At 41.4% G+C, this 144,179-nt stretch overlaps 2 protein-coding genes across 4 annotated transcripts; both read right to left on the reverse strand.

Annotated features, from left to right (window-relative positions):
• Positions 1 to 11,352: 11,352 nt before the first annotated feature.
• On the reverse strand, positions 11,353 to 16,766 carry hhex (hematopoietically expressed homeobox). The gene is made up of 4 exons (XM_063071185.1): positions 16,308 to 16,766; positions 14,179 to 14,357; positions 13,617 to 13,667; positions 11,353 to 12,120 (listed from the first exon to the last, which is right to left on the reverse strand). The coding sequence occupies exons 1-4, from the start codon at positions 16,663 to 16,665 to the stop codon at positions 11,878 to 11,880; spliced, it is 831 nt and encodes a 276-aa protein (XP_062927255.1). The 5' UTR covers positions 16,666 to 16,766; the 3' UTR covers positions 11,353 to 11,877.
• Positions 16,767 to 27,720: 10,954 nt separating this feature from the next.
• kif11 (kinesin family member 11) lies at positions 27,721 to 106,455 on the reverse strand. Of its 3 annotated transcripts, none has more exons than XM_063071187.1 (23): positions 106,289 to 106,455; positions 67,114 to 67,208; positions 63,927 to 64,059; positions 63,750 to 63,847; positions 59,937 to 60,015; positions 58,429 to 58,614; positions 57,965 to 58,089; positions 53,468 to 53,558; positions 51,422 to 51,567; positions 51,224 to 51,320; positions 50,928 to 51,023; positions 49,310 to 49,398; positions 48,650 to 48,737; positions 45,930 to 46,118; positions 39,521 to 39,728; positions 39,237 to 39,409; positions 37,478 to 37,603; positions 36,511 to 36,788; positions 33,415 to 33,694; positions 32,857 to 33,079; positions 31,454 to 31,611; positions 29,971 to 30,075; positions 27,721 to 28,220 (listed from the first exon to the last, which is right to left on the reverse strand). In XM_063071187.1, the coding sequence occupies exons 2-23, from the start codon at positions 67,182 to 67,184 to the stop codon at positions 28,101 to 28,103; spliced, it is 3,159 nt and encodes a 1,052-aa protein (XP_062927257.1). In that variant the 5' UTR covers positions 67,185 to 67,208; positions 106,289 to 106,455; the 3' UTR covers positions 27,721 to 28,100. The 3 variants fall into 3 exon arrangements, with proteins under 3 accessions (XP_062927257.1, XP_062927256.1, XP_062927258.1); XM_063071186.1 differs by lacking the exon at positions 106,289 to 106,455 and adding an exon at positions 71,967 to 72,099; XM_063071188.1 differs by lacking the exon at positions 106,289 to 106,455 and adding an exon at positions 71,982 to 72,081.
• Positions 106,456 to 144,179: the final 37,724 nt, after the last annotated feature.

Raw genomic sequence — 144,179 nt, forward strand, 5'->3', positions numbered from 1 at the left:
ATTTCTTGGCTTTTACTCCTCTGATTTGGAATGGAGCTTGTGGGGCAAGTAGTCTAAGACAATGAGGTAGCTTAAGACTGTCTCTGTAGCAAAAAAAAAGCAAAGGGATGAGACAAATAAGGAAGTCTAGATCTGGTGAAGCTAAAATTTAGTTTCAAAAATCTGAAGACTGCAAGCAGAAGTAAAGACTGAGGGAGTAAAATAATACCACAGTTTTAAGAGAAAAACATGTTCAAGGGAGAGACTGTTTAACAAGCCTTGATTTCAACATAATAAGGATGTAGAAAAGAGGAAGGACTTACAGGAAGTTATATTTTAGCTTAGAAAGATACAACGCTTTTTGTTAAGCACTGTTTAGTAAATATTAATTTGGTCAATGTTCAAGAAATTTTGCAAAAGGGAGAAATTTTGAGACAGCAATAATTATATGACAGAGTTAGAGGAGGTTCACATTGCCTTCTGATAAATGGAGGTTGAAAGTCACAGACGCTGAAAGTAAATGCTTGACACAAAAGTGGAAATTAAGATTTATGAACAAAAAGGAGCAATTGGGTATGCATGAGAGTTCCATTTGAGGTCAGAGGAGATAATGTGTTCAAGAAAGTCAATAAACTGTGGCAGAACTAGATTGTGCCATCAACAATAGAAGATATATGCATCAGTAATCAGGAAGAGGCACTTTTGAACAATTGAAAGAAATTAGATTCACCTATCAAGAATAATAGAATGCAGTAGTTAGTGATTTAGCAATTGTATGTATGAAAACCAGAGATAATGAATTAAGTATATGTAATCTGAATCTATTCATATTGTGAAGGAATGACAAACAGTTAGATTTATGGGGTGAACTTGAAACTGCAATGACAATAAAATGCTTGGAATGGAACTTCCAAAGGGCATCATTGTCATTGGTGAAAGGCCATACAAATATGAATATAAATATTTTTGAAAACCTCGCTGTCAAATGTAATGTGAGATACAATAAATGTGAGATAATTCACTAGAAATCAAGAGCAGAGTAATAAAGTTGGGCAAGGTAGTGGAGGATGAATGACAAAAACCATTCTGGTGGTCTTGGATAAAGTCAGACATTTACGTATATGTTGACAGATGAAGGAAGCTTCCATAATTTTAGAAAATAATGAACTCTAGTGAGTCATTATAAAGGCAAAAATACATCTTTGTGAACATGAGTGAATCTCCAGGAACATTACCTAGACTGAAAGACAGGCTGAAAAGACAACACAGGTACTTACATCAAAGTTCAAAGTAAATATGTGTCACCATACGCAACCCTGAGATTCGCTTTCTTGTGGGCATACTCAGTAAATCCAAGAACCATAATACAATCAATGAAAGACTGCGCCCAACAGAGTGGACAAACTGTCAATATGCAGAAAACAACAAACTGTGCAAATACAAAAGAATAAAAAAAGAAATAATAAATAAAGCAATGATGGAGAGGCCTTGAAAGTGAGTCCATTGGTTGTGGGAACAGTTCATTAATGGGGCAAGTGAAGCTGAGTGAAGTTATCCCCTCTGGTTCAAGAGCCTGATGGTTGAGGGGTAATAACTGTTCCTGAACCTGGTGGTGTAGGTCCTGAGGCTTCTGCATCGCCTTCCTGATGGCAGCAGCGAGAAGAGAGCATAGCCTGGGTGTTGGGGTCCTTGATGGTGGATGCTGCTTTCCTGAGACAGCACTCTGTGTAGATGTGCTCAATGTGGGGAGGGCTTTACCCGTGATGGACTGGGCCATATTCACTACTTTTTGTGGGATCAAAAGGAAAACAGGAAGAATATCATTAGAACCAATGAGCTAAAGGTAAAAGACTACAAAGATTACCACAAGAAGATGGAAGTAAGGAACTGAAATTCCAGTGAGATCAGCCATGATGTTATGGATTGGTAGAGAAGCTTGAATCAAATGGTCTACTTGTTTCCTAATTCATAAATTGATACACACAGTGGCCACTTTAGAAGGTACATCTATATACCTGCTCATTAATACAAATATCTAATCAGTCAATCATGTGGCAGCAACTCAATATGTAAGGGCATGCAGACACGGTCAAGAGGTTCAGTTGCTGTTTAAATCAAACATAAGAATGGGGAAGAAATGTGACCTAAGTGGCTTTGATGGTGGAATGATTGTTAGGGTCAGAGAGGATTGTTTGAGTATCTCAGAAACTGCTGATCTCCTGGGATTTTCATGCACAACAGTCTCTAGAGTTTACAGAGAATGTTGTTGGGGGGGGGGGTAAATCCAGTGAGCGGTACTTCTGTGTGCGAGAATGCCTTGTTAATGAGAGAGGTCAGAGGAGAATGGCCCGACTGGTTTAAGCTGACAGGAAGGTGACAGTAACTCAAGTAACAGGGGTGTGCAGAAGAGCATCTCTGAATGCACAACGTGTCTATCCTTGAAGCGGATGGGCTACAGCAGCAGAAGACAAGAACACATGCTCACAGGCCACTTTATTAGATACAGGAGGTACCTGTGTGTTCTGTTCCTTAAGAAGATCTGACATATCTGGTGATGCAAATAGTAAATACAACTAAGAAAGTGAAGTGGTTTTAACCTTAATGATCAATCTTGGAGAAGAAATGTGAACAAAACTAAATCTACTTGCTCTTAGAAAACAAAGAAATTAATTGAAACAGACGTGGGAAAGGAAGGCTGACATTAATTACAAATTGACAATTTAGCCGGAAACCAAATGGATAGATCTAAGGAGCTAAGGGGATGATTAGCAAATCTGATTGGGAAATGACCAAGCTTACCAGCAGCAATAAATGGGAGAGGTATAATGTGGATGTGGATCTTCTGTGTACAGCCGTTGGAGCACCAACGCAGTTAGCAAAGGCATTTTTGTCCATTGTCGGAACCAGATATTTTCTCCTAGCTGCTAGAAATATTTCGCAACCCTTAAAGCAACAAATGGACAATTTTCACTTTTGACCATTCAAGAACAATGGATCGATTACTGAGAATAGATTTTGTGGTATGTAATCCAGATGAGGTTCATGTGTGTCATTAATACCCTTTAATTCCAGTCTCTATAACTTAATTTCTATGCATTATCAGTCTGCCCAGCTTTGTGTCTTGTAAAGAAGTTTACCTACCCTCGCTCAAAATCATAAACCTTGGCGATGTAGTGTATTGATTTTTGTTTTAGAATGATTACTCTTCCGTTGCGCTTTCATCGCTATTGAACATAGTTCTTTTCAAGGATAACGTTTAAACACACAGCTCCCTGTGTCTGCACACAGGAGCGTCAGGCGCAACTTTAGTAATGGGCATTATGAAGTCCAACAACTCACCGCTAATCAGTAATCTAACATTTTGTATTAGATAACATATGTAATTCTATTAATTTTTAACCAACAGCGGTGTACTTGCTTGTATTTATTCTAATCTTTCCGAAACATCGCAGTCTAACAGCAATCGAAAACGTTAATACATGGAACAATCTGTTTTGTAAAGGATGAACTAACATATCTCTCCAGTTAGATCACTCTTGTTTCTCAGAATGTAATCAGATTGACTGAATAGTTAATAGAAGTGCAGTTGTTCAAGTTCGATGACAGTGAGGGCAGTGGCGCGGGTCGATAACAGTACTCTAAACCTATTCAGCACAGCTTTGTACAACCGCTGAGATTGTTGTAGCTAACGCTGCATCTATCAACAAACTGAGAGAAATTAAAAATTTCACTAAAACACCAAGCTCCCAATTGGCATTCACACTTACATTTTCCTCTGCTTCCCCATCCTGCAATATTTGGGTTGATTTCTGGATTTTGCATCCAATTTCTAAATGTGATTATCTACTCCCCCCCCCCCAACGAAGATTGCAATTTATTTCAGCGAAAGAGAGAGAGATAAAGTTCGATTAGCAGAATATAAACATGCAGTGAAAACAACAATCATCGGCAGACTGGCTTGACTGTACAACTGTGTGACGAGACAGTATATGGAAAATAAACACAAAACACCGATCAGACTCATTAACTTCCCCCGTACTTCTCGGTGGGTATGGCCTGACCTGCTGAGTGTTTCAAGGTTTATAGGTTAGTTTCTGTTTCAGACTTCGAACATGGGGCAATTTTGTTTCATTTTCAGACAGTGCATATTTACAGAGACATTTAAGAAAATATAAAGCAGCCAATTACTGTGTGGGACACCGTGATGGGTGCATAATTTCAATTCCACAAAAAAATGACAGGTTTCGGTTGCGTTACAGAAAAAAGACACCAATTAATTGTTGACATATTTGCCTACAGAATACATAAAGCGATTTATATTTTACTTCAGTGATAAATGGCCAATGGCGCAGATTTATCTTCTATCTCTTCCGTCTTTATTTAAACAACGCTATTTAATAATGTCAAGTGTTAGGATACACTCCATGGACAGTACAACCCAAATCCTTGCATTGCCAAGCTTTTCGTTTTCTCTATTTTAATGAATTGCTTATTCTTTTCCAAATCCATTTCCTAAACTGTTCAATTTTTGTCCATTGTCGGAACTAGATAATTTTAGCCGTAACGAAACATTTAACAACCCTTAAGCAAAAAAATAGACAATCTGCTTTTTTTTTCAAATTTGTATTAGGTAACACCAAACGGAAGTATAAAAAGATGCTACTGTTTAGGACTACCTGTGAACGGTGATTCTGTTGAATTCGGTTACCATTTTGCACGATTATATTGGCATTTGTCCGCTCTGCTCTGCACACCACCGCTATTATTGCCGGTAACCAGTTAATGCAAGTCGTTCTTTGTATATATTCGTATCTATCGTTTGTAATGTTATGTAAATTAATCAGCAGCTCACACTATCGAATATTCGTGGATATCTAATTCGTACTGAGTAAAAAATACTTCTGCAGATGGTGTCTCGTGCTGCGCTGAATTTATATTAATGCACGAAACATTTCTTAGACTGTGAAACTATTTTTTAAAATTCTATTAACAGGTTTATGCTTGCAAGCCACAGCCTCAACAAGTTTCTGCATTAAGTTGATCTTGAGAAGCTGTCCCCGTTATGGTGTGCATGCTAAAGTTACTTTCAACACGCTGCCCGTTTTAGCGCATAATACCGTTATTGCTGTAAGGAGTAACATTGTTTAACTTTGTGGCAGTATTCGGTTAAAGCAAAGCTGGTAAGAATTGAAATACCTTTTCCAACCGAGCGAGGAGTTCTTAACTGACCATTACCTGTTTTTTTTTCTGCAGTGATGCTGAAGATTCAAACTTCAAGCGAAACTAAAATATTTGCGAAAACAGACGGAACACGCGCCGAGGATGTTAACAAAAGTAAAAATTATAGAGCTTTACTATCAATTATCTTCAATGAATGCTAAACATTTTTGTTCTTTACTAAGTTTTAAGTCGATTGACCCATTGACGTCTGATCGATTCAGATAGCTGAAAACAAGGGCATAATTTAACTATATGTAGGTATTGACGGTCATGGCTATCTCTGCACTGGAACTATTGATTCAAACTCTTTTATAAGTTGATCTGTTTCAATTTTTAAATTCATGAAATAGTACTTGTTCGTGTCAATTTAAAAATTACACCCAAAAATGGGAAGAAAACTGAACATTGTGGAAATATGCAGCCAATAGGGCAGCGTCTGTGGAGACAGAATCAGAGTAAGCGTTGCAGTTCAATCAATATCAATAGTTCCTTTATTTTAAGATTTCCAGTAGTTGCAATTTTTGTTTGCTTATTCATTACAACTACTAATAGATTATGAACAAACATCACTGCTCTACAAATATATTATATATAAATGTAATCAGTGTTCTCCAGCCAGCAAATCTAATTCCCATTTTATGAAAAATGACATACAAGAATGTACTTTGCTGTTTGCACATTTTAAAAGACAATTTTTTTCAAAAAGGGTAATTTCAATGTGCAGTCTCATGACAATTATCAGATACAGAATTAGCCATATAAGATGACAATGAATAGTTTAGCTACTCATTCAAAAATGTTCCAGGAAATAACCATTAGGAGGTAGGGGTGGGTGGGTGGGTGTGTGTATGTACGTGTACACACGCATGCATGCGCACGTTTTGGGGGAGGGGAGGCAGAGATTACAAGTGAATTACTTGATTTTTTTTTAAAAATAGGTCACAATAACTAACTTTTCCCATGAGGTGGCAAACTGGAAATGGCAAAGTCCTATTTGTCACTGCTCTGTTGTCAAATGATAACAGGTATGCAAAGGTAGTCACACTTTGTACAAGGAGTAGAAACAGGAACTCTGAGGATACCAGTAACCAAAGAATTGTAGGTAGAGTGACATCATATCTTAAGCTTTTGCATTGATCGTTTTGGTTGTGTTCATTTAGTGCATGAAAACTAAAAATGGGTTGCAACGTTTTCCCAGTAACAGAAGTTAAGCTAATGGTCCTATAGTTTCCTGCTTTATACCTTCTTTTCTTCAATAGTGCCATGAGATTACTAGTTTCCGATCTTCATAATCCATGGATTTTTTTATGTATTAAAAACAATGCATTCACTATTTCCACAGCCACTTCCTAGAAGGCTTCAGGGTGCAGAGTATCAAATCCAGCTAGGCTAGGAGAGCTACTCAGAGCCATTGGTCTGGTTATCCACCCACTAGAGAGCTGTACTCCATATATACCAGCACTTGCTGCATCACAATCTCCATTCTCATAGCACTCCCCTATTTCATCTTCTCATGGTTGATGTATTTGTTGATGAAGTACATCTTATTTGTGACTGACCTGCAGTGCTTGAAGAAATCTCATTCCTTTCCTGGCCATTGTACATCACCATCCTATTGACCTTGGCCAACCAGAGATCTGTATTCAAGGAAGAACTGCTCGGTGTTTTCTTAAATATATCTTCTGCCACTATACATCCAGTAGTCAGATTTTCAATGGATGTGTTATGGGGTAAAGACATACTTTAAAAAGCATTGATTGGTTATGAATAGCAATGGATATGGTTAACTGGGGTTTGAATTATGTTATCAATTCTCTGGACAACAAAAAAATTATATACCTCACCCATGTCTGCAGGCAAGCCAGCTATCCAAGAAGAGCACTTGTTGCTAAGATATTTCACACTTATACTGGCAATTACAACTTCACTCTTACCATCTCAGGAGACAGAATAATTATTTGTCACATATGCTCCAAACATTGAGAGAACCCTTGTAGATGCTTCTCATTAGTTAGGGCAACCAGGAGTAACAGTCAACAGCAAGTCAGAATTACAGAGCAGTAAAGTGAGCTGGCACTTCAATTGCAGTGTTTGGTGAACTTTCCTGTATTATCTAAATAAACTGAAAGCTGAAGCAAAATGATTTCTGTGGTTGTGTGTAGCTTGGTAGATGGAGCAAACAGGAAGATCATAGTCTGAGTTGTTATTGCTAAGGAATCATTCTAGATTCACTGTCCATTACTCAGATCTTCCCAAACATTTCTAGCTGCTGATCACAAGCAATTCTGGATGCTTTTCGGTTTACGTTCATCTGCTCTCCTGCCAGGTGTTTCATAGAAAAGCTGTGTGCACAAAACAAGTTACGATGATGTTTGGCAGTCTGTCTAGCATGGATTTTGCTGGTTTGGATCTAATGTTCATCACGGTTGAGAAAATGTTTGAAATCAGGTTAGTCCTGGGGCAATGTAGACTTCACCATACTCCTGTTAAGCAGATGCATGTATGGTAAATAGGCATGCAATAAGCTAGCATTCTCCCCCAGCCCCCCCCCCCAAGATAAACATGTACTTATGTTCCATTTTTTTTTAAAGTGGGTGAATAGAGGACACAGCCACCGTCAAAGCAGGCAGAAGTAAACTACAGTGATAGGAGTAAATGACAATACCTCATGATTTATGATGTTTTGTAGTTAAGACCACAAGGGAGAGTCCAATCAGCCTGAGACTTTGACTTTATTGAATCCTACACAACACTCATATTGCTTTTATATGCATGAAAATGGTACTGAGTTTGCTGTTACAGCATCTGTCTACCACTTGTAAAGATTCATTCATGCTTTTGCTGTCTTTTTACAAGTAGGCAAAAATGTTCAGATATTGATTGCAGTAGGCAACCTCGTGTTTGATTGCAGGTCAAGCCACTACAGAGACCCTTTCCAGTTGTTGGATAGTGCAGCTTGAGCATAAATTTCTCTTCTATCGTATCTTATACCATAGGCAACAATTCCTGTTTCTTTCCCATCCTCACCTGTCAAGTAAGACAAAGTGGCCATTCTAGCTGCAAATTAATTTGTTTGCAAAATAGACTCACAAAACATTGCAACTTCAAAATTACCTTTGCTACAGAAAGGCTAATGACCTGAAACATAAACATGAGGAAATCTGTAGATGCTGGAATTTCAAGCAACACACACGAAAGTTGCTGGTGAATGCAGCAGGCCAGGCAGCTTCTCTAGGAAGAGGTACAGTCGATGTTTCGGGCCGAAACCCTTCGTCAGGACTAACTGAAAGAAGAGCTAGTAAGAGATTACCTCTTCGTAGAGACGCTGCCTGGCCTGCTGCGTTCACAAGCAGCTTTTGTGTGTGACCTGAAACATTGTTTCTCTCTCCTCAGTCGCTGTCTGACCTGCCAAGTATTTCCAGACATTTCTGTTTTAATTAACCCTTAAAATTTCCTCTGCACACAAAATGTCAGATACTTATCTGTAAAATAGAAACAGGTTAACAGAAAGAATTACAACAACATCTATTAAAGGTCTGATAGATAAAATCATTATTAACCAAACTATGTTATTAGAACAGACTGTCAAAAGCTTAATTGAAGTGACAGGTTTAAATTATCTTTAGAAGGGGAGATAGAGAGCAAATTTCAAAGATTTGCAAAGAACATCTAAAGTTTAAGGCCTTGACAAGCAAAGCAATGGCTACAAATCACAGCAGCTAAAGTATGGAAATGCAGAACTGCAAGCATCTCAGGAAGTTCACTGAGGTGGGGAAGATAGGATTGTTGGGAATAAAATCAGCGATGAAGATGTTGCTACCCTTTCTGAGTTATTTTTCTAATCTTTGAACTGTTATTGAAGTATGGATCTGAGCATTATTATGGTATTATATGATAAGGTATTTCCTTTCTCTTTTTTTAAACCAACTAGCTCATTTTGTTAGTGGGAGTAAATTTTTTAAAAATATATTTTATTTTATTTCATAATTCAATCTTTTTTTCTACATGATTGATTTGGAATATGGAATACTGTGATATTATTGTGATTTAAATGTAATGTAATTCATAGTACAGTACTTGTATCCTTATGAATTTTGTATTTGTATTCATGCAATTTATGTAATATTGAAAGAGAAGATGTTGCTTAACCAAGAGCTAATATTAGTCAGCAAGTAATTGTGTGACAGTGAGAAAGACAGTGAGGATAGAGGCACATGTATGGCTGTGAAAGCCCATACAAGGTAAGAGCAGGATCAGCCCATCCAGCCATTGAGTTTGCTCCACCATTCAATCACAGCTGATTTATTTTCCCTTTCAACTCCATTCTCCTGCCTTCTCCCTTTTGACACCTTTACTGATCAAGAACCTATCAACCTTCACTTTAACTACACCCATAGCCATATGTGGTAATAATTGCCACATATTCACAACCATCTGGTTAAATAAATTCCAAAAGGATACCCTTGGTATTAAGAGGCGGCGCCCACAGTCCCAGCCCTGACCAGATCCTAGAAAGGTGAGAAGCTCGGTGGGAGTACATTTGAGTAATCAAGATCTGAGGCAAGAGAGTGGATTAAAGGGAATAAATGAGTTGTGAGGATTATATTTGAGGTTGCATACTAGTGAGGGTACAGATATATGTTCACTATACATAATTAACTACACAGGTTGTCAGCAGCCTGAGGCAGGAAACAAAAAAAAAACTAGGGAATGATATTTGTAGTAGGGACAGAGGACAATTTTGATTTTTATAATATATATTTGCAGGAATTTTTACCTATGCAGATCTGGATGTCAAAAAGCCATGTTATGATTTAAACACCGTGGAAGGACTGGGAGAGGTGATGAGAAAGTAGAGTTGGATGTCAAGGTAGTGTACTCTTGGATGATTTAACCTAGGGAGATGAGAAATAGGGGAGGGGGCAATGTTAGATCATTGACAAGTGGCAGAGATGAAGGACAAAGAGGGAAGGGAAGGTTTGTGACTGGATAAATAAGAATGGAACAAGTCAATTGAAGTCTAACCCAACTGGCCATTGGTAGAAAAATATCGGAGGATGGCAGTCAGTAAAAAGTAGCAAACTAAATTCTAATTCATATTCTAATAAATAGATTTTAATATATGTTTGGAGGACCTTGCACATGACTCAAATTGAATGGAAAACTATCTTTGATTTAAATAATTCACATAAAAATCAGATAATTTCTTGTCTTAGGAAGAATTAATTTGATATAGAGACTGATGTTTTGCTGTTGACAATATTAATACTAGCACAATGTTATTTCTTCTCTATTTGGATTCTCTTTCAGCTGGGGAAATGAGTAATTCTTTCCCTTGCTGTCGGGGCACTTGGACTAAATATTGCTAATGAAAATTCGGAAACAGAAAGTTTTTAAAATGCCTTTAACTGCTTTACAAAAAGTCTGCTTGAAATATAACTTACAATGACCATTTTCAAGCAAACTCTGACATTCATATTGGCCAAACAAAAACACAGACTGTGTAATGTTCAAAAGCATCCTAATCAACATAATCCTTTGTGAAAATGAACTATATACTGAAAACAAATAGGTATTTCTGGGAAAACTAGTCTTTAGGTATCCCAATTGGAGAAAAAAAAATCAATGATGTTACCTTGTTACAATTAAAATAACACAATGCATTCCTTTACACCATAAGCCTCCTGTTTTATTGAAGATACACATTAGTCAAAAAATTTCAAAATCTGATGCCAACAAAACCTCATTGTACTAACTGGTAAAATATAGTTGATTTTCATCAGCTTAATTGTACCATCCAGACACAAATCTGATACACCTTGCTAATACTGTAAGCATTGTGTTAGAGGCCCTTTCTAAAGGGTAAGTGTGTGTGTGTGTGTGTGTGTGTGTGTGTGTGTGTGTGTGTGTGTGTGTATACACAGATTCATAAATTTATGGTTCTGTACCAGTTTCCCATTGCAGTACATTTACAGCTGGGTCTCTGTCTAATTGTACATCTCAACAAAAAATGCACCCAGAATCGTGCCAGAATGCATGACCTAACATAAAGACAAATATTCATAGTAGATTTAATGCACGGTATAAGCACAAGATGAAATTTTGAACACCCGTAGTAATAAGTCTGTATATTTGAGATAATAAAGTACACATTCGACTTGATAAGTATTTTATGTTACTTTCTACATTTATTAAAGAGAGCCTTTTCAACCAAACATGTATTTACATCATTATCTATACAATACTTTGGGGATATGAGGTATATAACCACAGACGAAGATGTACTGAAAGCTACCGGTAGTATACAAGGATGCATAGCCTTGCGTGGTTGTATAAATTACCCGACTCTTCGTGTATTCTCACAAATTTCTTATAAAATGAAATATTACGACAAAAGCACGTTCTATACACAAGTATTAAAATATTCGAATTTCAAAAAATTATGTCCTGTACACAAATATAACAGCGTGCTATTTTGAGTTAAACACAACCCTTCATTCAATTGCGATTAAAGACCGATAATATAATTGGGCCGTTCATCGAAAGGTTCTGGGCATCGCACCTTATACATTCTTGTGGTTTTAGAAATAGATCCTACCTACCAGTCCGGTTCCCAGTAAAGTGCAAGGATAAACCACTATCCTTCCATTCTCCAACCGAGTTAAGTCCCTATATGCTTTATTGTGCATTTGCAGAATAAGTACTCCGATCGTCATCGATATCCACCTCTTCGTCACTGTCGTCTGATACTTCCGATTCATTTTGCCGAAATGACGGGGGCGTCGAGCAATGTGACCCATTTAGTATAACTGCTTTATTCTGATCGAGACTCAAGCGCCTCTCCCGGCTCTTCTCACATTGGCTTTCGACGGACTGATCCGAATTGTCTGATTCTTCTCTTTTGGTTCCTTGAGGATTTTCCTGTTTAAAAAAAACCCTTTCCTATTATTACCTCGAAAATAGCAGGAGAGAGAGATGCAAGACCACGAGTTTGCAGCCGCAGACAGTCCGCAGCAGGAACATGCTGTAATTCTGTGGCTAAAAGCTCGTGGTTTGTCATTTTAAATACTCTTAGCATTACTCTTCGAAAAACAAACGGGGAATTCGCTGGAACTGTAGTCTACTCTATGAAGTAAGCAAATTAGTTGGAAGCATTATTCACTCCCTCCTTAGGGGGACCCCGTTTCGTTTAAATCTATAATTTAAATCCAGCAACTCTAATGAGAATTCGCTGGCTAGCCAGTAGGCCGAAGGGCCTGTATTGTGCTGTAGGGTTTCTATGTTTCCATGTTTCACCACTTAGATTCTTCGAAATAAAACAAATTTAAAGACGTTTTGAAATATTATAACCTCAGAAAAAGGAGCGTGTGGCAAACTTGCTTACAGAGAAAACTGTGACAAATATTCTTCTCAAAATGAGGAGGCACTTTGATCGGGCTTTCTTCCAAACTAGACTAAAATTATACAAGGTCGCCAATAAGGGAGAATCAACTGAATTAATATATTGTAACGAAGACATTAAACTAGAAATTCAATGATTAAACTTCCGAAACGACTGTCCCTGTATCTGCATGAGCTGTTACTCAGAGGGTCCTGATTAAATCGTTGGGGGGGGGGGGTCATAGTGAATCAGGTTTATCATCACTGACATATCGTGACATTCGTTGTTTTGCGGCAGCAGTACAGCGCGTGACATAAACATTAGTGCAAATTACAAGAATAAATATATAGTGCGAAGGACGAATAACGAGATAGTGACCACGGACCATTCAGAATCTAGATGGCGGAAACGAAGCTATTCTTAAAACTAACGCATATTTAAAGTTAAGAGACTGCAGAGGCTAGAATCCGGAGCAACACGAGAACTGCTGGAGGAACCCAGCGACCCCCGATGCGATGGTTTCTTTCCTCCCTCCCACCAACGCTGCTCGGCCCAGGGTTCCTCCAGCAGTTCATGCTGCTGAAAATACAATCTACCAGGTCTATTACGTAGTGTGTGCCAATAGCTCAGAAAATGTCTTTACTTATATAATCGCCCAGCGATGGAGCAATAATTTTTCATTGAATTGCGTGGATAATACGGCGACTGATCGACAAGTATTAATTGCTCAAGCAACATATGGAATACTGTTGAAAAATTAAAAGATTCCAAATGGGGAGAAAACGAATCAGCCAAAATCATTGCTATCAGAACTACATTAGCAGCTTTCCTTGAACTCCGCGGGTTCATCCCGGATTCCAACATTGACTGTTTGTCTTTCCAATCAAGGTAAAGTGATTAAAGAACGTTCCAAATAGCTTTCGCACACAAAATACATTAGGCTCTGGTATTTAAAATCCCTCATTTGTACATTCATTTCCATAACAACAGGGACCTCGGGCTCCACAGAGATTAGATGGAAGCAAAATCTCCCTACCTGCTTTAATCGCCGCCATTTAGCTCTGCGATTCTGAAACCAAGTCTTTACCTGCGGGGGGAAAAAAAATCACTCTCAGTTTCAGTAATGACCTCGCTAAGATTTTGATGGGAATATTTGCTCAAAATCTAATGCAACCACCGGCTTTGCGGTCCATAAAGTGGAAAGTATTTTATACCATTTTTAAGAACCGTCTTTCTGCCCAGAGTTATTGAAAACCCCAGAACGAATAAAAACATTAAATGAGAGAGAGAAATATTTATCAATTGAAGTGCTGAGGAAATATAAACAAAAGCTGGAAATATCCTGAAACATTAAATTTAAAATTATATTATAGTTACAGAAACTTCTAAATTAGTTGATTTTGCCTCCGCGCGAAATTTCTAAATCGTATCTTAAATTGTAAAAATATAAAATCTAAAGTCATCAGATATCTATTATCACAACATTTATATTGTCAGAATTAACGAATGTGTACTCTGGTTGTAATTGTATTTGTCTATGGGACGGAGGCCATTTAAACACGATTCCTTCAATTATTCTCCACATAGTTTTCATGTACCTGTCGCTCACTGAGTTGCAACATTTTTGCGAGTCTTTTGCGTTCAGGTGGCGAAAGATACTTCTGGGTCTCAAATTTCTTTTCCAGTTCGATGGTCTGATCGTTCGAGAATCGAACTTGACCTCCTTTTCTTTTGTGCGGGGGCCTCTGAATAAAATGGCTCCATATCAGCGGTTTTCCTGTTAGAACAATTAGACAACAACTTAGATCATATAAATGTATAATTATATCAATGGATTAAAATTGTATTTTAATTATATTTCGGCAGTTCATAATCATAAAATCAGGGTGTTTATATTTGTAATATTAAATAGATCTACATTTTTAAAACTTTGATTATTTTAATCGTTTAAACAGGATTATATATCCACTGAGCGTAACTTGATCTGTTTCCCAATTAGACAACGTTAAAAATTTGCTTAGTTATTTTCGCTGTCATTCGTAGGAATATCATAAAAAATACTCAGCAAGTTTGGACAAGGACCCGAAAAACAGACCGGGGTCTCTCTTTCTGTCTCACAATGCAACATTGATTTCATACAAGCCCAGAGGCTTGTGTGAAACCTACCAACTCAGGACCATGGCAACATTTCCGTCAATCTGTTTCCTGTTGGTCTATCTTGTTAAAAGGCTGTTATTTCCTTCTGCTTCTAGACATAAATGAGTTAAGGAAGCCGAGATAGGCTACTTACGATTTCAATGTAGCAGTTCATTTTTGTAAACATGAAGTGCTTTAAAAGATTTGGTGTAAAGCCGGGTTGGGCCATTACTAGTTACCTATCTAATTGAATATAGTTTTTTGAAAGGGTTGTAACATAGCGAACTTTTCAGTTAACTTCAAATTATTTTTGCATTCATTCAAATAATTCCGAAATTGCCCATTAAACGTGGAGTATAGTTCACTTTACTAAGATAATTACACAAATAGAGTGCTAATCTTACGTATGTTCAATAGTTTGACTGCGGCAAGATTCAAACTACAACTAAATAAATCTTCCTAAGATTCAACTGAGCTGTTATTTTCCGCGATTTTCGCTTGCGTCAGTCTCCACTTCAATTGCTACCAAACTGCCACAAAAATAGGAAGCAACTGGTTATTTTAGCTGCCATAAAGTCATATCCCGCACAGAGGAAATGAACAATATCAGAAAAACGTATCCCGGCTATCAGAACTCGAGTGTTTCCTGTATATGTCTGTATTGAGGATGTCGATAAAATAATCAGCAATGTGCACGACTCCCGGGGAAGAGTCTGCTTCTGACTGAGAGGAAAACATTTAACAGCTCTGTAACCAGATTTACTCCTATCGAGAACTCAAGATTTCCTGTATGAACGGAAAAAGGTCAGCCTTTCGCAGCACAGGCTGTTGAACTATTTCAAGGTGCAAATTCAACAGAGAGTGAACCGTCAGCGAAAGGATTTTTCTTTTAAAAACAGACCCGCTCTGCATTAATGAACTTATGCACTTTATTATTTGAAATGCTATTTAAAGTTAAGACTTGGCAGTAACTTGAAAAGCAAGTCAAACATTTTGGGCACGGCGAAGATTTCTGACAATCTACTTCTCCCAGGGGAGCTTGTTGGTAGAATATTTGTGTAATGTAGCAAAATACTAATATAGCTCTTTTCATTTTCGATTAATCACCTTAAAACGGTACTCGATATTGGTGGTTAATCGAGGCAGGGAGATAAGATATTTCACATCAGTGTAAAGCATTGAAATTTGTAATCACATCACGGGACTATTTGCACAATGCACCAGCGATCTGGTTTGAAAATATGTACTTGAACCAATCATTCTATTACGCGAGAACCCATTGGGATCATCTCTGTAATGAAACTGCCAATTGGACTCAATCGCATCTTGTCCTCAAATCGTCGAATAAAAAAAATGCGTTCGATTGCCACTACTTTGAATATTCGAAACTCAGATTAACTAGTAAAGTGAATTTACTCGATGGCTGTGGTTTCTCAACACCCAGCATAAACGGAATAGCAAATAACCCGCTTCTGCTCTAGAATTTCCCTACTTGTTGGAACTTAACCAAAGCAACATATACTTTCAGAGAACTTCATTTTACATGAGAAGCACCGCAACAAGAAAAGATGAGAACTAAACAGGTTCTTACCCAGGGTGTCCTGTCTGAGGAATGCATGAGTGTAGTCGTTAACTGTCCTGGCAAAGGGGTACAAGGGTCCGGAGAAGGCGCTGCTGCCATACGGTGTCAAGGCTGGATGGTGAAAGGCGGGGTGGATTGGAGTCGGTTCATAGATCGGAGTCCGGTACGGAGAAGCTATACTGGTGAAAGACGAATTTGGGGAGGGCAGGGCCGGTCCGGGCGTCACTGGGGTCGTGTGAGGAGTTCCACTGCGACCCAAAATGTCGTCGATGTAGAATGGGGTTGGATGCACCGCTTGCATCGGGGTCGGTGCGTAAAGCGGTAGATTCACACTCATGGCGGAGGAGCTGGGGTGCTGGTATTGCATGGCGGCCGTTGTCCAGTGATCACTGGGACGGAGGGTTCCTTCAGCTCCGCTTGCTGTTGATGGCTTGGCTACAGGTCGGAGCTACTGGAGCAGCCGGGATATTCCCACCGTGAACTTCCTTAAACTTATCAAAACTCAGGCCAGCCACTGATTTCTAAGGGCGTGGGCGGGACCAAGGGAAATGTGTCAATTTTCCATCAATAGTCGCCTGTGATTGGCTGAAGGACCGCCGCTCTAAGGTTAATTTACTGACCCGCCCCCTTTTTCTACTGCGCAGCCGCATTGTGCGGGGTCCCACTTTCAAATGGGAGAGCAGGGTGATGAATGTATTGTCCCAGGTAAACGTCAGCAAAGCGAGCTGTGTAGCTAGCTATCTATAAAGCCGAGAGTAGAACCTAGCATGAGAGACCAACAAGTACAACAACTGCTTACTCCCTGAAAGTGCCTTTTAGGTTATTTAGGTTAATATGCGAACATTAGTAACTTGTACCCACAAGTATTCCCCCTCTAAGGCTCACGTTTAGAGAAACAGTTTAAAAGGCCTTCCAGCTCTCCGGTTCGCCCGGTTATGTTCCAGTATCGGTTACCCCTGCAGATGGCGGCAGCAACTGTATAAAAGTAATGATGCAAAACAAAAAAAAACCCGGTACTACTCGAAGTAGGATGGGCAGCTGTCCTCAGGATTTGAACTGGTGCTACCGCTGAAACATTCCTGTGCGATCTAAGATTCTGACGGATCTCGCCAGGATTTCTTTTGAAACTGGGGGAAAGAAAATAAAACGAAGTACATCACTGACCGAGAGAAAATGATCCTAAAACATTGGAAATTAAATTTTTTTTTATCGTTTAAGTAATCAGTGCCAATAGTTTGAACACAAAATATGTTCTTTATTAGAGCTAATCATTCCATCTTGTGGGGGAAATAACCTGGCCCGCTCAAAGTAATACTGAAAATCAACATTGTTTGCTGTTCACCGAGGAGATTTTTATCATGTTAGCATTCACATTCTGGACCCTGAACGGCCATGCAGCAGACACCCTCTAACAAATCGGTTTAGGGAAGGAGACTTGTACAAGCCAATCAACATTTTAAATCAGTGTTCGCACTTCTCCATTAATGGATGGCAGTATTTCCACGGGAATGTGTATTACAAGGATCGGTTGTGAAACCGCTGTTAAGCGTATAATCAAGTAGTTTTAACACCATAGCTTTCTTTTCCTTTTCGTATTTGTTCAGTTTATACTAGGTACCTGAAAACACAAACTAAGTTTAATTTGACAAAGAAACGTGTTAAATACCACTTGGTAGGAATGGAGAACAAGTAATGTTTTAAACAATCAGACATTATTTACTGATTTTTAAAATGGTTTATTTAGTTTCATAATGTCATGTGCAATATTTTAAACGTGGAAGAAAATTTACTTCAAGTATTACTTCCACAACCCTGCGCAGATAGAAACCTATTTTCCATTATGCCAACACATTTGAGGCTTGGAGGTTATTTCTGAGCAAGAGCGCGCAAGACTATTTCCTTCCACTCCGCCTGTTGGCTTAGTGCAAAATATATAAGTACGTTACAGTCAACAGGTTTAAATGGGAATATTATAACTCGATTTTGCTCTTCCGACATATCAATACTTTGGTTTCTAGTATATGACTGAAGGCAGTGCAGAAAAAAAATTGACGAGTAAAACGACGCAGCAATTCTTGTATATTACAATCTTGTCTTTTTCTTAAAATGATTATTTACACGTTTTAAGAACGAGTTGATTGACCGATATTGCAACCCTTTATTGTCACATAATCGCGGATCCTCTTGTAAATTGTAATCCAATTGTAACCTGTAGATTACAAGAAACAAAGCAATTTGAAAGGTACAGGACTAATCTTGTCGAACATTGCATCGTCTGTTCAGAGCTTCGTTAAATTGATGATAATAAGCGTTGAGATTCTTTTAACTCGGCCATTGTCTTGGGTTTGATGTAGTTAATAGTAACTGCCTAATCTGCTGATTATCACAGATGGCTGTTAGTCTCATTGCGTGCTTTCAATAGTGATCATATTATATCAGACAATACATTGATAAATGCAATCAAATCACTTAATTAGTTAAATGACTCAACTAATGCAGCCGACCACATTGGCCTCGTGGCTTATTGCTCGCCTTGTGATGACGGAGATATTTTTCTTATCAAATTGCATATACAATGGATAAAAAATAGGATTGCTGAGGCTATTCCTCATCCACGCGTGCTGCCCGAGCGAAAAATGGCAAAAGAAATTCAGAAATACCGTAAAGTCTTAACACATTTGACAACGGATGTAGAGGTTGGTTTGAAATGCATATATTTGACATGATCACTCTTGGACTCTTAGTTACAGCGATTAATATTTTACGATAGTGAAAAGGTTTCTCTTATGAGCGGAATCATAAACTATGTTGTAGTATAATGGAACTCCTCCCCATCACATGCACACAACCCCATTCTTTTCATTTCCCGCTGATACCTGCAGCAATATCAATTATCTATTCAATCGATTTCAAATGAGTAACTTGAGAAGCAACATTACATAGAAGAGATTAGTTATGGAAAATGTAAAGACATCTAAAAACTGCAGTTAACTTAAAAGCAATTGAGCTGTTACGAAAAATTGCCTCGTAATGAGCCTTCCGTCGCGTGTACTCTATTCTCAAGTACCCTCCGTTGTCGAGTCCTGAATTCCCTTTGTGGACTTGTCCTTCCCATTTTCTCTCATCTCTTCCAATCATTGAAATCATTTTGAAATACGATGGTCTCCGTTTTTGTCGTCTTGTACATCTCTATTCAGAGTACCCCTCCATTAGCATCCGCGCCTAAGCTTGTTTCATATGCAGAAAGCGAGCACGCAGATACAAATGACAGTAAAGCATAGCTTGTTGGCCCGATTTGTACAGAAGTAATAAAGTCTTGCCGGAAGTTTGTGGAACTTGGAAGATTTTAACAGTGGATTTACCTGTAACCTGTATTTGATAAATACGCTTTTCGCCCATTCGTACCAACTCGAGTTATCAGAACTATATTAATTTAATTTTTGTGTGTGTGTGTGTACTGGCGAAAAGTTAAGAACTGGCCACGATTTGATGAGTGATTTTTGCAATAGTCACCTCGTATGTTGTCACTGGACTGGTTCACCTGAACAACGTATCATGTAGTCACCAGATATTTGAAACTTTGTCCACTTATATATTGTTTCGAGTGTCAGTTTTGGATATAGGGATCAATTTGAATAAAGAACGCTCTGTAACACTCCATAATTTCCATAATTTCCCCCCCCCCCGTCGGTGCCGTAATTAACACCTACGTTAGAACAACTCTTGACAGATAAAATAAGTTGTACTGAAGTCTTTCCAAATCAAAGACCTGAGAATATTCGTGATGAAGATTCCAAGTCGGCAGGACGATGGATGGTCAGGATGGCGCCACTGGTAAAACACGCCGGTGTTTAAGTGAGGTTGTATCAACCTCTTAAAGATAACTGTAATCTATTTTCAATGGAAGAGTGCTGGGGGCCATATAACACGTGAAGCATTGTAAAATGTAGAGAGAGTACGGTTATACATTGTCAACACTTAATCAGGTTTCAGCACTCTTACAAAAAAGACTTTGGAGTACATACTTCATGAAGTATTTTGCCAAACCAAACATTCATGCAAACCTATCAATATAAACGTCAATCTAAAATGATTTGTTTAAAACCTAATAGAACCATGTAGATTCCTGACTTATTCTCACTGAGATACTATTGTTACAGTAAATACTGTTCTGTAGAAAGTTCACAAGCCCCACTCAACGTTCTGAGACATGACAACATCTGGGTGTTCGGATTAATGCTTACTGCCAAGAACAGCGGTGAAGATAGATCTTTCCAGGGCACGAATCCACAAAACTCTATCGTAACAAAAACGAGTACAAGTACAGGACCCTTCGTTAGTCCTGCCGAAGGGTCTCGGCCTGAAACGTCGACTGTACCTCTTCCTAGAGATGCTGCCTGGCCTGCTGCGTTCACCAGCAACTTTTATGTGTGTTGCTTGAATTTCCAGCATCTGCAGAATTCCTGTTGTTTACAAGTACTATCAGGAGTGACCGGTGAGCGGACTTCCAAGACCGAATTGCTGCGGCTTACGTTCTTGTGATGCTTTCTGGCTTGAGGCGATTGATTGAACGAAGACTATCGGGTGACTTCGTGGCGGTAAAATGGTGAGAATAAAATGGAACGGGTGTAATAGTAATGAAACCGGGTATTTGATGATCAGCACGGACCCGATGGGCCGAGCGGCCTGTTCCCGTGACCAGAGTCAAGTCATTGGATTTCTATCAAAATGCAAGTGTAGTTGACCTTCAAAACGCACAAGCAAATAAATTCTTTACATTTGAATTGTTGTTCTAATTAAAAACCTAAAGTGAACTCGAGTTTTGGACTATAGATTTCTATAGGATACATACGAGATCGTCGTATATACTCTTGATTTAATACATTGCGGACAGAGTTGGAAGACTGGAAACGAAAATGAACATTCATAAGCGTTCGCGAAGAAATAATAACCCATAAGTTGTTAACTATTCAAGACGTCAACACTCTATGAATTAATCACAGAAAAGACTGCAGTGCAGTTTTGCTGGTTTTATGTAAAAGTGAAGTGCAGCGGGGTGCTGCACTTCAGTGTAATCGTTAGAATTCCTCTTGAATTTTAAATACTTGGGATGTTAACATTTATAGCTGAAAGGACGTCCCAATAATGCATAATGTTCCTTTAAGCGTGTACAGTACTTAATGACTATCATCAGTGAACTGTAGAGTAGGTATATTTTAAACACATTGAAGTACATCTAGCATCAACTCGTCTGAAATACCTGGGAGAAAAATATACTTCTGAACAAGAATGCTTAATTGTATTTCGTCCAAGTCCGATGCCAGTTGCACCTTACACAGAGCGGTCAGTTTGCACACTTTATCTGTGTAGCAATGGCTAATTATTTGAAGTAGCATCACTTCAATATGTTTCATAAACTAATGCATCACGAATAATCGAAGATCTAAGCTACTGGCGTCCATAGTGAAACATTACATTCCATTTCAAAAGAGGCTATTAAAATAAATCCCTAATTAATTAAGTACTAAATAGAGCCCTCAAGGGTGAAATTGATTGGCATTTGTTAATACCGACTGAATCATTTTAAGTACGAAATGCAGAACCCTCCGTGGCTTTATTACCACTACTTATATTCTTCTTCAGAACAATTTGGAATTTAATCGAACGATGGACTGAATTGGCCGATAGAGGTACAGTATCCCTCAGAATAGTCGGCCTCTGGTTGCACTGTTTTTCGGCTGAGCGGTTTAAGGAATAAAGGTTTATTTCGTGTTCCTGCTTTGAGCTATCTGGGTCTCAAAAAGTAGTTACAGACGTGCGAATGCTACAGTATCCGTAATTCATCCAGCTCCTTCCGCGACAGTACAATTATTATCTAATGAACAGATTGATAAACATTGTATTTGACAAAACGAAGACAAAGGCTATCAGACAGCACGAAGCTGTCAAGAGAAGAGAGGAGAAAAATAAACGTTTAATTTGGAGAGATAAAATACAAAGAACTAATATTTGCAAATAACAGATCGATGAGTTAATCAGGGATCCGAGCAAGGAAATCGCGTGGGTGGCGTCTGTCTCGGTGGCGGCAATGTTTCGAGCAAATATATAAATACTCTATGATTTTACCTTCACCCAGTGGAACGGGAGGCTGAGTCAGGTGGATAATTTAAAATCAAAAACAATTTTAACATTTATTATTTAAAGTTGCTTACATTTTGCACGCCGATTTTTCAGAATGATTGTATTCATTGTTCTTTAACACAAAGCGTTTATTTTGTTTCTTTTTCCTCAATTGTATCTCCTCATTTGCAGAATATGTTACATTACAACAACTCCCATAAGAACTAAATTCAGGTTACCAGTCTCTTACGTGTGGCATCGGTCAATAGTATACTTAACAATATGTGGAGATTGCAATTTACTTTTTTACTTGCCTGGTTTTGTGTTACTGGATCTACAATCGCAGCCACTTTTATATATTCTTAGCAAAATCTCTGTTACAATTACAACGTTGAGCATGAATGACATTCCACTAAATTAACAAAACCAAGTCGGTTGGCTGTCTGGCATAACTTTATTGCCTTTAGGTTGTTTTTCCTCAACTCAAAGTCAATAATAAGCAGAAAATTTGTTTCACTTGGTGAAAATTCAGATTTTAGACAGTGAAATTTCATACGTTTCTGACAAAATTTCAGACTTGGTGAAATTGCACATTTCATATTCATTGTTTTGAAAATTAAGTACAGTGCCATCTTTAGCAAAGGGTGGAATTTTCATGATCTGGTCTAAAACTTAAGTTTTTAAAACTATATATTTAAATATTCACCCAGTGGCTACGTTATTGGGTACAAACGTTAATGCAAATATCTGATCAGCCAAAGTGGCAGCAACTCATTGAATTAAAGCATACAGAGGTTCACTTCAGAGATCAAGATGTTCAGTTGTTATTTTAGACCAAACATCAGAATGAGGAAGGAATGTGATTTTGACCGTGGAATGATATTTGGCGCCAGACCGGGTGGTCTGAGTATCTAATAAACTGCTGATCTCCTGGGATTTTCACGCACAACAGTCTCTAGAGATTACAGAGAATGGAAGTAAAAAAAAACTCCCGTGAGGAGCAGTTCTAAGGGTGAAAACACCTTGTTAATGCGAGAGATCAGAGGAGAATGGCCAGACTGGTTCAAGCTGACAGGAAGGCGACGGTAAATTAAATAACCACGCGTTACAACAGTATGTTCAGAAGAGCATCTCCGAATGCATAACATGTCGAACCTTGAAGTGGATGGGCTACAGCAGGCGAAGACCACGCCAGGTTCCACTCCTGTACCTAATAAAGTGGCCACTGTGTGTAGAAGTACTGTACAATGTCACGATTACCCTAAATAATAAGTGTGCTGGTAGTGTTACATTATACAGACCATGTGTCTTGCGTTGAGTTTAAAAGCATACCATCCATATTCTCCACAATCTGATATCGTGGTACGTAGACAACGCAAACATTGCAGGATCTTATGGCAGATACACACCAGCAGATGGGGCTAAATTCAGAGGATAAAGTGGTTTGAATGTAAGAATCCTGACAAAGCTAATGAAATCGAAATTGCAGCATTTACCGTGAATCTCCGGGAGCTGCAAATGAACTGAGAAAGAGCGGCCTGCAATCTGTAAACTGCGGTTTGATTAGTCCTGAAAGATAGTCTATATAGATTGACCGATGTCAGCAAAAGCCAACAGCACTGCAGGGCTGTCACTATAAACTGGAAACACCGAAAAACAAGTCAAGATCGGCAAACAAACGTGAAAGGACTGGAGTCTCAGTCACAGAGTGCTTTATTCAGATGTACCATAAAACGCTGAAACTTCGGGACACACACTCTCGGGAAATTTAACTGAAGTTTGGAAATTCGTGAACTAGAATCTCATAAGAGCTTGGAATGAGGAAAGCATGAAATTAATGGAAAAGTATTCAAGAATCCCGGGGGGGGGGGGCGGTTGGATAACTAACGGAAGTGAAAAGAACATGAGATGACCCAACCCTACATAGATGCCGCATTCATAGAAAATAGGAATATGTATCCCATACAGATATATAGTTTGAGACAATCTTTTTCAATTGTTAAGATTTGTTGACCACTAAATGTATCTTCCGCTTTCAAGCAAAATTATTAGCGCTAATCTTTCGTCCTTGGACTCACTTTACACGGCACGCTGTCGGAGCAGTGGTGCCAGGAAAATCAAGGATACGACCCACCCAGCCAACACACTTTTCATCCCTCTTCCCTCCGGAAGAAGGCTCAGGAGCTTGAAGACTGTTACGGCCAGATTTGGGAACAGCTTTTTTCCAACTGTGATACGACTGCTGAACCAAAACACGAGGAATTCTGCAGATGCTGGAAATTCAAGCAACACACATCACTTTGATGTGTGCTGCTGAACGGATCCTGACCCGGATCTGGGCCGTACCCTCCAAGTATCCGGACCTGCCTCTCGTTTTTTTTTTGCACTACCTTACTTTCCCTTTTCTATTTTCTATTTATGATTTATAATTTAAATTTTTAATATTTATTATCAATTTGTGCTCCAGGGAGCACGAAGCGCAGAATCAAATATCGCTGTGATGATTGTAGTTCTAGTATCAATTGTTTGGCGGCCATAAAGTATAATAGCTGAAGCAGTGCCATCTAGAATTATGTCCTAATTCACCTCTCTAATACCCATTGGCTGGCGGGGTGAAGACTGAGTCTCTATGAAAAGAGGTGTAAGGCGCTCATTCCCTCCGCTGCCTGCAGGTCATTCTTGAGCAAAGTGTAGCACCTGCTTGACTCCTTCTCTCCCACCCCTCCGTTACTAGGGTCAGTGAAAACAGGGGAGCAGGTGGTGGATGGTCGTATAGCAGCTTGTGCATATATCAGGTCCTGGTTATGTGACCACTGACGACAGGCAGATAATCTCCGAGGAGTATTGATAATGGCTAGGGTCACTCGTTTTGTAAAGACACTGGCCAGAATAAAGCAATAATGGAAAACCAATTCTTTAGAGAAAAAAATGCCAAGAACAATTATGGTAATAGATAATGATCACCCACGTCATACAACACGGCACATAGTGATGATGATGAATACCTACTTCCTTGGTGTAAATGAAATTATTGAATGTTATTGGAGGCAGATACATCTTTGTCCCAGTTAGCTGAAAAAAATCAATAAATCCCATTCTTCTCTTTTCCTAGGATATTAACTTTTTTTCCAAGTATTCATCCAATTCCCCTTAAGTTACTAATATTTCCACCATATTTTAGTATAATTACCAATAAATTACAACACATTAAAAATATTCAGATCAAATTCACTGACTCTGTTGTCAATTACTTTAAATCTGCTGTCTTCATGTTACTAATATTTGCTTTCAACAAGTTTCTCATAACTTGGTCTTAAACAACATTTCCTTTAAATTTTTCCACTCCAAGGAGGACCCTTCCAGCTTCTCTGGTACCTCCCAAACCCCATTGCTCTTCTTGCACAGTGCCACAACATGGACAGAGTCAGGGCATAAATACAAGCCATTCAGCCCACCAATTCCTTTGGGTACCCATTCATGTTAATCCCACTTTCCAGCATTTGCCCCATAGTCTTCAATGCCTCAGTGATTTAGCTGTTCATCAGTACACCTCTTAAATGCTGTCAGAATCTGATTCCAACTCTGTGTGGCAGTGTATTCCAGGTATTTACCAATATACAAGGGTAAAAGATTCCCCCTCAAACAAATTCCTCTCCACTATCACTCTCCTCCACCCGGCAGAACTGGCCCTCACCCTGAACAATTTCTCCTTTGGCTCCTCCCACTTCTTTCATGCCATGGGCACTCGCATGGATCCTAGCAACACCTGCCTGTTCATTGGCTATGTGGAACAATCTGTGTTCCAAGCCTACACTGGCATCACTCCCCAACTCTTCCTATGATACATCAACCACTGCGTTGGTGCTGCTTCCTGCACCTATGCTGGGCTCATCGATTTCATCAACCAACTTCCACTTGATCCATTTCCAACACACCTCTCCCCTTTCTTGATCTCTGGAGACAGTCTGTCTACTGACACATTTTATAAACCCACAGACTCTCACAGCTATCTGGACTATACCTCTTCTCACCCTGTCAGTCGTAAAAAATGCCATCCCCTTCTCTCAGTTCTTCTGTCTCCACCACATCTGCTCTCAGGATGAGGCTTTTCATTCCAGAACAGAGATGTCCTTCAAAGGGGCTTCCCTTCCTCCACGATCAACACTGCCCTCACCCACATCTCTTCCATTTTACACACATCTGCCCTCTCCCCATCCTCCCACACCAGGAATGAGGTTCCTTTTGTCATCGCCTATAACCCCACGAGCCTCCACATCCAGCACATAATTTTTCATGACTTCTGCTATCTTCAGTGGGATCCCACCACCAAGCACATCTTTCCCTCCCCCCACTTTCCGCAGGGAATTGCTCCCTGCGCTACAACCTTGTCCATTCATCCCTCCCCACTGATCTCCCTGCTGGTACTTATTCTTGCAAGTGGAATAAGTGCTACACCTCCTCCCTCATTATCATTTTGGGCCCCAAACTGTCCTTCGTTGTGAGGAAACACTTTACCTGTGAGGCTGCTGGGGTTATCTACTGTGTCTGGTGCTTCTGATCTGGCCTCCTGTATATCGGTGAAACCCGACATAGACTAGGAGACTGCTTCCTGAGCACCTTTGCTCCATCTGCCAAAAAAGCAGGATCACCCAGTGCCCACTCATTTCCATTCTGATATGTCAGTCTATGGTCTCTTCTACTGCCACGATGAGGCCACACTCAGGCTGGAGGAGAAACACCTCACGTTTCATCTGGGTCACCTCCAAGTTGATGGCATGAACATCGATTTCTCAAACTTCGGTAATTCCCCCCCCCCCCCAAACCATTCCCCAATCCCATTTCCCTGTCTCACCATATCTCCTTACTTGCCCAACACCTCCCTCTGGTGTTTCTCCCCCTTCCTTTTCTTCCATGGCCTTCTGTTCTCTCCTATTAGATTATCCCTTCTGCAGCCCTGTATCTCTTCCACCAACTTCCCAGCTCTTTACTTCACCCCACCCAGTTTTCATTTATCACCTTGTGGTTCTTCCTTTCTACCCCTACCCACCCACTTTCTTACTCTGACTCCTCATCTTTTTCTTCCCCCCAGTCCTGATGAAGGGTCTTGGTCCCAAACGTCAGCAGTTTACTCTTTTCCACAGATGTTGCCTGGCCTTCTGAGTTCCTGCAGCATTTTGTGTCTGCTCCCCTCGAAATCGGTTTAGTTGCTGAATGAGACTGCCGTGCTCCTTTGCATGGTCCTTCTCCTTTTGGCAGAGGTGCGGAGTAGAGTTATAGACAATGACGCTCTAGTCCTGTTACTTTATTTTTGTTTAAAAATTACACCTATGACAGTGAAATTTCACCACACACAGTCGATTGCATTTACACAGGAGATTGTTTGAATATTCGAGCATTTATTTCTTCAAGTACATACCCAAAAAAAAAAATTGGTATTCAGATACAAAATTAAACAACCCAGAAGTTGTATTGGGACAGAGAGCAGGAAGATTGCTTAAACAGAAAAGAACATTAAAAGAAAATTTTATTGATTGAATGAACAACAACGAGGCAAGGACTGAGTGATACGGTATACAGAGAAATTAGTATTTCAAAGCATTGAAAAACAAAATAGCAAAATCCAAAAGAACAAAACAAATCCTGATTTGTAGACACAGTTAAAATGACAGAAATGTAGCAATATTAATTATGCACCCGAAGTGGTAATTTAGATTTTGCTATTGAATTGTCCTCCACGGACTTTGACTGGTCAACATTAGCAGTATGTTTGTTTTCCTTGTCTTTTTTGTGGCCTTTCTTGTGCTACAAAAGGAGAAAATAAATACAATTATTAATTTGCTGTACACAGAGAAAAATGCTTTGATTTTAAAATAACGAGATGTTCAATTTACTACAAAAATTAAGATAACTTTGCTTCTTTCTAGTTAGTGGCCAGAGTCTCATTAATATACAGCATTAAGGCAGGATGAGTGTAATTAAATACCAGGCATTAAATCAATCCATGTTATGAAGAGCATCTATGGATATGCAAAATGAAAAGATGAGCTTAAACTGTAACCAAGAAAGAGAGATATTAAACAGGTACTTTATGTACTTTCAGCTGAAGAGAAAGGACTTTTCAGAAATAGTTGGGAACCAACTATCTACAAAGAAAGAGGAATTAATTGTAGTAAACTCAATCATCTGCAGTGGAGAAATTATCCAAGATATATTTCTACAAAAATTAAAAAGGACTGAGGGCAACAGATCCCATGACTAATGACCCATTCTTTGGATCTTAAGTAGCGAATTCTTTCCAATTTTCTAGAATTTGCTAGAAAAAGGGAACAATTGACCAGATAGTCTCAAATACACAGTTGGGAAAACATTATTTGCTGGTATTATTTTTATTAGGGGCAGGATGCTTTGGACTATTAACTTGAATATTTTATTTCAAAAATCCAAAGAATTTGCTATTATACAGCTACATGCTTCAGGTGGCAATATCCAAAGATCCCCACTTTCCAGGCAATCATTACAGCTACCACTGAACCAACTGGCAAATGCTGATTGGTACAGGCTAGTAACACTGTGACCATTTTGCACTAAAATTGACTTTTTTTGTGTTATAATTGGGTTGCTTCTTTTCCTTGTGAATGCTGCTTATATATGCTATGTGCCTGTGATACTGCTGCACGTAAGATTTTCATTGCACCAATGCTCATGACAATAAATTCAGTTTGACATTTCTGAAATAGACGGGGGTGGGGTGTAATCGAGATTGATGTAATGTATTTGGATCTGAATTTCCAAACTGCAGTCAAAGTGCCACCTGAGAGGATATTACAATTAGAGTACATGCATGGGTGGGGCAAGGCAGAAAAATATAAACAAATTTTCAATTAGTAAAAATGGTCAGTATCCAGAAGGGAGAAATAGATAATTTAATTTGGCAGGGTGTAGATCATTTTTGGCCATAAAATTTCATATCGTTAGCTTAGATGAGTGCATCAACTGTAAATTTCCGTACAAACTGCAAGGAAGATGCAAAATAGGAGTCAAATGTTAGTGAGACTATACATTGAGCGATGCGTTTGATTTTTCCTTATTGAGGGATATACCTGCATTAGAAGATTAATTGGACTGATTCTTGGGAAACATTTGTCGAATGATTGTGTAGAGTAAGCCAATATCCCTTAAATTTATGAGGACCTCAGCCTGAAACTAAGATTATTTTTTAAATGGGTATAACAGGATATTTACTAGACAATAATCCCCTTAGGTGGAAAGACCACATCTCAGAGGGTCAGTCTCACAGTTAAAGATCAGCCACATTTCTTCATTCAAAACACAAGATTAACTTATGTACAGAACACTATTAGAAAATAGAGAGGAGGTCAGATCGGTTTTAGATATTGAGGGCTCACAAGATGGCACAATAAGGTGTAGTTCAGCATCTGACACAACTAAGGTATTACTGAATGATGCAGCAACCTATAAGAGACAAATGGGCTGGTCCTGTTACTTTTTCTTAAAAAGGAAAATGAAGCCAGTAACAAGTTGAACAGATTACCTGGAAGAAAGGGGCACCACCACCATGGCAGAAATCCTCACTACTCAGCTTCTCACTGGCAGAACTTTCATAACTTGTGCTCATTTGTTCATTTTCCACAGTGTCCTGAAATTAACCACAATATGATATCCAAATTAAAATCTAAACATTAAAATTTGTGGCAATTAAAAAAAAGTATACACTAAAGCACTTCCAAACTACGCCTGCTTGGAAAAAAGGCCAATTCTTAAATACAGCTCTACCTCCACCTAACATTATGTGGCACAGGAAACACCAACTGAACCAAGGTCCACACAATATTAGTTAAATCCATCAAGCAAATTTTAAATAAAATTGTAATTTACCTTTCTATTTGTTCAAGGACGCAACAATTGAAAACAAATAAAAATATTTTGTTTAAGTATGTCTTCAGGCGAGCTGTCATCACCATGTAGAGGTACAATGGAATGGAAGTTGGATTTCAGCCACTAAATTTATTGCGAGGACAGTTAAAATTCTTTTGCAGTAATTGGAGTGGAAAAATCAAAAGGATTGAATCTTTCCATAAATGAACAGAGGTACAGAAATTCTTTATTTTCTCTCGGCCTGAAATACTGCTGAGGTGGCAAACAGGGCTAACCTAATCTAATGACTGGACTACATAGAACAGATAAAGGTCATCGAAGTAATTATATGGGGCCAAGTACCTAAAAAAATTGCAGAGACTGTAACAGTCTGGAGCATTAAATAACCTCCTGCATCCAATTTCCATTCAATTATTTTGGGGAGGAGGGAAGACGTTGTGGAACTCTAGCTCTGTTTCTATTCCTACATTAGATAAAGTCAATGTCTGGCCTCTATTTCTATATTTGATAAAGACTGGACTACGATAGCCACTTGATCAAAGGGGAGGGATCGATGAGGAGGGATCTCATAGAAACATTCCAAATGTTAAAAGGCCGGAACAGATTAGATATGGCAAATTTATTTCCCATGGTAGGGGATTCTAGGACAAGAGGGCACGATTTCAGGATTGAAGGGCGTCCATTTTCAACTGAGATGCAGAGAAATTACTATAGTCAGAGGGTGGTAAATCTGTTGAATTTATTATCACGAGCGGCTGTGGAGGCCAAATCACTGGATGTATTTAAGGCAGAGGAGTGGGAAAGACTGGAAGAATTGGATCAGCCCATGACTGAATGGTGGAGCAGACTCGATGGGCTGAATGGCCTACTTCTGCTCCTATATCTTATGGACTTATAATCAGAGATAATAGAAAGATTATTCAATGCAGAAAAAGCAAAAAGAGGATCTAATTCAGTGACATCAAGACCAAATTATAGAGCCACAAATTGGGACCACACCCACATGCCATCAGACCATTGCTCTTACTACATCAGTGCAAACTAAACAAGAATTTTGTTCTTAACTTATCACTAATCACAATATGCTGTAAGTGACTGAGCTAGTGCTTTCAAAAAGCCATTTTATAATGACACCTTACCTGCTCAGGAATGGTTTCCTCTTGGATAGACATGGCAGCAGCCAGAGAACTCTGCAGTTCCTGCTGTTGGATCTTGTGCTGAGCAATTAAGACATTGCGTGGCTCTGTTCTGGAGATGGCGTGTGGATATGGATAGTTTCTCCGCTTTGGAGTGGTACCTCAAATTAAAAAGCAACTGTCACCAGGGCAGAATCATACCTGTTCTGTCTCAATGAAATGGTACCACCCCACCCACTATTACTTATTGCCAAACAGTTCCCAAGATTTCCCCCATGGACGGTCCCATGCCCGGCTAAGAAAGGGGGAGGGGGAATTGGGCTCAGGGCCATCAACCCCATCCCGTAAAAACCCAGAGCCAAAGCAACACCAACAGAAGCTCCTGAGACCTCATCCCTGGGAGAGGAGGGATCGATGACTGGTTATGCGTGGGGCCATCTTGAAAGTCTGCCCAGGATTGAAGATTCAGGCAAGCAGCTGTTGGCAGCCTATGCCCCAGTTGGTGCAATGGTCTTGAGAAGAAACAGTTCCCAGGGCAGCAGATAATCCCAGCCAGTTATCTCAGTGCAGCATGATTCTATGCACTGATGTACTGATGTACTGAGCCTGATGTACTTCCAGTATTCCAAGACACATTGTCAGAAGAAATGGCCACACAACTAGTTTCTTTTACATTAAGCCTAGGGACTACTGCTCTGTTGCAGGACAGCACTGGTATAGTAAAACCCAAGGCAAACAATGACAGCTTTGCAATCTATAAATCAAGGATCTATTCCAGTATAGTACTACTTTGTCAGGGGTAGCTGGCTTTAAATTTTAAAAAGCCAAATATAAAAGATTGTAAAATACGAAGTAAAACCATAAAACAGGAAGTTCTCCTCTGCCAAAGTCACTGTGAGCAGTCCAACCGGACATTCGTCTCAAACATTCATGAGCCCATTGTGCTAATTAAAGTTATTGTATTCAAGGTACTTAATACAAAGATGAGGCATCGTATATTTGCAAGATTTTATCATTTCTAGACTATCAGCAATTCAGTGACCTCCAAATTTTTTAACTCCCATGTACAGCAATATAAATAATATTCAGTTGAGAAAAGTTGTTCCAGCAAGTTACTTTCACAGATAATCAGCACAATTCTAAACAAAATATTTTATTAGTATGATGATGGCTAGAGAGGATAATTTAGCTACAAAGGGTGGTGAACCTGAAACTTCAACTCTTTCCACATTACACAGATACTGCCTACCCTAATAAATGTTTTCAGCATTTTCCATTTTATTCCCTTTAAAATTGCAGGAACTTAAGTTTTATCAAAAATCTCGTTCATTGAAGACACTTTCTCCTCCACCACTCTTAATAGTTTAAAATATTTACATTTACTGAGTAAAGGAATTTAATCTCACCTGTGGGAATGTCCTGTCGGAGCTCATCTTTTAAAAAGTTAGAAACATGTTCTAATCCTGCCCGTTCTAGTTCAGTCAACTCTTTTAAGCATTGTGTCATTTCCCCTTTATCATTGTTAACTTGTTGAAGTATGGTGGAGAGTATTGACTCCTCTGCATCACACTGTCCTTTCAACTCTTCTGTGATCTTGGTGACATGGGGGTCACAATTCTCATTCATAGTCTGTGCAAAAGACGACCACAATATATTTTGACTTGTTTGCAATAGTCAATTTAGAATAGGTCAATTTCAGAGTAATGTCAACCCATTCCTTACAAGTTTAGTTACAATAAAATATTGAATAGCAGATCAAAGCTATTGTAAAATTCAGATTCTTAGATGATGAAAAAAGGTATATTTTCTTATTAATCTCATTCTAATTGTCAATACCTTAAAAGTACATATTTTATTTAAAATTTCATTCCAAAATACAACCTTTAATAAGAGGGAATTGGGATGATTTTTGAGATTGGACACAGTGAAGCAGGCCAGGAAGGAATCACAGTATAAACACTTACCTGTACCAAGTTCCTTAGCTGCCTTTTGTTAATGTCAAAGAAAGATTCTTGATCCTGACTTAACGTGTCAACAGTGCCCTCTGTTGATTCACACCACTGGCTGCTTTCCTGGTAAAGGACTTGCATGTTACAGCCAAGCTGCTGGCACTCAACATTCAACTTATCTGCAGTTGTTATCCCCTCACAGGACGCATTTTTGATTTCATTTGCAAAACCATCTAAAGAAGTGACAAGATTCTCTTGTTGAGAAGTAGCACCATCCATAACATCTGCAGATTGACTAGAAAATAAAACAGATGATTTTATAAAGTAAGTTTTGTTGTAAGCCAAATGGTAAAGGCAAATGAATCAGAATCAGGTTTATTATCACTGGCATGTGTTGTGAAATTTGTTAACTTAGCAGTAGCAGTTCAATGCAATACATAATAAAATAGAAAGATAAACAAACATGTATATATATGTATATTGAATAGATTAAGAAAGGTGCAAAAATAGAAATAATATATTAAAAAAGTGAGGTCGTGTTCACAAGTTCTGTGTCCGTTTAAGAATTGTGTGGCAGAGGGGAAGATGCTGTTCCTGAATTACTGAGTGTGTGCCTTCAAGCTTCTGTACCTCCTACCTGATGGTAACAGTGAAAAGAGGGCATGCCCTGGCTGATGAGGGTCCTCAATAATGGACGTCACCTTTCTGAGGCACCACTCCTTAATGGCATTTTCAGTACTATGGAGGCTAGTACTCAAGATGGAGCTGACTAATTTCACAACCTTCTGTAGCTTCTTTCGGTCCTGTGCAGTAGCCCACACACCTCCCCATACCAGGCAGTGTTGCAGCCTGTCAGAATGCTTTCCACGGTACATCTATAGAAGTTTGAGTGTTTTAGTTGACAAACCAAATCTCTTCAAACTCCAAATGAAATGCAGCTGCTGTCTTACCTTCTTTATAGCTGCATCGATATGTTGGGACCAGGTTAGATCCTTAGAAATCTTGACACCTAGCAGCTTGAAATTACTCACTCTCTCCACTTCTGATCCCTCTATGACGACTAGTTCACGTTCCCACGTCCTACGCTTCCCAAAGTCCACAATCAGCTCTTTCGTCTTACTGACATTGAGTGCAAGATTCTTGCTGTGACACCCCTCAACTAGCAAGTTTATCTTGCTCCTGTACGCCTACTTGTCTCCATCTGAGATTCTACCAACAATGATGTATCATTGTCACATCTCGCTATCAGGTGTGAGCAAGCCCGAGGAGGGCCACCAGTTGGAAAAAAAATGCAAAAGTTGTACATTTTTTTTCCTTCACAAGTACAGAAATGAAAAATAACATCTATGTACAAAACTACAGAGGCTTTCTCCAAGACACACTTTGTCTTTAACCCTCCAATTTAACTATTCACTGACCATCAACTCTGACCTCCACACCTCCAAATGGTCACCAGTCCCGTGACTGAGCAAGAGACGATAGGGGTGTTCCTCTCTGGGTGCTGATGTATGCTGGGCCAGCTGTGCTGTGACCAGTCCATTGGAGGGCTCGTGTTCTTGGTCCCAGGTACGAACACCCCCCAGCAAGACCCGCACCAGCGGCTTGAGGGTGATGAATTCCCCCATCTCTTCCTTGCTATGAACGCCTGGCCTCATCAGCTGGCACAGACCTCCCCCGCAACCTCAGTCGATAAGTCTCCGACGATATGTCAAATTTTGCCAGGTTCACCTCCTTCAGCTCAGGATAACAGCTGGACCTATCCTCATCTGTGGCTGAGTAGGCAACATGCCCACACCTCCAGGGGCCTCCCCCACAAGTCTTGGCCAGCCGTTCGAACCGCAGCAGATAATTCTCGATATCTTCTCCCTGTTGGAAGGCTAGTATCTTGGGTTCTGACCAGAAGGCAAAGTCTCCACACAGCAGGCCCAGGGGAGAAAGAAAACTTCTTTTGGTGTTCGGAGAGCTACGAACCAGCCTGTGTAGGACTCCAGCACCAGAGACAAGTGTTGACCCGGGAGCACCCAGTGCATTGGGAACTCCAAGGTTCGTGGTGTCTCCAGTCACCTTGGAGAGCACGCCGGCGCTGTTATCTGGGCCTCCAGGTATGCAGGACCAGCCATCACAGACATCGCAGGTGCCTTCCCAGCAACCGGTGCCTGCACCCTCTCTTTCATCTGAGCCAAGACGTGGATATTTCGCCTACCGGTCAGAAACCAAGATGCCAGCCTTCCAAGGGGGAGAAGGTACTGAGAATCGTCTCCTGTGGTTCGAATGGCTGGCCAGGAAATGGGGGAGGCCCCTGGAGGAGTGGGCATGTTGACTCCTCCCTCTCCTGACTGGGGAATTCATCATCCTCAAGCAGCTGGTGCAGGTCTTGCTGCGGGGTGTTCGTACCTGGGACCAAGAACACGAGCCCGCCAATGGACTGGTCACAGCACAGCTGGCCCAGCATACATCAACACCCAGAGAGCAGCACCCCTATCATCTCTTGCTCAGTCACGGGACTGGTGACCACTTGGAGGTGTGGAGGTCAGAGCTATTGGTCGGTGAATAGTTAAATTGGAAAGTTAAAGACAAAGTGTGTCTTGGAGAAAGCCTCTGTATATTTGTACATGTTTGTACATGCATGTTGTTTTTCATTTGTGTACCTCTAAATATTTTTTTTCTTCACAACTTTTCAGCAACTTTTTCCTCCTGGCACTAAATAAAACCCCCTTGTACTAACGTGCTGTTGCGGTTTACCGTCTGTTTTTTTCCCCAGCTGGTGACCCTCATCGGGCACGCTTACTCATACCTGATAGTGAGGTGGGACAATCATCAGCAAATTTATAGATGGTATCTGAGCTACACCTAGCCAGACAGTCAGAGGTATAAAGGGAGTAGAGCTGTGAACTAAGCACACACCGAAGTGTGCCAGTGTTGAGCATCAGTGAGGAACTGTGCTTCAAATTATTAAAGAGTAAAACTCTAAAGAAATTTGAGAATTTCCAACATTTAAAACAGGCATGAAAGCTGCTGTCAGAATCAAAACGAAGTATCAAACTTGTGCATTTTTACAAGGCTGATAATAATGAAATACTGAACAGTGATTGGTGCAACCCAGGTACTTACAAATGCACATTTTCCTGAAGCGTATTCAATGAATGTTGTACGTTTCCATTCTGAGTTAGAAGACTATTAAAACTCTTCTGAGTTTGATGAACTAACAGATCAAACTGTGTTTGTAGATTTGAAATCATGTCTTCCTGTGATTTTTGTAGTTCTTTCCTCAGTTCCTCATTCTCATTTTGGATTACACCCAGAGCACTGCAAGTGCTCTCTTGCATTTGCTTAAGTCTTTTGCTGTGTTGACTAAAAAATGCATTGGTTTCCATTTTCATAACTTCCATCTGAAACATGAAGTAACAGCACAGTTAAAAGCAGCATTGCTGCAAATAAATAAATAAAATAAAATAAACAAACTCGGTGGCATGATCTGGCTTCATTTTGGTTTCTTGAGTGTTTGGTGGTGGGTGCCGATGCTTTTTTTTTGCTGGAAGGGGAGGGGGATCATTGCTTTGCTGCTGCTTACACGTGGGAGGGAGGGGAGATGGGGGGTAACTTTGGGGTTCTAACATTTAACTGTCATTCATTCTTTGGAGGCACTCCTCTGTTTTCGTAGATGGTTGTGAAGAAAAAGCATTTCAGGATGTATATTATACATTTCTCTGACATTAAATGTACCTTTGAAACCTTTGAAATAATTGATCATTAATATTAAGTACTTATGTTCTAGTATTATTTATTTTTACACATTAGTTTTTTGTCAGCCTTAATGCTTAGTTTTTCATAAATTCTATTGTATTTCTTTTATTTTCCCATAAATTCCTGCAAGAAAGTGAATTTCAACGTAGTATATGGTAACATACGTACATTGGTAATAAATTTCCTTCGATAGGTGTGTTAGCAGCAAGAATATTTCCAAAATGGTAAGCTTTCAGTATCTGCAAAAATATCTTTATTTTTTTTTAGGGAGAAGTGAAGACAGAAAGAGAAAATCTCATTTTATTAAACAGATGCAGAACAAAGTATTAGTCACCTTCTTTGCCATTCCAGAATATGTCTCAAAGTTCAGTTTGAGACAATTATTCAGTTCTAATATGCTGGTAATCATGGGCTTTAAATTCTGCTTGAACTTCTTTTCCATTCCTTGCTTGTGGTCAACCTGAAAACAAAGAGAGACTTAAAAACATTTATAAACGATAAAACCAGTAATCACAACTCCATTATCTACCAGCCCCAAATGCTAATTAACCATAGATAAAAAAGGATCAAAAACATGTTGATTCAGCTAAGTAGAACATAGACATCAACAGCACATTACAGGCCTTTCAGCCCATAATGTTGTACCGACCATGTAACCTGCTCTAGAAACTGCATAGCCCTCTATTTTTCTAAGCTCTCTTAAAAGACCATTCAGACAAATCTGCAGAGCGACTGATTTATAATCAAAACACTCCAAAACTACATACTCAGCAAAAGTCTTAGAGAATAAAAACACATTATATCTAGGGTGCCAAAGACTTTTGCACAGTACTGTAATAATTTTATGCGTTGCATTGTCCTGCTGCCACAAAAACATGTGGGTGATGATCAACCTCATCTGATATAGGATCTCTATGGTGGACTGTGAGTGGGAGAGGGGAATCCTAGTTGAAAAAATAGGAAGAGAAAGGGGAGAGAGCAGGAAGCATCAGAGAGACATTCTGTAATAATCAATAAACCAGTTTTTTGGAATCTAATAACACTGCCTGGTATCTCAGGCTGGGTGTGTCTGCACCTGTGCCTCCCTCTGCCGCTGGCACTCCTCCTCTGCCACCTGTCCCACATCCCTCCTGTTGCACTTCCCTCTTGCCATTCCCAACATGGTTCTCTCGCACTCTCCAGTCCAAATACAGTACTATGCATATGCCCTGAAATAACACAGATTCAGTCACTGTAACCAACACAGGAAAAGATGGTATTTGTTTCCATTTGGGAGGAAAATGCACAGACAATTCATATTCAGACAAAAGAAAAGACAGCTGAAAAAAAGAAATGATTTTTAAAAAAAACTTCCAACAATGTATGGCTATGAATGTTGTGCAGCTCCCTGGAAGAGTGAAACAAGAGCAGCATGTTTAAATGATAACTCCTTTCCACAAGCCCTGCTAAACTAATCTCAGCCTGAAAAGTTGGCCAAACTTCCTTACTCAACAAATGTGTATTTTTATTTTTTTCTAGGTCTAGTGGCTTGAAGGAGACTGCATTTAGTACATTTGTATAATAGTAACAAATCTAATTATGTGCAGGGATACAATGCTTGGATAATCCCGACTTAGTGTTCAAAAAGGACAGGATCAAGTTTCAGGCACCTGAAACTTTCTAAACAGTGAGGTGAGTGGGGAAAATAAAAAAAAACATGTTTGCTTTTTAAGGTATTGGAAAGAGGGCTGCAACTCCGACAATCTTTTTATACCAAAAACAGATGCTTGCCTTCTCTCAGTGATTTGGTGCTCTCCCATCTATAGGTGGCTCAGACATTGATCACTATCTCATAACAATCTGTGGAACCTCATTAAGGAGGAGGGTGTAACCAAAACTACACTTTACGTGATGATATGATTGAATGGTCAGCCAATGCTGTTAGACCCATGTAGAGGAGGCATTTGAATGAAACAAAAGTTCCCCAGACATTCCAGGACGAAAAGTCTGTTCTGGAAAGGAGGTTTGGAGAAAGTACTAAAGGGAGGATTGTGAAACAAACTCTGCCACATTGTAACTACTACTTCCTTCCTCCACTCTTTGTAGGAACTTACCAGTGCCTTCTGTATGCAATTTAGTGACTGCTCAGTCATACTCTCTTGTTTTAACAACTCCTGAAGACCTTGTGATACTTCAGAAGATATCACATCCTTCATTGCTGAATATGCAGCTGCCGTTGATGACATGGCAGAAGTTATTGCACGGACATTTGCACCCACGAGGTCACCTGAAAAAAAAATTTTACATACTTAAGCCATGAAGGACAGAAGATTTATTTTGTAAGAAGCAGCCACTTATGAATTTAAGTAAAAAAAAAGATTTGAAATCCAAAACTCACCTACTGACTTTGCATAACAATCTAGCACTCCCCACTGCCTAACACGGGCTTTGTCAGTTTTTGTCTGCATTTCAGTGAACAGATCATTCATCTGATTTAGAAAGGCCTCCTGTGCCCTATGGTTATGAAAATCAACGTTGGTTTTACGGTCAAGTTTATCATGAAGACCAGACACATCTCTTGTACTCACTTCAACCACCTGCAACAACTGAAAGAAGTGAACAAATTTATTATAATAAAAAACACCTGGGGGAGAAAAAGAAAGTGAAGTGGGGAACAAAAACACTCCATGTACTTATAAGGCATTTCACATTACCTTGTTTCAGTGCTTAACCAGACTATAAATCAGACAAAGAAACGATTGACATAAGCCAAAGATGATATGAGGGTAGGTGATCAAAAAGGGACAAGTCCTGAGATAAAACTTAATGACAGAAATCCAGTGCCTGTGTCAAATTGATAAAACATAATCTTTTAAGATTTTAAAATCAAACAGCAACTCCCTCAATGTGGCTAACAGTAACAGTATGCATATCACACAGAAATACTGTAGCTGCAAGGAAACTTTAAAATTGTTATTAAAATGTATACCAACTTAATCATTGCATTTAGTATGATAAAATACTCAAGGCCTTGCTCACTCTGTGTTATCAAATTAATTCTGTTCATTGAACTACCAGCCAGAATAATGTAAAGACTCAGAAATCAGAGGAGAGAATCTGTACCCCAAACACAACACCTGGAATTTATTGTGATACATTATCTGGTCATTCTCTTGTCATTGAAATCCAGATCATATAAATATACAGGACAAGACTGAGGTCAGATGTCAACCTGTCGTGCTGAGGGAGCGAATGTAGAGGAGAACAGTGAGAGTGCACGTTTCACTTCTCCCTGTACCGAATTTAAAACAGAATCTCACTGCTGACTATGGAACATTCCAGTTTCAGGCAGGATGTGACCATCTCCAACAATCAGCACACGATTTCAAAGACTGAACCCCACAGGAATAAAAACTAAAGCTAGTCATTAACTCACAAACAAGAGAAAATATACAGATGCTGGAAATCCAAAGATGAGCATCTGCTCATCTTTTTTTTTTTAAATCCAGTCCTGCCAAATGGTCTCGGCCTGTAACGTCAACTGTACTTTTTCCCCATAGATGCTGCCTAGCCTGCTGAGTTCCTCCAGCATTTTGTGTGTGTTGCTAGTCACAACAGGTCAAAGATACCACATTTATTATTTAAGGAGATCTTCAGAATGTCAAAAGAACACACACATCCCATTGCCATGTGTGGCATAGTCTTTATATGGTAATCATCATATGGATTTGGCAACGCCAAATAGATTCTTATTTTATAAAATGGTGAATGAATTTCTAATAAAATGTCATTATTTTAAAGATAGTATTTCATAGATTAATGATCCTTCTGACTTGTAGAGCATCTGAAACTGCGTACTTTGAAGAAAATTGATAGCTTGGCCTTTCCATTCAAGCTTCTTAGTCAATTTACACGGCGCCGTAGAGGCCCAGGCCTGGTCTTTATGCTCAGTGTGCTTCTCAATGGGAAGGTCTGGAGTTACCAGGTAATTAGGATGTGGGCTGAGTTTTATTCTGCCAATTGTATTGATGCTTGCTGAACAGAGCTAATTCCACTTTCAGGCACGTGATCTGAACCTGAAGGGACACAGACCAGAAAGGGCCCTTTTACATATTTCTGGCTCTTCCACCATTTTGGATGTTTAGCACTAGACCTGAACATGGGAGCTCTCCCTCTTCCCCCTACCACATCTCCAAGTCTCTCTGATTCATCCACCAATTTCTTTAAAGCTATTACCTCTGCTTATTTGCTTGGTCTTTCTTATCTGAATTGCCCATAACTGTACATGCCTCATTTAAATCTTCTTCCACCTTCCTGTGTTCTAATCCAACTTCCCTAATGGTTGCTCACATGGCTGTCCTGGCAGCAATCTGGGAAAACTTCTCTAGCATGACCGTACTCCATATAAATAGAGCCTAGAAATTCGGACATCAACTCCAAAATCTTTGTCCTCCTTTTCTCAAAGCTTTTCACTGCATATTTATTCATCTAGTTTACTCTAACAACCTACCAACATCACCCAACCCACATGTTCATCTTAATCTAAACTGAGAAATCAAATGAAATGTTCCTACTGTCTATAGCTTCCATCAGTTTCAACCACATGGAAAGCATCTGCATCAACTGCAATTTCTTAAATCATTCTGTCTAGATTCAGATTCGGCCAACAATGTTGTACCAAACTTTTAACCTGCACCAGGATCAATCTATCCCTTCCCTCCTACATAGCCCTCTAGTTTTATAACATCCACGTACCCATCTAAGTGTTTCTTAAATGGCCTTAATGTATTTAGAGTTAAACTAGAGTTGCAAGGGAATGGGAACCAGTGTATGGTGACGCTGTGCAGACAGGTGTTGTTAAGACCTCAGACAAAGTCAGGGATCAAAAGTCTGAGCATGGTGTGACTAATGTTCTAAGTTGTGTATATTTCAATGCAAGTAGTATTGTAAGAAAGGCAGGTGAGCTCAGGCCATGGATCAACACTTGGAATTATGATACTGTAGCCATTACCAAGGCTTGGTTGCAGGAGGAGCAGGGCTGACAGCTCAGTATTTCAGGGTTCCGTTATTCTTGACACGAGGGATGAAAGGAGTAGGGATGGCATTACAAGTCAGTGAAAACGTCATAGCGGTGCTCAGACAAGACAGACTGGAGAACTTGTTTAGTGACGTTTTATGCGTGGAACTGAGGAATAAGAAAGGTATGATCAGAGTGCAGGATTTAGAGGAGCAAATTTGTAGAGAGATTGCAGACTGCAGCAAGAAACAATATTGTTATAGTAGGTGATTTTAATTTTCCACATATTGACTGGGACTCCCATACTGATAGAGTTTGTCAAATGTGATCAGAAAAGTTACCTTAATCAGTACATAAAAGGCTCAGTGAGAGAGTGGGCGATACTTGATCTCCTTTTAGGGAATATGACAAGGCAGGTTACAGAAACTTATGTAGGGAAACACTCTCAGCACCTTGTGATCATAATGCCATTAGTTTCAAAGTAAATATGGAAAAGGATAGGTCTGGCCTCAGGTTTAGTTTCTAAATTGGAGACAGACCAATTTTGATGGTAGCAGAAAGAATCTGGCAAGTGTGGACTGGGACAGGCTGTTTTCTGGCAAAGTTGTTCTCTGTGAGTGGAAGGCCTTCAAAAGTGAAATTTTGAGAGCATAAAGCTTATATGTGACTGTCAGAATAAAAGGTAAAGATAACAGGTTTAGGGAACTTTTTTAAAAAAAGATATTGAGGACATGGTTAAGAAGAAAAAGTAGGCACATAACAGATAGGAACAAATGAGGTACAAGAGAACACTTAAGAAAGAAATCAGGAGGGCTAAAAGAGGGCATGAGGTTGCTCCAGCAGGCAAGGTGAAGGAGAATCCCAAGAGATTCGACAAATGTGTTAAGAGCAAAAGGATTGTAAGAAACAAAACTGACCCACTGGAAGATCAGGATGGTAATCTATGCATGAAGCCAAAAGAGATGGGGGAGATCTTATATAGGTTTTTTTTTTGCATCTACATTTACTCGGAGGTGTTTGCTGTATTGAGGCAAATTAGATGTGGGGGTAGAAGGGTGGGTTGGCAAGTTTGCAGACGATACAAAGGCTGGTGGTGTTGTAGATAGTGTAGAGGATTGTCAAAGTTTGCAGAGAGGCATTGATAGGACGCAGAAGTGGGCTAAGAAGTGGCAGATGGAGTTCAACCCGGAGAAGTGTGAGGTGGTACACTTTGGAAGGACAAACTCCAAGGCAGAGTACAAAGTAAATGGCAGGATACTTGGTACTGTGGAGGAGCAGAGGGATCTCGGGGTACATGTCCACAGATCCCTGAAAGTTGCCTCACAGGTGGATAGGGTAGTTAAGAAAGCTTAAGGGGTGTTAGCTTTCATAAGTCGAGGGACAGAGTTTAAGAGTCGCGATGTAATGATGCAGCTCTATAAAACTCTGGTTAGGCCACACTTGGAGTATTGTGTCCAGTTCTGGTCACCTCACTATAGGAAGGATGTGGAAGCATTGGAAAGGGTACAGAGGAGATTTACCAGGATGCTGCCTGGTTTAGAAAGTATGTATTATGATCAGAGATTAAGGGAGCTCGGGCTTTACTCTTTGGAAAGAAGGAGGATGAGAGGAGACATGATAGAGGTGTACAAGATAATAAGAGGAATAGATAGAGTGGATAGCCAGCGCCTCTTCCCTAGGGCACCACTGTTCAATACAAGAGGACATGGCTTTAAGGTAAGGGGTGGGAAGTTCAAGGGGGATATTAGAGGAAGGTTTTTTACTCAGAGAGTGGTTGGTGCATGGAATGCACTGCCTGAGTCAGTGGTGGAGGCAGATACACTAGTGAAGTTTAAGAGACAACTAGACAGGTATATGGAGGAATCTAAGGTGGGGGCTTATATGGGAGGCAGGGTTTGAGGTTCGGCACAACATTGTGGGACGAAGGGCCTGTACTGTGCTGTACTATTCTATGTTCTAAGGTGTTCCCTCAATCCTGTGGGAGGAAAATGCACAAATTGCAGAGGCCCTAGCAGAGATACCGGAAGATTGGTGGATAGCTGAGGTTGTTCCACTGTTTAAAAGACCAGGATATTATAGGCCAGTGAGCCTGATGTCAGTAGTGAGAAAATTATTGGTAGGTATTCTAAGGGATTGAATAAATGAGTATTTGGATAGACATGGACTGATTAGGGATAGTCAGCAGGGCTTTGTACATGCTGATCAATCTTATAAAGGACTTTTGAGGATGTTACCAGGAATGTGGACGAAAGCAAGGTAATGGATGTTGTCTACGTGGACTTTAGCAAGGCATTTGACAAGCCCCACATGGGAGTTTGATCAAAGAGCTTCAGTTGCTCAGCATTCAAGATGAGGTAGCAATTTGGATTAGACATTGGATCCGCGGGAGAAGCCAGAGAGTGGTAGTAGCTGGTTGCTTCTCTTGCTGGAGGCCTGTGACTCGTGGTGTGCCACAGGGATCAGTGCTGTCCATTATTGTTTTGTCATCTATATCAATGATCTGGATGACAATGTAATTAACTGAATCAAATTTGCAAATAACACCAAGAATGGGGCTGTAGTGGACAGCAAGGAAGACTATTAAAGTTTGCGCGGGATCTGGACAAACTGGAGAAATTAGCTGGAAAATGGCAGATTGAATTTAATGCAAGCATGAGGTCTTACACAGCAAATGGTAGAGCACCGGGGAGTGCAGTAGGACAAAAGGGATCTGGGAATACAGGTCCATAATTTAAGGAAAGTGGCATCACAGGTAGATAGGGTGGTAAAGAAAGCTTTTGGCATATTGGCCTTCATAAATCAAAGTATTGAGTACAGGAGATGGGATGTTATTTTGAAGTTGTACAAGACATTGGTGAGGCCTAATTTGGAGTATTATGTGCCGTTTTGGTCACCTACCTACAAGAAAAATAAGGTTGAAAGAGTACAGAGAAAATTTACAAGAATGTTGCCGGGACTGGAGGACCTCAGTTATAAGAAAAGATTGAATAGGTTAGGATTTTATTCCTTGGAACATAGAAGATTGAGTGGAGATCTGATAAAGGTATACAAGATTATGAGGGGTATAGATAGGGTAAACGAAAGCAGGCTTTTTCCACTGAGGTTGGGTGGAACTATAACCAGATGTCATGGGTTAATGGTGAAAGATGAAAATTTTAAGGGGAGCATGAAGGGAAAATTCTTCACTCAGAGGTGGAGAATGTGGAATGAGCTGCCAGCACAAGTGGTGCATGCAAGCTTGATTTCAACATTTAAGAGAAGTTCGATAGGCGTACGGACGGTAGGGGTATGGAGTACCATGGTCCAGGTACAAGTTGATGGGACGAGGCAGTTTTAAATGGTTCGGGATGGACTAGATGGGCAAAGGGCCTGTTTCTGTGTTGTACTTTTCTGTGACTCTTCGTACCTCTAACAACGCCCCTAGCAGGTTGTTCTATACACTCACCACTATGTTAAACAAAAATAGATCTCTGACATCTGCCCCCCCACCATACTTTCCTCCAATCATCATAAAATGATGCTCCCCCAAAAACCAGTAGAAGAAATCTTTAGAAACAAACAAGATGATTTCAACATGTTCTGCATTGTGAATTAAGAGTAGAATAAAGACGATATGTAGAAAGCCCATTGACCACTAGAAGCAAGAAACTTCATTGCCATCCACCACCACCATTTGGAAAGTCATTTAATTCTTCTGTCGGCCAAGTTAGCTGCAACAGTTCAGAAGATCTGGATGTGATAAGGAAGGAGAGATGCACCATAGACAGCCAGAAATCAAGCAGCTTCCTACCTCATTGGCTGTACTGTAGAGCTTTTGTTCAGTGTGAGCGTGGGCATCACAGACAAATTCTTCTTCAGACAGCTTTCCTTTGGTCAGCTCCAAATCTTGCCAAGTCTCCTGGAGTGCCTGCTCTCGCTGTTGCAGTTCAGACACACACTGTTCAAGCTCTTTCTTGCCATCCAGAAATAGCTCGTTAACCTGAAGGTAAGCAGGGAGAAACAAAAAGGGGAATTGTTATCTGGAGTCCACTGAGTGTTAGATGATTATTTAATCATTTTAGCTAATTCTATGATACTAAAGTCATCCCCAGAGGTGGTGACTAATCAGCCATTTGCTATCAGCACTTGGTATTTTGATTTCAGATTTCAATATCTGGAATTTTACTCCTAGTCAGAGCGATGTAGCACAGATACAGGCTCTTGGACTCAACCACTCCATGCCAGCCCAGCTAGACCCAATCTCCAGCATTCTGTCTATATCCCACTAAATCCCACCCATCGAAGTGTATATCCAAGTGCTTCTTAAATGATACGACTACACCCGTCTCAACCACGTTCTCTGACAGCTTGTTCCATAAACTCACCACCCACTGCATGAAAAAGTTACCCCTCAAGTCCCTTTTAAATCTTGGCCCCTTCACCCTAAAATTTATACTCCCCTACTCTGGGTAAAAGATTGCTACCCCCCCACTTTATCCATGCCTCTCATAAGTTTAAACATTTCTATAAGATTGCCTGTCATTATCCTACTTTCCAAGGAATAATAGCCTAGCCTGGTCATCCTCTTGCTTTAAGCACAACTTTCCTATTACAAAATGACCAAAACTGTGTACAATACTCCTCGTGTGGTCTCAAAGATTTACACCACTGCCACATTGTATCCCAACTCCTACTCAATCCCCTAACTGATGCAGACCAGTATGCAAAACACCTTTTCACCACCCTGTCTACCTGTGGTGCTGCTTTCAGCAAATTATATCATCTCACACTTATCTGTATTGAAATCCATTTGCCACTCCTCAGGCCAGCTTCCTTAACTGATCAAGGTCCCCTTGCAATCTACGATAACCTTATTCACCAGCAACAGCACCTCAAAGTCGAGTTATCAATAAACTTACTGATCAAGCTTCGTGTATTCACAACCAAATCACTTACATAAATAGCAAAAACAAGGGTCCCAACGTTTGCCCTCGTGGCACATCACAAGTCACCAGCCTCCACGTCCATGCACAAAAATTTATGTCTTGGCATCTATACATTTCTCAACTGGTTCTTTTAAAATCCCAGGACAGAAGAGCTTGTTTCAGAATATTTGTAACTCACTTTTGCTCTTTATCATCACTAAGTTTTAGCAAGACCCAACTCAGAAAGCAACATTAGTTTCCTTGGGATACTAGCTCTTCCTTCAATTTAAATAGTTTTGCAAAGTACTCAGAATCAATTGTATTTCCATTACTTAAAAACATACAAATAAAAGCAGGTTACCCAGTCCCAACTACAACCCATCTCCTGTATCATAAAGCATGTGTATCATTTCTTTACAATTGGCACTGTTATCTCAGCTTTTTCTTTTTATTTATTCCTCTTCAGCTACCTGGATGTGTAATAAATCTGATTTTATAAGTATGCCATTAACTTTACCACACCAATTTATTTTGGCAAATAGAGCTCCTCCACTGGCTGTGTTACATAAACCCATCTTAGAAAATATCCCAGCACTCTGCTGCACTTGTCCAAATTATAGACTTCTTGGTTTACTGAAGGCAGTCTCTCTCATCACATACAAGTCAACTTTTCTCAGCTTTAGATTACTAATAGCTTTAACTATTGCCACTCAGTGTTCCTCTCTTCAATACACAACATTGAATTTATTAAGAATGGTATTAGAAAAACATTCATATGACATTTAGCTAAATCATTCTCATCTGCTCTGATAATGGCCCACACTCTTTTTAGATTATTTGGATACATTTCTGCAAAAACCTATTTTATGCCCAATCCAGAAATTAATTGCTTTGTGAATACAAGGTACTTCGCTTATCTTCATCTATATGAAAAGTTCTTCTAGCTACTTACTGGGTGGACTGGTCAATGGCTTGAAATCAAGTTCATCCTTCTCTTTAGCAACCATCTGCGGTTGAGGCCAGATTCGTCAACAGCCTCTGTATGGAGCTTGATCCAAACAGATATAATCTACGACAAGACCCTTTTCCAATTCTGGAATATCATCCAATTTGCCCGTGCCTCAATTCAGCTACTACTGAACCAACAGCTTTGACTATTCCAGTGCTCACTAGCAACCCATCTTCCACCTCCATCAAGTGTGTCCTTCCACAGTACCCTGCTGCCTGTCCCATAGACAACCCAGTGCTCCCAGCCCAATAGCACAGCAACCACTTCCTCTATGGCCTCATCCCACCCAACCTCTTCGTACTCTTCTAGCCTTCGATATTCTACCCATTTTGACATCTTCTACAAATTTATATTAGAGAACTATATTGTACCTCCAGCTTTCTTTGTTCTGGTCTGGAATTCCCTCCCTCAAAGTCTAAAGTGACTCCTTAAAATCTGTTAAGCAAAGTTTTGTCTTAATAACACCTTCTGTGGCTAAACCTCAAATTTTAATTTACTTGGTAGTTCTGATATACCGGGGATATTTTGCTGTGTTAGAACTGCAATACAAATGCACATTGTTATCCTGGGGTAACAATTATTATGGTGGCCTCCTACCCGTTTCAGCTCTTCCTCCATAGCAGCGATCTTTTCTACATAGTCATTAATCATCTCTTCCTGAACGGTCACTTTACTCTGCATCAGTCTAAAAGAAAAAAAAATAGTTGTATTACCATAGTATAGACTTCCATATTACACATCTAAATTTTGCACAAACTGCTGGGTTTTCCTTGCTGCAGTATCAAACCACTTAACATTTATTATGAACAGTGTAATAGAGCAGCTCAATCTCATTCCCTTGGCAAAAACTGCTAGAATTGTCACCCGCACAATACTTATCACATGACCAAACTTATCCCCCACAGCCCAGATCTTAACACTTCTGTACGTGCCGCTAGTATCAGATTAGCTCTTAAATATATTCAACATGAGGACATCTGGAGTCTGGAATCATTGTATATTGCATTTAAGTAGCCCCCTCTGCATTGAAAACAGTGGAAGGAGGGACGAGAAAGCTGCGGACCACCATAAGTGGGGAGTGTAAACATCCATACCCCTTATCAAGCAAAGCCCTATATCAGGAGCCTCACTGTTCAAAAGTTGCATTCTAAAAACAAAAAAAAAGCAAAAAATAACAGCTCAAAGGTTAAGCTGAAATCACCATTTTGTTTCAATGGAAATTTAGACTCAACATTTGTACCTGAAATGTAAACTTACTCGTAGTTTTCTACAGACATGAATACTCCATTTTTTTCACGTGCTGCAGCAAGATCCCGTTTTAGTCTTTCAATCTCCTCGGTGTACTCCTGCAATCAAATTAATTACCCAGTTGGACCACTTACACCAAGTTGAACTTGAACTACAGTCATTTGGAAGTACATTAAAAGAAACTACAGCCGGCCCTCCTTATCCGCGAGTTCCGCATGTGCGAATTGAACCAACCGCGAATCGAGAAAACCCAGAAGTGCTCTTCCAGCACTTGTTGTTCGAGCATGTACAGACTTTTTTTTCTTGTCATTATTCCCTAAACAATGGAGTATAACAACTATTTTACAAGGCATTTACATTGTATTAGGTATTATAAGTAATCTAGAGATGATTTAAAGTATACGAGAGGATGTGCGTAGGTTATCGTGGATCAGGATCGAAAAAAAACGGAAGTTCTCTTACTAAGTAAGTGGGAGCAGGTACACCTGATATTATTTAGCGTCAGTTAGTCAAACGTTTGTCTTAGTATATAGTATATATTTTACCTTTCTATGCATATAAAACAATTAAGAAATGCAAGTTTCAGCGCCGGGCTTGGGAACGAAAGTTCCCGAGTTCGATCCAGTGACAGACCGCTCCCAAGCGTGCTCTCCATCCCTGCCGGGATGATGTGAGGGTTCAAAAACCCAAAACCCCAGAATCCAATAACTAAACCACTACGTTGCTTAGTAATAATTGTAGCTTTCATTGGGGCAGGGCCTTTCTCACTTTATCCTTTAAAATTGTTCCGATCGTTGACCGACTGTAGCCTAACGCTTTTCCAATGACCGATGGCGTTTCACCTCTTTCCGATCGCTTTATTATTTCCACTTTATTTCAAATCGCGATCGTGATTATTTTCGTGAACAGAAGCACTGCGGATTCAGAGCTCCACTGCCGGGTCCTAACGTCCACTGCACTGAGATGGGTTAAATAAGGTCCGGGGTTCCGCTGGGTCCTAAGATCCACCGCATTGAATCAGGTTGAATAAGGGACTTGAGCATCTGCGTTTTTTGGTATCCGTGAGGGGTCCCGGAACCAATCCCTCGTGGATAAGGAGGACAGACTGTAATTTGTTACATTGCATTCTCACTCAGAAATACATCTAGCTGGATTGTAGAACTGTAATACAATAACTTTTAGGAAAATCATGGCTCTATTTCTACATATGCATTCAAAAAATAAAACATCAGAAAAAAAACACATGAATTGTCATTACTGGAGTCAGAAACAACAGTCGTTACTGCTACAGTTTATTTCATGTTCTTGGTTCTGCCACGCAGTTTCTGGTGTGAATACACGAATAGTTGAACCACAACTTTGAAACAAAAAAGGAAGTGAGAGATAATCAGCATCTTTAAATGGTATATCAGCCTCTGCCTTTTGCAGATAGAAGCTGATCCAACTTATTCAGGATTTGTTTTTTTAAATCCTTGCAAAACAGAAGAGGCTGTGCCAGACTTTCAAAAGGTTACATCTAAATAATGACAACTCATGAATTGCTAAGGATTTTGATTTTACGGCTCGTTTCATAAATTTGTAGAGTATATCTTTTTTTATAAACATTGAATGAAGCATCGTAAGATACCTTAATCAAGGCCCTCTTGGTGAGTTTCTGATTCACTTCGGGTTTATTCAAGATGTTCTTTGCACGATAGGCATAATCCAGAGTGCTCATGGTTTCCTGTTGTTAGGGACATTGAACTGGATTAATTAACTCCAAGCAAATGTGGCAGCTCTACTTCAATGAACAATCAAATAACCATTTCATAAATAGGCTTTCAAAACTATTTTGAGTGGCAAATAAGAAAGAACAACAGAACTGCCATTTTGGTCTGTCTAGATTAACAGCAACTTGTTGGCCTCAAGTTAGATCATACTGACTTCAAGATTCACGGAAGCAGGGGAAATGGTGGCAATAATTGAGGTTTTAGTCCGTCCTCCAAGAGAGTCCTGAAGAATCCTGGTAAGTTTTGATTCTCTACAAATGTACAGAGAAAAAAAAACATCATGAGCAGGTTCACAAATAATATGATCCATAAGTAGAAGATGTTTTTAAAAAAAAATGTTGAAGATATATACCTGTACGGTATATGAGGGGCTCTCTCAACTAATGCTGTGATTACTCTTCCCAGAGTTAGCAATGACTGATTTATATTGCCAGCTTCACGAGCTCGTTTATCCACAGCTCCAGAACGGCCAATATTTTCGCTCCCAGCAAGATCCACCTTTAGGGGTTCAGAAAATAATTGGGTGCAATTAAAACCACGTCTATTTGCACTAACTATAATTGAACAGAAGATTCTGAGCCACCAATTATCCCCTCTTACCTAGGTGGAGCATATCTTATGGTATCTTAAGGAACAATGTTTTCAGCTACCTCAAATCCTTCTAAACATTTGTTTTAATATAGCAAAACCATACATATAACAACACAAATTTGTCAAGATTACTCAGTTAGAAATATCCCGCAATCCAGTTCACAAAGTGCTTTGTTTCAAAACAAATTTTTGATTTTTATAGTTTAAAAAAAATTCCATTAGTAGCTTTCAGCAATTCACCTAATTTTTAAAAAAATATACAAATGAAAGCTGCAAAGAGTATTGTAGGTTATTTGATCCAAGTAGTTATCATAAAACCATAAGATATCGGAGCAGAATTTGGCCCATTGAGTCTACTCCACCTTTCATCATAGCTGATCCAATTTCCCCCAGTCCCAGTCTTCCGCCTTCTCCCGGTATTTTTTCATGCCCTGACTGATCAAGACTCTATCAACCTTTGTCTTAAATATACCCAATGACGTGGCTTCCACAGCCACCTGTGGCAACAAATTCCAACATTCACCACCCTCTGGCTGAAGAAATTCCTCATCTCCGTTCTGAAGGAACCAAATTTAATTCAGAATGGCAGATACATACTCCTCTCAGAGTCACAAAATGCTGATCAAATTTAAAATTGCTACTATCATGCACTCCCTACTTTAGAATTTTTAACACAAATACATACTGACCCATTGGTGATCAAAAAAAAAATTTGGCAAGGATCAGGGATAAAACTGAAGGAAGAGAGCATGAAAAGGACCTTTAATTTATAAAGCACAAAGAGGATAATAGTTCTCAGTATAGAACAGTAGACCACCGGATCAGGCCCTTCAGCTCATGAACATTGCCAAACTAAACCAAGTGCCTTCTCTTACACGTGATCTGTATCCCTCTATATTCATGGGTTTATGGAACAGCCGTTGAACACAGCTATTGCATCTCTTCCACCACTACCCCAGGTGTCTGGATCACTCTGGAGTTATGACATGATAGACAGCATAACAACTGATTAACTAAAAGAACCAGTCTGCGGGAAATAAAACTTGTACACACTACAATGGGACATGTTGATTCTATCCCATTGAAAGTACAGAGGGGGAGACAACAGATGAACAATCCTACTATTTAACACATTGTTAAAGGTGTATCCTTGCATAGTGCAGGACAGATGTGTGTGTCTCTTAACTTTCTGGATAGTTGCCCCTCAACACTAACAGAAAGGGTGTATTTTGTGTCTAGCTTTTCAATATTCTAAGGGGTTCTGCTAGCTGGGACGAGCTACCGCTGTAGTTAAGTAATTCTGTAAATTTACCTGACTATATTCAAAATGTTAAAATGGGTGTTTGAAACCATAGTTAATTGCTCATTGTTATCTTTGAGATGAAGTGCTTTAAAACATTGCATCACGAGAGCAAGAATGTCTTGGGCTCTCTCTCCTGTAGATTCACTGTGTGAATAAAGATTTTTATATTTCCCAGTTACAACTTCCATGCAACTCAGTTCTAGTTAGTCACAGCACCAGGTACCTACAAACCTCTAAGTAAAAAAAAACTTGCCCACACAACTCCTTTAAACTTACCCCACCTTTTTTAAAAAATGCATGCCCTCAAGTACTTGCCATTTAAAAACAAAAAGGTGTTCCTCTGAACAGGTTGCTTTATGGGGTTTTCTTTCCCAAGGGTTTGATCTGCTATGGTTTATACAAAGTCAACACAGAGATAAAATTTGCAGCTCCAACACCAGATGGAGGTCTAAATCAGATGTTTCATTTTGTATTTAAGACAAATTTACATAAAATGATACTTACCAAGTTCAGTTTTCCGATCTTTACGAGCTCTTCCCCATCAAGGGTAGTCTCCTTCATATGTATTGTAACAGAAAAGACTGAATGTGAACGACTGGGAAAGAAATGTACAAGACATTAAATGTCTTTTAGTCTCTAATACTTTGTCCTTCAGATTAGTTTTCAGCAAGTACCCATAATGTTCATTACTTTGAAATTCAACTGAAAAGGTGATCTCCATTTAGAAACATAGAAAATCTACAGCTCAATACAGGCCCTTCGGCCCACAAAGTTGTGCTGAACACGTTCCTACCTTAGAAATTACTACGTTTACCTCGAGCCCTCTATTTTTCTAAGCCCCATGTACCTCCAAAAGTCTCTGAAAAGACCCTATGGTATCCGCCTCCACCACTGTTGCCGGCAGCCCATTCCACATACTCACTACTCTCAGCATAAAAAAAAACTTATCCCTGACATCTCCTCTGTACTTACTCCCCAGCACCTTAAACCTGTGTCCTCTTGTGGCAACCATTTCAGCCCTGGGAAAATGCCTCTGACTATCCACACGATCAATGCCTCTCATCATCTTATACACCTCTACAGGTCACCTCTCATCCTCCGTCGCTCCAAGGAGAAAAGGCCGAGTTCACTCAACCTATTCTCATAAGGCATGCTCCCCAATCCAGGCAACATCCTTGTAAATCTCCTCTGCACCCTTTCGATGACATCCATACCCTTCCTGTAGTGAGGTGACCAGAACTGAGCACAGTACTCCAAGCGGGGTCTGACCAGGGTCCTATATAGCTGCAACATTACCTATCGGCTCCTAAATTCAATTCCACGATTGATGAAGGCCAATACATTGTATGCCTTCTTAACCACAGAGTCAACCTGCGCAGCTGCTTTGAGCATCCTATGGACTCGGACCCCAAGATCCCTCTGATCCTCCACACTGCCAAGAGTCTTACCATTAATACTATATTCTGCCATCATATTTGACCTAACAAAATTAACCACTTCACACTCGTGTGGGTTGAACTTCATCTGCCTCTTCTCAGCCCAGTTTTGCATCCTATCAATGTCCCGCTGTAACCTCTGACAGCCCTCCACACTATCCACAACACCTCCAACCTTTGTGTCATCAGCAAATTTACTAACCCATCCCTCCACTTCCTCATCCAGATCATTTACAAAAATCACAAAGAGCAGGGGTCCCAGAACAGATTCCTGAGGCACACCACTGGTGACCGACCTCCATGCAGAATATGACCCCTCTGCAACCACTCTTTGCCTTCTATGGGCAAAAGTCAGTTCTGGATTCACAAAGCAAGGTCCCCTTGGATCCCATGCCTCCTTACTTTCTCAATAAGCCTTGAATGGGGTTCCTTATCAAATGCCTTGCAGAAATCCATATACACTACATCTACTACTCTACCTTCATCAATGTGTTTAGTCACATCCTCAAAGAATTCAATCAGGATCGTAAGGCACAACCTGCCTTTGACAAAGCTATGCTGACTATTCCTAATTATACTATTCCTCTCCAAATGTTCATAAATCCTGCATCTCAGGATCTTCTCCATCAACTTACCAACCACTGAAGTAAGACTCACTGGTCTATAATTTCCTGGGCTATCTCTACTCCCTTTCTTGAATAAAGGAACAACATCCGCAACCCTTCAATCCTCCGGAACCACTCCCATCTCCATTGTTGATGCAAAGATCATTGCCAGAGGCTCAGCAATCTCCTCCCTCACCTCCCACAGTAGCCTGGGGTACATCTCATCCGGTCCCGGCAACTTATCCAACTTGATGCTTTCCAAACGCTCCAGCACATCCTCTTTCTTAATATCTATATGCTCAAGCTTTTCAGTCTGTTGCAAGTCATCACTACAATCACCAAGTGAATTTCCATAGTGAATACTGAAGTATTCATTAAGTACCTCTGCTATTTCCTCCGGTTCCCTACATACTTTCCCACTGTCACACTTGTTAGATCCTATTCTTTCACGTCTTATCCTCTTGCTCTTCACATACTTGTAGAATGCCTTGGGGTTTTTCCTTGATCCTGCCCGCCAAGGCCTTCTCATGGCCTCTTCTGGCTCTCCTAATTTCCTTCTTAAGCTCCTTCCTATTAGCCTTATAATCTTCTAGATCTCTAACATTTCTAGCTCTCTGAACCTTTTGTAAGCTTTTCTTTTCTTCTTGACTAGATTTATTGCAGCCTTTGTACACCATGGTTCCCGTATCCTACCATAACTTCCCTGTCTCATTGGAACGTACCTATGCAGAACTCCACACAAATATCCCCTGAACATTTGCCACATTTCTTCCGTACTTTTCCCTGAGAACATCTGTTTCCGATTTAAGCTTCCACTTTCCTGCCTGATAGCCTCATAATTCCCCTTACTCCAATTAAACACTTTTCTAACTTGTCTGTTCCTATCTCTCTCCAATGCTACTGTAAAGGAGTTAGAATTATGATCACCATCTCCAAAATGCTCTCCCACTGAGAGATCTGACACCTGACCAGGTTCATTTCCCAATATCAAATCAAGTACAGACTCTCCTCTTGTAGGCTTATCTACATATTATGTCAAGAAACCTTCCTGAACATACCTAATAAATTCCACCCCATCTAAACCCCTTGCTCTAGGGAGATGCCAATCGATATTTGGGAAATTAAAATCTCCCATCACGTCAACTCTGTTATTATTACACCTTTCCAGGATCTGTTTCCCTATCTGCTCCTTGATATCCCTGTTACTATTGGGCGGCCTATAAAAAACACCCAGTAAAGTTATTGACCCCTTCCTGTTCCCAACCTCCACCCAGAGACTCTGTAGACAATCCCTCCATGGCATCCACCTTTTCTGTAGCCGTGACACTATCTCTGATCAACAGTGCCACGCCCCCACCTCTTTTGCCTCCCTCCCTGTCCTTTCTGAAATATCTAAAACCCGGCACTTGAAGTAACCATTCCTGTCCCTGAGCCATCCAAGTCTCTATAATGGCCACCACATCATATCTCCAAGTACTGATCCGCGCTCTAAGCTCATCCGCTTTGTTCTCAAACCTTCAGTCTGATCATGTTCCTTCTCTATCACCTGCCTATCCTCCCTCTCGCACTGTCTACAAGCCTTCTTTATTTGTGAGCCAACCTCCTCTTCCCCTGTCTCTTCAGTTCGGTTCCACCCCAAACAATTCTAGTTTAAACTCTCCCCAGGAGCCTTAGCAAACCTCCCCGCCACGATATTTGTCACCCTGGGATTCAAATGTAACCGTCCTTTTTGTACAGGTTACACCTGCCCCAAAAGAGGTCCCAATGATCCAGAATTCTGAATCCCTGCCCCCTGCTCCAATCCCTCAGCCACGCATTTATCCTCCACCTCATTCTTAGATTAGACTTAGATTATACAACCATATAACAAATACAACACAGAAACAGGCCACCTCGGCGCTTCTAGTCCGTGCCAAACTCTTACTCTCACCTAGTCCCACCGACCTGCACTCAGTCCTCGTTTATTGTCATTTAGAAATTCATGCATTAAAAAATGATACAATGTTCCTCCAGAATGATATCACAAGAAACACAGGACAAACCAAGACTAAAACTGACAAAACCACATAATTATAACATATAGTTACAACAGTGCAAAGCAATACCATAATTTGATAAAGAGCAGACCATGGGCACGGTAAAAAAAAGTCTCAAAGTCCCGATAGCCTGATCATCTCATGCAGATGGTAGAAGGGAGAAACTCTCCCTGCCATGAACCTTCAAGCACCGCAAATTTGCCGATGCAGCACCATTGGAAGCACCCGACCACAGCGGACTCTGAGTCTATCCGAAAGCTTCGAGCCTCTGACCAGCCCTTTGACACCAAGCACCATCCTCTGCCGAACACTTCGACCCCGCCCCGGCCGCCAAGCTACAAGCAAAGCCGGGGACTCAGGGCCTTCCCCTCCAGAGATTTCGGACCACAGAGTAGCAGCAGCAGCGAAGCAGGCATTTCAGAAGTTTCACCAGATGTTCCTCCGTGCTCTCACGTCCATCTCCATCAAATCAGGATTGTGCACGGCACCCTACTTAACAAATAACAGACATCACCACCGGAGTGGCCGCTGCGAGCTGCGTCGCGCCGCCATCTTCTCCTCTCCTCTCATTCTATTCCTATTCTCACTGTCACGTGGGACAGTGTTCTGTTTATTCTGTTTGTTAATAATACTTAAAATTTGTTTGAGAATATTAAAAAGTGGTTTAATGGCACAGGAGACAAATATTGTAGAAATGGTGCTGAAAGGAGGACTCTGAATGCTTAAATGTCATGATTCAGTAACATTAACCACAGCTACCTAGAACAAAATTGTTAAAACACCAGGCTCTATTTTGTTAATGAATACCAAAAGATATATTTACTGCAAAACCATATCCCTGAATATTTAACTTAATCTCTTGTGTACATAGCTTATTTTGGAAATAGTTTTTGGAAGTTTTCAACAAGACACAGTTAGCCATACCTTGAGTATGCGTTCATCAAAGTTGCTGCAGTTGTCCGCTTTGCTGCTCCCCTCTCCAGAATCTGATAAACTTCATCTTTATTGTGGACAGAAATTTCTTCAAGTCCTTTAATTATAACTCCTCTCTACAATGCAACGCAAAACAAAAAGAAAGAAAAACCGTATCTTAGAGTTCTTCAAGCCAGAAAGAGATCCTGCGGTAGCGTAGTGGTTAGACGATGCTATAACTGCTTGGTGTGGGGTTCGGAGTTCAAATCTGACTTCATCTGTGGGGCTGTACATTCCCCATCTGGAACATGTGAGTTTTCGCCGGATGATCTGGTTTCCTCCCAGTCTAAAGTTGTATCGGTTAGTAGGTTAATTGGTCATTGTATATTGTGCCGTGATTAGGCCAAGGTTAAATTGAGTGTTGCTCAAAGCTCAAGCAGCACAGGATTACAGCACTGTTTTACCAGTAATGTTACCTTATTACGAGGATCGTCAAACATTTGCAGCCTCTCACCAACATCAGCTGAGGGGCTCAGAAGGTCAAAGAGCTCCTCGTTATAGATTTCCAACAAAGAAACTTTCACAGAGAACTCAGCGCCTTGAGCTGCCAGTCTTTCAAAAATCTGATGCAGAGTACGTGGAATGATGCCTGCCAAAGGATCCTATGGAAGGCAAAAATCAATTCAAGTTTTTAAACAGCTGAGGATTAAAAGGAATGATTTTACATCACACCTTTCACAGCTTCAGGACCATCAGACCGCTATTACAGATATTTATTGTAAGCATTATTGAAATAAAGTCACTCTGAGCAGCCAAAATATTACCATACTGTGACAAATCAATGATCGCTTTCTCTCAGCCTGAAACATCAACTTTTTAATTCCACTTCATACATGCTGCCTTGCCTGCTGAGTTCCTCCAGCACTTTGTATATAACTCTGGATTTTACTCTCATGTTTACGAAACAAGAAGCTACTGTCTGTGACCCAAAAGTGAATAATAATTATTCTGCCCCCTCATCAGCAACACTCAACTTTATTATTCATTTGATATCACTTTTTTTACGAAGTCTCAGTACATATTATTTAAATTAATGGACCACATGGATAAGCCCATGAGCCATTCTCTGCTACAGAAAAAAAAATGAAATTCCTTCAACAGATCTCACACCCTAAAGAAATCAATTGCACACACTGTCATGGAGAAAGATTAAACGTTCCTTTGCCACCTTTTTTTTTTAAAAAAGGGGGAATGATCCTTACCAGTTGACAAATGTCACCCCTTTGCTTTGTTATCAATTAATAAATTGGCAGGATATAATTTAATCCTTATTACCAAGACAGGTCAGATATGATTTATTCAGGTCTATCCAACCCATATCACAGGGAAAAGTGAACCTTTTGGAAAAGCCACAGAATGTTCTCAGCTCCTACACCTCGAAATTTGTTCAAAAGTTTGTTCCTTTGTTCCTCAAAATGCAGTTTTCACTATTTATCATTTCTACTCTGCACTTGAATAGCTTCCATGCTATTTGACCACCTGACATTTTGTTAGCATAACTTAGCTTCAAAGTACATCTCGAAAGTATATCAATTGGCTGTAAAGTGCTCGGGTAGACCAAATTTATGAGAAGTACAAACTCTTGTCCTTGTGCACAACTTCATACATAACTCCACTCAATTAATTCACTTAGATGTTTGTAAACTCTGAATTCATTAATTTTTTTTTGCTCCAATGGGCTGACAAGTAGTGTATAATTAAAAATAAACTGAATTAATTAACTTTCTATTAACCATGTTGTTCGTGTGTAGTCAGTTTTAAATGGATGCAATGGAAACACAAATTCCCTCAATTACATAATACGCAACTAAGCAGACACAAAGAAAGGACTACCTTACAAAAATCATAATTAACTACATCATTTCAAGCTCAGTTCTTCTACAGTTAGAAGTGATAGAGCAATAAATACAAGACTGTCACTTACTTCTTCCCAGGTAAATTGTTCACTTTGCGACCTCTCGCCTTCCATTGTAAAGGTCTTCCCAGTACCAGTTTGGCCGTATCTAATTCAAAATGGAGAAATTTAAGAAGCCCAATGAACAGTTCATTTGACACAAACTTAAACAGCAACTACAGGATTTAAAGAATGGACTTTTACGGCTCATAGAAGTCCCGCATGAGATCCTTGATGTACTGACTTCCGTTCTAATATTTGTATATCTGTGCCCAGTAATGCTACTGTGACACTGTATTTTCCTTTGTGATCAATAAACGATCTATCTATCTATTGCAGCAGCAGCTGAAAAACTACAAATGGACCCCAAATCCCATTCACCCTGTCTCCCCTTTCACCTTTCCATTACCTTCTCTGCCAATCAAGTGCATGGTTAGTAAGGATTGATTCCAACTGGAAGAAGAGCATTTACAAACTTTCAGCCTGGATCAAGGCCAGCAGTTACACCCTCAATGCAATAAGGAAAAATGCAGCTGAAAACTGAATTGTTAAGCAATTCAGTTCATCTGTTTCGTGATTGGCTTTGGGAAGAAAAGACGAGAGATATCATTGGTCATTTTTCTGATGATCTCTCACTTTTAGGATTAAGCTGAACAAAATTGCTTCTTCCTCGATATTTATTTTAGTCCGTTGGCAATGTACCAGATAGGAGCCCATCTGATTAATCGTTTTCTCCTGCTAATCTCTTGAGGGACAATTGTGAGATTTAAGAATGCGTAAGGACACTCAGTGAAAAACTTGAATTATTTCAATTTGGATGCATGTAGATGAGCAAAGCAGACTATGCTCTATTCTCGCCCCACCATATTGATGCAACCACAACATCAGGAGTTTGAGATAATTTGGCATGTCACCAAACACTCCAGCAAATTTCTATAGCTGTACTGTGGAGAGGATTCTGACTCGTTGCAGCAATCTCTGGTAAGGAGGTGCTAATGCACACGATCATGAGAGACTTCAGAGAGATGTAGACCCAACCATCTTCATCATGGGAACAAGCCTCCGCACCATTGAGGGCATCTTTAAAAGGTAGTGCCTCAAAAAGGTGGCATACGTCATTCTGCTTCTATGTCTTACAGTCTTCTAAGAACCACCACAACCCAGAGCATGCCCTCTTATTACTACCATCAGGGAGGTGGTACAGAAGCCTAAAGACTCAAAGCCACAGGTTTTAAGAATATTCCCCTCACACTATTGAGCTATTCCTCTTTTGCACTATTTATATTTTTACTGTAACTTGGGAGTAATTTGTTATGCTTGCACTGCACTACTACATCGACTCAGGCCTAGGGGGCCGGCGTCGGGCATGATGACGAACTCTTCACTTCTCCCCCTCCCTCATCAGTGTGTTCAGTTCATCTACATTAGCCGTGCCGCTGTCTTCTAGGAGCGTGTTGACCATAGTCTTGGGAGGGCGCCCAGGGTTCATCCTCCCGTGCTTGGGCTCCCATATGATGACTAGGCTGGCAGGTAGCTCGGGGTGGCGTAGACAGTGCCCCGCTAGTTGCAGTCTTCTCGCCTCGATTTTAGTGGAGAGCATCGGTAGGTTGTCATAGAGCTCGACGTTCGTCATGTGCTGTTGCCAACTCACATCAAGAGCCATCCGGAGCATTTGTGTATAGCAACCATCTAGAGACTTTCGCATCGTCTTGGTGAGTGTCCACGTCTCGCATCCGTACATGAGAATGGACTCTATGACTGCTATGAAGATCCTCTTTTTAAGCCCTCTGGTCAGGTTTGACTTCCAGATTTCCTTCATGTCGTTCATAGCCCTCCACGCCAGCGCCTTCCATTTCTTTATGTCCTTCTCCGAACTCATCATTCTTGACCTGAGGTACTTGAAGACAAAGACTTTCTAAATGGTATCATTCTTTACGGTCCTAAGGGTACCTTTGTCGCAATTGAATGCCATGTACTCCATCTTTTTAGCGTTTAGGTGAAGTCCAACTTTATTCCACTCAGTTTCCACTTTTGTCAGTAGCTGCTGTGCTTCCTCCGTCTGGTCAGAGAGCAGGACTATGTCATCTGCAAAATCGAGATCTGTGAGCGTGACTGGTCTGACCCTTTTGGTTCGTCCTGGTTTTATGGTAAAACCAAGCTTGTCATGATCTTTGGTAGCTTGATGCAGAGCGTAATCAAGGACGATTATAAAGATGTAGGGTGCCAGAGTGTCTCCTTGCAGCACACCAGCTAGGAGCTCGAACACTGCTGTTTCTCCGTCTGGTGATACAACTTTCGCATGGTTTTGGTATAGCTGGACTCTATTGCTCTCAGTAGATGGTCTGGCACTCCGTAAGCTTTCAGGATCTTCAGCATTTTACCTCGGTGAATGGAGTCAAAAGCTTTGTGAAAATCGATGAAAGTAAGCACGGGTGGTAGGTTGTTCTTCTTGACTTCCTCAGTGATTCTACGGAGAGCAAGTATTTGCACTACTGTTGTGCACTTCTGCCGAAAATCATTCTGATTGAATCTTAGCTCAGGGTCAATCGCGGTGCAAGTCCTGTTCAAGATCATCCGATTGTACAGCTTTGCTAAGATGCAGGTCAAGCAGATACCGCGGTAGTTATCTGTCTTTGTGAGGGATCCAGACTTGGGGACTGGGATAATGTTTGAGAGTGACCACTGTTCTGGTTTGTCGCCTTTCATCAGTGCCGTATTACATATGTCCAGCAAGATGTCGTCCAGGTCGCAGTTCTTCAGGACTTCTGGTGGTATCCCATCTGGTCCAGCGCTCCTGCCCTGTTTGAGTGCATATTTGGCCTTCTTCAGTTCCTCAATGGTGAATGGGCAGTCATCGATGTCCACTTGCGTTAGTACCGTGGGTACGTTCGTAGACATACAAAAACAGAACCTCCACCTGCAGGAAACAGCTCGACTACATCCTCATAAGAACAAAATGGCGTAATTGTGTGATCAACACAGAAGCCTACAGCACCTTCAACTCAGTCAGTTCTGACCACAGAGTAGTGTCAATGCAAGGAGACTGAGCCTGCGGCAACCCAAAGCCACAGGTCCCTAAGAGAAGATAGACTGGAAGGGTTTCTCCTTACAACCTATTCTTCAAGCCCAGTACATAGTGGAGGTGAGAAATCACTTTGGCCCACTAGAAAGGGAGGAGGAAGAGACTGCCACCCACCGCTATCAACGGCTCATAGACATACACACAGATGCAACAAAGAGTTTGCCTACTGTGAAGCGAATCAAGAAGAGCCGGATCTCGAAACATCCTGACGTCGTCGCAGCAAGAAGCGTGGTCAGTGCTTGTCATGCCGAACTTAGAAGGAGCGAAACGGAAGAGCTAAGAGACAAGTTCAAGACAGCAAAGAAGAATCCCTTTGCCGCCTACGACTGACTGAAGGAAGAGGAACTAGCTGAGAGGATTAGAGAGGTCGAGGTTGCTAATGCAGACAAGCAGCATGGAGAAGCATGGCGCCTAGTCAACGAGATCAGCAGACGGAAGAGGTCCCCATCAGGTCAAATAAATGGTAAAACAGCAGAGGACCGTATCCAGACATGGTTTACCAACTTTAAGAACCTGCTGGGAAGCCCTCCAATGATCACGGAAGAACGAGGACATACCTACGATACTAATGCACTGCACTGCTGCCACAAAACAACAAATCTCCTGACTAACGTCAGCAATAATAAAACTGAATCTGACTGTGGGACGACAGATTGATTGAAAATAAAGAATCCCAGTTTTTAAAAAGATAAAAAGCCCACATCTGAAGCAGGGAAATCTTATTTAACCATTTCTAGATGATGGAAAATTTGTCAACTTACGCAAAAATAGTACAGTTGTACCCCATGATTACTTCATCCAGGATGGGGTACACCACACTTTTGTAGACATCAATTTGCTTTGCTGTGGGTCCAAACACCTGAATTAAAACAAAGTATATTCAGGACTCACTTTGACATTTCTTTGATTTCTGTACGAGGAAAAATGAAGGTTCATACCATGTCAAATGTGTATCTTTTGGCACTCTTTTCAATTCCCAGTGCAAAGTTGCGCACTGCAACTTCTTTTCTGGTTGGGTCACAGTCAACCACGTTGGAGGCATTTGACTTGCGTTCTGATAAACTGAGCGGCCTGTGAAGATCAGAATGTGTTGAATAACATCTTAGTGTTTGCATAAGAAATACATACATCTTTTACCAAAAAAAAGCTGTGTTCATTTCCTGTCAGAGCTGTCTAGACTTGTGGACAGAAGCCCAGTCACACCACAACAGAACATTGTGAAATGGATATTAAACAGAGACTGCTGAAAAAACCATAATGGAATACCCACGACCTTCTCCAGTTTTCCACTAATGAAAACAAATGTACTCTAATTCTATGCTGACAATAGAATTAGAATTTAGGATTTTTAAACTTGGCTTTGGAAAGCAGAAGTAAAAAGGAAGGGAAAAAAATAGATTAGGGTTGGAAAAATACTATGCTCCAAGAAGTGTATGGTAAAATATTTTATGTGGATAAACCACATATTACACCCAAAACCAGTCAATTTTGCAAATTAATAGAAACATGGATTTCCTTTTTAAGGAAAAAGACAGCTGTGGCAATATGCCCCTACTACCCATAAAAATCCAAACTTATCTGCACATTGATTTGTACATGATGACATAGTCAAAAGAATATCACTCTAAAGGTTACATATCGGAGGTTGCAAATAGACAACCTTTAAGCAAAACTCAATTAAGATTTTCATCTCCAAATGAAGATTTCTCTTCTCTCTCCTAAAAAAAATTGTCAATTTATAACGATTTTAAATGTGTTACTCCTAGCACTAGGTTAAGTAGATGGGTAAAATTGACTTTACAAAATGTGGCTTCATAGACTTTGGTCTCCACTGGTGTCCTGAGCAGAGGCAGAAACAGAATATTGTTGATAGTTGATATTTAATAGTTATTTTAATCAGAAGGGGTCGTGCAATGAGGTAGCAAAATATAGATTGGAGATCCACATAAAGAACAATTCAGCACTTCCTGTTCATATGGAAGTACCAGAAATTCACTTTAAGTTGTAAATCCATTATGTCTTTCTTGGAAGTCCTAAATATAAAACTTTCTATAACCCATCAGGAGGGTCTCAAATCTCTCCGCTTCTTTTTGGATTCCAGACCTAACCAGTTCCCCTCTACCACCACTCTGCTCCATCTAGTGGAGTTAGTCCTTACTCTTACTAATTTCTCCTTTGGCTCCTCCCACATCCTCCAAAATAAGGTGTAGCCATGGGCACCCGTATGGGTCCTAGCTATGCCTGCCTTTTTGTTGGTTTTGTGCAACAATCTATGTTCCAAACCTATTCTGGTATCTGTCCCCCACTTTTCCTTCGCTACATCGATGACTGCATTGGCGCTGCTTCCTGCATGCATGCTGAGCTCACTGACTTCATTAACTTTGCCTCCAACTTTCACCCTGCTGTCAAGTTTACCTGGTCCATTTCAGACACCTCCCTCTCCTTTCTAGATCTTTCTGTCTCTATCTCTGGAGACAGCTTATCTACTGATGTCTACTACAAGCCTACTGACTTTCCCAGCTATCTGGACTATTCTTCTTCTCACCCCGTCTCTTGCAAAAATGCCATCCCCTTCTTGCATTCCTCCGTCTCCGCCGCATCTGCTCTCAGGATGAGGCTTTTCATTCCAGGACGAAGGAGATGTCCTCTTTTTTTTTTTTAGAAGAAAGGGGCTTCCCTTCCTCCACCATCAACTCTGCTCTCAAATGCATCTCCCCCATTTCACGCACATCTGCTCTCACAAATATCCTCCCACCACCCCACTAGGAATACGGTTCCCATTGTCCTCACCTACCACCCCACCAGCCTCCGGGTCCAACATATAATTCTCCATAACTTCCGCCACCTCTAACGGGATCCCACCACTAAGCACATCTTTCCCTCCCTCCCTCTCACTGCTTTCCGCAGGGATCGCTCCCTACGCGACTCCCTTGTCCATTCGTCCCCCTGATCCCTCCCCACCGATCTCCCTCCTGGCACTTATCCTTGTAAGTGGAGCAAGTGCTACACATGCCCTTACACTTCCTCCCTTACCACCATTCAGGGCCCCAAACAGTCCTTCCAGGTGAGGCAACACTTCACCTGTGAGTCGGCTGGGATGATATACTGCGTCCGGTGCTCCTGATGCGGCCTTCTATATATTGGCGAGACTCGACGCAGACTGGGAGATCGTTTCGCTGAACACCTACACTCTGTCTGCCAGAGGCCACACAGTTTACTTCCACGTCCCATTCTACTATGTCTATCCACGGCCTCCTCTACTGTAAAGATGAAGCCACACTCAGGTTGGAGGAACAACACCTTATATTCCATCTGGGTAGCCTCCAACATGATGGCACGAACATTGACTTCTCAAACTTCCGCTAATGCCCTACCTCCCCCTCGTACCCCATCCGTTATTTATTTATATACACACATTCTTTTTCTCTCTCTCCTTTTTCTCCCTCTGTCCCTCTCACTATATCCCTTGCCCATCCTCTGGGTTTTCCCCCCCTCCCCCTTTTCTTTCTCCCTAGGCCTCCTGTCCCATGATCCTCTCGTATCCCTTTTGCCAATCAACTGTCCAGCTCCTGGCTCCATCCCTCCCTCTCCTGCCTTCTCCTATCATTTCGGATCTCCCCCTCCCCCTTTCATATCTCATAATAACTCTTCCTTCAGTTAGTCCTGACAAAGGGTCTCAGCCCGAAACGTCGACTGTACCTCTTCCTAGAGATGCTGCCTGGCCTGCTGCGTTCACCAGCAACTTTGTGTGTTGCTTGAAATTCCAGCATCTGCAGAATTCCTCATGTCAACTTTTTTTTGCTTTTTTGCTCTCAAAACATCCTGCTTCAAAGCTATTATTCCCGTCTTCCCTTCAATCGCCACACAATTTCCCTCATTCCGAGCTCTTCGTAAGATCAGAACAATTAAAAAAGAACAGGAGCTGGCCAAATGATCCCGAGACCACTGAACTCCTGGCTAGTCTGAAACCTGGCATCAATTGTTGAACTTGCAACCAGACCCTGCCAAACCGGCTGTAGAACACAGTCAAACACTGCAATTTAGGTACCACCATTTGCAGCAATTAATGAACACAATTAAAATTTGTTACTCTCATGATCCGCAGACACACAGCCCAAGTCTTACCTGCATCGTACAACCACTTGTATATTCTTGGCTTTTTCTTCTTTTTTAGCCGAAGAGATTAGGGATGACATTTTGGTTTTGGTTTACAACAGCACCTGTTGAAGAGAGAAATTCATTAGAACCTATTCCCCAGTTCTCACATTTCACAAATTCATACGATTTGGCAATGTTCTAAAAATTGGTCAATCCCCAAGCAGGCGTGTTTTTGAATTGCAAACTAGATGTCTCTAAGTGAGTTACGATATTTTTGATACAATTCTCTCGTATTTAAAGTGATGGAACTGAAATGAGATTTTTAATCTGATGAGGAACAGAAATCACAATCAAAAATGAAGGTATTTAGCTTGGGCTACTTTGAGGAAAACCTTTCCACAGAAATCACAGTGGAAACCCAGAAATCATTCTATAAGACCATTAGGGAATTAGGCCATTTGACCGTCAAGTGTGCTCCGCCATTTCATCATGGCTGATCCAATTTTCCTCTCAGCTCCAATCTTTTGCCTTCTCCCCGTAACCCTTTATGCCCTGACTAATCAAGAATCTATCACCCTCTGCCTTTAAAATACCACAGCCACCTATGGCAATGAATTCCACAGATTCACCAGTCTATGGCTAAAGAAATTCCTTACCTCCTTCCTAAATGGATGTCCCTCTATCCTGAGACTGCACCCTCAGGCCCTAGACTTCCCCATCATAGGAAACATCCTCTCCACATCCACTCCATTGAGGCCTTTCAACAGTCGATAGGTTTCAATGAGATCTCCCGCCCATTCTACAGACCCAATCGGTCCTCATATGACAACCCATTCAATCTCAGAATTATTTTTGGGTACCTCCTCTGAACCCTCTCCAATGGCAGCGCATCCTTCCTTAGTTAAGGGCTCAAAACTACTCACAGTGCTCAAAATAAATGCTCACATTGCATTTGCCTTCCTCACCACAGGCTCAACCTGCAAATTACCCTCTTTAGGGAACCCTGCTCAAGTACCTTTGCAGCTCAGATTTTTGAATTTTCTGTCCACTTAGAAAATAGGATATACTTTTATTTTTTTTAACCGAAGTGCATGATCATACACTTCCCGACACTGTATTCCATCTGCCACTCCTTGCCCATTCTCCTAATGTTATCAGTTCTTCTGCAGCCTCCCTGCTTCCTCAAAACTACCTGCCCCTCCGCCCATCTTCGTATCATCTGCAAACTTGGCCACAAAGTCATCAATTATATCATCCAAATCAATGACATATAATGAAAAAAGCGGTCCCAACACAGACTCCTGTGGAACATCACTAGTCACCGGCAACCAACTAGAAAAGTCTTCATTTATTCCCACTCTTTGCCTCCTGCCAGTCAGCCAATGCTCTACTCATGCTAGTATCTTTCCTGTAATACCATGGGCTCTTCTTAAGCGGCTTCATTTGTGGTACTTTGTCAAACAAAGGTGTGGCGTATTTTATATTTAAGTAATTAATGTTTGAATAATTATTTAAATAATTCATTACGGGTTATATCCACAAGTACGTGATTTGCATACATTAACATGCTACCATGTGCTATGTGCGTGCCTCATTTAAAGTAAATATGAATGAGGCACGTACATATCACATGGTAGCGTGTTAATGTATGCAAATCATGTACCTGTGGATATAACCCGCAATGAATTATTTAACCCGCATTTCAGACCTGGGTCTTCCTTTGAATTAGTTTAATGTCTAAACACAGGTCCAATGCCATATTCAAGTTTGGTGATGACACCACTGCCGTAGGTGGTGACGAATCAGCATTCAGGAGGGAAATTGAAAATCTGGCTAAGCGGTGCGATAACAACAATTTCTTACTCAATGTCAACAAGACCAAGGAGCTGATTATTGACTTCAGGAAAAGGAAACCAGAGGTCCATGAGCCAGTCCTCATCAGAGGTGGAAAGGGTCGGCAACTTTAAATTCCTCGGTGTTATTATTTCAGAGGACCTGTCCTAGACCCAGTATGCAAGTGCAAACACAAAAAAAAAGCACACAGCGCCTCTCCATCATTAGGAGTTTGCGAAGATTTGGCATGACAGCTAAAACTTCTATAGGTACGTAGTGGAAAGTATACTGACTGCATCATAGCCTGGTATGGAAACACCAATGCCATTGAACGGAAAATCCTATAAAAACTAGTGGATATGGCCCAGACCATCAAGGGTAAAGCACTCACCACCACTGTGCACATTACATGAAACACTGTTGCAGGAAAGCAGTACCCACAGACTAGGCCATGCTCTTTTCTTGCTGCTGCCATCAGGAGTGAGGTACAGGAGCCTCAGGACTCACACCACCAGGTTCAGGTTTTACCCCTCAACCATCAGGCTCTTGAACCAGAGGGGATAACTTCACTCAACTTCACTGTTCCCACAACAAAGTGATTCACTTTTAAGGATTCTTCAACTCATGTTCTTGATATCTATTGCTTATTTGTTCTTATTAATATTGGTTTATTTTGTATTTGCAGTTTGTTGTCTTTTGCACACTGGTTGGGGCACCCCAGTTGGTGTGGTCTTTCATTGATTCTGTGATGGTTATTATTCCATGGATTTATTGAGTATGCCCGCAAGAAAATGAATCTCAGGGTTTTATGTGGTGACACATGTAGTTTGATATCAACTTACTTTGAACTTTGGAAATACTTTTATCTGCAGATAAGAGTAGATATTAATTAAGACATCAATATGAGTGAATAGACAGAAAGGTTGCAACACACACAAAATGCTGGAGGAACTCAGCAGGCCAGGCAGCATCTATGGAAAAAGAGTACAGTCAATGTTTCGGGCCGAAACCCTTCGGCAGGACTTGAAAAAAAAGATGAGTTGTCAGAGTAAGAAATGGGGAGGAAGAACTACAAGGTGATAGGAGAAACTGGGGGGGGTGAAGGAGCTGGGAAGTTGATTGGTGAGAGAGATACAGGGCTGGAGAAGGGGAAATCTGACAGGAGGATAGACGGCCATGGAAGAAAGAAAGGGGGCGCAGCACCGGGGGGAGGGAAGGGGGAGTGAAGGGAGGCATTACCAGAAATTTGAGAATTTAATGTTCATGCCATCAGGCCGGAGGCTACCCAGACAGAATATAAGGTGTTGTTCCTCCAACCTGAGTGTGGCCTCATCACGACAGTAGGGGAGGCCATGGACTGACATGTTGTAATGGGAATGGGAAGTGGAATTAAAAGTGGGTGGAGACTGGAAGATCCCGCTTTTTCTGGCGGACAGAGCATAGGTGCTCAGCAAAGTGGGTCTCCCAGATACACAGGAGGCCACATCAGGAGCACCGGATACAGTAGATGACCCCACCAGACTCACAAGTGAGGGGTTGCCTCACCGGGAAGGGCTGTTTGAGGCCCTGAATGGTAGTGAGGGAGGTGGTGTAGCACTTGTTCTGCTTGGAAGGATAAGTGCCAGGAGGGAGATCAGTGGGGGAAGGACAAACACACAAGGGGGTCGCATAGGGAGTGATACCTGCGGAAAGCAAAATGTGGTGGGTGGAGGGGGGTGCGGGAAAGAGGGGAAGATGTGCTTTGTGGTGGGATCCCGCCAGAGATGGCAGAAGTTATGGAGAATTATGTGCTGGATGCGGAGGCTGGTGGGGTGGTAGGTGAGAACAAGAGGACCTATTCACCGTGGGGTGCTGTCACCCCATCTCCCCCACCCTAGGGCCAGAAGTGCCTATTCCATGCTGCATCTCAATCAATAAACAAACGTCTGCAAATGCTAAAAATCTGATGAAAACGGAAAAGGCAGTAAGTGTCCCACAAACCATGCTCAACCTCTGCTGTGAGGAAAAGTTAATGCTTCAGGATGACTTTCTTCAGAACAAGGCGGTGAGAATTAAAATACCTCAACACAAGAGGCAGCAGATGCTGGAACCTGGAGCAACAAAAAATATCTGCTGGAGGAACTCGGAGTCAAGAAATTTAGGGAGGGAGCCGTCCATCTTCCAGTCAAAACCTTGCATCAGTTCGAAGTTGGAGTGTAAACCGGAAACGTCTCGCCCTCCCCGCCCCGCCACCCCTAAGAGCTGTTCAAGCAGCCAAATCCTTCCAGCAAGTTGTTTGCAGAGTTAGTAATGAATATGCAGAATTTCTGCGTGAGAGCAGCCGTGGAGAAAATAGACTTACGACTAGAAGGTTGATTGAAAGGATTGATGTACTTGTCAAAACGGGAACCAGGCGATCTAAATAAACCTTGTTTAGATTTTTTGATTAGTTTTAAATGTAGAGTTTATATCACGTGGGCACTCCGTAATAACTGTACACCATTTAGGCAGAAACGGGCAAAGAATAAGCTAATTGAGTCGGAAGCTGCAAGGAAAGAGCATTTAACACCTCACTAAAGTGGAGTCTTTTTACTAAAATGAACTGTTACCATCATTGGGAAATAGTACAGTTATGAATGCCATATTTAAAACCCTCCGATTCCAATTGCAGATCCTTGTATTATCCTGACAGACCTTTTACACCACTGCAAAATCTACCTACTGATACAAGTTATAGCTCACAAATCTATAATACGGAACAAAGGCGGCGGCCATACAGTAGTAAGTAAGGTCTTACTTAACATTTGCTTTCTCGCCCAAAAACAAACAACCTGTACCTTTAAAAAGTTGAAGAAACCGGCACAATATTGTCACATTATCTTAACACGAGGTGGAGAGAAGGTCAGAGACGATCTTACAATATATGAAAATCACTCCGTTGGTCTCAGACTTTGTACAAGTTCCCCAAAATTTTAAACATAAAAAGGCGGTCACAAACTCGATATTTCTAGTCAGACCGAGAGGCTCCCTATCGGTTGCTTTAAACAAATAATCAGAGCTAAGCTTACCAAAACGAAAGTTACCAGATCTCTTGAAGAAAATGTGCGCTGAAATTAAATTCTCAGCAGCCAAGAATCCACATGAAGCTTTTCCAACCTGTCGGTCATCCGATGCCAACCTTCTCCTCGCATTCAAAAATTGCGCTTCCGTAAGCTTTGTCCAATCAGAGCCTCGGCCTGAGTACTTCCTTTAGGAACTCTGGGAAGTTTCGCTGTTGCAGCCAGGCAGAGAGAAGGACCGGGTCTTCTGGTAGCCATGTTGATAAGGGCGCATTTACCCGGAAGTTCCATGTAACATAAAGTTCAAAGTAATTTTTTAACCGGAGTTCGTGTATGTTACCATACACAACCCTGAGATTAATTTTCGCGTGAGCATACTCAATAAATCGAATAACCATAATAGAGTCAATGCAAGACTGCACTAACAGGTGGACAACTAGTATGCAAAAGACACAAACTGTGCGCATACAAAAAGAATAACAATTATTAATTATTACAATAATTATTAATAATAAATAATTAAGAAGTAAATAACAAGAGCATGAGATGAAGCATGAAAGAAAACTATTTTTAAATGCCCACAACATACTAAAACACTAATGACTTACAATTAACACACATCAAAGTTGCTGGTGAACGCAGCAGGCCAAGCAGCAACTTTGATGTGTGTTGCTTGAATTTCCAGCATCTGCAGAATTCCTGTTGTTTGCGTTAAAATGACTTACAATTGATGCCTGGCGATAGAGGAACAAATTGATTTCTATCCATTTGTACACTCATGATTAGAGCATGACATTTGCAGCAGATAAATAAATACCATATCTTTTAAACTTTATTGTGTGATTTGGTGACAAAAGTGTGGTTTTTGCTTAAAAGCTTCAAATGTAAGTAATAGATGGTTCTTGATTTGACATGGCATCAAAAGTTATGGGGAGAAGGCTGGGAAATGGGATTGAGGAGGAGGAAAAAAAAGCGTTAGCCATGATTAAATGGCGGAGCAGGCTCGATGGGCCAAATGGCCTAATTCTGCTCCTATGTCTTATGATCTTATGATCTTATGATCTTAAGCATCCTTGAAACTGAGTCCATAGCTTGTGGGAATATAGGGTAATGTAATTGGGAGAAATGTACATAACTCACAATCACCAAATTGAGTTGGGGTTTCACTTTAAGAGGCTGGTCTGACATGAGGACATTGTTACATAAGGATCTTTAGCACACTTTTGTGTTTCAGGTTTTAGAGTTCAATAAAAATGGTTACGGTTTTCATTAGACATAAAATGCCCCACTTGGTTTATTTGTGAAAACCTACAGGAACAGTTCAGCAATGGGGCAAGTGCAGTTGAGTGAAGTTATCTCTTCTGGTTCAAGGGCCTACAGGCTGAGGGGTAAGAACTGTACCTGAACCTGGTGGTGTAGGTCTTGAGGCTCCTGTACCCACTTCCTGATGGTAGGAGCGAGAAGAGAGCATGACCTAGTGGTGGAAGTCCCCCTGGTGATAGATGCTGCTTTCCTGCAACAACATTTCATGTAAATGTGCTCATTGGTGGGGAAGGTGTCCCCGGACTGGGCTGTATCCACTACATTTTGTATAATTTTCCACCCAAGGGCATTGGTGTTTCCATACCAGGCAGTGATTCAACCAGTCAATGGTCACTCCATCGCATATCTATAGTTTGCTAAATACGTGTAAGAAATTACTGGCACTGCTGTGCTTTCTTTGTGATGGCAGTTATATGCCGGACCCAGCACAGGTCCTCTGAAATGATAACACTGAGGAACTTAAAGTTGTTGACTCTCTCCACCTCTGATCCTCCGATGAGGACTGGCTCATGGACCTCTGGATTCCTCCCCCTCAAGTCAATAATCAGCTCCTTGGTCTTGCTGAAGTTGCGTTTGAGCCACCACTCAGCCAGATGTTCAATCGCTCTCCTAAATGCTGATTCATCACCCACCCTGATTCAGCCAGCAAACTTGAATATGAGCCCTCATGAAGGTCTCAGCCCCAAACATCGACGGTTTTCTCTTTTCCATAGATTCTGCCTGATCCGCTGAGTTCCTCTAGCATTTTGTGCATTTTGGTTTGGATATCCAGCATCCTCAGATTTGTTCGTGCTTGTTTAACATGACATTGGAGCTTATCCTTGCAGTCATCCATATAAAGTGAATAGAGCAGGGTGCTGAGTGCACAGATTGTGGTGCACCAGTGCCGATGGCGTTTGTGGAGATGTTGCTGCCAATCCAAATTGACTGGGGTTTGCAGGCAAGGACATAGAGGATCCAGTTGGACAAGGAGGTCTTGAGGCCCACGTCTTGGAGCTTATTGCTCAGTTTTGAGGGGACGATAGTATTGAATGACAAGCTGTAGTCAATGAGGAGCATCTTGATGGCTGCATCATCATGGGCCAGATGTTCCAAGGTTGTGTGAAAAGCCAATGAAATGGCAACTGCTGTTGACCTGTTGTGATGCTTGGCAAATTGGAGCAGATCCAAGTCACTTGTCAGCCACCAGTTGATATGCCTTACCACCAACCTCCGAAAGCACTTCAGCGCTTCGTACTGGACGATAATCATTCAGGCAGGTTTCCCACATTCATCTCGGGCACCAGTATACTTGAAGCCAGCTTGAACCGGGTGAGTACTTCCTATTGCCGGAGCGAGAGGTTAACGATGTCAGTGAACACACCAGCCCGTTGATCGTAGTATTCGGTCAGCTACCCCGTTTTGGCTGAATGCTTTCTGTGGGGTCCCACCTCCTGAAGGCTGCTCCGACATCAGCCTCAGAGGCTGAAGACTCAAGGTCACTTGGGGGCTGTGGGAGTTCGTAGAGGTCCCTCTGTGTTTTGACTGTCAAAGTGAGTATTCAATGCATTGGGCTCACCTGGAAACGAAACCTTGCTGTCACTATGTCACCTGGTTTCACTTCGTAGGACATGATAGCATTCAAGCCATACCACAACCGTCAAGCATCCTTTAGTGATCCACGTTTAGTCTGGAATTGCCACTTTGCATGTGAGATGACTTTCTGGAGGTCACACCTGGATCTCCTGTACTTCAGGTAGCCAGACCTGAGGTGGCCCTCAGCAGAATGCAGATCTCTTGGTTCATCCAAGGCTTCTGGCTGGGGAACACTGTGAGTGACTTGGTAGGGAAGCACACATTAATGACTGTTTTTATAAAATCAGTGACAGTTGTGGCATATTTGCTGAGATCCTCTGATGAGTCCTTGAAGACGGCCCAGTCCACTGACTCAAAGCAGTGCCCTAGCCACTCCCCTGCCTCCCGCAACCACCAGTTTGTTGTCTTTATCTCTGGAGGCTTGCTCTTTAGCCTCTGCCTGTGTTCAGGTAGGAGGGCAGCCAGATGGTCAGATGTCCTGAAATGATGGAACAGAAGGCATTCATAATTGTAGCACAACAGTGGCTGAGTGTGTTGGGGCCCCTTGTGATGCAGGTGACATGCTGATGATACAGTCTTATAACGTCTCAAGATCACCATTTTGCAGATTATATCTCTTAGAGGCAGTATTGTTCATTAGCGAAGGGGTGCTTCTACCTTCAATTTACCGCTTCCAACTTACAATTTGCATTATGACCTGAAGACTGGGCCGGTTGGTGGCGCAACGACATCGGCGCTGGACCCAGGAGCGGAGGTTCCCGGGTTCGAAACCAGTCAGGGCCGCTCCCGAGTACACTTTCCATCCGTGTCGGGTTGAGTGTCGAGATCGCAACTCGACCTCATAAAATAAAGGGAACAATACTGTGAAATGTCTGTGTGAGGAGTGGCATGTCACAGTCTCTCTCGCTCCGCGCCTTGTAAAAGCCATGAAAAAGACATCATCACGGACGCACGCACGCACACACGCACACACGCACACGCACACATGCACACGCACACACGCACACGCACACACGCACACACGCACACGCACAGACGCACACGCACACACGCACACGCGCACACACGCACACGCACAGACGCACACGCACACACGCACACGCGCACGCGCACACACGCACACGCACGCACAGATGCACACGCACACGCACGCACATGCAGACGCGCACACGCACACGCACACACGCACACGCATGCACAGACGCACACACGCACACGCACACGCAAGCACATGCAGACGCACACACAGACTCGCTGGCACGCATGCACATGCCAAAAAAAAAGACCTGAAGACTGGTTCTTGTTTGCATGAACATCTGATTTCTTCACATAACTCCAGGATACTTGTGGTCATGAGGCACATCGAGAGTTTTCGGTGTGGCAGCCAAGCAGAGAGAATCAGGACCAGGTCTTCTGGTAGCCAGGTTGATAAGGGCATATTTACCTGGAAATGCACTTACAAATTGTATATATTTTAACAAGGAAAGACGAGTCTAAATAACAAGCGCAAGAAATTCTGCAGATGCTGGAAATCCAAAGCAACTCACAGAAAATGCTGGAGGAACTCTGCAAGTCAGGCAGCGCCTATGGAAATGAGTAAGCAGTCGACGTTTCGGGCCGAGACCCTGCATCAGGACTAGAAAGGAAGGTGGAAGACTCAAGAATAAAATGATGGAGGGAGGGGAAGGAGGATAGTCAGAAGGTGATAGGTGAAGCCAGGTGGATGGGAAAGGTAAAGGGCTGGAGAGGAAGAAATCTGATAGAAGAGGAAAGTGGACTATAGGGAAAAGGGAAAGAGGAGGGGCACCAGGGCGGAGGTGGTAGGCTCCTGCGAAGAGCTAAGAGGCCGGAGTGGGGATTGAAGAAGGGAAAGCGATTTTCTTTTTACCGGAACAAGAGGTCGATGTTCATGCCATCAGGTTGGAGGCGACACAGACGCAATATGAGGTGTTGCTCCTCCATGCTGAGGGTGGCCTCATCGTGGCAAAAGAGGAGGCCATGGATCAACTTGCCAGAGCGGGAATAGAGATAGGAATTAAAATGGTTGGCCACCAGGAAATTCCGTTTTTGACAGATGGATCACAGGTGCTTGACAAAGCTATCCCCCAATTTAGGACAGGTCTTATGAATATAGAGGAGGCAACATCGGGAGCACTGATACAATAGACGGCCCCAACAGATTTGCATGTGAACTGTTGCCTCACTTGGAAGGGCTGTTTGGGGCCCTAAATGCAGGTGAGGGAGGAGGTGAATAGGCAGGTGTAGCACTTTGGCCGCTAAAGGGAGTTTAAATAAAGCCATTGGATTACGAGATGTGATATTTCATCTTGAAGTTTTTTTTTACCTGTTGTTGACCTTTTATTTCCTTTTGGGGAAACATTTTATAAACAACATTGTTATTCCGTTGTAAAGGAAGATTTGATTAGATCTGCACTCACTTGAGGTTTTCACATGAAGGAATGCTTTTTAAACTTTACAAACTCGTCTTTATGGCATTAAGAACATTAGCAAAGATTAAGCATCACACAGAGCACAGAGCATTACTTTTAAATTGAAAAAAAATAGTTAAAATAGCTAAATGAAGGTGTCATTGTCAATAAGAAGTTAAAATGAAAGCAGATAATGAGGATTATTTTAAAGGTATTGCTGATGATTAGCTTGATAGGTCTGAGTGAGGAAGAAGAGGTTGCTCTTTCTCATTTAAGCTCAAGGCAAAACTGGGTAACACTGGGTGCACTGCAGAAAGTACCCTCACAGGCCTTATTCAGCAATTATAATGCACAGGAACACAGGAGTGATGAGGCTCGTGGACACAGCCTGGGCCATCCCAGGCACAGCCCCACCCACCATTGAAAGTATTTACAAGAGGCACTCAAACTTGCGGCATCTATCATTAAGGAACCCCACCCATCCAGGCCTGTGCCCTCATCTCGCTGCCTAGAAAGGAGGTGCAAAAGCCTGATGTTCAACACCACGGAGTTAAGGAGCAGCTATTCCTTCCTACAACCATCAAGTTCTTGAATAACCCTAACCCGATCTCAGCAACGGGACACTCCAGATTTCCTCTCGGATTACTATGGACTTGTCTCTAGCATTTTCTTTCCACTCATGTCCTGTTGAGCACAGTCTTTTTTTTTCCATTGTCTGACATAATTTATGTTCTGTCGGGAGCTGAATGCTTACAAATGAGATGATGAAAGAGCAGGACTTGAATACAAGGATATTTAGGATGCAAAGATTAATGATCTGAAAATGAGGACAGTTAAGAGGAGATTTAATTGTTTTAAAATGTTTAAGTCTGAAGGCAGTTTACGATAGTTACCATTAATAATGAGGATTTATTGATTTAGAATTAGCAGCTAGATACGGAGGAACGAGATAAAGAAAAGTTTCCTTATTCAAAGCTGAAAACGGAGGTGGAGAAAGTGAACTGTCATGTCTTTCCGGTTCTTGTCTTTTTTTAAACCCCTTGAAAAATACTGACTCATTTTGCATATCCTAGAAACAACCAACTCATTATCTCTGATAAATCAACTATTTTTAAAAAAACTTCAATTTATTTTGCCACTTAAAAAGGTGAACTCTGTTTCATGATCTTGGTGTCATGGTAATTACAAATGAAAAGAATATAACTCGACCTCATTTGTCATGAACGATAGTGTTTACTGCCTATTATTTTTAAGTTTGATTTTGCGCAAGTAACAATGAAAACTGGGGTGTTCAGGTCATTGAACTGAAAAATGAGATTATTGTCTACATCTGCAACTGCAGTCGTCTAATCTTGCACATCTCCCCTTCCCACTTTCAAATCTCTTACTATCTCTTCTTTCAGTTAGTCCTGACGAAGGGTCCCGGCCCAAAACGTCAACTGTACCCCGTCCTATAGATGCTGCCTGGCCTGCTGCGTTCACCAGCAATTTTATGTGTGTTGCTTGAAATTCCAGCATCTGCAGATTTCCTCGTGTTTGCACATTAGTTTGCTGTGGTTCCAGCACTGAACTGAATAGACTTCAACAAGGGTCAGAAGGCATATTAATTGTCCATTCCTTACAGAGTGCTCATGTGCCTATCTGCTATGTCTCAGGAGGTGTAAGTAGTCTTTCCTCATTGATTGCAATGGGAGGGAACAACTGCTGTGAGACTAATCATACTTCAGTCATTTAAAAACATTTTCCCACACCTTCTTAAAACCACCTTTAATTGCTTAATTTAATGATTTGTATTATATTAAGAATATAGACATGTTTAACATGATCATTTAAGTCTTAAGTTTTTTTAAATGATACTGTATGTACATTCAGAAATGTTGTCTTTTACAGCATGAAAGTGAACTCTAATTATGAGTATCTCCTGTGTTCTGATTTAACATTATTTTGGCTTTATTTTCTCTGATTTTATGCATACACTCATTTGATGTCTGTCTGATGCCCTTGTTCTGTCCAGTGAAGAGAATGGCATGTTACCATTGCTATGGAAAATCTTCCCAAGGTTTTCCTCATTATTTAATGAGGAGAAGACCACTGAAGTTAAAGTCCTATTTCATTCACAGGATTTGATGGAACATCAGTGACCACATACAGTAACTGGGTTTTATTCTTGCCTGTGATCCTTTCCAAGATTTTTCTGGTAATTTGGGAGTCAACATGATATATTGCCTCCAGCATGGTACGAACAAGACCAGCAATGTTGTTTCTCCTTGACTGAAAAATCCTTGTGAATCTGTGTGGAATCTAAACCAGTAAGTATATACTGTATAGGAAGATGTAATTCAATGCAAAATCATGTTCAGAAAGCAAAGTGCATGTTAGAATCAGTAATTTGGCACTAAATCATATACAGAAATCAAAATAAAGTGCAAGACAGATTAGATGAAGAGATGATAAACGAGAACAGGTACTAACTTTAAATTTGCAAAACTAAATTCTGCCATGCTATGAAAGATTGTAACTCTACATCTGTAGCTTTAACGTCCAGAAAATTTACATGGTAGTAATTAACTTTATAGCACAATTAAGTCAAATCAAGTTTATTTTCTCTTAACTATATATAGTACATGTATACTGCCAAATGAGACAACGTTTCTCTGGACCGGTGTGTAACACACAGTTGTACAGATAACACACAATAACTTAGGGAAGTGAGAATTAAATCTACAAATTATTTACGCACAGATAAACAAAGTAAAGTGAATATTGCAGGGTACAGTACAAATTATCCAGTGACACTGAATGCAATGTGGCAGGGAGTTCAGAAGCCTAATGGCCTGAGGGAAAAAACTGTTTCCCATCCTGACTGTTCTTGTCCTTATGCATCGGAGTCTCCTGCCTGATGGTTTAAAGTCAAAGAGGATGCTGGAAGGATGGGTGGGATCCTTGAATATACACAGTGCTCCTGATAAATGTCCCTAATGGACGGTAGGGAGACCCCTATGATCCTCTCAGACGTGCTCACAGCCCTGTGTAGTGACTTCCGGTCTAATGCTCGGCTGCTCTCATACCTGATGATGATGCAACTTTACAGGACACTCTCAATGGTTCTCCTGTAAAGGGGTAAGGGGTTCTGTGAGGAACCTCACTTCCTCAATCTACTCTGGAAGTGGAGGCTTTGCTGTTCCTTCTTATTCAGGGAGGTGATATTGAGGGACCAGGTGAGGTCGTCCATGATATGAACTCCCAGGAACTTGGTGCACTTAACTTTCTCCACAGAGGAGCAATGTATGTGCAGCAGGGGATGGTTGATCTGCAACTTCCTGAAGTCCGCGGGCTGAGCACACAGCCTTGGGGAGCGCTAGTACTCAGTGTAATAGGACTAGTGACATTGCTGCCCTCATGGACTGACTATGGCCTTTCTGCTAAGAAGTCCATGACCCTTGTATAGAGACCCAGCGAGGACAGTTTCAGCAGCCTGCTATATGAGACTCCATTCTCCAGGTGGAACAGGACAGAGTACAGAGCAGAGGGTATGGCATCATCAGTGGATCAATTTGAGCAATAAGCAAACTGAAAATAGGACATACATGGTAAACGGTAGGGCATTGAAGAATGCAGTAGAACAGAGGGATCTAGGAATAATGGTGCATAGTTCCCTGAAGGTGGAATCTCATGTGGATAGGGTGGTGAAGAAAGCTTTTGGTATGCTGGCCTTTATAAAACAGAGCATTGGGTATAGGAGTTGGGATGTAATGTTGAAACTGTACAAGGCATTGGTGAGGCCAAATTTGGAATATTGTGTACAGTTTTGGTCACCGAATTATAGGAAAGATGTCAACAAAATAGAGAGAGTACAGAGAAGGTTTACTAGAATGTTAAGCAACATACATCAAAGTTGCTGGTGAACGCAGCAGGCCAGGCAGCATCTATAGGAAGAGGCGCAGTCGACGTTTCAGGCCGAGACCCTTCCTGAAACGTCGACTGCGCCTCTTCCTATAGATGCTGCCTGGCCTGCTGCGTTCACCAGCAACTTTGATGTATGTTGCTTGAATTTCCAGCATCTGCAGAATTCCTGTTGTTTACTAGAATGTTACCTGGGTTTCATCATCTAAGTTACAGAGAAAGGTTGAACAAGTTGGGTCTTTATTCTTTGGAACGTAGAAGGTTGAGAGGGGACTTGACAGAGGTATTTAAAATTATGAGGGGGATAGATAGAGTTGACGTGGATAGGCTTTTTCCATTGAGAGTGGGGGAGATTCAAACAAGAGGACATGAGGTGAGAGTTAAAGGGCAAAAGTTTAGGGGTAACATGAGGGGGAACTTCTTTACTCAGAGAGTGGCAGCTGTGTGGAACGAGCTTCCAGCAGAATTGGTTGAGGCTGGTTCGATGTTGTCATTTAAAGTTAAATTGGATAGATATATGGACAGGAAAGGAATGGAGGGTTATGGGCTGAGTGCAGGTCGGTGGGACTAGGTGAGAGTAAGAGTTCGGCATGGACTAGAAGGGCTGAGATGGCCTGTTTCCGTGCTGTAATTGTTATATGGTTATATGGAAAGGATTCAATATAGCCGAAAGTAAGGCTTTAATGTGCTCCATGACCAGCCACTCAAAGCATTTTATTACAGTTGATGTTAATACCACTTAACAATAGTCATTTAGGCAAGTTACTAATGCCTTCTTTGGCACTGAACTGATGGTTGCTGCCTTGAAAACAGAGGAGATGATGGTCTATTCCAGAGAGATGTTCAATATATCTGTCAGCACCTCAGCAACTTGAATTGCTTACTGAATGTTTAGTGTTTGCTTTGTCCTGTGGATAACAGGTAACTTACTTGCTGGTAGTGAGTGTCTTCTGTCACCATTCACCAAAATCACAGATCATATTTCACACAACCATTGGCGCTGCGAGCAGGGTTCAGTCATTGCACGGATTAATATATATTAATAAAGGCAAAAACAAGAGAGGGACCCCCCCACTCACACCCCAAACATGATGTGAGGAGTGCTGAGTTCCGGGGTGAGCTGACAACAGTGCAGGATTTGGGAGTCTTGCCTACCCACTAGGGCACCATGGGATGCCAGTAGATTGGTCAGACATGATGGACTCCCATGGAGTGAAAATGGGACTCCGCAACATGCCTGTACTTAATGAGGTAGAGGAGACTGTGGGATGTTTTCTGGCTGCTGGCAGCCATAGGAAAGCAGCAGTATGAGACGATCTCACAGGAGGAGAGAGAGGTAGATAGTTTGAGAAACAAAGTGGAAGTGCTAAACCATAGGGTAGGTTGCCCAGTCAGCGCAGGCTCAGGTTGAAGAGTTCGAGGATAGGAGAACAGAGGTGGCCTGTCGGCTAATAAAGGTGCAGCAGATAGAGGCTGACTGCAGGGCTAGCTGGTGACCGGACCCTGTTAAGATCAGAGCCCTGATGTTGTGGGGAGGTGATCCCGACATGTTGTTGAGGGATAGGGACGGTTGGTTAGACAGCGAGTATGGGGAAGGGAGGTTAGTAGAGGGGGCTGCCCCTCTAAGTGAGAACCCTTCCCCCTATACAGCCACAACAGTACAGGCCAGACCAGAGGCCACGTGGTCCCACCTGGCAAGAGGGCCACTGGCCCATAGCCTTTCCAGGCTCCATGGCAGCAGGCTGGGCGGGGGATGGTGTGCGTGGTGCAGGAGGAGGAGAGGGACCTGGGGAGGGTAACATATTGCGTCTCACCAAGACAACTACTTTAGGAGAGTTCTCCACTAAGGTAGTGGCGGATTTGGGAGACAAGTACAGGCAGAAGCCAACGGAGTCTCTGCTCACATGGTTGCTGAGTTTCTGGGATGAGGATCGGTGCTGGAGAGAGTTTATGCACTGGTGGACCTGTGGTAGCAGCAGGGGTCGGGCAGTGGGTGACGCCTTCCCGCCCCACTCCCCGCAGGAAGCTCGCCATTTGCTCCGGACACCCCCAGAATAAAATATGAATAATTTGAGCTTAAGAAATGTCGTGTGAGGTGTGGCCACATGAGTTCACCTGGGAGAGCGAGAGCGTGTGGGAGAGAATGCACGAGTGAGTGAATGCAAAATCTATCATGTGCTTGTTAAATCTGTATTGGAAAGGTGTTAGAATTCATATAGATCAGGGGCTCCCAACCTGGCATCCACAGACCCCTTGCTTAATGGTATTGGTCCATGGCATAAAAAAGGCTGGGAACCCCTTATTCAGAGGATGATTGTGTTATTTAATGTGCAATGAACTTGCAGGATATCCTATCTTTGGAAGAAGTCTGAAAGAAATATTGTGAATTTGAGGGGGGCCCTTCCATTCATCTTTTTCTTTTCCTCTGTTCTTTGGAATGTGTTTATTCGATATTAAATGTTTGTGCCAAGTATTTTTCAGTTTATTTGTGAAGCTTCAGAAGGAAGCAAAGTGCAAACATCAATTGCTGTTACATCTTTTCTGTGTGTTAAGTTTGAGTGTATTTATTTCTTTGCTTTGGAATGAGAGAAAGAAACCCTGATTCCACACTGGCCATGTGGAATCCAGGTTAAGGTGATGGAAATGTGAGAGTCTTTATTTTGGACATGAAATTCCCACATTCTAGAAAGAATTGGCATTTTGATAAATTGGTGATTTGTGTATACTCAGATTGGGATTTTGAAACTTATGTTGTAGGAGGGAGATTGGGACTCTTAGGGAGTGATCTGAAATACTGGTTTTCTTAACAAGAATGTTCAATAAGCTTATAATATACGGTATATTTTGGGTATTGTCAATGCAATGGTGGAGTTTTAGTTCTTTTGGACAGACCTTTGCAAAGTTGAGACATAGTCAGTGTCAAATAGGATTTAGGTCATTGCTATCTCCTAGAATGCAAATGTAGAATGTGTTTGTGGACCAGCATGTATGGGTAAAATGCAAATAAGAATTCACCATGGCTGGCCATAGAAAACCAAAGGGAGAAGGCAGACCAAGTGAGTCAGTTCAATAACAATCTCTTTACAGGAAACTTAAATAATGGCCATCAACCTCCTGATTGAAGAGGACCTGCGAATGAAAAGAAATACCAACACAGAGGACGCAGAGAGCGCGTGACAGCAAACTGTGAATAATGTGTTAAAATATAATAGTGACAGTCCTTTAGAATGAAGCCTGGTTCTGGAAGGAAGATTGTTAGTTATATAGATCAGAATACTGGGAAAATAGTTGGGAGGGATTGGAGTTGGGAGTCAGAGCCATCTCTATCTCCTGAGGAGACTGAGGTCCTTTAACATCTGCCGGACGATGCTGAGGATGTTCTACGAGTCTGTGGTGGCCAGTGGTATCATGTTTGCTGTTGTGTGCTGGGGCAGCAGGCTGAGGGTAGCAGACACCAACAGAATCAACAAACTCATTCGTAAGGCCAGTGTTGTTGTGGGGATGGAACTGGACTCTCTGACAGTGGTGTCTGAAAAGAGGATGCTGTCCAAGTTGCATGCCATCTTGGACAATGTCTCCCATCCACTACATAATGTACTGGTTGGGCACAGGAGTACATTCAGCCAGAGACTCATTCCACCGAGATGCAACACAGAGCGTCATAGGAAGTCATTCCTGCCTGTGGCCATCAAACTTTACAACTCCTCCCTTGGAGGGTCAGACGCCCTGAGCCAGTAGGCTGGTCCTGGACTTATTTTCTGGCATAATTTACATTTTACGATTTAACTATTTATGGATTTATTTCTATTTAATTATTTATGGTGCAACTGTAACAAAAACCAATTTCCCCCGGGATCAATAAAGTATGACTATGACTATGACTATTATGGCAGAGACGTCAAGTTTCTCCCCTCATTCGTTCCACAGCCTCGATTGCAAGGCAGACTGAAAGCAGACACCCCATCCTGCTTGTGGTAGTAATTGAAAGGGTAGTCTGTGAAGGGGAGCCAGCAGGACGAGGTCTTTGCAGCTTGCAGCTATTCAAATAGAGACTGTCCCAAACCCTCCTGGAGAAAAATCAAAGAAACTGCGAGATTGGTGGTCAGATCATTTTGATAATGTTCTGTCATGGCATGGAATGTGAACTGCTGCCTGTGAACGAGAAACAAAGTCACCTTTTTGTGATCCTGCCCACTGACAGCCACGAACTGATAGTTTTAGCCATCAGAGATTGAAGGGGTAAAGAAAAGGATTTGATCAAACTGTAATGGGCCAGTGGGGAAGGAAGAAACAAGCACAGGAATGACAAAGCGGCAGTTTAAAGTCTGCTTGGAATCTGGAAGTGTGTCCAAGAAGAGGATGTAATCAAATTTCTGGAATGTTTTATTGCCCTCTTTGCTCAGTCTTGCAGATAGCCATTTAGGGATGTTAGATAATGTAGATGTCAGTACACATAGGGACATGATAATTGGGGAAGCGATCTGAAGTGAAGAGCATTTTTGCTGCCTTGTTTAATCAGATCCTCCTTAAAGTTTGGCCTTCCTTGGACAGATTTCTGTCCAAAGGCCAAGAGGAGGGAGTTAAGGAGTTTTCTGGAGTTATGTGAATATAGCAGATATTAATTCAAGCAAGAACCAGTCTTCATTTCTTAATATAGATTGTAAATTGAAGTTTGTAAGTTGGTGGACTACTGTAATAGATTGGGCAGCGACTTGTGGGCTGATAATTCTTCATATCATAATGGGTGACAACAGGGAATATACTAGTCTGCGGACTTGGTGCCACAGTCTCGCGTTTTTTGAGGAGTAGATTGTGGAACATGGTACTCCCCTGTGCTAGCTGTGGATTGGTCATATTAAACGCATTGCAGCCCTCCCCCAGCTGCCAATTGGCGCCTGCGCCTGCTGATGATGTCATGGTGCAGGTAAATCTAGCACACTGAGAACACCTGGTCTCTTTTGATCTCTGAGTCACCGTGAACCTGGCCACAGGTGGTGCCATGGGAATAGTGGAAATGTGCTGACAGTAAGAGAGGGCCAGGGTGCACACTTTAAATAAGTATTTGTAACTGAGTGTAACTTGAGTGGTTTACCGAATGCCTGCCTGTCTGTATCTTGTTTTACGGCGGTTGGCATCCAGCTTAATGATGCATTACCGCCAATTACCGAATGTTTAGTGTTTGTCTTGTCTGTAAATAAGTGGGTAACTTACTTACTGGTAGTTAGTGTCTTTTGTCCCCACTCACTGAACATTTAAAATTTGAACAAGCACCATACTAGAATCAGCCATGACTGCCAGAGAGGTAACCTGTACTATTCGCAAACGTGGACTCCACCCTAGCTTTGCATTATTCAATTTAGCAGAGAAATAACCAACAGGACGCTGCAGGTCTCCATGTTCTTCAGTTAAGACTGCCGTGTTTCTCATTGACATACAAAATGGTCTACCTGTATCAGGGAATCCTAATGCAGGTACAGTACGCAATGCCGCCTTTAATGTTGAAAACACTTTTAGTTGTTCTTCATGAAGAGTCACAGGGTATCTGAGCACTTACTGCCCTTATTGTCTCATCACTGTTATTTTCACGTAAGTCACTAGGGGCCACTGTAGAGTCCATGTCATGTCCATCCTGTAATTCTTTGGAGCTTGGATGGTTGTGCTGTCTTGGAGACTGTTCGATCTAGGGCGGAACTTTAAAAGTAGCGTCTCTGGAAGTGTCACTAGCAAGACAGCCCATTTGAGATCCTGGCTGCACTTTCTCACAATTGTTTCAGTTTGTTTCTGAGCTCCATACAATGCACTATGATTTTATCTTTTTTTTACCTCGTTCCATTAATCAAAATTGGCTATTAGACCTTTTACTGTCCCTATAACCTTTGATGCCCTTACTAAGCAAGAACCTATCAACTTTGCCTTAAATATCCAATAACTTGGGCTCCACAGCTTTCTATAGCAATGAATTCCACAGTTTCGCAACTTTCTGCCTAAAGAAAGTCCCCTTTATCTTTGTTCCTTCTATTCTGAGACTGTGCCCTCTGGTCTAGATTCTCACCATTAGAAACATCCTCTCCATGTCCACTCTATATTTGTCTATCCCAGCATGTGAAGACAGACTCCAGCAGATTGAGCGGACGAGACCTTTGGAAAGTCCAACAGTCAAAAAGGCGGTCTCTGCGAACGTTGTGAAATGTATAGAGCACAACAAGACGCAGAAAATGTCCTGGTCATCCATTGCACCTAATCCCATCTCCAGCCGTCTTGACTCTTACCTTGCTACTGGATCCAGATGGGAATTGGGAAGAGAGGGTGAGACTGACGCTGCACAACTCTCCCTACTTAAATCCAAATCAAGCACTAGTCTCGACACCATCATTAAATGGTGTCAACGTCTTCATCGACGACGATGGATGAACAACTATATAGGCCTTTCAATATTTGGTAGGTTTCAACGGGATTCCCCCATCTTTCCTCTAAACTCCAGCAAGTACAGGACCAGAGCCATCGAATGTTTCACATATATTAACTCTTTCATTCCCAGTATCATTCTCTGGACTCTCTCCGTTACTAGCACAACTTTCTTAGATAGGCAACAAAAACTACTCACGATTCTTCAAATGTGGTCTGACCAACGCCTTATAATGCTTCAGCAATAGATCCTTGGTTTATATTCTAGTCCTCCGGAAATTAATGCTAACATTGCATTTGCCTTCCTTACTACAAACAGGGGGAGGAGAAGATGGTGACGCGACACAGCGCACGCGGCCGCTCCAAATTGATATCGTATTTGTGAAGTAGGGTGCCGTGCACAATCCTGATTTGATGGTGATAGCCGTGAGAAGCATGGAAGAACATCTGGAGAAACTTCTGAAATGCCTGCTTTGCTGCCGCTGCTACTGTGCCATCAAGAATCTCTGGAGGGGAAGGCCCCAAATCCTCAGCTTTGCCTATTGCCTGTTGCCGGGGCCGAAGTTGAAGCACTTGGCAGAGATGGTGGTCGGTGCTCGGTGTCGGAGAGCTGGTCAGAGGCTCGAAGTTTTCGGACGGACTTGGAGTCAGGCTGTAATCGGGGTGCTTCCAGGATGCTGCATCGGCAAGTTTGCGGCGCTGGAAACTCATGGCAGGAAGAGTTTTCTTTCTTCAACTGTCTGCGTGAGATGATGGGACTTTCGTGAGACTTTAAGACTTTCTTTACCGTGCCCATGGTCTGTTCTTCTATCAAATTACGGTATTGCTTGCACTGTTGTAACTACATGTTATAATTATGTGGGTTTTGTCAGTTTTTTTAGTCTTGGTTTGTCTTGTGTTTCTGTGATATCATTCTGGAGGAACAAATTGTATCATTTCTTAATGCATGCATTACTAAATGACGATAAAAGAGGACTGCGTGTCCTCATAATCTAATCTAATCTAACCTGCAAATTAATTTTTAAGGAATCCTGAACAAGGACTCCCAAGTCCACTTGCACCTCTGATTTCTGAATTCGCTCCCCACTTAGAAAATAGTCTGCACCTTTACTCCTTCTACCAAAGTATGTAACCATACATAGCCCTACATTGTATTCCATCTGCCACTTGTTTGCCTATTCTCCTAATCTGTCCAAGTCCAGGTAGTGGATACAGACCAGTCCAGCACAAGAAAAGCCCTCCCCACCATTGAGCACATCTACAAAGAGCGCTATTGCAAGAACGTAGCATCCATCAGCAAGGAACCCCGCCATCTGGGCTCTGTTCTCTTCTTGCTGCTGCTCTCATGATGGAGGTACAGGAGCCTTCAGTCCCACACTACAAGTTTCAGGTTCATTTAACTCACCACAGCACTGAACTGATTCCACAACCTGCACTCTCACTTCCAAGGACCCATGTTCTCAGTATTGTCTATTTATCTATTTGCGTTTGCACAGTTCATCTTCCCTTGCACATTGATTATTTGTCAGTCTGTTTGGGTGTAGTTTTTCACTGATTCTGTTGTATTTCTTTGTTCTAATGTCAATCAAGAAAATGAATCTCAGGGTAGTAACATCTCCACCACACTGACAGTCAGCACTGACACACGTTAGGGATGTGTGCTTAGTCCAGTGCTCTACTCTCTCTATACCCATGACCATGTGACTAGGTATAGTTCAGATGCTATCTATAAATTTGCTGATGATCCATTGTTGGCAGAATCTAAGATGGTGATGAGAGGGCGGACAGGATTGAGATATATCAGCTAGTGGAGCGGTGTCGCAGCAACAATCTTGCACTCAACATCAGTAAGAGCAAAAGGTGATTGAGGACATTGTTGTTGCATGAATGAAGTCACAAGAGAAAAGTACTGGTAGTTATGAAGCAGCCTCTTTATTCCACACAAGAAGATACAGCAGGCATCACATGGAGACCCTTTTGGTTGGAAAGAGGTCTGGCTAGCCCAGCACGACCACACAGTTTATATGCTGCAGATCAAACAAATTCCAGTTAAATTCAAACCGATCTATACTTACAATGTCCACTGAACTATACATTGAACAGTTTAAAATGTCCGGATCTTCCTACCATCACACCCACAATAAGTGTTAATTACTATCATATCCAAGCAATGGGATGTCGATTGGATTCATGCATATGTAGACAATCAGTTAAGTGCCTGTTTCCTGGTCTGTCTGGTCTGTGATTCCAGGCTTTTAGGAATCTATTGTTCAGAGCTGCATTTTAAATTAAATCTACGATCTATATTCAAAATTGAAGATTGGTGATTGAAGTAATTTGCTAAATGTGCTAAACCCAAAAATTGCTCTAACAGACTTCAGAAAGGGGAAGATGTGGGGACATACACCAGTCCTTATATAGGGAGCAGAAGTGGAGAGAGTGAGCATATGCAAACATCCCATCGTCACAATTTTGCAAACTATATCTCTTAGAGCCAGTATTGTTTATTTTCGAAGGTATGCTTTTAACTAAAATTTACTGCTTGCAATTTACTATTTGCATTAAGACCTGAAGACTGATCCTTGTTTGAATTAATATCTGCTATATTCACATAACTCAGAATACTCCCTAACAGTCAGTATTATTTTTGATTATGCAGCATATAGAGGGAATCATCACCGGGTCTTCAGGTAACCATGTTGATAAGGGCGCATTTACCTGGAAATTCATTGCAACATGCATCTACTATATATAAAATGATAAACAACAAGACTAAATAATGCCACTGGATTATGTGGGGTGATAATTCACTTTGTCTTTTTTTTACCTATCGTTAATTTTCATTCTGTTTTGGGTAAACATTTTATAAACAACACTGTTACCCTGTTTATATCTGCATTCATTTGAGTTTCGTACGTGAAGGAATGCTACTTTACAAACCCATGTATATGGTGTTAATCTATCCACGAATATTAACAAAGAGTAAATATTGCAAGGAGCATTTTGAAAATTGAAAAATATTTAAAATTGCAAAATTAAAAAAGTGTCCTCTGGCAATATTGAAGTAAAATAAAAGAGGGTAATGAGGGTTAGTTTAAAAAGTATTGTTAGTGGTTGTCTTGATAGGTCCTAAATGAGGAAGCAGAGCTTGATCTTCCTCATTTAATCTCAAGGCAAGACTGGTTAGCATAAATGGCAACGGCATCCCTATCAGGTGAGCTCAATGCCAGTTATACACCTTTTGAAGGGGAGAACAATGACATTCCTACCCACGCCCCAACAGCTCCTGATGACCCTGTGATCTCAGTCTCCAGGACAAATTTAAAGTATCATCAGGAGGCTGAGCCCTTGAAAAGTCTCTGGTACAGACAGTGTACCTGGCCAAGTGCCTAAAATCTGTGTAGAGCAACTGACACATGTGTACAAGGCCACTTTCAACATTTTGCTTTTGCAACCTAAGGTTTCAATCTGCTTTAGAAGGCCATTTATACTACCTGTAAGCAAGAAGGGCTTGGGGATCTGACTCAATGACTATTTTGTGAGACTAGCTAATGGCACGGATCAACTCCTGCCTCAGTTCCCCTTCAATTTGCCTATCACCACATCGTTCAACAACAGAATCTATTTGACTGGCTCTCCACTCAGTTCTGAACGATCTGGACAACAGTAATGTATAGATCAGATTCCTGTCCATTGACTACAGCTCACCCTTCCTCACAATCTTCCCAATCAAATTTATCACCATGTTTCAGGACCTTGCTTTCCAACTCAATCCGTGACTTTCTCATTGGCAGACAACAATCAGTACGGATTGGACACAACATCTCCTTCTCACTTGTCATCAACAGATATACACCTCAAGGCTGTGTGCCTAGGCCCCTGCTCTACTCTTTACACCCACAACTATGTAACTAAGTACAGCTACGATAGCGTTTACAAATTTGCCGACACCACCACTATGGTTGGATCGAGTCACAGGTGGTGACGAGTCAGCGTACAGGAGTGAGAGAGACCAGTTTGTGTCACTATAAAACAAAACCATAACCAAGGAGCCAAACATTGACTTCTTAAAGGGAAGCTGAGGAGGTGACCAGATCTCATTGGTGAGTCCAATTTTAGTCTTCTGGGATATCAATAATTTGGTTTCTAGTGTAAGACTGAAAGCAGTGTAGAAAAAAAACATTGAAGCAAATATTGATGAAAAGAATTACAAGCAATATTTGGATATTATAAACTTTTCTTTTTCTTTAAGATGATTATTTGAACGTTTTTAAGAACAAATTAATGTGATATATATGGCAATGTATATTGCTTGCAATGTCAGATTTGGTTACGGGAATCAATTTGAAGAATGACTACTACTACTACGGTGACTCAGGCCTAGGGGGCCGGCTTCGGGCATGATGACAAACTCTCCACTTCTCCCTCTCCCTCATCAGTGTGTTCAGTTCATCTACATTAGCCTCGCCACTGTCTTCTAGGAGTGTGTTGACCATAGTCTTGGGAGGGCACCCAGGGTTCATCCTCCCGTGCTTGGGCTCCCATATGATGACTAGGCTGGCAGGTAGCTCGGGGTGGCGTAGACAGTGCCCCACTAGTTGCAGTCTTCTCGCCTCGATTTTAGTGGTGAGCATCGGTAGGTTGTTATAGAGCTCAACGTTCGTCATGTGCTGTTGCCAACTCACGTCAGGAGCCATCCGGGGCATTCGTGTATAGCAACCATCTAGAGACTTTCACATCGTCTTGGTGAGTGTTCACATCTCACATCCGTATGTGAGAATAGACTCTATGACTGCTATGAAAATCCTCTTTTTAAGCCCTCTGGTCAGGTTCAACTTCCAGATTTCCTTCATGTCATTCATAGCCCTCAATGCTAGCGCCTTCCGTATCTTTATGTCCTTCTCCGAATTCATCATTCTTGACCTGAGGTACTTGTAGTCAAAGACTTTCTTAATGGTATCATTCTTTACAGTCTTGACAGTACCTTTGTCGCAGTTAAACACCATGTACTCTGTCTTTTTAGCATTTAGGTGAAGTCCAACTTTATTGCATTCTATTTCCACTTTTGTCAGTAGCTGCTGTGCTTCCTTCATCTGGTCAGAGAGCAGGACTATGTCATCTGCAAAATCGAGATCTGTGAGTGTAACTGGTCTGACCCTTTTGGTTCGCCCTGGTTTTATGCTAAAACCAAGCTTGTCATGATCTTTGGTAGCTTGACGCAGAGCGTAATCAAGGACGATTATAAAGATGTAGAGTGCCAGAGTGTCTCCTTGCAGCACACCAGCTAGGAGCTCGAACACTGCTGTTTCTCCATCTGGTGATACAACTTTTGAAGAATGAACTCTCTAAAAACTCCATAACGCTCTTACTTTTCTGTAATTCCCCCTGTTGGCACCCTAATCCACACCTATGTTAGAACAACTCTTGACAGATAAAATAAATTGTACTGAAGTCTTTCCAAATCAAAGACCTGAGAATATTCGTGATGAAGATTCCAAATCGGCAGGACGATGGATGGTCAGGATGGCGCCACTGGTAAAACACGCCGGTGTTTAAGTGAGGTTGTATCAACCTCTTAAAGATAACTGTAATCTATTTTCAATGGAAGAGTGCTGGGGGCCATATAACACGTGAAGCATTGTAAAATGTAGAGAGAGCACGGTTATACATTGTCAACGCTTAATCAGGTTTCAGTACTCTTACAAAAAAGACTTGGAGTACTAACTTCATGAAGTATTTTACCAAAACAAACATTCACACAAACCTATCAATATAAACGTCAATCTAAAATGATTTGTTTAAAACCTAATAGATCCATGTAGATCCCTGACTTATTCTCACTGAGGTACTATTGTTACAGTAAATAGTGTTTGTAGAAATTTCACAAGCCCCACTCAACATTCTGAGACATGACAACATCTGGGTGTTCGGATTAATGCTTACTGCCAAGAACAGCGGTGAAGACAGATCTTTCCAGGGCACGAATCCACAAAACTCTATCGTAACAAAAACAAGTACAAGTACTATTAGGAGCGACTGGTGTGCGGACTTCCAAGACTGAATTGCTGTGGCTAACATACAAGCGATGCTTTTTGGCTTGAGGGCGATAGATTGAACGAAGACTATCAGGCAACATCGTGGCAGTAAAATGGTGTGGATAAAATGGAATGAGTGTAAGTGTAGTAAAATTGGGTATTTGATGATCAGCATGGACTTGATGGGCTGAATGGCCTGTTCTATGACCACAGTCAAGACAACAACTTCTTTCATTGGATTTACAGTGTATCAAAATGAAGCGCTGTTGGCTTTCAAGATGAACGTGCAAATAGTTTACATTTGAATTTTTGTTATTAGAAACCTCGTGAACTTGTATAAACAACTTGTTTGGCTGCACTCCAACTCTGAGTTCTAATTGGAATACAGTGGTCCATGAGAGAGGGGTAGGAGGACATTAGATGAAGAAAGGTTGAAAGACTTGCAAATTAGGACTGTGTGAGAAATAGTTTTAAATGCTCGTTTTGGGACCATGGGATACATAAGAGATCATTGTATATACTCTTGATTAAATACATTTGCAAGTGGAGTAGGAAGACTGGAATGGAAAATAAAAATACTCTTGAAAGTTTGTGAAGATGGAATAATCACAAGGGTTTAACCATTCTATGAATTAATCCTGGTAATGATTGCAATGAAGTTTGCTGGATTTAAATGAAACAGTGTAATTATTAAATCCCTCCTGAAATTTAAATACTAGGAATTTATAGTTACAGCTGTTGGCACGTGGCCAAGTGGTTAAGGCATCGGTCTAGTGATCTGAAGGTCGCTAGTTCGAGCCTCAGCTGAGGCGGCGTGTTGTGTCCTTGAGCAAGGAACTTAAACACACATTGCTCTGCGACGACACCAGTGCCAAGCTATATCGACCCTAGTACCCTTCCCTTGGGCAACATCAGTGGCATGGAGAGGGGAGACTTACCAGTCTTCCATACAACCTTGCCCAGGCCTGCACCCTGGAAACCTTCCAAGGTGCAAATCCATGGTCTCACGAGACTAACGGATGCCTATATAGTTACAGCTGAAAGGAGATGTCCCTCTTGTGCATCAGTTGTTCCTTGGATATGAGCATGCACTTATTGACAATGTTTCAATGATTTGGATACCAGTGAACAGTAGAACAGGCATGTTTGAAACACATTGAAGTATATCTAGCATTAACTTGTCTAAAATACCTTGGAGAAAAAATGTTTCTAAACATGAACATGTTTTAGTCTGTTCACCCTACACAGAATGATTAATTTGCACACTTTATCAGTGTAAGAATGGCTAATTATTTTAAGTAGGAACAGCTCAACATTTTCCAAAAGCTGATTCTAAGCTACTGGCATCCATAGTGAAACATCCCATTTCAAAAGAGGCTACTAAGATATAACCCTAATTAATTGAATATTTTAAAGCCCTGTAAAAATTCTGAAACGATGAGTGAAGTTAATTTACATTTGTTGAGGCCTACTGAATCATTTTAAATATGAAATGCAGACCGTTTTATGGCTTTGTTATCAATATTTGTATTCTTCAGGGTGTTGGGTGTTGAGGGCTAGATCTGGGATGTTCAAGTCTGGCGACCCAGGTCTGTACAAGAAAACCAGGTACGACTTGCCGAGACACGAGGAAATCTGCAGATGCTGGAAATTTAAGCAACACACACACAAAATGCTGGTGGAACCAGACAAAATATTTGCCTGGCCTGCTGCGTTCCACCAGCATTTTGTGTATATGACTTGCGGAGGGCTATTTCAAGAGCCAAGAAACAACTCCGGGAGAGGTTGGAGGCGACAGCGGATATACATCAACTCTGGCAGGATTTGCAGGTTGTTGCTTCCATGAATGGCAGCGATGCTTCTACCAGATGAACTCAATGCCTTCTACGTCCGCTTTGGAAGGGAGAGTATAACTGCAGCTGTGAAGATCCCTGCTGCACCCGGTGACCCTGTGATCTCTGTCTCAGAGGCCGATGACGGGCTGCCTGTCAGGAGGGTGAACCCTCGTAATGTGGCAGGGCCGGATGGAGTACCCGGTAAGGCTCTGAAGACCTGTGCTCCTGTGCTTACCGACTGGCGGGGGTACTCAAAGGCATCTTTAATCTCTCACTGCTATGGTCGGAAGTTTCCACCTGCTTCAAAAGGGCAACAATTAGACCAGTGCCCAAGAAGAGCAGCGTGAACTGCCTTAACGACTATTGTCCAGTAGCACTCACATCTATGGTGATGAAATGCTTTGCTCATGGTGAGAATCAATATCTGTCTCAGGAAGGATCTGGAACAACTGCAATTTGTCTAACACCACAATAGGTCTATAGCAGATGCGATTTCAATGGCTCTCCACGCAGCCTTGGATCACCTAGACAGTGCAAATACCTATGCCAGGATGCTGTTTATTGACAACAGCTCAGCGTTGAAAACCATCATTCCTACAGTCCTGATTGGAAAACTACCAGAACCTGGGCCTCTGTACCTCCCTCTGCAACCGGATCCTTGACTTCCTAACTGGAAAGCCACAATCTGTGTGGTTTGGAAATAACATTTCCACCCCTCTGACAATCAACACTGGCGGATCACAGGGGTGTGTGCTTAGCCCACTGCTCTCTTTCTCTACACCCATGAATGTGTGGCTAGGCATGGCTCAAATGCCTTCTGTAAATTTGCTGGTGATACAACCATTGTTGGCAGAATCTCAGATGGAGGCGAGAAGGCCTAAAGGAGTGAAATGTACCAACTAGTTGAGTGGTGTCGCAGCAACAACCTTACACTCAATGTCAGCAAGACCGAAGAGATGGTTGTGGACTTCAGGAAAGGGTAAAATGAGGGAACACAAACCAATCTTCAGAGGGATCAAAAGAGGAGAGATTGAGCATTTTCAAGTTGCTGGGTGTCAATATCTTGAGGACCTAACCTGTATGCAACATATTGATGCAGCTGGAAAGAAGGCAAGACTGCAGCTATATTTCATTAGGAGCTTGAGGAGATTTGGTTAGTCAATTAAAACACTTGAAAACTTCTACAGATATATCGGGGAGAGTATCCTTACAGGCTGCATCACTGTCTGGTATGGGAGGTGGGGTTGTGGGCCACTGCACAGGATTGAAGTAAGCTGCAGAGAGGTTGTAAAATTAGTCAGCTCCATCTTGGGTACTAGCCTCCATAGTATCCAAGACATCTTTAAGGAGCGGGGTCTTAGGAAGGCAGCGTCCATCATTAAGGATCCCCACCACCCAAAACATGCCCTCTTCCCATTGTTACCATCGGGAAGGAGGTACAGAAACCTGAAGGCACACAATCAGTGATTCAGCAACAGCTTCTCCCCCCTGCCATCTGATTTCTAAATGGACATTGAATGGACATTGAACCCATGAACAGAACCTCACTTCCTTTCTTTAGCACTACTTATTCAATTTAACTGTTTGATATATATATATATACACACATACACACACACACACAAATATACCACAACTCACAACTTTTTTTCTCTATTATCGTATATTGCATTGTACTACTGCCCCAAAGTTAACAAATTTCACAACACATGCTGGTGATATTAAACCTGATTCTGATTCTTCTCCAGAACATATTGAGAATTTGGAAATTAATTGAAAGATGGACTGAACTGGCTGATAGAAAGTGCCCCTTTATATCTGTAATTCAGTCAGCACCTCCTGCAACAGTGCAATTATTAGATCATAGATAAACATTGTATTTGACAAAACGAAGCCAAGGACTATTTGATGGTTAACACAAAGCTGTCAGTCAGAGAAATGAGCAGATAAACATTAAATTTGGAGGTATAAAAGTCAAATAACCAATATGTACAAACAGCAGATCTATGAGTTAATCAGGGATGTGAGCAAGGATATCATGTGGCTGGTCTGTCTCGGTGGCGGCAATGCTTTGAGTAAAAAAATACATGCAGTATATATACAACATATAAATATATAAATGTTATTCTTACCCAGTGGAATGGAGGGTCTAATTAGGAAAGTGAGCTCAGAAAAATAGAGGGCTATGGGTAACCCGAGGTAATTTCTAAAGTAAGCACATGTTCAGCACAGCATTGTGGGCTGAAGGGCCTGTATTGTGCTTTAGGTTTTCTGTGTTTTATGTTCATAAGATGAATAAGATTTTAAGACTTATTATTCAAAATTGCTTACATTTTGTACTCTAATTTTAAGAATGATTGCATTCTTTATTCTTTTACAGACACCGTTTATTCTGTTTCTCTTCCCTCAACTTTATCCTCTCTACTTGAGAAATACAGCATTGTAAGGACCAAGTTCAGCTTACCAATCTCTTACATGTGGCATCGGTCAACAGTATATTTAACAATATATGGAGAATACAATGCGCTTTATTACTCGCTCGGGTTCCGTGTTATCAGGTCTATAATTGCAGACACTTTTCCAGCATTCTTAAGAAAATCTCCATTAAAAAAGTAAGCTGGGAAAGTCCTTGGTGTAGGGAAAATTAAAGGAAATGTTGTTTAAGACAGAGTTTGGAGAAACTTGTTGAAAGCAGATGTTGGTAATAGGAAGACAGCAGATTTAAAGTAATTCTCAACAGAATCAGAGACTTTGATGACACAACACTTCATTTCAATATGTTGCAATTTATTCGAAATGTAATATCTGTATTAAAAAATATGGTGGAAATAAGTTCATTAGTACTTTGTCAAAGAGCATCATTCAAAGTTCAGAGTAAATTTATTATCAAAGTAAATGTCACCATAAATAACCTGAAGTTCAATATTTTTGCAGGCATTCAGAGCAAATCCAAATAACACAATAGAATCAATGAAAGACTGCACACAGCGCATTTATGAGTACTTGAAAGAAAGTTAATATTCTAGGACATATTGGCTCCAATATTGTTTCAAATAATCTCCTGTATAAATGCAATCAACTATGCACAGCGAAGTTTCACTCTGTCATAGGTGTACTTTTTAAACAAAAACAAATTAAGTAACAGGACTACAGCGTCATCGTCTGTAACTCTGCTCCGCACCTCGGACAAAAAGAGAAGGACCATGCAAAGCAGATCTCAAAGGAGCATTGCAGTCTTGTCCAGCTACCCCCCTGGTCTCCGGGAGTGGCCAGAGATGTTCCAGGTTACAATTCCACATTTTGGAAATTATGTGAATAAAACTAGTGGACATAGATTTAGGGTAAGGGACAAGAGATGTTATCCCCCATAGAGTGGTGAGTAACCGGAATATACTGGAAGGAGCAGCTGCTGACAGCATTTTAGAGGCATCATGATGAGCAGCAGATACCGCCGAGGATTTGAAGACTGTGGGCCAGGTGCTGGAAAATGGGATTAATGCAAGTGGGTACCCACTAGTCACGATGGGCTGAATGGCCCGTACCCATGATCATTGACTCAGTCCATGTTGTGGCATTGATGTGTTTAAAGAGCAAAGGAATTTTATGAACTAATATGTGAATACTGGAGCATTTATTTCTCAACTCATGGGAAACAAGTGTGAACCTTGTTAGGGAGCATTCTGGCGTTATGTGAATGTAGTAGATAATAATTCAAACAAGGCAGCTTCAGTTCTTATTGTAAATATAAATAAGTTTAGGAAGCTTGCAACTAACCTTCAGTTTTCTTTTTTTGCAATTGCAAGCTGTAAGTGGAAATTAAAAGCACAGGCCGCTTCACAGATTAAGAAATTGCATGTGCAGCTGACACAATTAACACAATTAGATTGTGTTAATCAGCTTGCATCAAACCATGCAACCAGATGGATTTAGTCATATGGCATATCAAACATGGTCATATATTGTATACTCAGACACAGCCCTGACAGCATTAACTTTGGGTATCTGGCTGTCTGCTGACAAAAGGTTTTATAATATTTGTGTTAATTAGTTTCTCCCAAAGGTGTTTAGACCTGCGGAGGTGTCTTATCAATTACAATGTGCTTCCACGACATATCTCAAAGAAATCACTCGTCAACACAAAGCATAGAAGTAAACAATGTCATTGTAACTACCGAAATTGTATTGAATCACCTTCTGTTGCATTTGATCTGAAGGGTATCTTTGGGTTTGTGAGCCTCTACTGAGAGTGTCTCCAGAATGATGGCTGCTTGTTGTGCAGAATAAGGACTTCTACAGTACAGACACACACACACATATATCATACACATAGATAAAGATGCATCCATACACATACATTCTGTACATAGATAAGCTAGAGTGCCTAAGACTTTTCCACAGTACTGTAGTAATATCATGTATTGTACTGTACTATTGCCACAAAAATTAACATATGTGAGTGATGATAAACCTGATTCTGATATGGGTCTCTGTTGTTGTGGGCTGAGAATGGGAAGGGGGCAGGGAGAGGGGAGTATGACTGGGAAAAGGGGAAGGGAGAAGGGAGGGAGTAGAAACACCAGAGAGACATTCTGTAATGATCAATAAATCAATTGCTTGGAATCAAATGATCCTGCCTGATGTCTCAGTGCAGGGTGTGTCTGCAACCATGCCACCCCCTGCCCCTGGCTCTGCTTCTCTGTCACACCCGTCCCGTGGCACTCTCCCCTCACCACTCCCAACACCCTTTGCTCCCACCAGATTTACAAACTTGCTCTCTATTCCACATTGACAAATACGGTACTGTGAAAATGTCTTAGGTACCCAAGCTATATATTTATATATATATATATCTCTGTGCCTAAAACTTTTGCACAGTACTGTATATCACCAACTTCAGTGTCTCTTTGGTGACTTCAGTCACAGTCACAACGCACCCATGTCCCATTAGACCATTGCCCTTGTTACATCAGTGAATAACTACACGCATACTCAGCACTACTTGGTGCTTGGATAATTTAAACGCTGGCCTAGATAGACCGGAAAGCCCGAGTGCAGAAGCCAGGTTTGGGCCAATTTCACTCGCTCTCCTGCAAAGTTCATTCCTCTCTCCGGTCGGTGGCTGTCATCTCTGCAAGTTTTGCAGCATTTTTGCCACGCTGATATGATGAATGAGATCGAAGCTTGGGCCTACTACTCCACCTGCTCCAGGAAGTGGATTTAAGGACTCAATCTGGTTCAGAATGCTGTTGTTTGCATAATGTGTGGTTTTGTTTAACCCCTCTTTCTCTGTGCAGTGGTTATGGTCTTTTTTTTAAATTGGGTTCTTCGGGTTTCAGGCTTTGTGACTGCCTGTAAGCAAACAAATCTCAAGGTTTATAATTTACATTTTCTTTGATAATAAATGTACTTCGATTGATTGAAACTAAACAAAAATGTTATTCTCAAACTCCATCATCACTAATCAGAATATCCCAGAATTGCAATGCAGTGACTGAGCTAGAGCTGTCAAAAAGTCACTTGATAAAACACTTTACATAAAAGCCACTTTATAATAACACTTTACCTGCATATTCAGAGTGTTGTAGACTACCAAAATGGTTGAGTTTGAAGTAGTAACAGATCAAGCTGACTCTTTCGATTTGAAATACCTTATTTACAAAAAGCCAGAATTGAATTGTCACTGAAATCAGTCAATAAAATAAAAAGGATTTTTTTTAAAACTACGAAATTTTCCACAGACCTCCATCTGTTCTTGTTCTAATTTCTGTAGATCTTTTCTTAGTTCATCATTTTCATTTTGGATTACATCCAGAGCACTGCAAGTGCTATCTCTAAATTTATTACAGCTTTTTCTGTGTTGACTAAAGAATGCAATGGTTTCCATTTCATAACTTCCATCTGAATCAAATGAAAACAAATAGGATCCAAAATGGTCAACATACACAAAATTAGACCACAGTTAAAAGCAGCATTTCATCAGGATGCTCTTTATCGACTACAGCTCAGCATTCAATAACATCATCCCCTCAAAACTATTCAATAAACTCCAAGTCCTGGACCGCAATACCTCCCTGTGCAATTAGATCCTGGATTTCCTCCCTTGCAGACCCCAGTCAGTTCAGATTGATAACAACATTTCCTCCACAATCACCGTCAGCACAGGCGCACCACAAGGCTCCGTGCCTCATCCCTTGCTCTACTCACTTTACACTTATAACTGTGTGGCTAAGCACAGCTCCTATACCATATTCAAGCTTGCTGATGATACCACAGCCATAGGCTGAATCGAAGGTGGTGACGAATCAGCATACAGGAGGGAGATTGAAAATCTGGCTGAGTAATGTCATTACAATAACCTCTTACTCAATGTTAGCAAGACCAAGGAGCTGATTATTGGACTTCAGGAGAAGGAAACTGGAGGTCCATGAGCCAGTCCTGATTGGAGGATCAGAGATGGAGAAGGTTAGCAAATTTGAGTTCCTTGGTGTTGTTCTTTCAGAGGACCTGTCCTGGTCCCAGCACGCAAGTGCAATTATGAAGAAAGCACAGCAGTGTCTCTACTTCCTTAGGAGTTTGCAGAGATTCATCATGACATCTAAAACCTTGTCAAACTTCTATAGATGTGTTAAAAGTTAGAGTTAAAGTCTGTCCCATGCCTTATAGGCTCATCAGGCCAGTGCTCATGCCGGTTTCCGTAGCGTGAAGTGACTGAGAGTACGAGACTCCCCACCTTCCTCCACCCCCCCGGATAGGACACCAGTCTAGCACTGGATGGACTGGAGCAATGTGTGGTTAAGTGCCTTGCTCAAGGACACAACACGCTGCTTCGGCTGAGGCTCGAACTCACAACCTTCAGATCGCTAGTCCAACGCCCCAATCACTTGGCCATGCGCCACAAAAGCTGTGTAGTGGAGAGTATATTAACTGGCTGCATCACAGCCTGGAATGGAAACACTAATGTCCTTGACCAGAAAATTCTACAAAAAGTAGTGGATACAGCTCAGTCCATCACCGGTAAAGCCCTCACTTCCATTGAGCTCATCTACATGAAACACTGTCGCAGGAAACCAGCATCCATCATCAAGGAACCCAGCATCCAGGACATAGTTTCTTCACGCTGCTGCCATCAGGGAGAAGATTCAAGAGCCTCAGGACTCACATCACCAGGTTCAGGAACAGTTACTACACTTCAGCCATCAGGCTCTTGAAACGAAGGGAATAAATAACTTCACTTGCCCCATTATTGAAATGTCCCTACAACCAATGGACTCATATTCAAGGACTCTTCATCTCATGTTCTTGAGATTTATCATTTATTTATTTATTGTTATTTCTTCTTTTTGTATTTGCATAGTTTGTTGCCTTCTGCATTCTGGTTGAAGTTGGTGCGGTCTTTCATTGATTTTGTTATGGCTATTATTCCATAGATTTATTGAGTATACCCACAAGAAAATAAATCTCAGGGTTGTGTATGGTGATAGATGCGTACTTCGATAAAGAATTTAATTTGAACTTTGTAGCAGAAAAAGAAAATAAACTCAGTGGCATGATCTGGCTTCATTTTGGTTTTGGTTTGTATTAACATTCAACTCTGGTAAATTAACCAGAACAACATGAAGCTGTAATGTTACATTGAATCTTAATCCACCAGCTCAAAAGGTGTCCTGCTAAATGCTAATTTTATAGCAAGTAACTGATTATTAATATCATGTACTCTAACATGTACTTTACAACTCATGTTCTCAGTACGATATGTATTTTGCACATTGGTTTTTTGTCAATGTGTTGCCCTTAAGGCATTTATTTGACTTTGTTGGGTCTACGCTTTAAATGATTTGTTTGTAACTATTTTCTAGTTAAAGTTAAAGGTTGATAATTAAGTTACAGTATAACAAAGGTAAATTCATTGTCTATGGTATATCGTGGCATGTGATGACGTCGCCTCTGGTTTCACTGCGCCTTACGTGTAACCTCCTGTTCGGGAAGGTGTAAAGGTGGGTGCCATGCATGCAGCATGATTGTGAAGAGCTCCGTTTCTATCCACAAAGAAACATTATAGAAGCAATGCCGTAAGTTCACAAGAAAGTATTTGAAGTAAAAATATTAACGCGGTTTCTGTTAAGGGAAGTGGCGCGCGTGTCGGCTTTTCAATTTCAAACGTGGGGTGGGCTCGGGCCTGGCGGCGGTTTGACGGGACCCCCCTTCGCTTGCTACTCGGGGCAGCTGGAGACACTCGCTAAAAGAAGACAGCGCGCGTGGTATCCAGAATGAAACAGACGCTGTATATGTTTGTGTTTTTTTATCAATAGTTTTCACCATACGATGTTAATGTGGAAGAGTGAACAGTAAATGGTTAACCTTACTATGACTCTGTCTCCATTGGCTCAGGTTTAACTTGGTGTTTCAGAGTTTCAACACACTGCACGAGAACACTACAGTCAATCTTAAGGTATAGTTTTCATACATTTTATTGTATTTCTTTATTTTCCTGTAAACTCCTGCAAGATCATGAATCTCAAGGTGGTCTATGATGACATGTATGTACTTAGATAATAAATTTACCTTGACTTTGACATGTGAGTCAGCAGCCAGTATACTTCCAAAATGGGAAGCTTACTTTCAGCACCTGCAATCTCATTTCAATAAACAGATGCAGAACAAAATATTAGTCACCTTCTTTGCTATTCCAGAATATGACTTAAAGTTCAGTTTGAGACAATTGTTCAGTTCTAAAATACTGGCAGTCATGGGCTGTAAATTAGGCTTGAACTTCTTTTCCATTCCTTCCTTGTGGTCAGCCTGAAAACAGAGATTTAAAAAGCTCTTATGAACCAGTACTCACAGTTCCATTGACTACTCATCCCACATGCAGCAGCCATAGATTGAAAAAAGAGTAATAATTACCAAAAATGTGTGTATTCAGAGATATGGCTTGCACTGCTGAGCCAAGTAAAACCATTGTTATGTAACTGGCAACAATGAATGTCAACCGAGACAGGTTATATAAAAACAACCAAACATTTATTAAACACGGATAAATGATTTTTAAAAAATGAAAACCTTAACCGGAAGTTAACCGTTATGCAGCCGTTCAACAAATTGTCACTCGGCACTGGTTCTTAAAGCGTTAAATGCAAAAACAGTTCTTATAGCGGTAAAGTCAGATATAGTTCTTAAAATGGTAAATTCGAAAGTCCAACAGATTTATATGTTCAATTGGGAGAGACTTCTCTGGAGAAGGATTTCTTCATAGGCGCGACTTTCCTGCTGGTTCTGTCCAAAGGATTCACGATGCAGGAAATAAAACAGTTTAAAACAACTGACCTTAAATTCTTCTAGAGAGCAAACCTTGCATGAACTCTTTGCTCTTTTGGCAAGAGTTATCTTCAATGCAGGTCACTACTCCTTCAACGAAGACTCAATAAGATCGATCCTTTGTTAAACTGCCGAACGATACCGACTCCTCTCATTCCTTCGGGTCCTGTACTTCGATAAAGTCTTCACTCTCCCTTCTACTGCTGGAATAAGGTACATCAGCACATCTAGCAAAAACCTCCAGTCCAGAAATATTGTACTTTGCAACAGAACGCAACACTCCGTTGTAAAAATGAAACTGCGTCATAAAAACAAATACACAACAGAAACGGAGACACAGTACGTTCCAGCTGGAAATCTAAAATCTAAAAAACTAACTGCATCATCTGGGGTCTGCCCTTATATACCTGTGGTGCACATGTCATCACGTGATCTCACATTGGTGAGAAAATTACATCAGGTGACTCCAAAAGACCATTACATCATTCTCACAAAAAAAAATCACAGATCTCCTTGAGGTATGTAACACCATTCAGACAAATCTGCAGGGCAACTGAGTTACAAACACAGCACCATCATTCTACTGCCTGCATTCTGCAACAACGCAAATTCGTTCATTGTAGCAAAAAGAAGAAAAGATGGAATTTGGTTTCAGGTGAAAGCAGTCCCACAACATTCTGGGCAATATAGGCAGCATATTTCTTACGCAAAAGAAAGACAGTTGAAGGAAAATATTTAAATAGAACTTAAATTAACTTACACCAATGTATGGCAACTCGAACTAAAGAAAGCTTGGAACAAGAGCAGCATATTTAGTTGATAACTACTGTCATAGATACCCACAAGCCCTGGTAAACTAATCTCAGCCTGGAAACTTCAGGCCACTGTTGCCCAAACATCCTTATTCAGCAAATGTGTACCTTGAATTTTCCAGGTCTAGTGACATGAAAAAGACTGCATTTAGTACCTTTGTATAATAGCAAATCTAATTATGTGCAAGGATACAATCCTTGGATAACCCCGATTTAGAGTGCTCAGACAGGACAGAATCAAGTTTCAGGCACCTGAAACCTTCTAAACAGTGAGATGACTGGGGAAAAAACCTTGTTTGCGTCTTAAAGTATTGGAAAGAGGACTGCAACTCCAACGGTCTTTTTATACCAAAAACAGATGCTTACATTCTCTCAGTGATTTGGTGCTCTCCCATCTATAGGTGGCTCAGACATTGATCACTATCTCATAACAATCTGTGGAACTTCATTAAAGAGGCTGGTGAAACCAGAACTACACTTTACATGATGATATGATTGAATGGTCAGCCAATGCTGTTAGACCCATGTACAGGAGGCATTTGAATGAAACAAAGGTTCGCCAGACATTCTGGGACAAAAAGTCTGCTCTGGAGAAAAGTGGAAAGGAGGTTCAGAAAAGGTATAAAAGGGAGGATTGTTAAACAAACTCTGCCACATTGTAACTACTACTTCCTTCCTCCACTCTTCGTAGGAACTTACCAGTGCCTTCTGTATGCAATTTAGTGACTGCTCAGTCATACTCTCTTGTTTTAACAACTCCTGAGGACTGTGTGTTACTTCAGAAGATATCACATCCTTCATTGCTGAATATGCAGCTGCTGTTAATGACATGGCAGAATTTAATGCACAGACATTTGCACCCACGAGGTCACCTGAAGAATAAAAAAAACTTAAGCAAAGAAGTCCAATCATTGACCAGAAATTGCAACCTGACACCTACAGAAGGATGCCACAAACATCAATGTGATTATGACCATAGAAGTTATTTTAGCTGGATAACTGAAGAATAAATGGGCTTGGCAGTACTCTTGGTGGTGCAATAGTAAGCCTTCTAAAAACTGACACTCCCACACAATTAAAAGATTTACTTGGTCAAGACAAGAGTGGGAACTCAAATGCATAATATGCTAACTCACGCATTCCCACACGAGCATGTCGGTGTACTGAAATTTACAGTGTTGCCACTTGCAAAATAAAATTCCACAAGGACTAGAAAGGCGTGGGGAGTGGAACTCTGAACAGGTGCAAGTCCTGGTTTAAAGCAGCTGCCAGTGAGAGCAAGTCTGGTATAAGGATAGCCAGGGGCACAGTAAAGGCAGGAAAACAAATACCCAGCAAAGCTGCACAAGCTTTAACAGGTAAGGTCAACAAACTCAGAGTGTGGCTTGGCACTGAGGATGGGGATGTTATAGCCGTAAATGAAACATGGCCAAGAAGAGGGCAGGACTGGCAACTCAATATTGCAGGGTACGGGTGGGACAGAGCTACAGATAAGTGAGGAAGGGGTGTTGACTTTCTGATAAGGATGGACGTAACAGTACTATTTGAAGGTGACATTCTTGGGGAAATATTAATCAAACCAAACAACCACAAGCAATCTTCCACCGGAAAAAACGAACTCCTCAAATCTGTAGTCCAACAACTGAATAAGTTCAGTGAAGCCACACATAGAAACATGAAGGGGATGGTCACTCCAGCGAGGCTATATAAAAGACCTCCCAATTATCAGTGGGAATTTGAGGCGCAGATGTATAGATAAATTGCTCATAGTTGTAAGATTAATAGGGTTGGATTCGTGAGAGATTTTGATTTCCCTGGTTTTGACTGGGCCACTCAGAGTGTTAAGAGACTGGATGGGTAGAATGTGTGAAATGCATCCAGTAAAGTTTACTGAGTCAACATGCAGGGTGCCCTACTCAGGAGAGCGTTGTGTTGTCCTGCTAGGAATTGTAGACATAGTATGTTGGCAAGATCTATGGGCTGTGCCCCAGCATGTCCATAGGTGTGTTGGTTGTTAATGCAAACGATGCATTTCACTGTACGTTAACATGTACATGTGATAAATAAACTGAATCTGAATCTGAGTTGGACTTTATACTGCAGTTGTACAAGTAATTGGTGAGGCACACTAGGAGGACAGTTTTGGCCACCCTGATATAGGAAAGATGTGGTTAAACTGGAAGGAGTACAGAAAAGATTTATGAGGACGTTGCCAGGACCAGAGGACGTGAGTTATAGGAAGATGTTAGTTAGGTCTTCATTCCCTGGAGTGTAGCAGATAATCTTAAAGAGGTTTTTTAAAACCACGTGGGGCATAGATTAAGAAGATGGTAGCAGCCGTTTCTCCAGGCGAGGGAGTCCAAAAATGGGAGGATAGATTTCGGTGAGAGGAGAACGATTTTAGAAAGAGACTTGAGGGGCGACTTTTTCATGCATAGAGTGGCAAGCATATAGCGTAGGCTGCAAAGGGAAGTGGTTGAGCCAGGTACAATGGTATCAATTAGGGGCACGTGTACTTAGAGGGATACGAGCTGAACACATGAAATTGGCACTAAATGTGGAGGGGGAGGGTTGTTCCACAGCCAAGGCAGGCTAGTTGTGTTGAAGGGCCTGTTTTGCTGTATGACTCTAAAAAGGAATAAAAAGGCTACATAAAAATCCTATTAGCTACAAAGTGAATTTGCAAATTAATTATTACAAAACTTACCTGCTGACTTTGCATAGAAATCTAGCATTCCACACTGCCTAACATGGGTTTTAGTCACTTTTTTGTCCATATTTCAGAGAACAGGTCATTTGTCTGAGTAGGAGCCCTGAGTTTATGGTTATGAAATTTGACGTTCCTTTTATCACAAAGACCAGACACATCTCTTCTACTCACTTCAACCACCTACAGCAGCTGATGGAAATGAATAAATTTCAAAAGCACATTATAATAATAATGAAACACCTGGGGGAGGAAAATGAAAGTGAATTAGGTAACAAAAACACACATTGTACTTATAAAGCATTTCACATTAAGCTTGTTTCACAGTACTTAACCAGATTCGAAATCAGACAAAGAAATGACCGACGCAAGATGAAGATGATATCAGGGCCGGCAATTAAAAGTTTAAAAGGATTTAAGATGAGTCCTGAGAGAAAGGTTAGATTTAATGACAGAAATCCAGTGCCTGAGGAAAATGGATAAAACATAAATGTCTTTAGATTTTAATATCAAATTGCAACTCCCTCAATATGGCAAACAGTAATATACTTTAAAATTGTTATTAAAATGTATGCCAACTTAATCAATGAATTTAGTATAATGATAAAATACTCAAGGCCTTGCACAGTTAGTGGAGTAGTAAGCCTCTGTGTTATCAAATTAATTCTGTTCATTGAACTACCAACCAGAATGATACAAGGACAGATATCAGAGGAGAAAATCTGAACCCCAAACACAGCACCTGGAAGTTATTGTGATACATTATCTGGTCATTCTCTTGTCATTGAAATCCAGATCATATAAACATACACGATAAGATTGAGGTCAGATGTCAACCTGTCATGCTGAGGGAGAGAATGTAGAGAACAGAAAGAGTGAATCACAGTGAACAGTGAAGTGCACGTTTCACTTCTCCCTATACCGAATTTAAAACAGAATCTTACTGCTGACTCTGTGGGACATTCCAGTTCCAGGCAGGATGTCAGCATCTCCAACAATCAGCACACCATTTCAAAGGCTGAACCCCGCAGGAATAAAAGCTAAAGCTGGTTATTAACTGACAGGTAAAAGGTATCATATCAATTATTTGAGGATATCTTCATAATGTCAAAAGAGCACACACATCCCCAATGCCATTTGCAGCATAGTCTTTGTATGGTATGGATTTAGCAATGCTAAATAGATTCTTATTTTACAAAATGGTGAATGGGATTCTGATAAAACATCACCACTTTGAAAGAAATTATTTCATGGACTTCTGAACCTTCTGACCTGCAGAACTTGTAAAACTGCGTACTTTTAAGTAAGTTGACATCTTGGTCTTTCCATTCTAAGTACATTTTACATATTGAGAACTTCTGGCTCTTCCACCCTTTCAGATATTTAGCTCCAGACCCTAACAAGCAACAGTCCCTCTTCCTCTATCACATCTCCAAGTCTCTCTTATTCATGCACCAATTGCTTAAACATTATCCCTCTGCTTATTTGCTTCTCTGCTTGGTCTTCCCTACCTGAACTGTCCATAATAGTATATGCCTCATTTAAATCTTCCCTCATCTTCCTGTCTTCTAAAGAAACTAATGCAGCTTACCCAATCCTTGATCACCTGCTATCCTGGTAACAATCTTGGAAATCTTCCCTTGTATTTTCATATTACTTATAAATAGTAACTAGAACTTTGAACATCAACTCCAAAATCTTTGTCCTTCTTTTAAGATCATAAGACCATAAGATATAGGAACAGAAGTAGGCCATTTGGCCAATCAAGTCTGCTCCACCATTCAATTCTCAGCTGATCCAATTTTTCCAGTCATCCCCACTCCCCTGCTTTCACCCCCTACCCTTTGATGCCCTGTCTAATCAAGAACCTACCCATCTCTGCCTTAAATACACCCAATGACTTGGCCTCCACAGCTGCTTATTGCAACAAATTCCACAGATTTACCACCCTCTGACTAAAGTAATTTCTCTGCATCTCTGTTCTAAATAGACATCCTTCAATCCTGAAGTCGTACACTCTTGTCCTAGACTCCCCTACCATGAGAAATAACTTTGCCGTATCTAATCTGTTCATGCCTTTTAACATTCAGAATGTTTCTGTGAGATCCCCCCTCATTCTCCTGAACTCCAGGGAATACAGCCCAAGAGCTGCCAGATGTTCCTCATATGGCAACCCTTTCATTCCTGGAATCATTCTCGTGAATCTTCTCTGAACCCTCTCCAATGTCAGTATATCCTTTCTGAAATAAGGAGCCCAAAACTGCACACAATACTCTAAGTGTGGACTCACAAGTGCCTTATTGAGCCTCAACATCACATCCCGGCTCTTATATTCTATACCTCTAGAAATGAATGCCAACATTGCATTTGCCTTCTTCACTACTGACTCAGCCTGGAGGTTAACCTTTAGGGTATCCTGCACAAGGACCCCCAAGTCCCTTTGCATCTCTGCATTTTGAATTCTCTCCCCATCTAAATAACAGTCTGCCCGTTTATTTCTTCCACCAAAATGCATGACCATACACTTTCCAACATTGTATTTCATTTGCCGCTTCTTTGCCCATTACCCTAAACCATCTAAGTCTCTCTGCAGGCGCTCTGTTTTCTCAACACTACCCGCTCCTCAACCTATCTTTGTATCATCGACAAATTTAGCCATAAATCCATTAATTCCATAGTCCAAATCATTGACATACATTGTAAAAAGCAGCAGTCCCAACACCGACCTCTGTGGAACTCCACTGGTAACTGACAGCCAGCCAGAATAGGCTCCCTTTATTCCCAATCTCTGTTTTCTGACGATCAGCTAATGCTCCACCCATGCTAGTAACTCCCCTGTAATTCCATGGGCTCTTATCTTGCAAAGCAGCCTCATATGCAGCACCTTGTCAAAGGCCTTCTGAAAATCCAAGTACACCATTTCTACTGCATCTGCTTTGTCTACCCTGCTTGTAATTTCCTCAAAAAATTTCCTTTCTGGAAACCATGCTGGCTTTAGCCTATCTTGTCATGTGCCTCCAGGTACTCTGTAATCTCATCCCTAACAATCGATTCCAACAACTTCCCAGACACTGATGTCAGGCTAACAGGTCTATAGTTTCCTTTCTGCTGCCTCCCACCCTTCTTAAATAGTGGAGTAACATTTGCAATTTTCCAGTCATCTGGAACAAGGCCAGAATCTATCAATTCTTGAAAGATCACTTTTAATGCCTCTGCAATCTCTCCAGCTACATCAGAACCCGAGGGTGCATTCCATCAGGTCCAGGAGATCTATCCATCCTCAGACCATTAAGCTTCCTGAGCACCACGTCATTCATAATTTCACTGCACATACTTCACTTCCCTGACACTCTTGAATGTCCGGTATACTGCAGATGTCTTCCATTGTGAAGACTGATGCAAAATATGCATTCAGTTCCTCTGCCATCTCTGCATCTCTCATTACAATATCTCCAGGGTCATTTTCTATTGGTCTTATATCTACCCTCAAATCTCTTTTACCCTTTATACACTTAAAATTTTTTTTAGTATTTTCTTTGATATTAGTTGCCAGCTTCCTTTCATAATTCATCTTTGCCTTCCTAATGACCTTCCAAGTTCCTTCTACAAGTTTTTAAAAGCTTCCCAATCTTCTATCTTCCCACTAGCTTTGGCTTCCTTGTATGCCCTCTCTTTTGCTTTTACCTTGGCTCTAACTTCACTTGTCAGCCACAGAAGTGACCTTCTCCCATTTGAAAATTTCTTCTTCTTTGGAATATATCTGTCTTGTACTTCCCTCACTTTTCGTAGAAACTCCAGCTATTGCTGCACTGCTGTCCTTCCTGCTAGTGTCTCTTTCCAGTCAAAGTTCCCCTCTCACGTCATTGTAATTTCTTTTATTCCACTGAAATACCAAAACATTGGAATTTAGTTTCTTCTCAAATTTCAAAGTGAACTCGATAATATTGTGATCACTGTTCCCTAAGGGTTCCTTAACCATAAGCTCTCTTATCACCTCCGGATCATTGCACAACATCCAATCCAGCACAGCCAATCCCCTAGTGGGCTTGCCAGCAAGCTGTTCTACAAAGCCATCCCGCTTAGACATTCTACAAATTCTCTCGAGGTCCAGTACTCAAAACTTTTCACTGTGTATCCTTTTGTCTTGTTTGCTCGAACAACTCTCCCACATCACCCGTATGTTCATCTCAATCTAAACTCTGCTGCACACCTGAGAAATCAATTGAAATGTTCCTATTGTCTATAGCTTCCATCACTTTCAACCACATGGAAAGCATTTACATTACCTGCAAACTCAAACTTTTCAGAACATAGAACATTACAGCACAGTATTGGCCCTTCAGCCAACAATGTTGTACCAAACTTTCAACCTACTCTGAGATTAATGTAACCGTTCCCTCCAACATAGCCCTCCAATTTTCTAACATCCACATGCCTTTCTTAAAAGACCCTAATGTATCTGTGTCTACCACCATCCCTGGCAGGGCTTTTCATTCCCTGTGTTTTGAAAAAAAATTACCTCTGACACACCCCCATACTTTCCTCTAATCACCTTGAAATTATGCCTCCTCGAATTAGCCATTTCCACCCTGGGAAAAAGTCTCTTGCTTTGCCCCCGATCCATGCTTCTTACATCTTGTACATCTCTATCAAATCACTTCTTATTCTCCTTGTCTCCAAAGAGAAAAGCCCTAGTTCACTAACCATTTCCTCATAAGACAATATACTTGCCTTAATAAATGATACACAAGATAGCTAGTAATTTAATAAATAGTATACTCTTGACATAGAAGTAATAGATTTTAAACCAGAGGCTTCTGTGAGAGTAAAAACATAAGTCCAGTGGGTTTGATTCAAAAATTGATAAAAGCAGTGAAGGAAATCAGTACAAGAAACCATCAGAAACAAGCAGAATCAATGATCTCAAACAAGATTATTTCTACATGTTCTGCATTGTTAATTAAGAGCAGGATATGTAGATATGATAAAGAAGGATACATCCTAGACAGTCAGAAAAGAGGCACTGTAGTGTGGTGATTAGCACATTTGATAGTATCAGCGACCTGGGTTCAATTCCCGCTACTGCCTGTAGGGAGTTTATACGTTTTCCCTGTGACCGTGTGGGTTTCCACTGGGTGCTCTGGTTTCCTCCCATAGTCCAAAGATGTATTGGTTGGTAGGTTAATTCATCATTGTAAATTGTCCGGTGATTAGACTTGGGTTAAACTGGGTGATTATTGGGCTCGAAGGGCCAGAAGGGTCGGACTGTCTGTCTCTTTCGTCTTTCTCTCTCTCAACCACCTGCATCTATGTCTCTCTCAATAAATAATCAATCAATCAAGCAGCTTCCTACATCATTGGCTGTACTGTAGAGCTTTTGTTCAGTGTGAGCGTGGGCATCACAGACAAATTCTTCTTCAGACAGCTTTCCTCTGGTCAGCTCCAAATCTTGCCAAGTCTCCTGGAGTGCCTGCTCTCGCTGTTGCAGTTCAGACACACTCTGTTCAAGCTCTTTCTTGCCATCCAGAAATAGCTTATTAACCTGAAGGTAAGCAGGGAGAAACAAAAAGGGGAATTGTCTGGATTCCACTTAGGATCAATTAAAATGGTTAAATAAACATCTAACACTATGATACTACAGTCAGCCCCAGAGATGGTGACTAATCAGCCATTTGCTATCAGTACTTGGCATTTTGATTTCAGATTTCAATTTCTGTGGAATTTTACTCTAGTCAGATCGATGTAGCACAGATACAGGCTCCTGGGTTCAACCAATCCATGCCAGCCCAGCTAGACCCAATGTCCAGCATTCGGTCCATATCGCACTAAACCTCACCCATCAAAGGATACAGTGGCATGCAAAGTTTGGGCACCCCTGCTCAAAATTTCCATTACTGTGAATAGCCAAGTGAGTAAAAGATGAACTGATTTCCAAAAGGCATAAAGTTAAAGATGACACATTTCCTTAATATTTTAAGCGAGAAAACTTTTTTATTTCCATCTTTTACAGTTTCAAAATAACAAAAAAGATAAAGGGCCCGAAGCAAAAGTTTGGGCACCCTGCATGGCAGTACTTAGTAACACCCCCTTTGGGGGAGGGGTGCTGGGAAGTCGATTGATGAAAAAGGTAAAGGCTGGAGAAGGGGGAATCTGATAGGAGAGTACAGAAGGCCCTGGTAGAAGGGGAAGGGGGAGGATTCAATAGGTATATTTAATGTCAGAAACGTGTACAAATATACATCCTGAAATTCTTTTTCTTCACAAACATCCATGAAAACAGAGGAGCACCCAAAGAATGAATGACATTTAAATGTTAGAACCCCAAACCCCGCCCCCAGCTTCCTTCTCCCATGCATAAGCAGCAGCAAGCATCAACCTCCCCTCCCCCATCAGCGAAAAAGCATCAGTACCCCCCCCCACCAAGCACTCAAAAGCGTGCAGCAAAGCATCAATATAGACACAAATTTGCAGTACCCCAAAGACTACTCGTTCACCCGGTATTCAACATACCACAGGCTCGCCTTCTCTCGAATAAGGGAAAAAGAGATGTCCCTGTTTCACAGCGAGAGCGAAGACATAACAAAGCAACTCATTGATTTATGGCTTTAAAAGCACCAGAGGGAGGTGGTGGCATCCATTAGTCTCACGAGACCATGGATCTGCGCCTGGCAAGTCCTGTGGAGTGTCCTCTCCAGGGCATAGGCCTGGGCAAGGTTGTATGGAAGACCGGCAGTTGCCCACGCAACAAGTCTCTCCTCTCCACAACACCGATGTTGTCTAAGGGAAGGGCAAGGGCCGATACAGCTTGGCACCAGTATTGTCACAGGAGTTGCCAGAAGGAGGTTGAAGGCAACATCGGACTGCCTTAGGGACTCCAGCTCCGGATTTGTCCTCAGGGTTTACTCCCGCAGCCTTTCCCTTCAGTGGGTATAGCCGCAAGGCAGCGGCGGTTTGAAATCAGAGTTTTCCCTCTCTTAGATGGACTGTCTTCCCAGGCTGACAAGCTCCATCTACCCGAAGCACTGGTTTTAAGGCGCCAGGACCCACCTCCATCCCTTCTCCTGTCAGTAGAAACATTTCCGCCGGGCTTAGAGGCTAAGCCACACGAGAAGGCCAGGAGTTGGACTTGGTTGTCAGAGGCTATTTGAGGTGCAGGCCGTGAGGAGCACTTTCAGGTAGTGGGAGCTTGTCCCCACTCCCATTCCTCGGTTTGACAACCTTGGAGCCACCAGAGGGAGGTAATGTGCAGAGAATGTGATAAGGTGAGAGAGGAAAATCGGAAAGGGGAATCGTGAAAGGGCAGGGGGGCATTATCGGAAGTTCGAGAAATCGATGTTTATGCCATCAGGTTGGAGGCCACCCAGATGGAATATAAGGTGTTGTTACTCCAACCTGAGTGTGGCCTCATCGCGACAGTAGAGGAGGCCACGTACTGACACATCAGAATGGGAATGGGAAGTGGAATTAAAATGGGTGGTCACTGAGAGATCCCGCTTTTTCTGGCAGACAGATCATAGGTGCTCGGCAAAGCGGTCTCCCAATCTATGTCGGGTCTCACTACGTTCTCATATACAGGAAGCTAAACTGCGAGAATCCGAGACAGGAGATGGGCCCAAGAGATTCACAGGTGAAGTGATGCCTCACCTGGAAGGACTGTTTGGGTGCTGAATGGTGGTGAAGGAGGTGGTGTTGGGACAGGTGTATTGGGTAGGAAAACTGGCCCCTCCCATTAGTGCTTTCCTCCAGTGTTCACTCCATGGAAGAACAAGCCAGACCAGGACAAGATCCCATGCACTATCGATCACCAGGGCCATACCACTCAGGGACTTAGGCTATATATTTTTTTTGTGACTGTATGACTTTCTGCTACTATAAACATATGTACTATTAGCTGTGTGCTCTATGTAATGTGTTTTACAGTTCACCACGGATCGCTCCAAGCACAGTATAATGTCTAATGGCCACGCAAGCGCATGCAGCTGTAGAGAGCTAGAAACTGTTCGGCAACAGTTTCCTGCCCCAGTTAGAGGCATATTGTCCCAAATCAATAAAGGGAATCCCAGCTATTTTCTCGATTTAATTTTTATTCTTTAAGAATTGTCCTAAATAAATGTTTGCCCCGATTAACCAATGGCCCAGCTAACCAGAATCCTTGTTAGGGGAAGAAAATTTTCTCAGTACATGTGGATGACTGTAGACTGATGCCATTAACACAACTGAACATGTATCACACAAGCTAGCTTATTACTGCAGGCTTGCAAAGGTTTGGGATGCTTAATGCTTCATGAATCATTGAAAATCATCATTCAGAATCAGAATCAGGTTTATTATCACCAGCATGTGATGTGAAATTTGTTAATTTAGCAGCAGCATTTCAATGCAATACATAATATAGAAGAAAAAAAATAATAATAAGTAAATCAATTCCAGTATACATTATTGAATAGATTAAAAATCGTGCAAAAACAGAAATAATACATATTTGAAAAGTGAGGCAGTGTTCATGGGTTCAATGTCCATTTAGGAATCAGATGGCGGAGGGGAAGAAGCTCTTCCTGAATCGCTGAGTGTGTGCCTTCAGGCTTCTGTATCTCCTACCTGATGGAAACAGTGAGAAAAGGGCATGCCCTGGGTGCCGGAGGTCCTTAATAATGGACGCTACTTTTCTGAGACACCGCTCCTTGAAGATGTCCTGGGTACTTTTTAGGCTAGTGCCCAAGATGGAGCTGACTAAATTTACAACCCTCTGCAGCTTCTTTCAGTTCTGTGCAGTAGCCTCTCCATACCAGACAGTGATGCAGCTCTGTCAGAATGCTCTCCACAGTACATCTATAGAAGTTTTTAAGTGTATTTGTTGACATACCAAATCTCTTCAAACTCCTAATGAGCATAACACATTACAGATATAAAAAAAACTTAGTAAAAGGTGAGGATTGTTAAAAACTGAACTTCACATGGCTTAGGGATGTAATCGTTGTTTGAGGGCAAAGGATTTTTAAAAAATGGAACAAGTTGACAAAAGGTAAGATTTTAAATGGAAAGTACAATTATGGAAATTAGCAATAACTATACTAAATATTACTTCTTGCACATGTGGATATTATACTTGAGTTACTACTCATAGGAAGTGTTAAAATTGCTGGATTTTAGTGAGCTGCATGATGTTATATTCCTGATCAAATGAGAAATTGCTTTTTCCCTCCAGGTCTGACAAGAAGCTCAGAGACCTTGGCCTTCACCCTGCTTTGTGTAGCTGGATCCTGGACTTCCTGTCAGATCACCAGCAAGTGGTAAGAGTGGGCTCCCTCACCTCTGCCCCTCAACACAGGTGCCCCTCATGTCTGTGTACTAAGCCCCCTCCTTTACTCTCTGTACACCCATAACTGTGTCACTAACCACAGATCCAATTTGCTAATTAAATTTGCTGACAACACTACACTGATTGGCCAAATCTCAAATAATAACGAGGCAGCCGACAGAGAGTAAGTCATCACCCTGACACAGTGGTGTCAAGAAAACAACCTCTCCCTCAACGTCACAAAAACAAAGGAGCTGGTTGTGGACTATAAGAGGAATGGAGACAGGCTAATCTCTATAGACATCAATAGATCTGGGGTTAAGGGGGTGAACAGCTTTAAGTTCCTCAGCATAAACCTCACCGAGGATCTCACGTGGTTTGTACATACCAGCTCTGTGGTGAAAAAGGCACAGCAATGCCTCTTTCACCTCAGACGGTTGAAGAAGTTTGGTATGCCCCCCCCCCCATTCTAAGAATTTTCTATAGGGGCATGATTGAGAGCATCCTGACTGGCTGCATCACTGCTTGGTATGGGAACTGTACCTCCCTCAATCGCAGGATCTGCAGAGAGTGGTGTGGACAGCCCAGTGCATCGGTAGATGTGAACTTCCCACTATTCAGGACATTTACAAAGACAGGTGTGTAAAAAAAGAGCCCGAAGGATCATTAGAGACCCGAGTCACCCCAACCACAAACTGTTCCAGCTGCTACCATCTGGGAAATGGTACCACAGCATACAAGCCGGGACCGACAGGCTCCGGGACAGCTTCTTCCATCAGGACATCAGACCACTTAATTCATGCTGATGTACATAATATTTATGAAAAATTACTATAATTGCACATTGCACATTTGAACGGAGACGTAACGTAAAAATTTTTACTCCTCGTGTTTATGAAGAATGTAAGTAATAACGTCAAATCAGTTCAACTGGAACCCAGACATGGTCTTCAAAAATTACTCTGTTGGCAAAAAATAAACCTTTTTCATTTGTGCCTGCTCCACCATTGGGACCAAATGAGACTAGGGTACCTGTGATGACTTCTTGTGCTTTAGCCAAAGGACGACCTTGCATGATATGGTACCAATATCTTAAATTGTTTATGCTTCAGTTTAACAGTAAATAAAAAGGGTGAATGCGCAATTTACATTAGCCTGCTGCAAAGAAACAGCTGCTGTCAGTGTTACTGAAAGAGGATGTAGTAAAGAAATTGGACAAGATAAAAACTGATGGAGAGTAGATAATAAAACGTACTGATGGAGCTGAAAAGTAGAAAAAAAATCGCTCATTCTGAATTGAAATTATAGGCTCCCTATATCAAAAAGTTTACGCACCATGGAAGCAATGCAATGAAGATTGATTCCTGGGATGAGTGGATTGACATGAACAGAATAGGTCCATATTTTGGAGTTCACAGAACGAAACTAGCTCCTAACGAATCATGGCATTAAGATGTTTGCCTTGTCTGGACAGACACAATATCATTCCAAAAGGTTGAAAATAAGTTGATAATTTTCCTTACTCAGGGTTATTGTAATTTCTTGACCCAGAACAATATGCATGCTCATGTGTTGAGTACATTCAAGACTGAGAATGATGTGGTCCAGGGAATGTAGGGGAAAATAAATAGCAGGTGGAAAATGAAAACTGTGATTCACAACTTTGTGGAATCACATAATTACCTAATCTCCTGTGTTTATTACCCACAAGAAAGAGGAGTGAATTCAATTTAACAATCCTATTTCTTGTATTTTTTGGTCATTGAAAAATCACCATTGAGCACATCTACAAGGAGTGCTACCACAACGAAGCAGCATCCATCATCAAAGACCCCCACCACATAGACCATGCTCTTTTCTCACTGTTACTATCAGGAAGGAGATACAGGAGTCTTCGGTCCCACACAACATTCCCTCTATTTTTTTTTAAACAGTTGCACAAACAAACCATTGCTCTGAGCAAGAATTTATTTATGCATTTATTTACATGGCCTGAAACCTGCAAAGCACTTTAATAAAACATGATATAAAAGAAAATTCCAGTTACACAGCTACAAAAGTTACGTGCGCGGGACCATTACAGTTACTGCGTGGATGCACACCCATGCAGCTTAGAAGAAACACCACCAGGTTCCGGGATAGCTATTACCCCTCAGCCATCAGGCTCTTGAACCAGTGTGGGTAACTTCACTCACCTCCACACTGATCTGATCACTGTACAACACCAATGGATTCATTTTCAAGGACTCCACAACTCACCTTCTCAGTATTATTTATTTATTACTTATTATTTCTTTTTTTTTATATTTGCAGTTTGTCTTTGTTTGCACATTACGTGCTTGTCAGCCTTTGTGTGTAGTTGTTCATTGATTCTATTGTATTTCTCTATTCTAATGTCAATGCCTGCAGAACATGAATCTCGGTAGTACATGGTGACCTATATCTGCTTTGATAATAAACTTACTTTGAACTTACTGCTTCTCCTTGACTGATTAGACTGAACTTTCGACTTTGAATGTATGAAGATGTGACTCAGACTCAGAGTATACCCTTGAAAGCACCTTGAGAATGAAGAGTTGTAAAACGTGGATTCCTAAGATAATGGCCAGCACAAATTTCGACCATAAGACATAGGAGCAGAATTAGGCCATTTGGCCCATTGAGTTCTGTTCCGCCATTCAATCATGGCTGATCCTTTTTTTCTCCTCCTCAACCCCAGTTCCCAGCCTCCTCCCTGTAACCTTTGATGCCATGTCCAATCAAGAACCTATCAATCTCTGCCTTAAATACACCCAATGACCTGGCCTCCACAGCTGCACATGGCAACAAATTCCACAAATTCACCACCCTCTGAGCTAAAGAAACTTCTCCGCATCTCCATTTTGAATGGACGCACCTCTATCCTGAGGCAGTGCCCTCTTGTCCTTTACTCTCTCACCATGGGAAACATCGTTTCCACATCTACTCTGTCTAGGCCTTTCAACATTTGAAAGGTTTCAATGAGATCCCTCCTAATCCTTCTACATTTCAGTGAGTTCAGACCCACAGCCATTAAACGTTCCTTGTATGATAACCCTTTCATTCCTGGAATCATCTTTGTGAATCCCTTCTGAACCCTCTAAGATGAGGAGCCCAAAACTGTACACAATACTCAAGGTGAGGCCTCACTAGTGCCTTATAAAGCCTCAGCATCACATCCTTGCTCTTGTATTCTAGACCTCTTGAAATGAATGCTAACATTGTATTTGCCTTCCTCACGACCGACTCAACCTGCAAGTTAACCTTTAGGTGTTCTGCACAAAGACTCCTAAGTCCCTTTGCATCTCAGATTTTTGGATTCTCTCCCCATTTAAAAAAATAGTCCACACATTTATTTCTATTACCAAAGTGCATGACCATGCTTTTTCCAACATTATATTTCCATTTGCTACTTTCTTGCCTACTCTCCTAATCTGTTGAAATCCTTCTGCATCCTACCTGGTTCCTCAACACTACCTGCCCTTCCAGCAATCTTTGTGTCATCTGCAAACTTGGCAAAAAAGCCATCTATTTCATCATCTAAATCATTTATATACAGCATAAAAAGAAGTGGTCCCAACACCAACCCCTGCAGAACACGACTAGTTATTGGCACCAACCAGAAAAGGATTCTTTTATTCCCACTCGCTGCCTTCTTCCAATCAGCCAAAGCTCTAACCATGCCAGTAACTTTCCTGTAATACCATGGGCTCTTAACTTGGTAAGCAGCTTTATGTGTGGCACCTTGTCAAAGGCCAAATATACAACATCTACTGCATCCCCTTTATCCATCCTACTTGTATTTTCCTCATAGAATTCCAACAGGTTCATCAGAGGATTTTCCCTTAAGGAAACCCTGCCGATTTTGTACTACCTTGTCCTGTGCCACCAAGTACCCCATCACCTTGTCCTTAAGAATTGACTCCAACATCTCCCCAACCACTGAGGTCAGGCTAACTAGTCTATAATTTCCTTTCAGCTGCCTTCCTCCTTTCTTAAGCAGTGGAGTGAAATTTGAAATTTCCTCTGACACCAGAGTCCAATGATATTTGAAAGATCATTTCTAATGCCGCCACCATCTCTAACACTACCTCTTTCAGAACCCTAGGGTGCAGTTCATTTGGTCTGGGTGACTTACCTACTTTTAAGTCTTTCAGCTTTTTGAGCACCTTCTCCCTTGTAATAGTAACTGCACTCACTTCTCTTTGTTCACACACTACAACATCTGGCACACTACTAGTGTCTTCCACAGTGAAGACTGATGCCAAATACACATTTATTTCATCTGTTGTCCCCTTGTCCTCTGTTATTATTTCTCCTGCCTCACTTTCTAGCAGTCCTATATTCACTCTCATCTCTCTTTTTTTTACTTGAAAAAGCTTTTACTATCCACTTTGATATTATTTGCTAGCTTGCTTTCATATTTCATCTTTTCCCTTCTAATGATTCTTTTAGTTGTTCTCTGTAGGTTTTTAAAAACTTCCCAATTCTCTATCTTCCCACTAATTTTTGCCTTGTTGTATGCCCTCTCTTTTGTTTTTACATGAGCTTTAACTTCCCTTGTCAGCCACGGTTGTATTATTTTGCTATTTATGTCTTCCCTTTTGGAATACACGTGTCTTGCACCTTTCTCATTTTTCCCAGAAACACATGCCATTGCTGCTCTGCTTACATCCCTGCCAGCAGCTTCTTCCAATTTACTTTGGCCAACTACTGTCTCATACCACTGTAATTTACCTTACTCCACTGAAATACTGCTATTTCAGAATTTACTTTCTCCCCATCAAATTTCAAGTTGAACTCAATCACATTGTGATCACTGGCTCCTAAGGGTTCTTTTACCTTGAGCTTCCTAATCACCTCTGGTTCATTACATGACACCCAATCCAGTATAGCTGATCTCCCAGTAGGCTCAACAACAAACTGCTCTAAAAAGCCATCTCTTAGGCATTCAACAAACTCACTTTCTTCAGATCCATTACCAACCTGATTTTCCCCAATTGACCTGCACGTTAAAATCTCCCATGGCTATCATAACATTGCCCTTTTGACACGCCTTTTCTATTTCCTGTTGTAATCTGTGGTCCACCTCCGAGCCACTATTGGGAGGCCTGTATATAACTGCCATCAGGGTTCTTTTACCCTTTCACTTTCTTAACTCAACTCACAAGGATTCAACATCTTCTGATCCTATGTCACATCTTTCTACGGATTTGATGCCATTCTACACCAGTAAAGCCATGCCCCCCCACCCCGCCTACCTTCCTTTCCATTCAATACAACGTATAACCTTGGACATTCAGCTCCCAACTACAACCATCCTTCAGCCATGATTCAGTGATGGCCACATAATTCTTGGCAATCTGTAGTAGTGCAACAAAATCATCCGCCTTATTTCTTACACTCCGCGCATTGAGATATAACACCTTGAGTACCATATTTGATACCTTTTTTGATTCTGCATCCCTAATGTACTGATACTCACCCTGTTGGCTGCGACTATGTCCCATCACCTGCCTGCCCTTCCTGACACTCTGACTGCATGCTATCTTTACTTCTTCACCATCCATCCTATCCTGAGTCCCACCACTTCGGTTCCCACCCACCCCCCAAGTGCCAAATTAGTTTAAACCCTCCCCAACAGCCCCAACAAACCTGCCCGCAAGAATATTGGTCCCCCTCAGGTTCAGGTGCAACCCGTCACTTTTGAACAGGTCATACCTCCCCCAGAAGAGATCCTAGTAATCCAAGAATCTGAAGCCCTGCCCACTGCACCAGCTTTTTAGCCACACATTTATCTGCCAAATCATCCTGTTTCTACCCTCACTGGCGCGTGACACAGGCAGTAATCCAGAAATTACTACCCTGGACATCCTGTTTCTCAGCTTTCTACCTAGCTCTCTAAATTCCCAGGGCTCCAACATCTGGCATGAAGAACACACACTGCCATTTACTATACCAGGTACAGTCAGAGAAAAACAAAAATAAAACCTTAACAGAAGCGGACGCAGAGCCAACGCCTCCTTTGAGCCAAAGCCTGACGCTTCCACTCTCGCCACTGGCCTACTCCCAACAATGGCCCACTGTTGTCCCTCCTGCTCTGCTGCTACCGCTGATAGGGCCTCTGCAATGACCAAACGCCTGCGAAGCTCGCTTTTTAAATAAGCGTCGCCAACCTGTGAGAAATCTCTTCACAATGCTCTGCTCCCGCCGCCGCTGACAGGGCCTCTGCAATCTGACAGGTGGAAAGTTGCGGTTGAACAATAAATAAATATATCTCAAACCCTCGGTGAGATAGGGAGTTGTCTATCCCAGCATGTGAAGACAGGCTCCGGCGGATTGAGCGGACGAGACCAATGGAAGGTCCAACGGTCAAGAAGGCAGTCTCTGCAAGCATCGTGGAACGTGTAGAGCAGGACAAGACACAGAAGATGTCCTGGTCATCCACGGCGCCTAGTCCCATCTCCAGCCGTCTAGACTCTGTCTTGCCACTGGATCTAGATGGGAATTGGGAAGAGAGAGTGAGGCTGACGCTGCGCAACTCTCCCTCACTTAAATCCAAATCACGTGCTAGTCTCGACACCATCAATAATGGTGTCGAGGTCCTCATCGACGTACGATGGACGAACAACAACAATATGCAAATACTGTATTGAAAATCTTATAAAACAGAAAATGCCGGAAATGTTCGGTAAACCATGCTCAGCCTCTGCGTGAGAAAAAGCTAATGCTTCAGGATGACTTTCTTCAGAACAAGGCGGTGAGAACCAGAACATTTCAACACAAGAAGCAGTGGACGCTGGAGTAATTGAATCAAGAAATATGGGGGAAGGGGCCAGCCATGTTCCGGTCAAAACCTTGCATCAGTTCTAAGCAAGGGTTTAAACTGTAAAAATGTTTACAATTACTCCCCCAAGGATAAATATCAAGTTCAAAGTCAGAAAACAATTTATTGTCAAAGTATGTATACGTCACCATAAACTACCCTCACATACAAGTGGCCATGACTTAAAAGTAAAATGCAGAAACATTCTAAATAATGACATTGGCATCGCAGAAAATGTGCTTATTTTCAGATGTCCACCAACCACTAGAAACTGTTTAAGGATTACGTTTAGCCCTATTTTTAAAAAAACTTTTGCTAGTCACTTGACCAGTGCATTCATAAAGTAACATATTAAAACTAAAAGGTCGATTGAAAGGAGCGATGTACTTGTCAAATACAGGAACCAGACGATTTACATTAAAATCTTGTTTAATTTTTTGGACTAGATTTAAATGTAGATTTTATATTACGTGGGCACTCTGTACATTTAGGCAGCAAAGAGCAGAGCATAAGCTAAATGAGTCGCAAGCTGCCAAGAAAGGCATTTAACACCTCAAAGTGGCGTCGTTTTTTGAAATGAACTTTAATAAATTTTACCAAATAGTGAAGTTACGAATGAAATAATTAAAATCCTTTGATTTCAGTTCTAGATCTATGTATTATGCTGACTTTTTCAACCACTGCAAATGCTACCAACTGATAGAAGTTGTAGTTCACAAATCTGAGCTATAATTTTAAAAAAAAAGCAAAGGCCGTGTCATATACTAGTCGGGTTTTATTAAACATTTGCTTTCTCTCCCAAAATGAGACTTAAAAAATGAACTGTACATTAAAAAAGTTGAAGAAACCTGCACAATATTGTCACATTATCTTAACATGAGGAGGAGGGTAGGACAGAGACCATCTTACAACATATGAAAATCACTCCGTTGGTCTCAGACTCTGTACAAGTTCCCCAAAATCTTAAACACAAAAAGACGGTCATAAACTCGCTATATCCAGTCAGACCGAGAGGCTCCCTACCGGCTAGTTTAAGAATGTAATCAGAGCCTTATTAAAACAAAACTCTTTTAAAGAAAATTAAACTCTCAGCCACCGAAAATTCCCACGAAGATTTTCCAGCCTATCGATCATCGCTGGACAACGGAAGCCTCACATTCAAAAATCGCGCTTTACCGATGAAAATTCGTTCGGCCGCATGGCATGCCGGGAGGTTTCAGCGTTGCAGCCAAGCAAAGAGAATGAGGACCGGCTCTTCAGGTGGCCATGTTGATAAGGGCGTATTTACCCGGAAATGCCTTTAAACGCACCTACAATTTATATAGATTTTTGTCATGAAGAACAACCTGTCTAAATAATGCCGCTGGATTATGAAGTGCGGTAATTTACTTTGTCTTTTTTTTTTGCTGTTGTGCAACTTTTATTTCCTTTTGGGGCAACATTATACAAACAACACTTTTATTCTATTGTAAAGGAAGATTGTGGTTATATCTGCATTCACTTGAGGTTTGTGCGGGGAAAATGCTTTTTAAACTTTACAAACTCATCCGTATGATATTTATCCATGTTAGGACATCAGTAAAGAGTAAACATCACACACGGAGCACAGAACATTTTTTTTTAATTGAAAATATTGCAAGATTTAAGGTCTCAAAGCATTAGGTAATGCGTGTTAGTTTAAAAGTATTGTTAGTGGTCGGCTTGGTCTTAAATGAGAAAGAAGAGGTTGCTCTCAAGGACTAAACTGGGTAACATAAATGGCAATGACATCACTTCCAGGTGAGCTCAATGCTATTTACGCACCTTTTAAGGGGGAGAACAATGACATTCCTACCCAGGACCCAACAGTTCCTCATGACCCTGTGATCTCAGTCTCCAGGACTGACTTAAAGTATCTTTCAAGAGGCTGAACCCTCGAAAAAGTCTCTGGTACAGACAGTGTACCTGGCCAAGTGCTGGAAATTTGTGCAGAGCAACTGGGAATTGTATACAAGGACACTTTAAATATTTTGCTTCCGCAGTCTTGAGGTTCCAGGCTGCTTCAGCAGTGCATCAAAAGTATATATCCCAGAAAAGCATGGTGACCTGACTCAATGACTATTACTGGGTACCACTCACACCCACCATTTTGAAGTGCTTTGTGAGACTGGCTAATGGCATGGATGATCTCCTGCCTCAGAAATTACCTGGATCCCCTTCAAGTTGCATGTCGCCACACAGGTCAACCATATCTACTCTGTTTCACAGACTCTCCACTCAGTTCTGGACAACAATAATGCATAGACCTGTTCATAAACTACAGGTCAGCCTTCCACACAATCATCCCTATCAAAACTTTTCACCAAGCTCCAATACATGGGTCTCTGTACCTTCCTTTGCAACTCGATCCATGACGTTCTCATTGATGTATGGATTGGTAACAACATCTCCTTCTCACTGATCATCAACAGATATGCACCCAGGCCTCTGCTCTACTCTTTACACCTGTGACTATGTAGCTTAGAACAGCTACGATAACATCTACAAATTCGCTGGTGACACTGCTATGGTTGGTTGAATCATGAGTGGTGATGAGTGAGAGAGAGCAGCCGGTTAGAATCAGAATCAGGCTTCATATCACCAAAATATAACATGAAATTTAACTTTACCGTAAGAGTAAAATGAAATACATGATAAACAAATATAGAGAAAAAACTGAATTATATATATGTCTATTACATAGTTAAGTAAAACAAAATAAGTTAAATTAAAATAGAGCCCCACTCACCATTGCAAGTATTTACAGGAGAAGCTGCTTCAAGATTGTGGTGTCTGTCATCAAAGTACCCCACCCATCCAGGTCTGTCCCCTCTTCTTGCTGCTACCATCAGACAGGAGGTGCAAAAGCCTGAAGTCCTCCACCATGAGGTTAAGGAACAGCTCTATTTTCCTACAACCATCAAGCTCTTGAATAACCTTAACCCATTCTCAGCAACAGAACACTTTGGATTTCCTCTTGGACTACTATGGACGTCTGTGCTGTTTTGTTTTGCACAAATGTCTTGTTTTGCACAGTCTTTTTTTTTCATTATCTGGTATAAGACCATAAGACAAAGGAGCAGGATCAGGCCATATGGCCCATCGAGTCTGCTCTGCCATTTAATCATGGCTGATCCTTTTTTGCCCCTGCTCCGCCCTACTCCCCAGCCTTGTCCCTATAACTTTGGATGCCATATCCAATCAAGAACAGATCAAGCTCTGCCTTAAATACATCCAATGAACTGGCCTCCACAGCTGCCTGTCACCACCCTCTAGCTAAAGAAATTTATCCGCATCATTTTATATTGATGGCCCTCTATCCTGAAGCTGTGCCCTCCTGTCCTAGACTCCCCCACCATGGGAAACATCCTCTTTCCACATCTACCCTGTCTAGGCCCTTCAACATTTGAAAGGTTTCAATGAGATCCTTCCTAATCCTTCTAAATTTCAGTGAGTACAAACCCAGAGCTATCAAACCTTCCTCATATGATAACCCTTTCATTCCCAGAATCATCCTTGTGAACCTTCTTTGAACCCTCTCCAATGCCAGCACATCTTTTCTGAGATGAGGAGCCCAAAACTGTTCAAAATACTCAAGGTGAGGCCTCGCGAGTGCCTTTTAAAGCCTCAGCATCACATCCTTGCTCTTGAATTCTAGACCTCTTGAAATGAATGCTAACATGACATTTGCCTTCCTCACCACTGACTCAACCTACAAGTTGATCTTTAGGGTGTTCTGCACAGGGACACCCAAGTCCCTTTGCATTTCAGATTTTTGGATTTTCTCCCCATTTAGGAAATAGCCTGCACATTTATTTCTACTATCAAAGTGCATGACCATACATTTTCCAACATTGTATTTCATTTGTCATTCTCCTAATCTGTTTAAGTCCTTCTGTAGCCTACCTGTTTCCTCAACACTACCTGCCCCTCCACCAATCTTTGTATCATCTGCAAACTTGGCAACAAAGCCATCTATTCCATCGTCTAAATTGTTGATATACAGCTTAAAAAAAAGCAGTCCGAACACCGACCCCTGTGGAACACGACTACTCACTAGCAGCCAACCAGAAAAAGATCCTTATATGCCCATTCACTACCTCCTACCAATCAGTCAATGTTCTAACCATGCCAGTATCTTTCCTGTAATACCATGGGCTCTTAACTTGGTAAGCAGCTTCATGTGTGGCATTTTGTCAAAGGCTTTCTGAAAGTCCAAATATACAACTTCCACTGTATCTCTTTTATTTACCCTATGTGTAATCAATAGGTTTCAATAGGTACATTTAACGTCAGAGAAATGTTTACAATATACATCCTGAAATTCTTTTTTTTCGCAAACATCCATGAAAACAGAGTGCCCCAAAGAATGAATGACAGTTAAATATTAGAACCCCAAAGCCCCCCAACTCCCCCCTCCCACACATAAGCAGCAGCAAAGCAACAATCCCCCCTCCCCCACCAGCAAAAAAGCATCGACACCCCCCACTGGGCACTCAAGCGTGCTGCAAAGCATCAATAAAGACACAGGTTTGCAGTACCCCAAAGGCTACTCGTTCACCCGGTATTGGACATAGCACGGGCTCTCCCTCTCTCCCTAATGAGGGAAAAAGGTGTCCCCGTTTCACAGTGAGAGGGGAGACGTAACAAAACAACTTATGGTGTTAATAATCTGTTGTGTCGCCTTTTCCAAGCTCTGTGCCCAAAGAACTCGGGTCCCTGGGCACACAGCCAGCAGCCAGTTCGCTGCTTTCGATCCTCCACATACTCCCATGACACATCAGGCAGCAGTACTGCCTTGAATCAGCCCATCTCCAGAGCCATGAAAATCTGGCACCCTAAAGGCGTGCTAGTCTTCCAGGCCACATCCTTGGAAACTTCTCAAAGAATTCCAATAGGTTCATCAGGCAGGATTTTCCCGAAAGGAAACCATGCTGACTTTGTCCTATCTTAGCCTGTGTCACCAAGTACTCCATAACCTCATCCTTAACAATTGACTCTGACATCTTCCCAACCACTGAGATCAGGCAACTGGTCTATAATTCCCTTTCTGTTGCCTTCCTCCTTTCTTAAAGAGTGGAGTGACATTTGCAATTTTCCAGTCCTCTGGCACCATGCCAGAGTCCAATAATTTTTGAAAGATCATTGCTAGTGCCTCCATAATCTTTACCGCTACTTCTTTCAGAACCCTAGGGTGCAGTTCATCTGATCTGGGTGACTTAGGTACCCTTGGGTCTTTCAGCTTTTTGAGCACTTTCTCCTTTGTAATAGTAACTGCACTCACTTCTCTTCCCTCGCACCCTTCAAGACTGCTAGTGTCTTCCACAGTGAAGAATGATGCAAGATACTCATTTAGTTCATCTGCCACCTCCTTGTCCCCCATTATTATTTCTCCAGTCTCATTTTCCAGCGGTTCTATATCCACTCTCATCTCTCTTTTTTGTTTAGATGCATCCTCACATGCTGCGTTTTAGTCTCCAGACATTATCAGAGTATAAAGGTAGCTCAAGGGCCTTGAGCATTGTCAATGTTCCCTCCCATCTGTCACCCAATGTCGTTAACCCGCGCCCCCCACAATCTGGCAGGAGGTACCACCGCATTAGGACAAGGACTGGTTCCAAACAGGTTACTCCCACAGGCCATGGGACTGTTGACCTTCCTGTCACCACCAAGTCTCATCACCTTATTGAGTTGCAGTGCTGAACAGGCCTTTTCAGCCCCTTGAGCTGTGCTGCCCAGCACTCCTGACTAACCCTAGCATAATCACAGGACCATTAACAATGACCAATTAACATAGTAGGTCTTCGACCTGTGGGAGGGAACCAGATGACCTACGGAAAACCCATGGTTTCCACAGGGACGATATACAGAGGATGCTGGATTTGAACTCCCCACTCTCACACCCCGCACTATAATAGCATTGTGCTACTGTGGTGCCTCACAAAGCAGGGACTAGTTTAGTCAGCAGCCAGCGCAGTAAAAGTCAGCTGGAACTGAACCGACCCTTTCTTCCTCACCAGATTTCCTGTCTGCATCGCCTGGAGGTGATGGAGCTCACCAAGTCAGGCATTGTAGACCAGAACAGGACCATGGGACATCAGAGACTGAAGATGCCGTAATCCGGAGCAAGACAAGATGCTAGAGTAGAGAGAGTCAGTGGGTTACGCAGCATCTATACAAGGAAGTATTTTGTGTTTAGACCCTTCACCTGAACCCTTGCAACAATTGTCATTCATGGGCCTGAATAAATTAGGGTGTGGTCTGTGGAAGGGTTTCTCTAGTTATAACTGGGCATGCAGGCAAATCAAACTATTAAAAGGTAAATGTATGGGATTTATTTTTATGGGATCCCACCCTGGTACTAAGCGAGGACTCACTAGGTCTCCCAACAATGACCACCCCACAATAAAAGATAACACCATCCCAGAGATGCAAAGGAAACAACTTAATTTGAAGCAATTCTGACAAGTCTGTTCTGCTGTCGGCCTGTTTAGATTATTGTTGAAGGGATGCTGAGGAATGCGTGTCATCCAATTAGGAAGGTGGAAATGGGAGGTTTTGTGAGAGACACCAAGGCTGGTCTTGGGTTTTTTTTTTGTTCGGCGGGAGATGAAGAGAGAAGACGCTGGAGAGAACCGGTCGTAGGATTCGACCGGGTAGGGGGACCATGATTCGATGGAGCAAGGTGCCAGGGTCTACTGAGGATCGGTGACTATGACTTTTGGAAGAGCTGAGCTCCAACTTGTGCATATTTAGCTGTTTAATTATAATGGGTCCTTTTAGTTTTTTTCTTTCTTTTCTTTACTAACCCTTTAAGTGAAGATTCATAAATAGAATTCCTTTAATCGTACACAGTGTGCTGTCTGTTATTTCTGGGCGCTGAGTTGTAACAGGGTAGCAAATTACACCGCATCCACACAAACCGGGGTTTGGGCTGGGAGAGCCGTCTCAATTTCACGGGTTTGGCGGGACCAGAGTGTGTATTCCCTAGACTACGCAGCCAAGGAAACCAGCGGGGTTTCATGTAAAAATACGTTACTTGCATATGTCATCCCGCTACCATATGATACGCATGTACTTCGCTGAAAGTAAACATGAAGTTACAACCGCACTCCTGGATTCTTGTGTCTTCCTAGGAATTAATTTAGTGTTTGAAGTTACAAAACATAACAAGTAACTTCAGTCACCTAGCCTCCACAACTCTCTGGGCCAGAGAAGCACCACACTCCACAAGAAGAAATTCTAAGAACCCCAGTTTCAAATGACTATTCCCATACATTTAAACATGTCCTCTTGTCCGAGTCTCCTTCATTCTCGGTATGTTTTGAATCACATGATATTGAAACCAATGGAGCCGCGTGATCCCTTGAATTGGCTTCATTTTCCCTGACATATAAAATCTTAATGATCTACAAGTTGCAAACTGCACAGCTGGAGGGAATGTTTTTGTATTGAAGGCAGCCAATTGTAAAATACACATTGCACCCATCCTCCCCAATCCTATTCAAATACTGTATCAAGTTTGCAATGTTACAGTATAATTTATGTTCTGTGTTTTATCTGCACTTTGTGTTGATGATACCACTGAAAACAAGTTTTTTATTGTACCTGTACCTCACTGTATTTGTGCGAATTACTTGACTTTAGCCTGGGGGAGGTGACAAAGAGCAGAAGTATTCAGGGTATTTTGATCCTTGTTTCCTTTTCACACAGCAAAACAAGCCCTTTTGCTGGGAGGTGAAAGCTTTAGACCATCTCCTTACAAATATGCACTGGGTAAATGCAAATCAATTGAATGTCTAAGTTTGCAAGTGCGGGTGGTGATCTATACTCTGTAAATCCAGGCTATTGTAGTTCACTAAGGTATAAAATGATGAATGACCAGGGCTTGCATACAAGGATACAAAGAATAATAATTTTGAAATGAGGACAGTTAAGAGGACATTTAATTGTTTTGAAATTCTGAAGGCAGTTTACATTAGTTGCCATTAATGATAAGGACTTATCAATTTTAAATTAGTTACTGAGGAAAGAGATGAGGAACAGCTTCCTTATTCAAGGGTGAAAACTGTGGTAGATAAAGTGAACTGTCTAGTTTTTCCAGTCTTTTTTTTTAACTCTTTGAAAAATGCTGACTCAAATGTAAGGCACTTTGCATATCCTATTGTACAGTGATTAACAAGGAACAACTTTGTCCATTCCTTGTAAGATTTTTTTGAATGATACTTAATGTACACTCAGAAATGTTGTGTTTTTACAGCATGAAAATGGACAGTAATCATGAATATCTCCTGGATTCTGATTTAACTTGTTTGGAATTTTTTCCCCCGATTTTATGCATAAGCTCATTTTGGTGTCCAATCTGATGCCCCATTTCTGTCCAGTGAAGCCACTGCTATGGAAAATCTTCCCAATGTCTTCCTCAAATTTCATGAGTAGAAGACTAGTGAAGTTAAAACCCCTTTTCATTTGCAAGATTTTCCTTTGATTGATCATTCGTGACCGCATATTGTAACTGGGTTTTATTCTTGTTTATGATCCTTTTCACGCTTTTTTTTAGCGGTAATTTGGGAGTCCAAATGATATGCTGCCCCCAGCTTGGTACGAACAAAACCAGCAGTGATGTTTCTTCTTGACTGAGGAATCCTTGCTAATCTACAGTACTAGGCAAAACTCTTAGGCACATATGTACTGTATAGCTAGGGTGCCTAAGACTTTTGTGCTGTACTGTATTTGTCAACATTGAGCAGAGAGTGAGTTTGTAAATCTGGTAGGAGCAAAGGGTGTTGCAGATTGTGAGGGTGGGGTGCCGCGAATGGGCATGGGACAGGTGGTAGAGAAGATTGTCAGGGGCGGTGGGTAGCGTGGGTGCAGACTCGCACTGCTCTGAGACACCAGACAAAGTTAATTGATTCTGAACAATTGGTTTATTGATCATTACAGAATGTTTTTATGGTAATTTCTGCTTCCTCTCCTCTCCCTTCCCCTTTTCCTAACCATGATTCCTCTCTCCTTGCCCCCTTGCCTCTCTCAGTTCTCAATAGAGATTCATATCAGGATCAGGTTCATCATCACTCATATATGTCATGACTTTTTTTTATTGCAGTAGTAGAGTGCAGTACATAAAATTACTCCAGTACTATGCAAAAGTCTTAGGCACCCTAGTTACATACAGTGCCTTGAAAAAGTATTCGCCCCCCCCACCCACAATTATTTTCACATTTTACTGTCTCATTTTCTAAATTTAAAATATATTGAAGTAGGATTTTTGAGCTAATCTACAAAATATAGTGCAAAATGTCAAATCAAAAGAAAAATTCCAAGCCTGTTAACAATTTACTAAAAATTAAAAACCAAAATTGTGAGGCTAAAAAAGTATTCATCCCCTTTGTAATGACTATGCTAACTTTACTCAGTTGCAAAATATTCTCTTACCAACTCACCCAGTGTGTTGATGTAGAAAATTGGAGGATCACCTATGTTCAAAGAATTCAAAAGAACAAATGTCCCCTCTCTCTGGAAGGTCCAACACTATGGTAGATTTTCAACAGACCAAACCAAAATGAGGACAAAAAAGCGTTCAAGACAAGTCAGGGAAATGATAATAGAGAAGCACAATCCTGGGGAAAGGTCGAGACCATCTCAAAGGCATTGAATATACCTCAGCTCAGTGCAGTTTATTGTGAAAAAGTGGAAAAATATGAAAAGCTGCCTAGGTCAGGCTGCCCCTCTAAACTTAGTTGCCGGAGAAGAATGGCACTTGTAAGTCACACCAACAGGTCACTCTGAGTAGGCTACAACTGCCGATGGAGTTCATGACTCCACAATCTCTAAGGCCTTGCACAAAAAAGGCTATTTATGGAAGAGTGGCAAGGAAGAAGCCCTGGCTACAAAATAAAATAGTATATCCTTGCCTGTAAAGACTATGCAAAATGTCATTTAGAAGATAATGTAAAGGTGTAGAAGAAGGTCTTGTGGTTGGATGAGACTAAAGTGAAACTTTTTAGCCTGAACACTAAGTGGTAGGTGTGATGTAAATCTAATATTGCGTATCAGCTTAGTAACACCATTCCTAGCCTAAAGTAAGGTGGGGGTAGCATCATGCTATGGGGTTACTTTTCAGCAGCATGGACTGGAAATCTGGTCAGTGTTGACAGGAAAATGAGTGCTGCTAAATACAGAGATATCCTGGACAAAAACCTGCTAGCCTCTCTCAGAAAGCTTAAACCTGGGAGGAAGTTTGTCGTTCAATAAGGCAATGACCCAAAGCACATTGCCAGAACAACCATGGCTTCAAATGAAGAAAATTCATGTCCTTGAGTGGCTCAGTCAGAGTCCTGACCTTAGCCCGATGAAACATCCCTGGCAAGATCACCAGATTGCTGTTCACTATTGCTTCCCAAATAACTTGGCACAGCTTGAGCAATTTTGCAAGGAGGAATAGGTAAAACTTGCTCCATCATGTTGTGCAAACCTAATAGAGACTTATCCAAAAAGGCTACTGGTTGTAATAACTTGAGAGGTGATTCAACTAAGTACAGAGTACTTAGACATTCCAGTTTTTGAATTTTTAGTTTTCCATGCTTTACAATTTTTCCTTTTTTTTTTGGGCTCTACTGTGAAAAAAAGAAGCAAATGATTCACAAATAAAAATTTGTGACCACCCATTTTAATTCCACTTCCCACTCTGACATGTCAGTCCGTGGCCACACTCAGGGTGGAGGAACAACACTTTATATTCCGTATGGGTAGCCTCCAGCCTGATGGCATGAACATTGATTACTCAAACTTCCCGTAATGCCCCCACCCCCTTCACCATTCCCCATTCCCATTTCCCTTATCACCATATCACCTCCCTCCGATGCTCATCCCCCTTACCTTTCTCCCATGGTCTTCTATCCTCTCCTATCAAATTTTCCTTCCTCCAGCCCTTTATCTCTTTCACCAATCAACTTCCCAGCTCTATCCTTCACCCCTCCCGCTCTCCCAGTTTCACCTATCATCTACCTACCATCTTGTACTTCTTCCTCCCCTCCCCTCACCTTCTTGCTCTAACTTCTCATCTTTTTATGAAGTGTCTCAGCCTGAAATGTTGACTGTTTACTCTTTTCTATAGATGTTGTTTGGCCTGTTGAGTTCCTCCAGCATTTTGTGTGTGTACATAACTCCACATATGTAGTTTTAATTTCCAGAAAATTTACATGGTCATAATTAGCTTTATTGCACATTAATAAAATCAAAGCACATCTGAGTATTTCAATCTTGTTGAGTGGCTCTCAGGTGGGTATGAGCAGCACTTCAGCTATTTAAGTAGTGTTTGAATGAACCGGTTAACTTGTACCATCTCAATGATTTCCCTGTTGTACCTGTGCCAATGCTGGAAGCTCTATAAGAATGTATAGAGTGGGCCATTTGGACCCATGTACCTGCTGCTCCATTATATAAGGCCATTACTGATCAGTTACCTCCACTAATCCTGTATCATTTGATTCCCTTAAATTCCGAAAATCTGTTGATCTTTAGATAGAGAATTCCAAAGATTCGCTACACTGGGAGTGAAGAGATAGCTACAACAGCAATACCTACATCAAGCGGCAGTTTATTGATTACAGCTCAGCGTTCAACACCATCGTCTCCTCAGTACTAATCAACAAACTTCGAAGCCTGGACCTCTGTACCTCCCTCTGCAACTGGATCCTTGACTTCTCATCAGAGACCACAGACAGTGCTGATTGGAAATAACATCTCCTCCTCGCTGACAATTGAAATAGGCACAGCTCAAGGATGTGTGCTTAGCCCACTGCTCTGTTCTCTCAACACCCATGACAGTGTAGCTGAGTATACAGCTCAAACTCTGTCTTTAAATTCACTGATGACACAACTGTTGTTAGCAGAATCGCAATGGTGGTGAAGTGGCATGCAGGAGTGTATAGATTGGCAGGTTGAGTGGTGTCGCAACAACAACCTTGTACTCAACGTCAGTAAGATCAAGGAATTGATTGTGGACTTCAAAAGGGGAAGTCAGGAGAAGTTGCAATAATTGTCCATCTTACCTTTTGATCAAAAGCCGCTCCCCAGCTAGGGATTGGTATGTTTAAGCAGCATTGCAACCCTCCCACTGGCTGATATTTGGTGCCTGCATTGTCTGTTGATGTCACAGTGCAGGTAGAATATAAACCTAGGGTATTTAAAGCACCTGGTCTCTTTTTCTATCTGGATCACCATGGACCAGGTCGTGGAGGGTGCCGTGGAAAGTGTCTTGCAGTGAGAGAGGGACCAGATGCATGCTTTAGGTAAATTTTGATAACTGAGTGTAACTTGCATTGTTACTGAGTGCTTAGTGTTTGTCTTATCCTATAAACAAATGGATAACTTACTTCCCGGTAGTGAGTGTCTTTCATCCCCACTCACCGAACCCGTGGACCTGATTTCACACAACAATTGGCACCGCAGGCAGGGCTCAGTGATTGAACAGATTAATATGTGTAAAGGCAAAAATAAGAGAGTGAAACTCCTCCCCCTCCCCTTGTGTGAGGAGTGCTGAGTTCTGGATGGGCCAACGACAGTGTGGGATTTGGGAATCTCTCCAACCTACTGTGGGGCCACGGGATGCCAGTAGACTGTTCAGACTAGTTGGACTCCTGTAGGGTGAAAATGGGACACCACATCATATCTGTACTTAATGAGGTAGTGGAGCCTGTGGGATGCCTTCTGGCTGCTGGCAGCAGTGTCAAACAATTTCACAGGAGGAAAAAGAGATAGATAGCTTGAGAAATAAAGTGAAAATTAAGAAATAAAGGGGAATGAAGGGTTATGGGGAAAAGGAAGGTAGACAGAGATGAGTCCATGCCCAGATCAGCCATGATCTTATTGAATGACGGAGCAGGCTCGATGGGCCAGATGGCCGACTCCTGCTTCTATTTCTTGTGTTCTTACGTAAAGGCTAAACCAGTGATCCGTTACCATGGGTGAGGCTGCCCGGTCAGTGCAGACTCAAAGTTCAAAGTAAATTTTATTGACAAAGCTCATAGATGCCACTATATACGACCTTGAGATTTATTTTCTTGAGGATATACTCAACAAATCTGCTAGAATAATAGCTATAACAGAACCAATGAAAGAACGCCCTACTGGGGGCATTCAACCAGAGTGCCGAAGACAACAAACTGTACAAACGCAGAAAGAAGAAACAATAATACAAATAAATAAGCATCGAGAACATGAGATGAAGAGTCCTTGAAAGTGAGTCCATTGGCTGTGGGAACATTTCAATGTTGAGGCAAGTGAAGTTGAGTGTGGTTATCCCATTTGGTTCAAGAGCCTGATGGCTGAGGGGTTCCTGAAGCTGGTGATAGTCCCAAAAGCTCTTGTTCCTTCTTCCTGTTGGCAGCAGTGAGAAGAGACCATGACCTGGTTGGTGGGGGTCCCTGATAGTGGGTACTGCTTTCCTGCATTAGTGCTCCCTATAGAATTGCTCGATGGTGGGCAGGGCTTGACCCATAACAGAATGAGCTGTTTTTGAAGGATTTTCTGCTCAAGGTCATTGCTGTTTCCATACCAGGCTGTGACACAACCAGTTAATAATACTCTCCATTACTCATCTACAGAAGTTTGTACAAGTTTTAGATGTCATGCTGAATCTTTGCAAACTTCTTGGGAAGTAGAGGCAATGCTGTACCTTCTTTTTAATGGCACTTATGCTGGTCCCAGGAGAGATCCTCTGAAATGATAACGCCGAGGAATTTAAAGTTGCTGACCCTCTCCACCCCTGACCCCCTTCCCCAGTGAGAACTGGCTCATGGACAACCGTTTTTCTCCTATTGATCAGTTCCTTGGTCTTGCTAACACTAAGTGAGAGGTTGTTATTGTGATACCACTCAGCCAGGCTTTCAATCTCCCTCCTATATGCTGATTCCTCATCACCTTTGATTTCCCTAAAGACTGGTGTCATCAGCAAACTTGAATATGGCATTGAAGCTGTGCTTAACCATAGTCATAAATGTAAAGCAAGTGAGGGGTGGGGGGAAGGAGCACAGCTTTGTGGTGCACCTGTACTGATGGAGGTTATGTTATTGCCAATCTGAACTGACTGGGGTCTGCAAGTGAGGAAATTCAGGATCTAATTGCACAGGGAGGTATAGAGGCCAATGTCTTGAAGCTTTTTGATTAGTTTTGAGGGGATGATAGTATTGAATGCTGAGCTGTAGTCGATAAAGAGCATTGTGATGTATGCATTGTATGCACCTTCGCTGTCCAGGTGTTCCAGGGTTGAGTGAAGAGCCAATGAAATGGCATCAGATATGAACCTATTGCACCAGTAGACAAATTGGAGTGGATCGAAGCAACACACACAAAATGCCGGAGGAACTCAGCAGGTCAGGCAGCATCTAGGAAAAGAGTACAGTCGACCTTTCGAGCCAAAACCCTTCAGCATGTCCATGAGCCAGTCCTCACTGGGATATCAGAAGTGGAGAGGATCAGCAACTTTAAATTCCTCGGTGTTATCATTTCAGAGGATCTCTCCTAGGACCAGCATGTAAGTGCAATTACAAAGAAAGCACAGCATTGCCTCTACTTCCTTAGAAGTTTGCAAAGATTCAGCATGACATCTAAAACTTATACAAACTTCTATAGATAAGTGATAGAGAGTATACTTTTTTCCTAGATGCTGCCTGGCCTGCTGAGTTCCTCCAGCATTTTGTGTGTGTTGCTCGGATTTCCAGCATCTACAGATTTTCTCTTGTTTGTGATTGAAGTGGTTCCAAGTCGCTTCTCAGTCAGGAGTTGACATGTTTCATCATCAACTTCTCAAAGCACTTCATCACAGTGGATGTAAGTGCCACTGGACATTAGTCATTGAGTCAGAATACCATGTTCTTCTTAGGCATGGCTGTGATTGAGGCTGGTGGAGCTTGAAGCTGATGGGTACCTCGGATCTCAGTTTTATAGATCAGAATAGAAAGAGACTGGGAAAATAGTTGGGAGGGATCCAGGTTATGGCGGGACATCAGGTTCCAACCCTAGGTGGCAAGGCAGACTGAGAAAGAGAAGAAATTGCACCGTGTTTGAAGGTAGCCACCTAGTCTGAATGGTGGGTTGGGGGGAACGGTGAACACCAATGAGCTGGGACCCTTCAGTGGTTAGGCCAGCAATCGAAGTGACGGTCTGGGAGTGGGTGCCACCGGGGCCAGGTTTTTGTGGCTATTTGAATAGAGACCACCACAATCACAACTCCTTCTGTAGATCAATCAAAGATTCTGAGAGACTGGTCGTCAGATCATTCCGATAGTCTTCTGTCAAGACATGGAAGGTGAACTACTGCATGTGAACCTGAGCCAAAGTCACCTTGCTCTGACCCTACCCACCGAGAAACTACTGACACCCGCTACTGATAGTTTTAGCCATCAGAGATTGAAGGGGCAAAGATAAGCATGTGATCAAAGTGTAATAGGCCAGTGGGGAAGGAGGCAACACACAAATGACAAAAATACTGTTTAAAGACTGGTTGAAATCAGGAAGACAAATGTGACCGAGAAGAGGATGTGATCAAATTTCTGGAACATTTTATTGCCCTCTCTGCTCAGTCTCATAGAAAGCTATTTAGGGTGTTAGATAATGTAGACGTAAGTACACACAGGGACATAAAACCATAAGTCATTGGAGTAGAATTTAGCCCATTGAGTCTGCCATTCAATTAGGCTGATTTACTCTCCCCCTCAAACCCATTCTCCTGCCTTCTCCCGACAACCTTTGACATTCTTACTAATCAACAGCCTGTCAACCTCTGCTTTAAATATACCCAGTGACTTGGCCTCCACAGCTATCTGTGGCATTGAATTCCACAGATTCTCCACCCTCAAGCTAAAGCAATTCCTGACATGATAGGTTAGTAATTCGGGAAGGGATCTGAAGTGAAGGGCATTTTCTCTGCTGTTTTTTTTTCATGATTTAAATTTTATTGAATTCTTTTACAAAGTTTTTCCCCAAACCCTTGAGTCAGTGTTGAAATTATGTAAATCATAGCTTACAAAACATAAAATTATCCATAAAATCAGAAACAAACATGGCAGAAATAAATATCAATATAATAACCTTGTGTGTCTATTTAGACCTCTAATAATGTAGAAGACTGCAATTCAGCAATATGCTTCATCACTACATTCACCACTATTCCCCACCAGGAAACCTAAATATTTGCCCTATTTTTGTGTACAGATATCCAGTCTATCAAACTGTTTGTAAGACACGCATTCTAAAGCTGCCACTTTGGCTATTTCTGTGGCCCACTCCTGAAATGATGGTCCCCCCAAATTCCTCCAACCTCTAAGTCTAATTTGTCTTCCTACCACTATACCTGTCTGGATCCAATTTTGAGAGTGTTTATCCCGAAGTAACGCAAGTGTGTCTCCCAAGACAACAAGTCAGGGGCAGAAAGGGAGTTGAATACCCAAAACTTCACCAATATACTTAAGTATCATAATCTAAAATTCTTGAATTCTGGGACAGGACCAGAGAGCATGTACTAAGTCCCCTTTATCTGCCTCACAGCGGCAGCATTCAGGGGTGGTTTTCAACCCTAATCTATATCACCTTGCAGGAGTCCAATAGAAATGGTGTAGGATCTTAAACTGAATAAGGCACACCCTCAGGTCTCTTGACATTGTTTTGACATTTTTGCAAATTTTGTCCCACTCCTTTGTCTCAAAAGTCACACTCAGTTCTCTTTCCCATGCTCTTTTAAGACCCAACAGAAATTTCTCCCTGGAGATTTGTGTTAAAGCTGAATAATAAGTTGAGGCTTTGTGACTTTTACCATATGCAGCCAGTACAGTAGATAGTATCGTAGCAACTTGTGGGGATTGCTGTGTAGAACCAGAAGTTGTATGTAGCAAATGACGCAGTTGAAGATATCTCCAAAATTGTGACATAGAGATATCATACTGTTGGGTTAATTGATTAAAAGATTTTAAACTGTCACGATTATAAAGGTCTCTCAATTTAATTATGCCTTTCCCTTGCCATTCCATCCAGGTGAAAGGGGACTTAACAATACACAACTTTGGATTCGTCCAGATACTTGAGGCTTCAATCAAATATGGATTAAATTTAAGTAAGCTGGCTATCTAACTCCAAAACAAATGCATATGTGATATAATTGGGTGAGGCCTTGCCTCAAGAGGTAACTTGATCGAGAAACATTGTAATGGAGGGATGGGAGGAAGAGCAGAACACTCAATACGATACCAAGGAAGTGCTCTCTCCGGAGGGAGAGACCAATGTGCTAAATGTTTAAGAGTAAAGGCATAGTAATAATATATTAACTTTGGCAAACCTAAGCACCCCCTTTCAACTGGCAATTGTAATTTGTTAAAATTTAAGCGTGGGCGTTTACCATTCCAAATAAAAGCCTTAATTATTTTATCAAATTGCTTAAAATATGTTAATGGGATTTGAACTGGTAACGATTGGAACAGATAATTAATCTTTGGAATGCTATTCATCTTCAAGGCATTCACTTTTCCCAACATTGGCAAATACAATGACGACCATCTGTCTACATCACATGAAATTCTCTGCAATAATGGATCAAAATTTACCTTTACTAAATCCTTCAGTTGAGGGGGAAAATTAATACTTAAATATCATATACCCATCTTTGGCCAGTGAAATTGGCCTGGGTAAAAAGCAGATTCAGGGCAATATGCAGTCAACGGTAGTGTTTCCAATTTTGTCCAATTAACCTTATAACCTGAGAATCTAGAGTAAGACTTTATAATGTTAAAAAGAAATGGCACTGATCGACTAGGGTCCGACACGAATAATAAAATATCATCCACATAAAGCATCAGTCTATGAACCTGTCCTCCCACAGATATCCCTATAAAGTTCTCATTCTCTCTGATGGCTGCTGCCAGGGGCTCCAAAGCTAGACAGAGCAACATTGGAGAAAGTGGGGAACCCTTTTGGGAAGTAAGGTGAAATGTAACCACTAGTTTAAACTGCTGCTTCATGGTTATTATATAACAGTCTAATCCATTTTAAAAAGATGGGTCCAAATCCAAAAAACTGAAGAATCTTAAACAGATAGCCCCATTCCACTCGATCAAATGTTTTTTCAGCATCAAATGAGATAGCTGCTGTAGGTGACTGATTATCGGCCACCGACCACATAAGGACGCCGTATGTTGTCAGATGAGCTGTGGCCCTGATAAATCCCACCTGATCACTATGTATCAACCATGTTATTACTATGTCTAAACGGTTTGCAAGGATCTTTGATAAAATTTTCATATCTATTGGGATTAGGAAAATTGGTCTATAATTCTTACATTCACATGGGTCTTTACGCTCTTTCACAATCAATGTAATTAGCACCTGTGATAAAGTAGGGGGTAAATTACCCCTCTCTATAGACTCATCGTACATATTCTGCAGTAATGGAGCTAGCTCCTCCGCAAAGTGTTTAAAAAATTCCGCTGTTAATCCATCTGGGCCAGGAGCTTTCCCAATAGGTAAGGTCTTATTCACTGATATAATTTCTTCCAGTGTTATAGTGGAATCAAGGTATTGTTGTTGTTCTTTCGTCAACTTAGGTAACTCTAATGGCCTCAGAAAGCTATCAATTTCTTCCACACTAGAGTTGGAGGTTGATGAATATAGGTCCTTATAAAACTCTAGGAATGCATCATTAATATCTTTAGGGGTCATCAAAGTATCACCTGTTGCTGATCTAATAGCTGGGATGATAGATATTGATTCTCTCTGTTTTATACACTTTGCCATAAGCTTGCCAGCTTTCTCCCCTGATTCAAATTGCCTTTGTCTTGCCCTGAAAAGCCAAAATTCTACTTTCTGGTATAATATTAGATTGTATTGATATTTCAGCCATGTTAGTTCTCTCAGATCTTTGGATGACATCCGCTGCTTCAATTTTGTCTCAATCTCTTTGATTTTATTTTCTAAATTTGTAATTTTCTGATTATTCTGTTTTTTAATATAAGAAGTATGTTGAATAGTATATCTCCTCAAAACTGCCTTCAGGGCTTCCCAGTTAATCCCTGCTAAGGAGGCCGTAGGTGTATTTATCTCTAAATACTCCTTGATTTGTTGTCCCATAGCTTGCCTAAACATTGAATCTTGTAACATGGATGAATTAAATCTTCTTCTATGTGACTGCATTCTCTTATACTGAGGTATTGTCTCTAGACAAACCCAAGCATGATCTGATATTATAATATTACCAATTGCACATTGAAACACAGACTGAATAAGTGACTTGGATATAAGGAAGAAATCAATCCTTGTTTATATTCTATGAACTGCAGAAAAAAATGTGTAATCCCTCCCATTGGGATTTATAAGGTGTCAAACATCCACAAGCCCGAGAGCTTTACACATTTTTTGCACCATCACAGTGAGTTTTGAAGTTCTGTATGACAACATCTTACTACGGTTGATGATTGGATCCATTACCAAATTTAAATCTCCCCCAAGTATGATATCGTAAGCTCCAACAGAATGTAACTTTCCTTCAAGATCAACAAAATTCCTGCATCTTCTATATTAGGTGCATATTTGTTTGCTAAAATAATATTTTGCTTCTGTACTTCTGCCAAAATAATAAGAATTCTCCCTGCTTCATCTTTGATCTGCTTCTCACATCTAAACTGCAGCCGCCTATTGATAATTGTTACAACACCCCTGCTCTTAGTTGACCCTGCAC

This window comes from Mobula hypostoma, chromosome 19 (assembly GCF_963921235.1).
Source record: "Mobula hypostoma chromosome 19, sMobHyp1.1, whole genome shotgun sequence".
In the NCBI taxonomy this organism is placed as follows: domain Eukaryota; kingdom Metazoa; phylum Chordata; class Chondrichthyes; order Myliobatiformes; family Myliobatidae; genus Mobula; species Mobula hypostoma.

Coding starts and splice junctions, on each gene's coding strand:
- hhex (XM_063071185.1), bottom strand. CDS start 16,665: ATGCAATACCAGCACCCCAGCTCCTCCGCCATGAGTGTGAATCTACCG. Junction 13,668..14,178: donor TGCAACTCAGTGAGCGACAG/GTACATGAAAAC, acceptor TTCCCCCCGCAG/GTAAAGACTTGGTTTCAGAA. Junction 12,121..13,616: donor AATGGCGGCGATTAAAGCAG/GTAGGGAGATTT, acceptor TTTTTTAAACAG/GAAAATCCTCAAGGAACCAA.
- kif11 (XM_063071187.1), bottom strand. CDS start 67,184: ATGTCATCCCTAATCTCTTCGGCTAAAAAAGAAGAAAAAGCCAAGAAT. Junction 64,060..67,113: donor CAAGTGGTTGTACGATGCAG/GTAAGACTTGGG, acceptor TGATCTTCACAG/GCCGCTCAGTTTATCAGAAC. Junction 36,789..37,477: donor ATTCTGGAATGGCAAAGAAG/GTGACTAATACT, acceptor TTCATGTTTCAG/ATGGAAGTTATGAAAATGGA.